The following is a 144,179-nucleotide window of genomic DNA, read 5'->3' as shown; positions in this document are numbered from 1 at the left end:
ACATCTTGAAGGAAATGCTTCGGTTATGTTTGCTGAAAGTGACACACGTCTTCCCTATAAAACATTTCTTCATTTACTGCAACAACAAGAAAAGATTTTCAATAAATCGTTCGATGATCAACAGGCCATTCTTTCCCAGTACTCGTTTCCTAGACCATATTTCATTTACTCTTCACTAGCCAGGATGCTGGACGACAAAAAGATAGATAATAAAATAGCATGTTACGAACATTGCCTACGTATGGATAGAGGCTATGACATTGACCAGAACATGGTAGGAACATTAACAGATCTTTATCAAGCAAAGGCATTTACAGAAGGCAAAAATGATAAGATCGTCTATCAGACCTGGATGGAAAAAGCTCAAACCTGTTTTCAGAAATTGCTTGAAAGAAATGTAAAAATGACTCCTTTCGTAGAGATAGTTTATGCATCATTCCTCAAACGAATAAAACGCTTCGATGAAGCTATTTTTCTTCTTGAGCAAATAATAAGTAAGGACAAAGATGATTCGTCTATAATGTTCTCTGAAGTTGACGTGCCTTTGTATGGAGTCTATGTAGCGCAGGAAATTAAAGCTAGAGTAAGATTGTCTTTGCCAAAACAAATTTTCGTTTATTATCAAACGGTTCTTGTTTATTTGGAAAGCGGTAATTTGGAAAATGCTAAAGAATGTGCACTTCGAATGGAGAAATATGTCAACAGCCTTACATATGATACCATTGTTCACTCTTTTCTTGGGTACACATTTAAAGAGATTGGAAAAAAACAAAAGGCACAGGAAATACTTCAGTTAGTGCTGAACAAAGAGCCTGACAACGAGCCCGTAAAACTGGCCTTGGTAGAATTTTGAACGCTCAAAAAAAGCGTAGTGAGTTAACGCTGTATAGACATGAAATGATTGCACAATATATTCACACGATTTTTTATCTCATATATGATGGACTTGCAATTCAAGACACATTTTAGCTATAAATAACACTCAAAAGATTTTCTCAATTATAAAAAATATGTAGCACCGGAACAGAACAACACATAGAAACAGGAACTTAAAAATTTCTCAAAAGCATCGAATTTGCTTATTAAACTTTGTTCAGGTAGTTAACAGTAAAAAATCGGTAACGTCGTCGTTACTGCCGTTGCGAGGAAGACTGAAGAATTTGAGCAATTTCAAAACTCCTCCTGTGTTGTAGAAATTGGGCTCGAGAGGACAGGTTTATTTCGAAATAGAACATATCTATGGTCTCTGCATGCACAAATGCAATTAATGTATTTCTAATCACCTACTTTTCTATTTTATTCTTAACTTTATCGTATATACTTAATGTAAAAACCATTCAGTAAGTAATTCATGCAAGTACTTATTGTAAAATTATCCAGTTGAAAAATTTTAACACTAACCAAATCATGATTACTTCTATCATGGAAGATATTACAGCCTTTACACAGCCCTGCAAAGGATTGATGACTAGCTTGTTACAAATAATGACTCTTTATCATGGGTGGATCTAGGGTATGTCAAATCATTCGCACGACTGACGTTTATAGTTCAAAAATTACTTATCAAATTTAATGATTACTATGTTTCTATGATCATTAAATTCCCGATTTATAATCGTTCGAAGTTCATTGTCAAATTTCTGTTTTATATCCTAAACTTATAAAAATATCACGTTGGTAAACAGATCAGTAGATTTTATCATATTTGGAATTTTATTAACTGACTGACTGATGAGCAGGGTGGCTCGACTGGTTTGACGGAGAAGGGAGTTCAAGAACGCTTGTTCAACCCATTCCATTCCTCAATAGCCAGATCAGTGTACAATCTAGAGTAATCTCGGCTGATAAGCGGGTGGCTGGACGGGTAAGGAGTCCAATTGCTATCGCGTAATTGGTTCGTTTAAATTTTTGTCTTATTGTGATTGCTTTGACGCATTTCGACTGATAGCCAACTGAGCTAACAAAATCAAGCTTGTAATAAAGTAAATGGTTTGAACCCGGGAGTACATGTTTTTAGATGTAGATCATCCAGGTTGGTATAGTCCTGAGAAGGACTGTTTTTGTTGTTGTTGACTGAAGTTTCGACAACCTTAGCGGTAGTCATCTTCAGAGTCAAAATGAACTATTGGGCTATTAATAATAATAATAATAATATTTAACAGATTTAATTTCTGTTGAAACAACTGTTATAATTAGGGATCAGTTTTCTTAAAATAAAATAGAATAAAATAACAAAGAAAAAGTAAAATAGAGTAAAATAGGTTCATCTAAAATATATATATAAAATAAGTGCAAACAGTAAAATTTTTAACTTTAGATTTAAAAAGCAATAGCTATTGTTCTTCCTTATAATTTTCCGTGGCAATCCATTGTATAGTTTCGCTCCTTGAAATGCTTTCTTAAATGATTTTTGCCGGATTCTTTTTTTATCTTTGGTATCAATCCATTTTCTCGTGTGTTTTTTGAGTGATTTAAAAAGAAACGCTAAAATGTGATATCGATGGTAATAGATCATGGATATATTTGAAAAATTTAATCGTTGCATTAATTTTTCGGCGATTTACGATAGACGTCCCATTGAACTAAAATACATAGAACCCTACCTGAAGCAAAAAATTGAAGCCAAATCTTACACCCAGACACGCGTGTGTAGTATTTCTAGATACTGAAAATTGATTGACTACATACGCGTGTCTGGGTGTAATCTCGCATGTCTGGTTGTAGGATTTGGCTTCAAGAAATTATTGGACTTTTCTATTACTTGTAGCGTTCCATGTATATTAGTTCAATGAGACATCCACCTAATTTTTAGTCTTTTCCCATAAACAAGCTTATTAGCACGTTCCTTAAGATTCTGTAGCTTATGACAAGTTTTGTGCTCATCTCCTAGAAACACTTTGCTGCAATAATGGTTCAATCATTGCACAAGATATAGTTTCAGTAACATATGGCGAGATATTCTCGCGTACCATTGATAATAGTTTTAATGTCGTAGAATCTTTCTTTTACAGTTTTAACAGATAATCAGAAAATGTTAATTTATCATTCGAAATCTCTACAGTCCTCTAACATTCTCTCTGTAGAATTTTGCACTCACCAGCGATGAGTAGCGACCGACAATACCACTGTCCTTGCATTTATTAATCACATAGAGGGGGGGGGTTCCCTCTCACCATTGCAATAAAATTGCATGGGAAATATGGACGTGGTGCAGAACCAGGGACTTATGGGTAACTGCCAGGTATATCCCTGCGAAACTTAATATGGTTGCTGACAAACCTCCAGAACGTCTGATGTTTCCAAAGAATGGAAGCTTGATGCTGAATTATTTCTTGAAATGTCAGCACATTTTGGGACCCTGTAAGTTGACATGTTTGCTTCTAGACTAAACTATCAAATTAAACCCTATGTCTCGTTGCACCCAGATCCACAGGCGTGGACTATGGACGCTTTTTGCATTGCTTGGAGTAATTCGCTACTTTATGCTTTTCCACCTTTTAGTGTTATATCACAAGTTGTACAAAATTAGAAATGGCCCATGTACGGAAAATTCTCGTCGTGACGAATTGGCCAACTCAATCATGGTATCCGATACGGGCAAGATTAATAATTCACCATCCCATTCTTCTAACCACAAAGAAAAGCAACGTAAGCTTACCATCCGATCAAACAAAAGAATATCCATTCAAAGGGAAGCTGATGGCTTGTCTATTATCTGGAGATCATTCTCAAGTAAGATCATTTCACCACCAGCTTAAGTAACAATACTTAATTTCTGGCAGCCAGGAACACAAAAACAATGTCAGGCGTTTTCCTTAACAAGTGGAAACTATATGTTAATGAACGGGATGCAGATCCCCTTCATTCCAACTTTATAGATAGTTCTTGACGTTCTATAGCAACTATTTGATCAAGGGATGAGTTAAAGCAACATAAAGACTGCCCGAAGCATATTATCTTCATTCGTTATTACTAAAGAGAATTCTATGATTGGTACACATTATATGGTTCAGAGATTTATGAATGGAGAGTTCCAATCCAGACCAACATTACTAAGATATCAAGTGACCTAACTCTAACAACAGCTTAAGACTTAACTCTACAACAGCTTACTCAATATTTGGTAATGCTCTGTTTATTAGTTACAGGGCAACATGCCCAATCACTCCATCTCATGAACCTCATAACTGAAGAGGGCTAATACACCTTCTATAACAGCCAACTTGTAAAACAGTCTGGACCAAAGCGCACTCAACCTACTTTAGTGATACGAAAGTCCCTGCCGATCACCGATTATGTGTTGCCTCAATCATGGAAGAATATATTATACGCTCTGCTCCCATTCGTGGTCAGGATAAGCAACTATTTCTTAGCACAATTTGACCCTTTCATTAAGTTTCAAATTTTTCTTTATCTTGTTGGATAAAGAATGTCATGCAAGCTGCAGGAATTGATATAGAAATATTCAAACCTAAAAGTGCACAAGCCACACCCACCAGTACAACGAAGCAATGTGATGTTTCAATAAACTCTATCCAGCAAGTTGGAAGACTGATTGCGTTTTTCATCGTTTTACAATAAGAACGTTGTGTCTCAACGTGACTATGCGGAGTTTGGGAATGCCATTCTTACAGCGTCCCAATAAGAAAGATATTAGTTGGGAGTTTCCTTTAGTTGAACTTGGCACGGAGTTCAGAACACATACTCTTGCATGTATAGAGCAGGCAAAGGAAATACTTTGAGTTCAAATTTTGTTATTTCTGGGTATGTTTGATACACCTCCAATTAAAATATGTTTATAACTTAATGTAGTATTTGATTTGTATGTAAGCATGAATTGTGTAAAAAAGACTTTCAAATCTGGTGGGATCTCTGAGGTAAATGCTAATAGATTGGGAAATTAAACGAGACATACCTAAGTTGAAGTTCTATTGGGATTCTATTAGCATTTACAAAGCAGAGAATACACGCCCACCTATCATGTTAATGCCTCCCCGCATACTGTTCATATGCACATGTAGGCGGTTCATGTAACCACTATATTTGAAATAAGACCAATGTGCGCATGCGTTAAGCCTCGTGTAATATCTGCTCTGTAGATGCTAATAGAATCCCAACCGAACTTCAACTGCAGGTAAGTCTCGTTCAAGTTCCTAATTACTATTTTAACACGAATGTATTCTCATTAGCGTTATCTCAAAAATTGTTGACAATCATAGAAAGCCTTTAATAGATTGATTTTATACGCACGATAAAACATACTTTTCAACTAATTTACGTATAGTACGCGATTAACTGCGTTAAAAGACCTCTCAAGATCCCGGTGAAAAAAAATCGACTTTTTTAGTCGCTTTCAAATTAAATCATAGAATTATGCAGTTTATATTAAATTAAGAATTGTATTAAAATATTTCCTCATCGCCAAAAATGTAAAAAGAAGTTATATGCATAGGTATATAGAAGGATAAAACAGTCGAAAATATATCTAAAAATTATTTATGAATTGAAGTATATCTTTTTAATTAGATAGTACTGAATTTGGCAATTTAGCGATTCAGATTTAAGGTTCTAAAGTTATTTGATTGAATCTATAAGGCTTTTTGAGATCACTAGTCATAAAAAGTTGCCTTTCACAAACAGATTCCGATTCAGAATCAGAATCGACCATCATTGTGGTCGGCAAATATTGCAGCAAAGAACACTGAAGGTTAGTTTGACGATGTATTTTTATCGTATTATTGCTACATCTTTTACGTTTAGAGATACAGACGCAAATTACTATGAAGAACATTGAGTAAATATTAAGTTCATTTTAATGGGCAAAACACTTACTATAACATGCAATTTAGCAAAATGAACTATATTAAAGTGCACGTACAACTATTTTTAGTTTTCATTCTCAAATAGATTTTGGATAAATAATACAAATGCTGTTTACACAATTTGAATAACTTTTTTCGTTTTTGAGTTATCTTTCGGCAAAGATGCGAATAAAACCTAAATTCAACGTTTTGAAAAATGTAGAGAGCTCTAATCCGTGGCATAGGACTTACTTGTGTCGTCATTTAAGAAACACAGATCATTGAGTTCTATAAGACCTGGAGGGAAAGGGGACTGAACCAGGTTGTCAAAAACATGACGGTAATGGCGGATTTTGGTGGTCAAAACTTCCACTTCAAAAATTTTTCAATATTCACTCCTCCTGATTTCTAATACGGTTTATATCAACGATAACAAATCAAGAAAAAAAACCAATTACGATACCGACAGCATATCACGTGAAAATACTTCAGAATTGCGTGAAAAACACAGTACACACACACATCAAAACAAAGAAAATCGACGGCAGAGAAACGCATATTTTTACTGTAGCATTTAAGTTATTTTATGATATTATTTTATGAGTTATTTTATGAAATATTAATGAAAGACTTACAAATCAAGTTTCTCGAAAATAGTGCTTTGTACAAAGAAACTAAACATGATTGGAAAGTTCACATGTTGAAGACAGACTTTGCTTTTTTTATTAAGTTGCTTGACCATGAGCAATTTAAACTTGTTTACAATTTGTTTAAAAAATTCTTTTTATTGATTTCTACTAATTCTTCATAAGACACCAAGAATTTCTTTGCGATCTATTTTTGCTTCTTCTACATTCAACTTCATTGTAACCAATGCATTCGATGTGAATTGGTGGATCACTTTATAATAACATATTAATTTGCTATTTTAGATTAGATATGGTAGAGATAATTGGGAAAAGAAACAGAAAGGTGTCTGCTCTTCTTACACCAGATGCATAAAAGCGGCAATTGTTACCATCGACAAAAATAGAACAGCGCGCAATATAAACTAACACAATCCTTATGTTTTCGCTATCAATAACGGTCAATAAAAAATTCTTTTGCGAGGTGACGACATTATCCATCTAGCATGCAAAATAGTTAATCTCAAGAATCCGGACGTCATTTTTTGAACAGCATTAGAAAATATGTAGCAACCGTCTCACAATTGGTGGACATGGATCAACACGAGTTGGGTTGGTTGGCTAAACATTTTGGCCATGACATTGACAACCACAAGGAGTTTTGGCTGTTGCTGGAAATCTTCTGATGGCGATTGATGAGGGAAGAGATTCAAATTCAAAAGAAAAAACTTACGAGGTATTACTCTTGAAAGTAGAGTAAAAGTTTCAACCGTACTTGAAATTATGAAGATGTTGCTACTGACACAAACAAAGATTGCTTTTGTTTTATTACTATTCAGATTGGAAAAAAATGATGAAAAAATCGTAGATGAAGACAAAGGTGAACCATGATAGTTTAGCTGAGAAGAATTAAATGGACGCTGCAAATACATAGGCTATATCGTACTTGCAAAATAAGATAGAACTTGTAATTGTTCTACTACAAACAAACACTATGTTTCGAAGGTTTATTATGATGAACTTTTGAATGCTATAGAAAACTCACTTATCAACAGAAATTACAGAAACATCGAATGCGGTGGTAAACGCTACCAGTCCGTTAACGTTTATATTTACGTATAAATATACATTTAAGAAATAGAAAACAGTTTCTGTGTTTCTAAAGAATTATAGAAGACACGAACGAAAGTACTGGACAAAAACAGAAATTTCGCAGGAACACGATATTCATAAACTTCTCATTCATATTTCGATATATGTGAAGACGACGAATGCATGGACGGATTTTTTGGGTTCATGCAAACATCCGATTTAACCCTTGAATAAATTCTTCACCCCTCTAAAATGTATTTACCATTAAGCTCCCTCCCATATTTTGCAAAACAAATAGAAAGGAACTTTTCTGGACAACCGTTTTACTCATTACTGACTTCGGTGACTACCTTACTCGACAGCACCTAAGATTTAGATAATTTCTGTGTCTTACGTTACTTTCTCACCAGCTCACTCCACTAAATTTTTTAGTGCAACCCATATGAAAATAAAAGAAAAATTCGTCTATTGACAGATGTGAAAATTATTTAAGACGCGATATAATGAAAATCACTACAGTATAATAAATCAACACACATATATTGCAACAAATTTGTAGAAAAACAATTTTTAAAACATATCTTAATGAACCTCTCGTAAGCGGACACTACAATCAAATTATTAAGACTACAATCAAATTATTTACAGTGTCTATTTACGAGATGTTCTGAGAGATATCTATTCATTACACGTAGCTATGTACACAACAATATGAAGTAAACACTAAATAAAACTGTTCAAAATATGAAAAATAAAATACAGTGGTATTACAAATGTGAAATTATAAAAAAGAAAGAAGTTGAAAATACGTAACCACCTTTATTCTACAATCATCCACAGTTGGCAATTGTTTTATATTTTCATAGCATGTTGTTGTATAATTTATATATATTACAGCCTACACAAAGGCAATCAAATGTCATCATCATCATCATCATAATATCTGTGTTGTAGCAATCAGTCGAAATCAGGGACGGCACGTGAAGCCTTGCTACTTGTCCCCCACCAAATTTCCCTCACATGGTTTTGGTCAACCCGAGATAGGATTACAGACACAACCCGGGCTAGGTTTGAACCCGCGCCGTCTGGCTTACAGCTCACGCAATTAACCATTCAGCCACCCGCCCCACATTATCTAATGTCATAAGTTTGTTTGGATCAAGAAGCCGCTTCGAGTATCGATGCAAGAACCAAACTTCCTCGACGATCTCCAATGGCCCCAACATTTTGCAATGAAATAACATTCTTTTCATTCACTCTCATGGCTACATATATATGCTCACATTTTCTTTACTGTATTTAAAAGTACCATAAAACGTCCGCAAGAAAAGACAATTTTCACGTTTCAGTTTTATAAAAAGTGAACAAAGTGTAAATCAGCTTCACCATTTTAAAATTTTAAAAGCTCATATCTTCCAATTGTAGAGAACCATGGTGCACAAATTACTGATATCTTTCATTAGGTCACTTTCTGAAACAAAGGTGTTCCTTCTCTATTTGACGAAGTAGCTCGTTCCTTCTCTATTTCAAAATTTGACGAAGTAGCTCGTAATTTGTCCACTGACGTTCGTGTTGTGAATTTTTTAGCTATTCTCATTTATTAGTTTCCATAAACTATTGATTCAAACAGTGTAAGTGTTCGAACGTTAACAATCCTTGACATCCGTTTTTCATTTAATGACAAATTAAAAAGTTAAAAAGGTTCAATTAAATCTTCTTTCATATGCAACAATTCTCTTTTATTTTCTTTCTCTCTATATTGCTAAACTTTTTTCGACATTGTTGACTTTTGTAACACATGATTTGAAGTGTTCAGCCACGATGGTTAAATTGTTTATCACGATGATGAACGTAAATCATGAAGTACGTTTCTTGTGGAGTTTACGATTTACTTTTTAAATTGTTGTAAAGTCAGCCCAAGTTTTTAGTTTTGCTAAAAACACTTAGCAAAGCTATCACTCCTTCATTATAAACAGATGTTTTTCAAATGGATAAAGGCGAAAGTATTCATATAAGAGACGTATCTATTCGGCTGTTATTGTCTCTGTAACAACTTACTAAATAGATATTTTATAGCTATATCAAAATGTAATAGTCAAAAAGTATTAAAGTGTGATTTTAGTGCACGATAGTATTGATTGATTCGCTAATAAACTGATTTTAGTGAAAGATAATGTCAAATAACGTGCAACGTGCAAACTGAAACCATTTTGCACTGCATGAATCCATTTACACAAAAATTATGTTAACATGGTGGATAAACAAAACATAACCTATGGTACAATAACCAACACTAGTTCGCATTTTATTTGTTTGCGTGATAAAATAAAAGTCGATATAAGTGTTATATTGTATATTAACTGCATTGTTATAAGTGCTGTAGCTAAATAAGTAGTAAGTTACTATCATAAAGACGCAAACGTCATTTGTGTTCTTTGTTAAGTCATTTATTATTGTTAATAAATGTCCAGTTTTGACTGGTTGATTTTAGTTTTTATGCGTGATCTCCATGCAACATTTTTGACATTATCATCAAACAGTGGTTTCTGTATAGAGCAATCAAAGTTAGACAAAGTTCGTCTCATGAAATCATACACCTAGATTGACGTTTTATTGCAAACACAAATTAGTTGAATTAACAACAATTTGAGAGATCATGCATAAAAAATGACATTAGACCATTTAAGTTGGAAATTCATCATAACAGTAAAGAACAACCAAAAACACAGATGACTTTTCCATCGAAGAACATAATTTTACTCAGCCGACAAACTACTTTTAATGACTTTCATCTTATCACGCAATCATATAACATGCGAACTAGTGTTTTGTACTATTCCAAAATATTCAATATATGCAAAAGTTCATTCCACGATGCTTAATACAGTGAGACCTTACATAAAATATTGCGAACGTAGACGTACATAGACTAACAATGCTGAGTATTATTCTCATTAAAAACTCTCACTAGTTCACATGTTATACGAGCTTGAGTTTGGCATAATTTTTTTTTAAATAAACTTATGTTGTTTCTTCATAATTTTTCCACTGTTATTTAACATTCTTCTTCAATTTTCTTTTTTAATTAAATCATCTCAGATTTATATGGTTTATATTCAATATTTTTCACTGGCACATGCGTTCTTGAAATTGAATTTACGTATGATGCAGGCACCATGAAGCATATTTTTTATTGGGAGGAGAGTTGGTGATCCGAGGACAATTTTCAAAAATTTTAAGTTGAGGCAAATTATTGCCCCAGCCCGTCTCTGCCCTCCCTGTAATGAAGAACAAACGGTGTGGAAATTATTTATTACATAATAAATATCAGTTAACAATAAGCATCATAGCGAACAAAATGTGATGATCTTTAAGATAGTGTCATTAAGATGTATGTCATGAATAAAGCATACCGAAAATTTTTACAATGAAACATGAAGTTTATTCTTGTGACAAGATAAGTTTTGCACAATTCACCAGGACGTCTATGCCAGAAGAAAATAAAACAAGTTTGCGTTTATGACAGAAATAAAAAGTTCTAGGAAAGGAGCTCAAAAGCGGGTACTTTAATTCAACATTCTTAAAGAATTTCAAATCAATCAACCTATAATCACCAATTATAAATCTGTCATCCAAAAAGAAATACTTAGCAAGAAAGAAATCCCCAGGTAAATTATACAGAAGTTGTATTTTTTCAACGTCAAATACTTTCACGTACAATTCTTTGTCACTAATTAATAATTTATCTGCTGATGGTGAAAAATTAGCGAAATTAATTTTACCAGCTAATGAGAAAGGTGAATACTCTTCTTCTATGTTTAGCATGATTTCATTCTGGGATAGGTCATCCAAACCATCTAGTGCTGCATCTTCCATGCTGCTCGTCATTTCTTCCTGGATTATATCATCCCAATCATCTAGTTCTTTATCTTGTATGGTTCTAGTGATTTCCCTCTGAATCATGTCATCCCAACTATTTACTAGATTATCTTCATGCCACATATAATATACTGTTTCATCATCAAACTCTACTTTAGCAAACACATGATACTTAGAACTACAGGCAAGCACTTGCACATTTTGATAATTTTCAAATTTTATTGATATTTCTGTTCGCTTGTTTTCTATGTTGAAAAACACAAGAGAATCAGTTTTTTGACAAGCAATTGATAAATCACTTACCTCAAAAAACGAGTTTGTACCTTTTAGTTCATCGAAACTGCAAAGAAGTTTTGTCAAATCATTATTCCAAAGCTCAGGAATATTTTCTGCCGAAAGCAAAATGACTCCCATTCCTACAGCGACCATGTCCCTAAAAAGACTTTCCCTGACAAAAAAGTCACATGTGTTGAGATTGTATGAAACTAACATCGAGTTTTCTTCATCTCTCTGATACAGAAAGTTTTCATTTGAGCAAAAATTCTCGTTATGAAAATTGTAAGTGTTAGTCAAAAGTACGCTTGCTATTGAACACAGATAAAAGTCACATCCGTAAGCGAAAAGAAGAACAAAGTCGTCACTCAAAATAAAATAATACATTCCAGGACCTTTTAAACAAAAGCTTGATATGTTGTCATCCAAGGGATCAAGTGGATACCAACAAACTTCAGGAACAAGACTTAAGTCAGGAAGTTTCTCATCAGTGGGATTTACAATAAAAAGTTTCTCAATGTGAGACCTTGAAGAAAAAGCACTACAACACCAAGAATGAAGACCAACAGTGAACATAATACCAATCTTATCGAGAGGCAAATGATCGTCGCAAATAAATGTTTTATAATTATTCTCTACATCAAAAATTCGAAATACACTTCTTTTCTTCTCTTCATCAACAACAGCTATAACACCTAAATACTTTTCTGAATTAGAAAAACAAAGCGAGGCCACATTACTACATCTTATACTGCGCTTCCTCTCACCTTTCTTAACGTCCCATACTGTCAAAGTATCTTTGTAACTAGTGACCATTGTGCACTTATCCTTTGAAAAACATTTGTTAGTAAAGAACTTAGAAGTAGAATCATCACAATGGAGCGGACTAGAGGAAATTTTACCATTAATATCTAGTACTTTATAAAGTTGAGAAGCGAAAATCGAATCTTTAAAAGGATGAAAGACAATGCAGAATTCTTTACATTCAATTTTCTCTAACTCTCTAGCTAAGTTTTTTATCCATAAACACCTGTTTGTTTTTAATGAAAATAGTTGAACGATAAACCCTTCATAACCACAGATGACGTAATCATGATTTCGTGAAACATCGATTGAAATCAAAGAATGAAACAAACGTAATAATAGCGCCTTTCCAAAACATGCGTCTCTGCTCTCTAGATATGGGGAGTCTTTGAAACGTGTTTGAAGCATTGTGGTGGCTTGGGACGAAAGATCTTTTACTTGGTTGACAACGTTTTGCAAAAAAATTATTTCATTGTCAAACCATTCATTCCACGATAGTAAACTATAAAGATCATTAAATAATAGTCGAGTGTCCTCAGAAAGATGAAAGTACGTCTCATGTGCGATAAATAACTTAAAATTTTCACAAGTCTGACTAAAATCAACAAATATAGAAGCAATTAAAACTTCCAAGTCAACAAGATATTTACAAACATTTTCAACGATACAATCATTATCACAAGCAGAAAGCATATGAGGCAACCAATAATTAACTGAATACCTTAATGAAGCATGCTGAATGATGTCATAATTTACTTTGAGAGCTATGACATCATCCAAAGTTTTTGAACAAAATTCTAAAACAAGTAGATGACCCAAAGAAGTTTTTACTGAATAATCATGTTCACAATCAACCAACAACCAATCAGTTATAGATTTGTGAAAAAAAGAAACACACCCTTCTTTATTAGTGACAAACAGACAAGAGATAATTTTTCTCACCTTGATGGATATGCAAGTTGAATTCAAACAAAGTATATCCTCAATTATCTGCCAAGGAAGAGGTTCTTTGGCAACCGCCAAGGCATCTAATGCTGACAGAAATTTTTTCTCCGTGATTTTAAACAACTCTAATTCTTTACCTAACCGTTTTAAGTAGGTTTCATAATATTCATCTAAATTTTTTGGTATGGATGCGTTCGACAAACCTTGATTTTTAACTTCATTGCAGAGAAGAGATGCAAGCAACATATGTCCGTCGGCTTTGTCTACTAAATCATTTTTTAGATCTAAAAGACTGTTAGAAGAGCCAATTCTTTCATCGACCAATAATTTAATGTCGTTCAAGTTGCGATCATCACTGCATTTAATAAATAGCGGATTTAATTTTTCGAACGTGTTTAAAGAAACTTCGTTGGGTCTTGTTGTAATTACAAAGCGAAAACACTGTGGAAGTTTGTGCAAATGATTAACAATCAAGTTGGTAAGGTCATCTCTTTCTGGATAACCACATTCATCAAGAGCATCTAGCACAATTAGAATTCGCTTGGGAAGTGTCAAGATTTCGGAAAACAAGTCAGTGAAAAGCAAGGTAAATAATTTTTCTATTTTCATGCTATTCAAACGCTGAGAGAGTTCAACAGAAAGTTTTTTTTCAAGAAGCTGTTGATAAGCAGGAAAAGTATGAGCAATTTGAAAGGCTAAAGATTGAAGAAGTGTATTGGCTTTATTGTAACGACTGTTGTTGTGTTGAAAGAAATGAACTGCACTCAAATATTGAGGATAACGTTTGCACAAGGTAGCTGCAATTACAGATTTACCCATGCCAGCAACAGCGGAAATAACAAATGCACGATTTTCGGATCTATCGCTATGGAACCAAGCTAAAAACTCATCAAAAACCCATTCCCGCGTTCCTTCTAAAAATTGTTCATAGTGATGCGTAATTTCCCTCTCGAAGTCTAAACTCACAAGTTTTTTCGACAAAACATCTTCCACATTCTTCAATTGATCTATTTCTCCCTGAGTTATTCCTAAGCGAACTAATGGTTCGCTTATTTCCACCCAAAAACATTGAAAGTCATCAAAGCTTACTGAGGCGTTAGCTAAGTGAGCGAAACGATCATTGCGAAATAATCTGATACGGGTAATATCTGCTTCAGTTGAATGATCAGTAGGATTAGGAATGTTTTTCCAAATTGAATCATGCGGTGGTTTTAAATTGCAAATATTGCGCAGGAGAATACAAAGTAAAGTAATGTCAAAATCATTTTCATTTGGCAATGTTGGAGGACTAGGATAAAGTAAATCCCACTGTTCTTGACCAATTTGTTTATTCTTTAATTTCGAAAGTTTTGCCATATTTGTAGGGTTATATAAGACAAGAAATAAATCAATACCTGACAGTTGTTTTTTTAATGTGATTCGCAAAGCTTCACCACCAAGATCAAGAATTAATCTCATCAACTTAAAGGCGTTCGCTTTCTCTTCTGAGGCTAAGGTAGTCATTGTTTCAAAACCTATTAAAAAACCCCAGCATATACTAAGGACAATACTAAAAAATTTAAAATAGAGTACTCATGAAATAATTTTTAGAAATATGAAATACTAATTTCTTAGAAAGTTCTCTCGTTGAAGCTATGTCGTTTAAAACCTTTATTGGACACACTTAAAATCTTAATATAAATACAAAAAGCATTGTTATGTATAATGAAAAATTACGAAAAATTAAAATTTTCTTTTGTTGGTGGCAAAATAAATCGATTTCACTGAACTTCAAACACAATCAGTTCAGCCCTCGGACATTTTTCGGCCAATCATACAAAACGCCTCCAAAAAGTTTAATCGACCTAAAACTCGCTGCTGCTCGCTGTGACTACCCCAAGATCCACTACTGTATAAAATGAAGTATATCGCTCACATGGATTAGGTTTTTTCAGAAATGTTGAGCCTTTGTTTTTTTCATGCATTGTGTATTGTGCAACAAACTATAAGAAACGTTTACTAGCGAAATGTAGTCTACCTACGTGAATAGTAAAAAGAATGTCTTACGCTTCTAAGCGAAGGGCTGAAAACGAGAAAAACTTTCAAAAAGAGGCAAGTAAGTGCAAGGCAAGTATGGATATTTCTATACATATTATACTACTCGTATTCCACTAGACCCCTTTTGTCAATTGGTGTCCATTTTGTTGAAGTATTCAGTCTTGTCAATGACAACAGTCACACGTCCTTTGTCTGCTGGTAAAATGATGATGTTGTTGTCGTGTTTAAATCATTTGAGTGCTTGTTGCTCGTCATTTGTCAAGTTGTTGTCACGTATGGGTGGGTTTCATGTTACGTTAAGGTCACAATGTTGGTGGTCAAATAGAAAAGAATTTTTTATCAATGCCATTGTTGGCCCCAGCCAACGTGGGCGATTCACATTGTTTCATAATTCCTTGGAGATTGCTTGCAATCCAAGAATAGAGGCCTATTGAGGCTACCCTGCTTCTGATCTCGTCTTTAGTGGTCTCTGACAAGTCTCTTTGATACACTAGGACAGCCTCCATACTTGATATCATCGTCTCAGTCGGAATTCATTTCGGTGTCATAAAATGTTAAAGTCCGTAAGACAGTAGTCGTGTTTCAGTTTCGTCTAGGGAGCGGGGGAAAATGGCAGGAGCTTAAACATAAGACTTACTGAACACAAATGAGCTACAAAGAAACAAGACGAAACCAATCACAGTGCTGACAGACAAATCACAGCATTGACAGGGACTCGGCGAAATGCTCTACTCACAGCACTGAATATAGACAACAGGTTACGCTAGAAAGTTGGTTTGCCAACTTAAAAAAAAACCCCACTGAACAGATGACAACAAGTACCGCATGTTAAGCCTAGTTCCGTATAAATGTAATTGTTGTAATTCCATCGGCGATGAAGTCTACAACATTACAACAGTAAGCGTTCACAAATAGTTGTAATTGTTGGGAAAAGGCACGCTACTACTAAGGTTTCGCGCACTATGATGTCGCGATTTGGGTTAAACTTACGCATGCATTTGAAGATCCTAACTGGAAAGGAGAAATATGGCACGTGTTCACCAACGAGTCTTAATAATGTATCAACGAATGCTGTTGTTGGCCTTAGCACGAACACGAATCCTGATTCATAGGCAATGTGTGTTTGTTCTATGTACCCAAATATAATATTAATGTACATAAGTTGTATCCACTAATCACTGTCGTAAACATAGATAGCTTTTCATTTCAAGCATCACTAACCATTCAAGATTTACTTGGATACAACTCTTTTAATGGTAATGAAGCACTTAGTAATAAGAGAATTTTAACGGCTTTTAAAACTAATTAAAATTCCTCTTATTAACAACGCATCGTTTTATATACTTGGATAGGTATAACAAACACCAATCTTAAATATCCAAAGCAACCGTGACATATTTTAATGTTGACAGCAGAGAACGTTGACTCGTAGAGCACATTCAAGTGGACATAGCTACATAGAAATAAAGAATTTCCTAATAGTTTAAGATTTTTTTTTGACTCTGAAGATGACTACCGCTAAGGTTGTCGAAACGTCAGTCAACATCAACAAAAACAGTCCTTCCCGGGACTATACCAACCTGGACGATCTACATCTACAAACATGTAACGATACTCCTGGGTTCAAACAATTTTCTTTAAGAATTTAACATCGACTTTTTTCAAACTTTTCCGTGCAAAAAAAGTGTTTTTATACCCGCGACTTTACCTGCGACAGTTAGATACATTTCGACAACATACAAATATTTTCATGCATGGTTTAACTTTTACCATTTTTTTTGAGTTCAAACTATAGCTGCATGCAAACACAGCTAATTTTGTCAAAAATTACGATTTTGCTCTGTGGTTAAGTAAGCGAAAATAATTATCTAAATATTCTGTAAACGATTGTCGGAGAAGATTTATCTACAAAAGTAATTATGTCATGAAATAAAGTGTAAATTTCCTCTTGCACATTTTATCCCAGGTGAAAAGTATAGAGTCCGCCCCAAAAATTGCACAAAAACACACGATGATAAATCGCGTGCAAATGGTAAAATACATACAGTATAGCTAAATTCCAATAGAAATTGATATGATTTAATAAAAAATGTCGCTTGAGAATTATCCAACAATCAAAAGTTGTTATCTGAATTTTTGCACACTTCAGCCGTTTGAATTACTCATGCGTCGAAGGAAGCGGGGAAGAAAACAACAATATTATTAAAGACAATTATCGACTGTCTATAATCCTTCGATCGGCGCATAGAGTTTGACGTTTGAAAACTTTAAAAAATTAGCTTGAGCCAAACCGCAAAATTCCGACTAATCACCGATTGCAGGGGAGTTAGTAAGGGACAGCCACAGGGGCAGCTACTCAAAACGTATCGAAAATTCCACAAGTGTGTCTATCACATTGCTTTAATATTCACAGTAACAAAACAATTATACTCATAAAATACCTTTTTACATATACAATTAAACGAGACCCACTTCTTTATAACCTTGGATGATTTTCACGTCAAATCCTCTCCAAAAACGTTGTTTCTGAAATTAGCATCTAAAGAACGTGGATAAAGCAAAAATGAAAATTGTTGTCAAAATCTCAGATAATTATGAGCAATTTGTTTGCATTTTAATGATTCTATTTTGCAACCCTAACCAAAATATTCTATAGAATCCTATGGAATGCTCTATAGAATGTTCTAAATACTATTGAATATGCAATAGGATATATTATGCTATAGCATAGAATATTCTATTAGATAGAAAAGATATTCTATACATAGAATGTTCTATAGAATATTCTATTACATATAAAAGATATTCAATAAAACCAAGGATTCAATAATATATCTAATAGAATAGTTTCTAGTTGAATTTTTACACAATATTAAATTGGCCTTATTGTGGAATGTGAATTAATGGACTTAGGTCCATGACGGATACAACAACAGATCATCTATTGTTAATGTAGTTTAAGAATGAACTGCCTACCAATATAAATAACGAATTTAAAAGTATGTAGTTATAGACATTCTATTTTTACAGTAGGTTATAACAAAACAAATTTTTTATGAAGTAAAGACAAGTTCTTTTGTCAACACAACTAATACTTTGTTTACCTTATTATTGTATATGTATTTATGTTTAAGGAAAAACAAATACACTTTTAAACCAACAAGCCTGGTTTGTGATTGCTCATTCATAATATACACACATACACATAAATATATACACACACTGTCACAATAAAGTTTGCAATGAAATTGTATAGTTTATATGCAAGAACTGTAGCACTGACAATCAAAACACTCATTTATGCATCTATCAGTGAGGTTCTTGCATGTACATACATATTCTGAAAAAGGCTACATCACGCAACAAGAAATTCAATGCAATTTTTAAGAGTTTATAATTAAACTTAGCTGTGCAAAAGATTTTTATTGTTGTATATCTTGATGGTTGTTCTGTGCATAAGCCTGGTATATATACGATAGATATGATAGGTTATTCACTCTTCTAAGATTTCAATGAATTCAATTTATGTATAATATGTACGTACAATGATCTTAATCCATTCATCAAACAACCAATCAGATGATTTTATTATTTTTTCCCGAAAGGCTTATAACCCTAAGTTAAAAGCTTGAAAGCTTATTAAAATTAACAATTTCAATCAAACAAAATTCCTATTTAATGATGATAGTACAGAATTACAAATTAGTAATACCTCGGTAATTGCTTTATAACATTATTTAGAGTATAGTGTTATTCTTACTACATAGATAAAACTTTTATTAAGCAATCAATCAATTGAATATACAACACCCCAATAAAAATCATCGTCAATTATAAATAAACAAATTGTGAACATAACCATTGCCTCGCCTTAGTTCATCAAAGATTATTCATTGCATAATTCAACATTGAAAACACATCGTGGAAGGGTATGTGATCGCAAGTATGTTATATTTCCTGTTTCATGTTTGACACGTATCATAATTCGTCCGATTTCAAATTGAAAATATACCAATAATACTTGTACTGCGTACAATACTCAAAGGCAAAATAGATTTCATTTGCTTTTAACGTTTGACTAAATTCTCTAACAGATTACTGAATGTCTGCATGTACGAACCGAACAATTGAATAGAATCGTTATTAATTTTTGCACTGGTTTTTTATGAAGTTTATGATTATGAAGAGTAAGATTATTCGTAAGTACAATCGATAAGTCTAGCTCGTTTTTTGTTTCGCTTGAATAGATGACAACAGGCAATATCATATTTACAAGTCAATATATTAGGCAGCGATGTTTTTAGTTAATATTTATCAAAATAAGAACATTTTCATAGGATTACAACACCGACGAGTCTGTGCTAATTGCAAATAACTTCTGCTTGATCTTTAAACGCAGACAGGCGCTTCACAGTTCATACATAACAAAGGTATCACATTTATACCATAGTATGTATTTCATTTATTCGGAAGTACATGATTGACCTTACGCACAGTACAATTTTACCATAAAACTTAGATCAGAAAGCACAAACAAACAACTTTAATTACATAATGATAAAACTCACTTAAATTAGGTTTAACATACCAAATTTAGTATTTCCTCACGAAAACCTGCTCTGGGTCAATCGACAGATTGAAATCATTGAACGACGAGTCGTTTAGCAGTACCAAAACAAATTGCGATATATTCCGACTCTGACAGGCGACAAACAACCCAGTCTCTTCCTCAAATTAACTCTATACGCTAATTGTGAAAATACCCTCAAATTGACTCTTTTTGTCAATTTGAAGCGTCCATTCAAACAGCAGGCCTGGTGACATGAGTGGCTCCTTTGCCAGTTGCTGAAATAAAAAAACCAAAAAGTTAGCGCGCGCCATTTTGTTTTGTTATAGGAGCGAAGATATTTTACAGCACCCTGTATCAGTATTTTTACGAAATATTAAACACATCGGGGTTTCACCTCTCATTTATGCAATCACATGTCTCATAAACGCAGTAAGCTGAGTAAACCAACGATTGATGAGCAGCTGCTGTCTGCAATAAGCAATGTCAATGCTATTACAAATCAAGGTGTTCGAAGTAGAAGTAAAACTATTAAGAAGAAAAATGCCAGTAGAGATATAGTTCTTCAAAGAAACGAAGATGGCGAACGGATTATTCATAAGCCGAGGCAAAGCACTCCGAGCAATAGAAATACACAAAGAGGTGTGTGCTGGGGAAATAATACTTTTATCAAAGAAATAGAAGCATTTTAGATTTTTGTGTAACTTGTATGTTACATTTTTATGTTACTTGTTGTTATTACTATCATAGATGAGGAAATGCCTACAACATCGTCAGATTTACATGATGTTCCACAGGAAATGTTATGTGAGGACAGTGTTACTGAAAGAGGTTATTGATAATACTTCTTACATCTCAACTTTACATAACAGAAGCAAAACGTTTGTGCTGTCCAGGCCACTGCATCTATACATAGTTTTTTATATTTTTATACACATGTGACTGTGCTTTTAACACTTCAATGTACTCTTTTTATAATTGTGTCATAATTTAGAAAAAAAATAGAAAAGGAAACAGCTTTATGTCATAAAATCATTTCATTTTCATTTTAGATCTTGAAGCCATTCTTGAAAGCTGTCAGTTGGTTAATGGAGAAGTGGATACTGGGCCATCTGCTTGGCAAAAAAGAATGGAAAATCGAGAAGAAAGTTGAGAAAGTATGAGGGAAAAAATATTCAATGTCACTGTGTCATCATTTGCTCCTCCTTTATCTGCTATGAAGTGTTGTAGATGCAATGAAAATGAAGCTGTACTGAGATGCAGACCATGTGGTGTGTTGAGATATATTTGTCAAGAATGCGATGATGATGTCCATGAGAACAATCCTCTCCATGATCGAGAAGTGTGGTTGGATGGTTATTTTCAATATATCAAGCCAACACAATCCATTTCATCTGATGGAAAGATTTGCAGCATTGGTAAGTATAATGTACATACTTATGAATTTTATATAAATATTTGGGGTTTTTTGTTGTGCCCGATATGAGAGAAATGTTTTTCTGTGATGATGCTATTATCTTTATAGATCGATCATGTCCCATCCTTTACCCATCATCATGTCAGTTGTGTAATGAACCTATCATCAAAACTACCAACAGCTCTCTTGTGATTATGATCACTTGTGAAGGTGAAAATGTCCTTATGCAATTTTTTTACAGAGTCCAAATAACAATTTTTGATATATGGATGTACATATGATGCATCTTATTAAAATTGGATTTGTTAGGGGCTCATTATCTTAGTCACATAGGTAGCAGGTTGGATTATACACTAATTCATAGACTTTAGATTGAAACTAAAAACTTCAAATCATTGATGAAGTTGCTGGCTTCTTATGAAACCCCAGGATTTGATTTCTTTGAAGCACATATTTTCAGCACTGTACTGGTTATTTTTGATTATATTTTGTCTTCAACAGGACGATTTGATCTTAATTGGTTCACTGTACATTGCTCATATTGTCAATGGAAGTGGTCACCAATTTCTGTTGACAGTATAATTGAAAATTTTCATTACATATTTAGTCAAGATGTCTTTAATTTGTGGGATGCATTTAGAAAGAGGATGCCTGGGTCATCACAATCTGCTTTTGTAAGAAGTTTGGAAGATATTTCCAGCTCTAGAGGAAGGGTGATTATTTTTTATGCTATCTATTGTCTCACATTTTTTATGTGTGACTTCATAGCTCAGTTGGTCAGAGCACTGCACCGACACCGCAGAGGTCATGGGTTCGAATCCCGTTGTGTCACCTGATGTTTTCAGGTCCTGAGACGATTGCTTAAATTGTCCAGCAAAGTGCGAAGATCATATCTTCATTTAACTACATATCTTTGTTAGTGTGCTTTTTACTTTGTGTATATTTTTTGTCTTGCAAACCAAAAGCTACAAGACATAAATCTTGGTTTCAAAATAATCCTTTATGATCATTTCTTTCTGTGAATTTTGGTAAATTCTGGGAAGTCAAGGAAAATTTGTTTAAAATTTGTAACAAGCACATGTCAATTTTTGTAGGCTTCATATAATATGTATGTTTGAAGTATGAGAATTATATTATAGTACAGTGGGGTTTTGCATAATCAACAAATAGTATATAATTGTGCTATGTTTTGATGTGGAACTGGTTTCACTAGGAAAATGTTATCAATCCAGTCACATTCAGAAAATCATTTGCTGAATGGAGCTATTGCCAACATGAAATTGACCTTCTTCATGAGCAGACATGGAAAAATTGCCCTCCTTGTAGTATTGATCAACATTCATGTCATATTGATGGAAATCAAAAAGTGTATAGATTCAGCAAAGTACCAAGGTTTGTGATATTGGATGGCGAATTCTCAAACTTGTAAAAATGGAATTACCCTTTGTAAACGATTCAGATACTTTTATGTTTTAATAAATTGAACCAATTTAACAAATCCAAGAAAAAGACCTACTGCTCATGTTTGATTCTTTACCTGCATTGTTGGGTTTATGAGTGCTTGTGTTCTAAATTGATAACTTACTTTTACCACAGGAGTCCAGTCCAGTGTTATTATCGTGATGTATTGATTGCAAACAATAGTTTTGTGGATTCTCATTTAAAAAGTCTTGGTTCAAAGTCAATTCAGGTAATGTGTTATGAAGTAGGATTGAAAGGTAGTAATCTATTATTAGGTTAAAGCATTTTTTATAGAATGAAGATAATTCTTGTGGCGACACCCATTGGAAAGCTGCAAAAATGGTCTCCAAATCAAAGAAAAACCAAGACGAGACTGGACTTGAAGTTGCTGGATGCAGGCACTCGATTGCTCAAGCTACTTTGAACATGTTCAGAGGAGAAATTTATGGCTATGCTCACTACTTGCATATGAATTTTTTACAACCACATAAAGTTAAATATATGTGGGAAGATATTATATGCAAATATTGTCCTTGGGCTCTACGTGTTACATCGGAAGAAAATCAAAATGCGCAAAAAAATATTGCACCAGCATTGTCTATAATGCATGGGAAATCACACAGTTGGTCATGTCAGGTACGTTACATACGTAAGTTATGATTGTTTACCCAGTAACTCGTAAGCTAAATACCACATACGCCGACGATAATGCCCTATTAAAGATTTTATGAGACAAAACGTGCTTTTTCAAACTGTAATAATACTGTATTTCACGTAACTAAACCGTGGTTACATAAATCTGAAATGGGTTGTCTTGAATAGATGATTCTTTTCACACTTTTTAGGTTATTTGGAGCGGAAGATGGCAAAGTGGTGCGGCAGCAACTGCTGGCGAAGAAGTTGAGCAAATAAATTCGTATTTGTCAAGACTTGGCTCGACTACTAAAAATATGACGGCCTCCGGTGAGTATTATTTTCTTATCTGTATATCCACTCAGGTTTTTTGGTCGATTAAGTCCACGAACTAATGTGTGCATTAATGGTTGTACGTATTAAGGACGAGAAGAATGCATTACTGAACACCTTCTGAGTTGGAACAAGCGAAAAATTTTAAACTTGGCAAAATCACTTGTTATTCGAATGAAAAAGGTTACACGTTGTATATGTCTTCAGTTAATTGCCAAAATTATAGCTACGTACGTGTATAATATGAAATGAATTTACAGTTCATAGTTGTGTATAGGTCTTGTTTGAACCCAATACGTTTACTGCGCTAATATGATTATTTTTCACTGTTTTTCATTATGTGTACTTGTATTTCGAAGACCGAAAGGAAACTTTCATCTGCCAGGGACGATTTTGTAAAGTTAAGAAGCGAACTTAATGTCCAGGATTCAGACTTGGACGACTCGATAATGCAGTGGAAAGAAGAAGTTCAACAATTTGCGAGAGGTATACCTCTGTTATAACATTGTTTACTTTCAAATATTTTTAGAAACATGGTTTAGTATTGAACAGTTCTGTACTTATGGTTGATTTTTGTTCAAACATCATTTAAAACGAAACTATATGAAATAATTCTTGGCCTGGCTCAAATTTTTATGTTTGGCAATTGTTATTTTTAACAATTCATTTTACCCCCGGAAAATATATAGCTATACAGTATTGTATGGAGTGCTTAGTAATTACGTAGATAAATTAATATTTTTTGTTGTTTCTCTAGAACAACAAATTGGAGTTTCTTCGTTGAAAGGTGCCGCCGAAGAGTTCTTCCTTTTGCATCAAACTGTTGAAAATGCTCAACATTTGGAGAATTTTGTAAGAGCCAACGATGATCAAACGCAGACATTATTGGGTGATAGGCGTTTCGTTCATGACGCTCAAAACAAAGTGAAACAACTTGAACGAAATGCAACAAGATTGCTGGAATCGAAAAGACAGCTTTTAGATGAACACGTGACAGAGGAGCAGCTTCTTGAGCAAGGAAAGTCGCAGCTGGCAAAAATCACAGTAGCAAAGCTGCAGAAAAGATTAGAAATGTTGTATTTTTCAGTCACTAGACCCACAAAAGAAATAACTTCTCTTGCTGGTGAGTTTTGTTGGGGCTTTTTATGAGTAACTGTAAGCATTATTTTAAAGTTTGTTGCAAAATCTAAGTGAGTTAGATTTTAGATGTAGGCGACACAAAATGCAAAATATGGAACAGTTTTATTCGAGATAAATTGTGCTTTATCTAAAAGTAAACGGGTAAATACCATCTACACCATCCTCGTAGAAATATGTAGACTTATATTTATGGGCCACCCTACACTTATTTTGTGCCGAATTATTTCAAAGCATTTTGCCAAATTGCTGTAAAATTGCGATTTGTCGTTATTACGTATATTATACATGTACGTACTGTAGATTCTAGCAAACGAAGATCTTCCATGAGAAAGAAATGCGCTAAAGAGAAGTCCGAAATAATATCCACCGTAGAAGAGTTAAATTGCCTCTCAAGTCTGTGTGGTCTTCCTACGACAAGTGCGGAAGAAGTCATGTCTGAATATTTTGTTTGGTCGTTTAACCAGTGTGACATAGATAGTACGAAAAGAATTTTGTGAACATTTCATGAACTTTTACAAAAATTAAAAAATTTTTATGAACTTATCAGTTATAAACGACAAGGTTGCTTACAATGAATATACACTGGTTTAGAGATTCCAGACAAAGCATAATTCATTCTTCAATGTTGATGTGGAGAGAATTTTTTCTTCTTTGAATGCAATCAAAACCAAAGGTAGAAATAGGTTGCACACAAAGTCAGTCTGCGGTATTCTAAAAGTTAAGCAAGGAGTGAAAGAGTCAGGAGGCTGTGTCAAATATTCTCCTTCGACTAATGCTTTAAGTCGTATGACACCTGACATTCTTTATGCTCAAGACTCTGACTCAAGCGACAAATCTGAATCGAACTAAATAATTGTTTTTTATTGTTATTTTTTTTTTGTTATTTTTTACAAGTGTGCTTTGTGCATCATTATAAATTTACATTTGATTTAGCTTATTTCATTCATTTGGTGAAAATTATGCAATTTTTGTCGATTTGTGAGCATTGGTGGATAATATGTGAACTTTTGAACATCCCGACATGAACTTATTTAAAATTCATCTGGCAATTTTACAAGTATTTGATGCAGTTCTAGTTCAGAAGACATAAAATTCTCAAAGGTTTGTAGAAAATATTTTTTTCCTCATTTATTTATGAAAGGCGACATGCATGTACAAGTACAAATCCTGCAATTGATGGGAAAAAGGCCATTACACGAAAGCAAAAATTAGTGAGAATGAATGAGCAAACATTTCAATCGTGATTCGTATAGATAAACTATGATATACTTTTGTCTTGGGTACACTGCAAAGTTTGGTCACAGAATAGATACGAAACAGAAGCGCCACTCAGCGAAAAACCTGTCCCCTACTTGTACCCAATGAGCTCTATAAGACCTGGAGGGTAAAAAGGGCCTGTACCAGGTTGTCAAAAACCTGACGGTAATGGCGGATTTTGGTGGTCAAAACTTCCACTTTAATTTTTTTTCAATATTCACTCCTTCCAATACTGTTTATATTGGCGATAACAAGTAAAAAAAAAATTATGATATCGACTGCATATCACTTGAAAATAATGCTTCAGCAAACCGTGAAAACACAGTACACACACTTATCAAAATAAAGGAAATCGACGATAGAGAAACGCATATTTTGGCTGTAAAATTTAAGTTATTTTACGACATTTTAAACTTTTAAAAGTGAAAATCAAACAGCATTCTTTCATAGACCTGTCAATCTCGTCAAACTTATACATTACTTCATGCTTCTGTGTGTTTGACTGTTTGTAGGCAGATTGGTGCAACTATTTTTCTTGCTCAAATGGATATATCTGAGTAAAAGTGCTCCTAAGGAAGCGAGAAAATGTTTGCTTCAGTCCTACGACATAAGTCAACTGTAAATTTATCATGGATATGTATCATAAGTGTATTGTCATTACCTGATAAATCTACTGAAAACTCATAAAGAAAGTATGTTGAACTAGAAAAGCTACAAAAAAGAAAAAAATTCAAAACACCATGATATGTTTGTTGGAAATTTGTATTTTGTAAACTGCTTGGCAGAACCTTGGATCAATTACGGAACAGAACTACATTAATTTTCCATTGAAATTACAAACTTGGAAACTAAAGTGCATTGGTTTCTCTGACAAAAACACTCTGTCTATTGCTGCATGAAGGCAAAATAGTTAATTGACAGTGTAGGCGAAGAAATTTATCATGTTCTAAAGATATTATTGTGTATTACTTACAGTCTATTGGAATTGTGTAATGTATGTCAAGAACAAGATATAATTTTTCAAAAATGCTAACCCTTTTAAACAATACTACTTTTCTATTTTGCTTGAACAACTTACATCTACCAATACTAATTATTTATATATACAAACTAACAATTGGGAATCAAATGATAAAAAACTTGATAAATCTTTGTATTTTCCAGTAAGCCATTACTCCCAATCGTGGTGGTCAAATCAGGGTGGGCGTAAATATTTTTATTTCATGAGCTCGCGTCCCTCCGCTGACTTTGACCACCAAAATCCGCCATGTTTTTGACCACGCAGCCGCGCGCTAATAATTTATAGTAATTTTCTTGACATGTTCCCTCCATGTCTTATAGAACTCAATGCTTATACCCAGTTCTTGAGTGCGCATGTTTTGCGTCCGCCATTACTCCAGTCAGATAAACTGGCCGGAATATATATAGATTAATATTATGAGGAGTTTTGTTTTCGAAAATTTGACGAATGTAAATTCACTTATGGACAAAAATTTAATGCAATCGGACTGGACAACAAGCATATGAGGTGAGAAACAGTTTTGTTGCACAATACGTTCGTCAAATATAATCTTACTGGTTTTATAGTTTCTTCCTTGAATTGTATGCGAGATCCATGTTTAGAACGTCTCTTACATTCAACGGCAGTTACCATAAGAATTTATAATTTAGGACAAAGGTAATAAAAATATTTAGTGCGATTCCATTTCTGTATTTTCTAGTAAAGAGTTTCCTATTAGGATGGTCAATGGATTTGTTAGAAGCGATAAAGCGACCTACTGTGCGTAAAGAGCGTTCTTCAGATGAAGACGTTATTAGTATAGAATTTGGACTAAACTAATTTATATTTGCTGCTTGAATCGGGGCTTTTTATTTGCAATGTAGCCTATCTGCATAATTGTAATTGAAAGTTTTTAGTTGTAATTGTATATTGAGTTCCTGTGGCTATCATGTCTATCAAATTTGTGTTAACACTTACAAATAAAGATGTTTTTTGTTGTCTTATTTTTAATAAACAATATATGAAATTACAATTTTTTAAAGAATGAAGTTATTGATAAATTTTTTCAATTAAATTAACAACTTTGCCATTATGTCAAACATATTGTCAAGCTCCTACAGCTTAGCTCTTTGTTTAAACTTCACTTGTGAGTTGTGACCAACAATTGTATGTGAAAAATGATGAGAATTATGTTCGATTCACCACAACCAACAGATAGAAATTATTGCAATTAATGGTTCGAACATTTATTTTTTGCTAAAATCCATAAACCTCATTCAATAAATTAAAATTTTTATTGTAAATAATCATGTCACAAACGGAACTTATTCTGACAAAAGCCAGTTATAGTTATTGTTAATGCCATTGTTTAAATCTTACTACTTTACACAGTAAAATCTTTACCAAAAGGTGAAACACAGATACACCACTTCTCACATCATCAATAAGCATCTATGTCAAATATATAAATAATCTCCTGATTGAATTTAAAAAGGCAGAACTAACAAATTTAAGTCATGTGGATTATATGACAGTATATGTTTTACAAATTGCTATTCAGTACTCTATTGATGGTAAACATGCTACTGCTGATGTTCCAACTTGCTCAAAAAGTCATTCAAGCTTCACAAGTCACAACTGCGATGAATACAAAATATTTTGGCATCAAACGACCTTCAGAGTGGCCATGAGCATCATTTCTGATATTTTTAAAACACCTGGGTAGACAATTTTGGTGATTCGAATGCCCTGCGAAACGTTTTTGCAATATAGAAACTAACTGAAGGATAATTTGATTTGTGACTTGTTTCAGCCATGACCGAGACTTCAAATATTAGAACAAATATCTTCAAGATTCTCTACAGAATTCTCATATGATATAATTAAAACTGACGACAAACCATATACCGAGTACACATCTCGTCAGATGCAAATCTACTTTGAAAATATTCCGAATAAACCCCCATTTATCAAAACGGACGTCGAATTAATGGATAAATTGTTGAGCTTCATGTGTTAATTGTATCCACACAAAAATATAAAAAAATATGGTCAATCTATTGAAATTTTTGAGTTTATTTGCCAAAACCCATCCGTAGAACTATATATTATACTACGATCTGGCTGCACTCATCTGGCGGCCGTTTAAAATACCCGGATTGTAGAACTCAAAACAGGGGACACGTGCATTAAAGGCTCCGACATCGAGTGGCGCTTCTGTTAAAATCCTTATTCTGTGGTTTGCTCGAGCAAACATTTCGACGCACATCCACATTCATATGTGGCCAGCTAACAGTTCGTTTGTTGATAGTTATAACAAAGAATCTCTTCTAGAATTTACAAAGGTCATAGCAAACTGGTTCTTCGAGAAGTGCTGCTTTGCACAAATATAAATTTGAATGTATTAAGGTTATTATGTAAATTTCTTTGGGGCTTTTAGCTATATAAACTGTCAACAAGATTAGGATACGTTTGATTAACGAGACTTAAAATGCAAAAAACTTGTTCCGTTCTTTGCTTTAATTTGCAAATGAACCAAACTAAAATATTCAAAGCCATAGGAAAGCCTCTCGATTTTGCTGAAAGTTTAAGATCTAGATACAACTTATTGCGTTGGAAGCTCGACATTGAAATACATTGAGTCTATGATTTTCCTGAGTAAAAGAACCACCTATGGCAACGATTAGTTGCTTATCACACAAAATGTAAGTTCAACATCGAGCATAAATATGTAAAAACAGCTAACAAACAATATGATTTTTCCAAAATTTTGCAAATAGCCTTGCCACGACAGACGTTCTTTCTTCCACACAAAAAACCTTATAATAAACTACGTATATTTTATCAGTAATATTCAAAATGCAATGAAAAAATTAAGAATAAATAAAACATTAAAAAATGTACCACATACGTAATTAATAACACAAAAATACAGACATTTTTTATATTACACAATTATCAACCATATTCCCATATTCCAACCATATTGTATAAAATGATTTTATTGTGCTTTCAACTCAAGCCTTCGTCAGAAAGATGTAGGAAGTTATTTATTTAAAGTTGCTTTTAGCTTGTAGACGCTTAGAGCGTCTAATTGGATTAGGGGAGTGATCGATGTGATTGGATGGTGTGGCATGCGTTGTCATGGGTATTGGTGTGTTTTGAATATGATCAGTGTTAATATTATTAGAGTGTAATGTTGTAGTTTTGGTGTTGATTGTAGTTTTTTTGTCCTTTTTCTTTAGTTGTGAGTATATGTTGGGTATGTCGATATGTCTGTTTATTGTGTCGTTGTCTTTACAGTACCAAGCTTCTTTAAATTCGCGTGCGTGTCTAGTCTGTGCGCGTCCGAGTACTTTAGTTTCTGTCCAGTCGAATGTGTGGTTGTTTCCGTGGGTATGTTCTGCCGGTAGTGAGTTCGAATCTTGTCGTTTGATGGCGTTTTTGTGTTCTGTGAGTCTTGTTTCAATTTTCTTTGATGTTTGTCCTATGTACTGTTCTGTGGAGTCTTTACATGGTATCATGTAGATGGCGTCAGTTGTATCATGAATTGTTGTTTTGTCTTTATTTTTTGTAAAACATGATTTGAGTTTTTGATTAGGTTTGAGGGTGATGTTAATATTAAATGGTCGAAGAAGTCTGGCATTCATTTCTGATGTTCCGTTTATGTATGATAATGTGACGATTTTTCTATTTCGTCCGGTTTCTTGTTGCTTTTGTCGGTTTGTGTATTGTTACGATCTCATACGTTTGTAAGAAATGGCTCATTGTTGTTCACTTCCTCAAATTCTTGTTTCCAATAAAAACTAGCTTCTTTCTACTACTTTATATTAAATTTGCTAGTTACCTCAAAATATGTATGCTATTTTCAAAATTTTGTAGATATTGCAAACTGTGAAAGTGTATATAGATATATAAATTAGCATTTTAAAGGTTTTTGATTTGATTAATTTTACAGAGTGCAGAAAATTATAGGAGGAAATATTCACTGTTGAAATAAAAATACAGAATAAAAATTTTAGCGGAATGAATAAGTCACAAACATTGACGTTGTATTTTTACAATAGTCCGAAAAGCAAATTGAGCGTCATTGCCCTTAACATTTTCTTTTACTTGTCAAACATTGCAATCAAAAGATGGCCGATATACTTAAAGAAGTGTGCTGGTAACAAACGAATCACTTCACTTGGTTAACTCAGCAAGAACACATATTATAGTCACAACGTAGAGGGAATCATTTACAGTAAAAAGGAATGGCAAAAACTGTCTTATATTGTTATATACACAACGTTTCCCCAGTCAAATCAAAGATCCAAACATAATACTTTGACATCTGAATCCAAAAAGAATCAAGTTTCATGAGAGGAGTTTCCTTTTCTTCCAAATGTCAACTTTATTTCCAAACTTTGAGCGAATACAAAAGTCCCGTAAAGTTATCAAACATTCTTTTTCTGGATGAGCGCAAATCGATATATGTCATAAAGAATAACAGTGTGACCGTGGAGAAAGTTGAAGAGTCTGATTTCGAGATAAAGTTGCAGCCCTCAACAATCACTATACTCTCCATATTGCCTGTTAACAGCAACTAACTACTATCCCTCAAGGGTAAAGACAAAAGACGGCTTCGTACAAAAAACGAGAAGCGGTCCTTCTTGATCCCCATGGATCTATAATAGTCATACTCTCGTACGAATTCATGCAACTGGTCAAAGAAGTTCAAACATTTCTGTTCGAGAACCTTCGAGTGAAAAGGATTGGACAAGACGTGAATGTCAGCACTGCAAAAACTGGATGCTTGATTACAAATGACAACCCCTTGTCTGATCAGCTTCCTTGCCTCCTCGACACAACGATTACCAACGTAGAAATAACTGGAGTCGAGAAATGTTCCACATACTATGCTTGCTCACAATGTCTTGTTAAGTGTACAAACTGTGGAGTGAAACAAAACTGTCAGCTTGTACTTGATATCTGCAACTAATTGTGAAACCTGCTAGTGAAGACACGGCGTTCACAGTTACAGTCATAAACGATGTTATTAAAGATATACTAACATTAACGGGCAATATAGACACGCCCATAGCTGAGGATGCTATTTCTGATTCTATGCTGGATCTTCCTGAAATTCAAATGGCATACAACAACAAAACGAAAATTGTAAGCGACATAGCAATAAACCAAAAACTTGTATTATTTTATTATAATTTTCATTAATCATTTCATTGTCATTAGCTACCAGTTTCACAACCTTAACTGCTTAATCATGACTTTCACTTAGCTTTTAGCTGCTGATCTTATTAGGCTAACCTCAAGTACGCAACACGTACCTATTTTTTAAGATAATATGAATGCACGCCAGGACAATAGGCGTTCTGCTTTCAAAACCTTCGAGAAGGATGGTTTATTGATTGCTCAAAACAGCAGTGGATGGTCACAACCAATCGAAATGTGTGTGAAAAACCCCTGTCACCTCTGCAGTTAGGACAGAATTTGTCAAAGACATTACTACCAGTTCCATACCACATTTGGACACAGGATTCGCATCCGATTATTACACCACAACATGTCAATGCCAATATTGGTACATCCATAGATGCCTTTTGACATACCTTGCAAGAGAAATAGTCTTTTATTAAGTTCTTCAAAACCATAGGAATTGTGTTCTATGGCTAAATTTCAGAACTTTTGAAAGTTCTGCTTTGACGTTTTCGTTCAGCACTTTTTTTATTTCATCAAAATTATCTGAAATTTGAAGTGCAGCAGTGGATTTTCTTGGAATATAAATATTAAATGTGGGATATGTATTACTCTAAGAAGTGTGTAATCATACCTTAAGATAAGATGTTTCGTAAAGTGACTCTATAATAAGATGTAAATTAATAAAATAGAGAACATGTACGTTTTTATTTTTCCATATTAAATATGTGCAGCAAATCTAGCATGAATAATTTCTTATATTGGAAACAAACATTCTTAAGGCTTCTGAGGAGTAGCTTTGGAAAGAATGGAAGAAATTGCATTGCAAAATAAAATGAGGAATCATCACCATTATTTGTATGAGTATATTTAAGTCGAACGTTTAGGATTTATTTTTGTAGAGAACGAAATTTTAGTTTTTATGGTTAGTTAAATTATTAATCGCGCCATTTCATGTATTTTTTTGTTTATATGTGCTCATACATCTCAAACTCTCAACTATTGTAAGTAGCAGGGGCGGATTTAAGGGTCATCAAATCCATCACGCGACGAACGTATGAAATGGTGATTAATTATTCATGCAACATACTAAAATTAATAAAAATTAAGTCAACTATCACATATCGTAAGCCAAACGAAAGCATAACGATCAGAATTAATTAATGGCCTGAGTGTACAGCCGTTTTTTTAAGGAAAGCTATGTAATTAGCCTCAAATATGATCTCAAGCCCACAGATCCATCAAAAAGTCAAATCTTAGTCTTCTCATTGGTCAATTCGCCTTTTGCCATGGAAACTTGCAGTTTTGATGTATCTGTGGGGAGGCCTGATGGATTGACGACTTTCAAGGGCTCTAACAATCATATTTTATATTATCGACTAGTATTTTTACCTTGTTATTTTACGCTATTTGATACTTTGACTGATTCACAGCGGGGGGTCATTTATTTTGAAGGTCTTATCTTTCGCTACATCGCAAAATTGCAATCACGCTTTGTTTAAAAAAGTTTCAGTTGTATGTGATATGGATTACGGTGTTGTTCAAGCTGCCTTTGCGGCAGATGATTGTAAAATTTTGGCAGGTTTTTATGTTGATCTTGCCTGGCAACTAAATGAGCAAGATGAGATATCGCTTGAGCAACTATTGGGTGCCATAAGTAGCTCGTCAAACAGCATTAGCAGAAATTATTGCGCGGAAACTTATATTCCTTTGGCTGTTCGAAATCAAAAGGAAAAATCGTGCATAGCTTTGAGGTAAACTATATATTTTGTACAATTTTCTCATATTTCACTAACAATATGTAAGAATGTAAATATGCATACAAACGGTATTGATGACTTGCCTTGTTTACGTTCGCACGGTTTGCTGGCAGGCAGATAAATCTCAAGGGAAGTTAAGCATTTTGCTTAATTGTGCTGTGTTTCCAAAACGAAAGCACTATACAAAGTCTGCTTGCTATAAGTTGCCAGCAAAACGTCTGGTTGTATATTACAGGTCACTTGTGTTGTGTAAATCTCATCAACCTTTCAACTTGCTGATTTTTGTGGTTTTAGACTCGCATTTTAAAAACTTTATGAATGTACAGTGAGATAAACTTGTCAAATTTTCAGTTCAACCTGCTTGTTGATTATTCCTTGATTCTTTATAATTCTACTATTAACTATCCTATTTGAATTACTTATATTCATTCCCTGCTTATAGTTGTCAGCACTATTACACATTTCATATAGAGAATGTAGATTTTGTCAATATAAAACATAAAGTAAATATCAAATTTACGCGAGATTTTATTGTCAGTTAGCTATTTTATTACTCAATAAAACTAAATAAGATTATAACATGATTATATAATACATTTATCAAATAATGTCATATATAGAACATTTTGGAACCAAACCCAAAATTCTTTCATCATCAGCTTCATGTATTTTCTTAGATCAGAAGCTTCAGGAATTGCTTGTACAGTTCCGTGTCTTTGTCTCTGCTTGGTGATGATAGATTGGTTCCAACTTTAAGAATCTTAACCTCACTTGAGCTTTTCCTGAATGCTCATTTTACTGTGAGCATCCCTGCTTTTTGTCTGCCATTGAAGAGCATCCTGATTTTTTAAGGGAAGTATAAAAATCTTTTACCTTTATCTGTCTCTGTTGAGTCCTTAGATACCGGTGCTAGTAAGGAAAATTTAGTGAAGAAGGAGGCTGTTTTTAATTGCAATGATGGTAAATGGTCATCATTTCTTTGTATTTTGGGTCTGTTTTCAGTTTTGAAAAGATGTATTGTTACATATTATCCGGATTGTGGACAACACAGGCTCAAACTTTTATTTAATCGTGTTATTCAACCCCGCTTGCATACTACTAGGGTTGAAAAGAAATTCATATTCTATTCTGCCATGAAGGTGACATAAGAACTGGAGAATCATTTCAGCCTAACCATTTTTTCCCTCTTCTTTTTCATGCAAGTGCACACAAGCGAAAGTCTGCTGACATTACACAAGCCACAACGTCAACAAAAAAACGTAAGGTGCCTTCCTTATTTTCCAAGAAGGTGGCAAAATTTCCTTCTGGTAATATTCCAATTATTTCTAACTTTTTACTGCATCAGAAAACAGCCATCCAAGTTATTTGAAAAGCCCAATGAAACTTTTTCTTCTGCCAAACAAGTTCCTTCTTATATCACGTTGAAACAACCAATTAAGTCCTCCCCTAGTCAATCTTGTCCAGAAAAGAAGTATCATTCTGCGCATAATTTTGATGTTGCAACTTACCAGGATAAAGTTAAAGGCTTAGATACTTCTGGTGTTCTTCAATTGATTAAAAATGTTTTCAGGCCTGATGAGAATTTTTCCTTTCCTAAGACCGGTGGTAGGAGCTTTAGATATGACTGGCTAAAAAAATATGACTGGCTATGCTACTCCCCATCAAAAGATGGTGCATTTTGTTTGTCATGCGTGCTTTTTGGTCATCGCTTCCCTGGTAAAGCTTCTAAGATTTCTCAAACACGCAATATACCGTTTGAGGAGACTGTACGCAATAGTTTAGAAACGGACTCAAAAAAGACTAGATTGCCAGATGTTTGTAGAACCAGATGGGTAGAACGAGTTAAAGGTTTAGACACTTTCGAAGAATTGTTTGTTCAAATTTTTGACACACTGGATAACATGGCAAAGGTGGCAGTCCCTCTCGCTGCTGATGCATCCTCTTTGCTTGAAGGTCTTTCTGAGTTTCATTTTATCGCCCTCTTGGTTATTACCAGAAATGTTTTTGATCTAACGCTTCCTGTTACTCAGCTTTTGCAAGGAAAGAGTATTGATGTTATGGACGGGATTGAGTTGATCTCTTCTTTGAAAAGCAGTGTTGCACATGTGAGGAATTCTATTGATTCATATCATGATCAATGGTACGACATTGCTTTGACGTTAGCGGCAAAGGTTGGGGTAGAAGAATGTAAACGTAGGACAATTGGAAGGCAAACTACAAGGCCTAACGCTCCTTATCGTTCTATCTCGAGTATTACAAACGAATCTATACGATTCCTTTAATTGACCATCTTCTCTCGTCTTTGGATGCGCGATTTGACACGGAAAGTGTAAATGTTTATCAAGGACTAAGTATTGTTCCAACAAAATGTTTTCTCATATAAAAATGGGATTGACTGGAGACATAAATTTAAGATTGTTTCAAAATTTTATGTTGCTGATTTACCCAATCAGTTAGGTTTAGATGCAGAGTTGTTATTATGGCAATCCTTCTGGGAACATCGTAAAGGTCCTTATCCATGTAATGTAGCTACAACTTTAAAAGCTATAAATTTTGATGGTTTTCAAAACATAAAGGTCATACTTCAAATATTAGGAACCCTTCCCATAACTTCATGCGAATGTGAACGTTCGATTTCAGCGCTGCGAATTTTAAAGATTATAAGCGGAGTACTATGGTTGAAGAAGGTTAAATGGTCTTGCTCTAATGAAAATTCATCAGGAAATTCTTCCAGATGTGCAACGCGTAATTGATAAATTTTCTGTTGGCAACACTAGATTTAAATTTAATTGAAATCATGAGAATTTTTAAATTTTGTCTTTCTACATCTAAATTCTTTTTAGTTTATAGATAAAATTGTTGATGTACCTATGTATAAAGGACATGCATTTAATTCTATGCAATAACCAGATTGCTGGCTTCGGCTCTTTAAAGGGCTGTCCATGTCGGATGATGCTTTGAAATTTGGGGCATCATCCTAGGCATGCTGAAGAGCCCTGATATTGGGCGAAACAGTCTGTCATCATCTGATTAAAGGGAATTCATCTTAGTTTTCGCAATTTTATGATCGCTAAAGTTTTATAAATCGCTGCATAAGATACAATGTATGATGTCATCTATGACGTCATATTTGAGGCCACATATGACGTCATAAATTTTTGACTAACATATGAAAAATCCTAGATCCGCCCCTGGTAAGTAGTTCAAGGTAATATGTTCCTGTATTTAAGATTATACAACATTATGTAATAATTATCTCATATTCACAATATGTATTGCTTGCAATCTTACTGCACTGTTTATCAGGTTATTGATTAAATGATGTAGTTAAATTTTCTTTATGTTTTGATTCAACATCATGGATACCAACAAAGATTATGACCAATAATTAGTACTCACAACAACCCAATTCTTATTAGTTTATGATAAAAGTGTGGCAATAGGTTTTAACATCAAATTTTTACAGTTTACGACTCATGCTTTTGTCAGCAACATTGCATTCATTTTTAGACAAAAACAAAACAACAGCAGAAATAGCAGTTATTTCACTTATGTTTTAAATAAAGACTTTTATGAAAATGACAAAGCATGCATGCAAACGCATTTATAAACGTGAAGTGACACGTCAACATCGACAATCAAACTCGTACACTAAAATGTTTTCTCTAGGAAAGTTCTGTATTGATTTGTTTAAGACTTTGAGTAAAAACTTCTGGGTTTGAAGCTAAATTCATGTTGCTTTTAATTAGCTTATTTATTACATTTATTTGAAAGTGCAATTACATGCCATTATGACAACATCTACAATGGCATTACAGCAATTTGCATAAAAGAAAATTTACTCTGATTGGTTGATATAATATATCATGAGATTATGTTCTCATTATTCGTGGGCTGACATTATAACACTATTTACAACTGTATCCTTATTTCATTATATAGACATGACATTAGACACACTTTACATTACACTTACACATCACATAAGAGCATATCTTAACAAAAACTTACCTGGCAGCTTCGAAAATTTAATCAGGAAGATATAATAAAACTTAGATAACAGTTATAACATAAAACAATAACGAGTAGCTCAGTATCTATTGATTGTCAAACAATAGTAGCTTGTATTTAAAACCTCGTGTATATAAATTAACTCAATTAATCTGAAGATGTCTTAAGTTAAAGACGAAACGTTATTAATAAATCCTTCTCTACTTTATTATTGTGATGGCTTTTTTAAAAGTATTATGTTGGGCTATTATGTTCATATTGAAGATTGTCAAACAATATTTAAATTGTAGAGTTTTAAATGTATTGTAAAGTTAAAGTTAAAGTTCATGCATAGAAAAATCACAGCTTACTCTTAGAGTAATGTCTCGATAACATTTCGTAGTACGAACATTAAATTTTTAAAAGCTTGGTGATTTTGTCAGCAACATTGTATTCAGTTTTAGATAAAAACAACATAACAGTGGAAATAAACAGCAAGGAACTGCGACATTTTAAATAAAGACTTTTATCAAAATGCAAAGGAGTTGCGAATTCGTCATATTTATGATTGTAATTATCACTAAGTGATTCGTCCACGTAGACAATTCAACAAAATATTTACTAATTTTAGCATTGTAGAAAAATCCCTAAGGTTACAAGTGTAATAAATCGTACATGAAAACTGCTTATCTTGCACAGAAAAAGCTTGAGAAGAAGTAGAACCTGCATAAGCAGGCTAACGGGACGTTATTATATATGAACAAATGCCAGATTGTTGTACTGCTTTAGATTTGACCTTCGGCAGTTGCATTTTCACATCTACATATTTGAGCATTACAGAACGACCTTCACATCAAATAATCGTTGTTTTTGCATCATGACTATACACGTATACATGATATCAAGATATGTATAACAATATGTGCTCTCCCATTTATCACTAGGAAGCAATAGTGAATAGGAACAAGACGCACGGCTTATATATATGTTGATATCCATTCATTTGTATTTAGTTACTTTAAAAACTTTCAGCAATATTGAGTATGATATTGTTAGTGCAATATGGAAGAAAAATGAACAAAGGCATTAGCGTTTGAATTGCATTTTTCACCATCGTGTCATGTCAAAGAAAGAAAAACTAGTTAGTAGCAAAGATGTAATTCTTGACTTTCAACAGTTCCGTTGAGATACACCGTCAAAGGATTTTAAACACAATTATTTTAATGTTGCATGCCCACGTCAGTTGGTGCAAACAACAATAAAGATAAATTATGCTTTTGTATCAAACTACCACATGGCTGAATTGCACGTCATGAATTTATTCACTCTATATGTAGTTACAGGCAATAGCTTAATTAAAATGTTACACAATTTTCTAAATGATTTTGATTGCTGCATGGTGAATTCCATGTAGGAAAACATTTGCCAAGTTCATCAAGCATTGTTTGTAAACTCTCTTTCTCAAAAACCATCTTAACTCATTATTATTAGATGATGACTGAATTCGGATAGGCATTGATAATGCTAATGCGTAAGATTTTGGCATACTTAACATAGCGTAAAATACAAAATAAACAGAACAAAACAACGTTGGTTTTTGAAATAGGTCAGTACTTTAAATTTCAGGTTTAAAAAAATGCGATTTTAACCAAAACTTTTCTACGCGCATACATTTCCTTATTTTTCTTCTAAATGGAACAAACAACATGACACCTCATAGCTCTTTCATCATGTTTAAAAAGTGAAGTCAAGAATTGACGTGGGTGAGATAAGCTCGTTTAGTTATGCAAATATTGGTGGACAATACGAAAGTAATTATCTGACAGCTTCAGCAGCAGCAAAGACACCGCTTCAAGAAAATTCCTGTTCAACACTTAGCATTCTAGTAAAAAGTATATTATATAAACTGCATGTGGTAGTGCATTTATCTTCACATTTTATCAGGTGTGTGGTCGATAAGATGATTAACTCACAATTTGCTATATTATTGTCCGTATTCTCATATTCACTAGTGGTTAGTGGTAAGTAATAGTATGACATATGTATACCGTTACTCACGGATGAAATTTAGTCTTTTATTATTTGGGATTTTCAAGCTTTAAAATTTGAGCTATAATCGAGTGATCGAGCAACTGGCGTGTAATTGTAACATGAGTGCATAGTAACGTGGTCTTCATTTTCTTACAATGTTGGTTAGTTTCTTCTGGGTGCGAATGTGGAAAGGGTTGAAATTCTACATTGATAATTGTGGGAAATGATCTTGGCGAATGCTCACAAAGCAAAATAAAACATAGCTACGTTATGTGTAAACTACATCGTATTTTTTAATTTTTAGTCATACTCTATAATCACTTCTAGGTACGTCATTGAATGTTCACACAAATGTTGAATATTTACATCCTATTACATATTCAAACGATTCCATTTCTTTATGAATACAACTTAAACACGGAGACACCCAAAATGTCTTTTTAATTTTGCTTTCAGCCATTTTACATCCACATGAGCAAATTACAAATTCCCTGTCAAAAAGCTTTAAGCGAAGCTTACAACAATCAAATCATCAAGGAAGAGGGAATGTACAAAATAAGATTGTTGCTCTCTTGTCACAAGTGATAAATCTCCAAACGCAAATCATAAAACTGCAAAACGATGCAGGCCAAACTTGTACAAAGAAAGTGGAAAAAGGTAAAGTCGGACGAGTTTAAACATAACTAATTATTTTAAATACAATTATAGACATTACAATATACTATAAATGCAACAAAGCTTCTTTTACTTCTTTTTTTGTAAAAAATTTACATTTTTTTAAAGATTGTGCTGCTTATTACATGAAAGGAGAAAGGAGGAGTGGGGTGTACAAGATTGAACCAGATGATCAAGGAAGCTTTAAAGTTTTTTGTGACATGAAGACCTCTGGTGGCGGTTGGACGGTATTTCAACGTCGAATGGATGGAAGTGTAAACTTTTATCGCGGATGGAATGACTATAAAAAAGGATTCGGTAATCTTGAATCCGAGTTCTGGTTAGGATTAGATAAAATCCACAGATTAACTAGAGCAAAAGAAATAAACTTCGCATTGATATGGAAGACACAAAAAGAAACAAGAGGCACGCTGAGTATGGAAAATTTTCTGTGGCAAATGAAAAACAGAAGTACAAGCTTACAGTGGGAAAATATTCAGGTGCGTGATTTCACGACTTAATATTTCAATGCTATAGTTAGATTGGCTTTGTGTTAGTGTTTTGGTTGTTTTGGGGAAAATTGTTTCTTTAAATTATTGATTTTGAGATCATAACCGAACAAAGGAAGTACAAAATGAAAAAGCATTTTCTGCATCACAATTTCTAAGAATTTTACTTCTCATAAAATTTGTGCATCAATATTTGTTGGTTCTGAGCCTTAAATTTTACATATGAAATCATTTGTTTAACAGATATATGCCAGATACTGATAAATAAGTTTTGATAAAGGAAGACAGAAAGTGTTTGAACATGTTGACGATCATTGCATGTTTTGAGCTGGAAAACAATTATATATAATTAGTTTAGTTTTCTATCAAATTTTTTTTAACTATCAAATGGGTAAAATATAGTTGCATAAGTAAAAAGATTAAATTTGCAGTTGAGTTTTTTGCCCCTCGACCACATGGCGTGGATTTAAGGTTTTAAGCAGCAAGCAAGCGAAGTTTGTATAAGTGCGATATTAAGATAAAATATGAATAAATTAGTCAAAACCATTGGCAATCTGCAATTTTAATTTGAGTCATCTTAATGTGTGACGTCATCCAGAGTTTTTAAATGCACCACCGGCACCACCAGGTTCAGAACCTCCTTCCATTTACTCTTCTTATATTTGTAGATATTTATTAACATTAAAATATCTTATTTAATGTCTTAATTGCTAACTACTCGGGCTAACGTGTTTTTTTCTAGTAATAAGACAAAAAATTTTCTTGTCTAGAATCGCAGTATTATGAAATAAAAATGCCATAGTAAAAAAAAATTCGCCATCAACGCGTTTATTTTTTATAGGTACTGCTGGCGACTCATTTTCAGACCATAATGGATTTAAATTTTCGACAAAAGACGCTGACAACGATACATATTCAAAAAGTTGCGCAAAACAATTCAAAGGTGCTTGGTGGTATAGAAGTTGCCACTCTTCTAATCTAAATGGAATGTATCATCATGGTGCACATAAATCGTATGCTGACGGTGTCAATTGGTACGCGTGGAAAGGGCATCACTATTCCTTGAAAACCACATCTATGAAAATCAAATCATTTTCATAAATATACACATTGACAACTTTCTGCCCAATGTAAAAGGATAAAATCATTTTCCCAAGTTTCGAATATTTAATGTACTTTCAAAGTGTTTGATGACCGAAATAAGTTCTCTTGAATGTTGCACAACAGTATATGTCTTAGATAGTTTAATTTTATTTCTTACTTTTCACTTGAAAAATGTATTTTTTTAACTTGCTTTATTTTTTCTTTTGTTGACTATAATTATTTACTACTATTTGAAAAATTCAAAGTGAACATGCGTGATTTATTTATAAAGTTAATTTGCTGTTTTCGATTTCACTAAATTATTACACATTATATAATAACCATAAAAATTTGAGCAAACTATATGATCTATAAGAGGACATACGCACAGAATTTGCGTCGCAGAAATTTGTTGTTTTTGAATTACTAACGTCAAAAAATTACAATTTCTTGCGGTTTTCTTTTTAAAAGAAATGGATTAAATTCAACCGTTATATTTTCAGTGATAGGCAGGGGCGTAACTAAACTTGAAGTAAGGGGGGGGGGAGGGGGGGGGAGTGTGGAGAAAAATGATCCCTGCAAAAGGGTGTTGCCCACAAAACCCCCTTAAATCATTATAGCCAGCAAATTATAATCATTTCTATTATTGCATGCGTGGTTTATTAGTAAACATTATTGAAGATTAGGTTCTTAACACATACATTATTACAAAACCTGTTTTTGAAATATAAATCTTAACCGTTTCAGACATAACAGTAAAACAATGTATATTTGTTCTCATATCAAGACTGGCTGCGCAAGATTTTAGTACTACATCATGATGAATTGTATCTGTTAAATTCTCGGTTGAGACGCAATGAGTTCTTCCAGCCTTTCACCTTTCATTGTTAAGCGCAAATAGTTCTTGACAATTTTCATTTTGCTGAATGATATTTCAATATCAACAATACTTACTGGAGCAGTAAACACAAATTTGTAGCATTTATAAACGTTTGGGAAAATTTCTTTATTTTTGAGAGCAGTGTTTCCGGCGTCGTGGACTGCCTTATATTCTTCTGTCTCATTTAAAAAGTTAACAAAAATCTCAAGTTCTGCTACCGTGACATACAGTCTACGCTAATTTATGGAGGAAAAAGTTCGGTGACCTTTTTAACTTGTTCAAAATTTGGTGATATAATTGCCAAAGTCTCAGAGTTGTCATCCAAACGTCTGCTTGATCTTTTATTACTCTTTCTAGCAAACTCTTCCTCGGGATTGGAGCCTAGAGTCTTCGCAAACTCAACACTCACATATATTTCATCATTCAATTCGGATTTAGTGTTCCGTATTCTTTCCAGTTATCTAACAGTTTCATCAATCAGTTGAAGACCATCAAGGATATTGAGCTCTGGTTCTGTTTACAACTAACCCTGACCTCATTGTTCAAGTTTTTAAATTCAATACAATATTTAGTTTATAATACGCTCGGACGCTCCTCATTAATTTATCTTATTTCCTTTTTATTGTTGTAATTTATGTATCATATTACTTTTATATTAACCCTGTATCACCTATTATTTCACTCATACTGAAGATGGCATCATGAGATGTCGAAACATGTCTATTTTCAAAAAAGTTGTCGTTTATATTAAATGTGTATTGGCAATAGTGCTTTTACGAAATTATGAATGCTAAAATGCATTAGCATGTTTTTTTACATTTGCAATCATTGTATCCAGCGGAATCTGTATCTGTGTTATAATTACTTCATCTTACACATCTCAGAGACACATTGCACTGCAGAATTAAGCCAAAATTGTCAAAAATGAAGGTTCGTTATTTCCACTTAGTAATCATTTAGTTGTTTTCGATGGTATGGCAATATTTCTACTTCCTGAGCACTGCCCTGCCACCTGACGGCAATATGCCCTGCAAAACACTGATTTCAACAATTGGGGTGTCACATCCCCCCACACTCCCCAACAGTTAAGCCCTGGTGATAGATGTACGAGTAAGACAAGTGATCACTTGCATCGGCGTCTTGTGTCCCTACTATTAGTTCTTATTACAAATGACGTCATGACGTGAATCTATATAAATGTACAGACAACAGTTAACCTATACGAGGCAGTTAACTCTGAACTATAGTAAATTTTTCTAAGACATGCTTTAATATTCTTCCTGTAGTTAGTAAATAATTAAGTCAAGTGTAACGAACTAAATGATTATTTTAAGAGATACTTATGTGCAATAATCACAATATTTTTTATAGTTCCTTATAGTTTTTCGTCTATGGTAAAGTAACCACATTTAGTAAAGAAACAAATACATCCATACATAATATCTTGTATAAATAGAAGTAGTTTAACCATTGTAAGACAGATCGTAGACCATAGACATTGACGTTGAACATTAAATGTGATCCTAAAGCAAAGAATAGGTTTTATCTTTCTACAGGCTCTTGATTCAATCCTACCTAATTTTCTAAGCACTATATACTGCAGTCAATAGCGTTACAAAGAAGGACACTATTCTAACACAGCACTAACATCTTTGCAACTACCATAGCTACAGTACATTAGTTTTAAAAGTCAGTGTCATTTATGAGAAGAAGCACCTCTCCCATAGTTGTACTCTCTAATCTTTGTCCTGCACTGTACCAGATGTTCCATATCTTTCCATCTTCAAGGAAAAACACATGGAAAATAGTTTAACTATCCAGACGCTACAATTTGAAACGGTTTATTTTTTTATGGATGAAAACTAGAAAAGTGAAAGCCAACCCGTAAAAAACAGCAAGGACGTGAAAGAAAGCAAGCTTCGTTTCAGGTCAAACATTTGAAATTTTTTGCTGTAGAAACAAAGAATGGACAATGCCAGAACTTATGAAATTTTGATACATATTTTATCCATTTTTTTATCACACATATGTAATAATGACTTACTATCGGTAACTCTACTATGATATGAAAAACTTTGAAAAATAGCATAGAGCTGCATGGAAATCCTTAGAATCGTGAAAATTGTAGTTTAGAAATACTAACTGATCAAATATTTTCATTTACGATCACAAACAGATCAATCCTTTAAAGTTACAAGCCTTTTTTATGAGTGATTCGAAGTGAAACCTGTTTGCCAACTGTTGTTATAAAGCCGATTATTCTTTCTGACTCTTTTTACTATCGCCTCAAAGGTTATTATTCCCCTTCTGTATCATTTTAAATAATTATCTTGCTAATTTTTTCATAGCTTTGTTTGTTGAATCAAGTTAATTTTTCCATGTGTTGGTCCCTTATAAATGGCCAGTGGCGTAGCAGAACCATATATTCATGCTCTGCTGCATTATATTTCTTTGAAATCATTGTTTTCAACGGATCAAGACATGCATATTTAACTTGTGTCCCCACGAATTAAAGGTTCTGCTACGCCACTGGTAATGGCGACGTTGGCTTGGAAATTTGTTTATCACAAATATAGAGTTGCTTGATCCAGTCTTTTTTTCGAGATCAGTGTTCGAAGCACGCAATAACGTCAAAAATTGAAGCCGCTGACAAAATTGCGTCTGTATCAATATGGCGTCAAATTGCTTAAAAATGCCAATTTTCATAAGCTGTTCCTCTTTTGTTAATAATATTTCAGCAGAAATATTTTACTAATTAATTAGCAATAGTTATATCTTTTATATGAAGCAATGTGGATTTTTGAATGGAGTTCTCCTTCAAGAGGTGAGATTACTCAAACATTTATACCTTCATTCAACATCAATGTAATAAAGAAGAACGAAGACTCCTTTTAATTCAATGCCTATACAATATAGAGGTTTAAACATTAAAAATATATTTCATCCAAATAGATCAGCAAACACCTCAAAGAGATGATTGTCGAGAGACATTTAGTAAAACGCATTTAAATACAATCAAATTGAGTTTACGAGTGAAAAGGAAGCAGAAAATTGTTGATATTTTTCAAGAAATAAAAGACAGTTTAACACCAACAATGCAAAGAAAGCTGGATCTACAATGTGAAAAAGGGAAGTCATGGTGAAGTGCACTTCCACTACAAGATGAAAATTTGAATAAAGGGGAACTTCGGAATGCATTAAGTTTACAATACGAACGGCAAGAGAAAAGGCACTTCTCAGAACTGCATTTGTGGAAAGGTTTTTGTAACCGATCATGCATTGACATGTCATCATGGTGGTTTACCGATATTGAGACACACCTAATTAAGAGATATGTAACAAATCGGTGGTTGGCAGAAGTTTTCGCGTCTGTTGAAAAAGAACCAAAATTATAACCACTTTTAAGGAAGTAATACTACCAAAAACAGCTAACAGACCAAAACAAGCAAGGCTATATATTCATGCTAAAGTTTTTTGGAGTAGGCAGGAAGATGCAATTTTTGACGTAAGGGTATTTCACCAAAACGCATTTAAAAAAGTAGTAATAACTCAGTAAGACTTTTAAGAGCTCAAACATCTCAGTAAAAAAACAATTTTATTGAAATTTTTGCACTCTAGGTGAAGCTGCACACTATTACGAAGTATTCACAAGCATAAAAAACGTCACTTGCTTCTTCCCGGTATTTTCGCAAGACTATTTCATGAAATGTGCGTTGTCCTTCCTTAATTGTTGCACCAATTGTTTATCTATTACATATCTACCCTTACATAATTTTGAAACGATTAGTGGGGCAATCCATCATATGCCATATTTAAGGTAACAAATCGCACGAAAATTACGACTAAAATCTGATCCTTCTGCTTTTATACACAATTAAATGCAGGTAGCTAGACATCTTGGGCAATGGGTTCAATAGGTAGATAGACATCTTGGGGATTGGGCTCTAAATTGTTGGTTCCTGAGTTTCATCAACATATATATTGTGAAGTTAACATATCTAGCATTTTGAACAATTCCTTCTATTGGAAACAAACATTCTGAAGACCTCCGAGGAGTAGCTTTGGAAAGAATAGTAGAAATTTCATATAATATAGAATACTTAAAGAATCATTAATGACATAACTGATATTTGCATAAGTATATTGAAGTTGAACTTTTTAGTGTTTAACACGTGAATGTATTGTTCATTTTTGTAGAGAAAAACTTTCAGTTTTGGGATATTTAAATTGTTGATCACGCCATGTCGTGAGCTTTCTGTGTATATATGCTGATGAGTCTTAAACTCACAAATATTGTAGGTAATTCAATGTAATATGGTCATTGGACATAACATTATAATGTAATGCGTAATAATTATCTCATATTGACATCATATCTTGCTTGGAATTCTACTGAGTTGTTTATAAAGACGTTAGTGTTCAAATAATGCAGTTTTCTATATGTTTTGCTTCAACATCATGGGTACCAACAAAAATGATGACTAATACTAAGTGCTCAAAACAACTCAATTCTCATTTGTTTATGATATAAGTTTTCTAATAGGTCTTAACATCGAATTCTTACAATTCATATTTAGTGATTTGTGTCAGAAACTTTGTTTCAAATTTAGACAGAAGCAATTCAACAGCGCTAATAACAATTTTTGCACTTAGGTTTAATATCAAGACTTTAATGAAAATGACAAAGCATATGCATGCAAAAACGTGAAGTGACATGTCGACATCGACAATGCAACAAATAACCATCGTTAGTTAAATATTTTTCTCTTGCAACGTTATGTATTGGTCGTTGGAGACAACTTATTCAGCAGAATTAGATATCTCTCATACATCACAATAGCTTATTCCATGAAAATCCATAGCACACTGCGGAAACATAACCGACTATGGAGTCACTTCCTAGAGGCAACCATTGCCATATGACCAATATTATATCTCCAGAATTAACACAAATATAACAAATTGCTTAGAATAATGTTTAGCTTGCTTTTTAAATTGCAAGAAATCTCTACAAACATAGTTGTGACCAAGTCTAATCCTAGTCTCTGTTATAACAAAGCATTGGATGATAGTTGTTCTCTTTTTCGAGAAGAGCCATCCGATGCAATTTAATAACGATATTAAAATCGACGTTAAAGTCTACATAAGGTAAATGGTTTGAACCCGGGAGTACCGTTGCATATTTGTAAATGTAGATCGTCCAGATTGGTATAGTCCTGAGAAGGACTGTTTTCGTTGTTGTTGACTGACGTTTCGACAACCTTAGTGGTAGTCATCTTCAGAGTCAAAAAAAAATGTTACAATCGTTCAGAAAATATGTTCAGAAAATATGAAATGAAATATCAAATAAAGTTTAATTTGATATTTTATATGAGATTATAGGCATAAGTGCTTCATCAAAACATATTTCACCTTATGTTAATCTTTTAGTAAAAAATTGTTATCAAAGAGAGTTAATGTATACGACAAATAAGAACTTTGCAATGTAAGCATTATAGAGAGTCTCATAAAGAGACGTTCACCGTCTTCGTGATATGCAAAGCTCACCTTTATAGGTTTGAGCACTCTGATGACTCTACAATACAGTCATAGAATAGAGAATACATTGAAGGGCAACTCCCGGGTGAAACGCGAGGCATTTTTTTTGCGCATACGTTAGGTCCGCCATTTTTCTGGCCAGTAACTTGGCGCTAGCGTACTATAAAATTATATTGAAAAAGAGCGGTTTCGGAATATTAGTCGTCTCGTACGTGAAAGATTTTGGAAGATCATAAAAGATTGTGGCAAAACATGATAGAAATAAGGTGAGAGATCATTATTTCATTGCTAACAAGTACGTAAAGGCTTTTTATTGGTAAAAGTGAACCGTGAAGTATATAGTAGAAGTGAAGTATATAGAAGAATATGAAGTAGAATCTCTTGCGTTTTCGTCCATTCTAAATTATAATTTTCCAATTGTTTGAGGTGTAGTTGTGAAGGTATAATTACGAAAATGAAGGGGAAAATTACTTGTACGAACGCTGCAATATTTCATATTGCAACATAGTACTTCCAACTTACTATGTAAAATAATATTAACCAAGCAATTCAATAATCATTCATGATACTTGTTTATGAATGATAACTAATAATAGTCTAATAGACCTTTAGTTTTTATTAACATTCAATTCAAAGCAAGGGAGAGTTTGTTTTATCACTTAAGCATGAGTGAATAGTTCAATATGTCAAGTATTATTTTTAAAGGTGTACAATTTTTTTACCTATATTAATTATTATAACTTTGCTTCAAAGCAATTTGTGCTCTGTAAAAGTTAGCAACAAAGTTATAATTGATTTTTAATTTTTTTTTCTAGTTGCTAGCCTAGTGCTTACTTGATTCTAAAGTGAGGACTGTGTTGCAAGTGACTTGTACTTTGTATTATTTCATCCAGAGACCAACAGAGTTTGTATACTTATTTTTAACAATGAAGTCATTAAATTTTTAAATGAAAAGTTCAGACTGGTTTTATGTATTCTATATTCTGTACAGTCTACTGCATAACATACACACATTTTAAAGTTGAACTGTTTTGTGATTGTTAAAGCTTTTTACACACAGTATTGATCATTAAGGGCAAAGACCTGTTTTTGGACATGTAATCAGTGTAAAATGAATATAGTAAAGTAAGATTTTTATTTTTTTTATATATTTTTGCAACTCAGAAATGCCATGATAGAATAAGTTTCTAAATGTCATTCAATTGTGAAAACCTTTTCTAATCACTAATGCCCCAAAAAATGGGAATAAAGCAAGTTGTGGATGTTTCACCTTTTTATCTGGAAACTATGCCATTGACCTAGACCCTGTCCACACTAATGCGTTTTCCAAACGCTCCGTTTTCATCGAAATGAAAACGCATCGTTTTCATTTTATCCACACCAGCGTTTTCATAGCATTTTCGGCTGTCCTCACTAAAACACTTGAAAAAGATGTGTGATGCATTTAACTGCGCATGCTTATACATAAAACGCCCACGGTTGTTGCGACATCAGCGACATTAGGGAGCTTTAGCAAAGACTACGAGTACGACTGCGAGTACGATTTACGTTATTTTGGCGCGAAAACATTGTTGCGACAACAAAAACACGTAGCCGTCATCAATCTGAGTACGATGTTTTGTAAAAAATTCGTAGTCGTGACTACGATGTCTTTTTAAGCACAGAAAGTAGGTATATTTCTTCATTCTGTAAGAAATTAGTTTACAGTACTATTTTCGAGCAGCTAGGCTTTTATTTAGAACCTTTTTGGAGCGCAGATGTACATTAAAAAGGAAAATATGACCTGCAAAACTTTCATGTATTTCGTACGCAAAGTGAAAGGTAAACAAACAATAAAATAGTACAAATATATCGTACATAAAACTTAAAATAGTGAAGATTTTTCAGTCTAAAGAGTCCTATCTTCTTGCAAAATCAGTATTACCGATTTTTTGATATCATTATTGACAAATAGAGCTGTAGCTGCTTCGCAAACTTTGATGTTTTACACAATAAAAAAGCTTGTTCTGTTGTTTACAGCTAAAACTAAATTTTGACGAAGCGACAATGACAACAAACTTCCTCATGCCATTCCCTTACACGGTCAAACTTCGTACTCGTTGTCGTAGTCGTACTCTTGCTAAAGCTCCCTAATTTCCAAGATTTCAGGACGACATTGGCGTCATCGTTTTTAAAAGACTCCGTTTTTGACCGTCCACACTAAAACAAAACGCATCCGTTTTCAAATTGCTCCACTTTGGAGAGCGTTTTCGAATCGATCCGTTTTCATTTGGCAGTGTATCCGTTTTTGAGTCTTTCAGCGTTGGCGGAAAGAAAAAACGCATCAAAAAGTATCCGTTTTCAAGCGAAAACGTATTAGTGTGGACGGGGTCCTAGCCTTCATGCTGGCTGAGTATTGTAAAAATGCTTCAAAAAAGAAAGTGAACAAAATGAAAGCAGTCCAAGTCACTACATCTCTACAGCCGCATGCCTTAGCTATTGGTCCTTACCATTGAGTTCTATAATAACTGGAGCGGCTATCTCAAGCGCGGCCTTAGATATCTGATGAGGCCAAAAAAATGGCGGATTTCGTCCGTTGCCGCTGAGATTTACTGAAATTGACCGCTTTTCCGAAAATTTCGCAATTTCCCACTCCCTCCTGAGGAAAGAGTGAAGAAAATGTATGTGTGTATTTGGGATTCGGCAAGCAATTTTTTGATGAAAATCACGATAAAAACCTACAATTCGTAACAGCGAGTCAACCTAGCTTTCCAGTTATCGGCTCTAACGAGGATGTATTTATAACTATCGACGAAAGAGCTATATGTCGGCTACGCTATGAATGCAGATATGCGTCGTTTTCTTACCAGCGTCAAACTTGTTTGATCGATTAAACTCTTTAGTCTATACAAAAAAGTATATTATAGCTCATCTCCACAGTGGTTCACGGGAGAGAATTTAGCTTATTTGTTATCATTGCTATTTTGCTTCTTTTCGTGGAAAGGCAATGGCTTTTTTCGCCACAATTGTAGGATTTTTACTTGTTTCTTTAAAAAAGTAAATATTAAATCTCTGGATATTTACGGATTTTCTGTAATTGAGTTTCATATTAAATTTCAAAAAGACTCAAGTCTACATAGGTTTGGTAAATGAAAACAAAAAATATTGTATAGAAATTACTTTAAGTAACCTTTTTGTGATGTTCTGAAGTGCAACTGCATCAAATACTTGTAAAGTTGTAGCACATTTTGATTTTGTTGTATTGATATATAAATTGGGCAAAATGCAAATAATCATCAAAACACATATGCTTCCAATGGTGTTTATAATTCATTTTTAGTTTTAATACTTCTACCCTTCTTTTTCACTTTGTTTTGTTTTTCCTATATTTGCAATATAAGTGCACAATTTGAATGATTAACACAGTTTTCACCTCAATAATAAATTTCATAAGCAGTTGGTAGTGCATTTTGTTCTCTGAGTATCCACATTTGGTGTTTTCTTCATACATGAATGATGAAATGCATATGGATATGTCATAGCAAGGCAATAAAACCAAATGAATTAAATACCTATAGTGTACTTTTATGCTAGAAGCTTAAAAGCTTTCTAGAAATTATAAAGTTATTGGATTATATTACCTCTATATCATCAATGTCATGAAAAGAAATAAGAAGCAAAATATTTGTAGAAAAGCTTTGAAAAATGAAAAGCATTTATTTAAAATAGCAGCAATGATGCATATGATAAATCTCCATTCTGTACTCTAATAGATAAATAAGCTCAAACTGTTTCTTAAAGAAATATATAAGAAATATACAGTACTGTAAGTTTAAAGGTTTCATCACTGAATCTTTAATGCTTCAGTATAGTGCATTAGATATTAGTAACACTCAACTAAAATATTTTGATAAAGATATGACATGATTTAAACATTAAGTTATATATAACCCAATGGCTTATACAGTTTGATGCTTCACATCTGCATCGAGTCCTCATCAATCTCAGTACAAATGTTTACATAGACACAAACTTTATGGCCTTTCCATTTTATATGTTGTGAATTGACATTTAATTAAGCATCAAAACACACACAACCTTCTTGCCATCTTTTTTTAGTTCATGAACTTTAACTTCAAAGCATTCAAGGCATCATTAGTGAATCCATTGTCTCCATCCATAGAATTTGACCATGATCAAATTAAATAACTCTGGATAAGGCAGACAATAAATCAATTATCTTTACAGCATTATCATTTTTTAAGACTCTGCCTGGTCAATAACATCTTCCAGCCATCTTTATTCCTTGGTCTTCCCTGCATGTTGCCAGCAAATAAAACATAACAAGCTCTGCTCCAAATCATGGGTACTGTTGGGGCTGATCATTTCTTTTTGATACTTACTCACAGAGCAAAATGTGTGCAGGGTCTTTTTTGCTTTAGGGAAACTATTTTGCAAATAGATAGGTAAATTAACGATTTCATGCATTAACAAATGACAGAAAAGTATGCAGAATTTTATAGACAAAAACAGGAAAACATCAGTATATTTGGCGTTCAAGTCAGTCTTAAAAAATACGATCTTTAATATGTATTTTATGGCTTTTCAAGTGCATATATAATTTCTTTTCAATCGTTGACGGACTAACAAAACAAACAACTACCTCACCTGTGAGAAGCGATATGTTCCTTTTTGTGGAAACTACGACATCCAACAATTGAACGACTGAAGTGTTGGCATTATAAAAGAAATGTCAAAAAAGAATCGTCACAGAATATGGAACTAACGATATCCATATTCTGTGATATCGTGTTGGTTTTTGAAAAATTCTTAATAATTTACTATAGACACCAGGGGGAAGTCGAGAATATTATTTTTCTGCAAAGCGATCATTTCAGCGGAAATACGTCCGTTGGCCGCCATTTTTTTGGCGACCTCGCCCCAGTAAAGTTAGCCACTCCAGTTATTATAGAACTCAATGGTCCTTACTGACTACCAGAAGCTAAGCAGTTGGAGCTAATATCAAGATAGACAATATGTGTCGGATTTTCTTCTCATGAAGTGTTTCAAATTCCGCATTAGTCTTAAATGCACTAATACTCTTTCATAGGACTGAATTAGATGACAACAGGCTGTTATTCGACGGCAAATCAGCCATTCCGTATCCTCTACTTGTCTGCAGTACATTAAAAAACTTAAAGACGTATTTAATGAGAAATTGCCAGTCCACACAATGAGCGCAGGTGTCGGTGAAAATATTTTAGACACCATGAAGTCCATATAGCACTAATACCAGTAGGCCGTAGCATCCGAAAATGTTAAAAAAACTGTTTGTAAGAATGCGCATTCATTACGCCATTATTTTGCGAATTGCAATTGTGCAATATTTTATAATCAAAATGCAAAACAAAGCCAATCAGTCTCAAATTCTACAATTTAACTCACTTTACATCTCCTCCTTCGTTTATTTTCCTAGTAAACATTCTATGCTTTACTGGCTAAAGCAATGGCGGCCGTTAAATCTTGGTGAAATGCAGTGGCGTGCTGGGAACATTTTATCTAGGTAGGCCATTGATAAAAATGCACACAAAAATTTCTAACTTTTGAAAACGAGGTTCGAAGACTTGAGGCAAGCACCGCAGGTGCAAAGCCATGGCTGATTTAGAGTAAGTCAAAATAAATTACAACGGTACATTTTGGCGTATATTAACATTTCTAAGCACCTTAAAGTAAAATCCATTGGTAAAATTATATTCTTTAGAAACAAAAAACCAATATTGTTTTTTGAATATAATTTGAATTTGAAATTGAAGAGCTATAATTTATTTTTAAGTACACTGGATCCGCCACTGATTTTTAAGTTTAAAATCTCTGAAATCCCATTTCCCGGACTTTGGGGTAAGATTTGACAAAAATGTTATGGTAAAGAGATGGTATAATAGCATATATAGATAATTTGGTTAAGATGATTAGTGCCATAAAACGATGAAAATTTTTTCCATTAGATCTTTCTAATGTGATGATAACATTCCATTGTCATAATTTGATCAAATGTTTGAAGAATTTGGAATAAAATCATTTTCTCTTGTCAAATTTTCATCCACAGATGATCTGTTGTAACGTTCCTTTATAAAAAGAAGAAGTACCGTTGATACAGCACAAGTTCCCACTGTAGCCCAAAGCATCCATTTTGTACCAATGTTTCCCAATGGAAGAAGGAGAAACAGCGACGACACGAAATTGTTAAGAAACGCCAAAACACTTGAAGTAATACCCTCGGCTACCGGATATGTCAACTCAACACCTAACTCATAGAAGAGCGGTATTGTTCCGTTGACAAAAAATCCACTGAGGCAAAACAAAACATAAACTAAACTTCTTTTAAATCCAACAATTCCAGTAAAAACGTAATAAATCAAGAGGATAGAGCAAAAAGAACATGCCATAAAGCTAATAAGCAATAACTTTAAATGTCCAGAAAAACGATCAGCAAATCTACGAAATAAAAAGAGAAAATGAGGTCAAACGTGTTTAAAACCCATAGTCATACGGTACAATGCTATTATTTCTCAAAAAGAATAGATTTTAAGAGAAATTTATCTTTTTGCGTGTTTCCTCTTACGTAAAGTATTAAGCATTATAAAATAACATAAGCAAATTATCGTCCTCTGATTGGTCGATGAAGCGTTGTTTAGATCAGGCCATCGAAAAATGGAAATTGAAATGGCTGTCGTCGGCATGCTGTCGTGAATTTTTAGCATAAACCTAAAAACAAAGACGATTTTTTGGAAGTGCATTTTAGGCGTATTAAATGCAATTTTAAATCAAAAAAAGATTGGTTACTGTGTTTAGATGGCTTTTTCCAAACTTTTGGGAATGTTACTCGGCTTCGGTTCGCGTTCGCATATAGTTCGTGTTCGTGTTTGAAGACTGTATAGTCTTCTTGAAGTTTGTGAAAACATAATCGTCCCACATTGGCACGCGTATGTGGCTAACAAAGAGTTCCTTCGTCCATACTTGAACATTTCTTCGTTCGAACCAATAAATTGTGTGAATTGATTTTCATCATAAATTGTTTGTTGACATCCTTCTTAACTTTTTATTAGAAGGAGAGTGAAAACAATTTTTTCTGCAAAGCAGTCAATTTTGGCGAATATCAGCGGAATTTGACCAATTTCACCATTTTTAGTGTACTCAAGACGTGCACTCAAGCTATATATACTCGGTGAATAATATATCATAACATCATCAGGGGCCGGTACACGAAGCCTGGATAGCGTTATCTATGGAATAGCAATTTTTTTAAAACTTTTATAAAACCTTTCAAAAAGCAAAAAAAATATAAGTTTCAAACTGAGCAATCACTGAACATCAATCAATTTCGAAGACTACAAAATTTCTTTGTCGTAAGACAAACACAAACTCCTGACAAATTTGAAAATATGTACTATCTAATGGATAACGCTATCCAAGCTTCTTGCAAACGGCCTCAGTTCACCAAATAGGAAAACGAACACTTACACAGAAAATAACACACCAGAAAAAGCACCACTAGTGACGGCAGAAAATCCAAGCAGTCCAGCAAAATGTTCATTCACCTGTATCCCGTAATCCGAGAGGTTCTGATACAAAACGGCACACCAACCACTAAAGACACCAGTAGAAGCTCCGTATATTGTGGAAAGAAGGAGAAAGTTGAAATTCTTACTCAGCTCTCGTGCACCTTTTATAAAATCTATACGATCTTTGGACGCAGAAAGACTTGGCGACGTTGCTGGCTTGGATGGATAATATGCTAATACGACAAAGAATAAAACTGTCTGTAGTGAGGCCTCGAAGTATAATAAGGTATGAATTTGCCTTTCGTATTTTTTCTCTTCAGTTGTGTTGAGTCTGTAATTATCACCAATTTTTAGAGCATTCGAATCTTTCACATCGTCGACGAAAGCTGGCCCAATGAGAAAAGACAGGGAGAGTCCCACATATGCTGCAACAGTTGATATTGCAGTGGCAGTGGTTCGCTGATTCTTGGGAAACCATGTTGACGACAAGAGCGGTGGTGCTGCCAGAAATATTGGACCACCCAAACAACTGATTATTTGACCACAATAAATCAAAACAGTTGAAGTTTGCGTATTGCCCGTAGGTATGGCACGTAAAATTGTCCCCAGCGTTTGCATGGCAGCTGCTAACAACAATGTGAAACGCAAACCTGAAGAAAAACAAAAAACATGTGATGCACTTGAATTTTATATTTAGGTTTAAGCATTTCAAGTGGACGACAATTTTCTTTAGATGATATATGTTTCGGCATGCTTATGCCATCTTTAGTACAAGAGTATGATTTCTATCTACTGTTATATTTATGTTAGTTAAGTGAGAGGTATCGAATTACTAGATGATGGAATTATTTACAAGTTCAATATCGTGTTGACATGTTGTATTTGTTTATTGAGGTTCAGTTTGAGTTTTTTTTTATGTAGAGCGCTTCCTTGAGTTTCAAAGAGAAAGAAGATTTAGCGGTGTCTAAGATGCAAAAACAAGAATGACTGTATTTGATTTCACATTGTGGTGAAGTTTGGAGGTGTTTGTAAATATGCGAGTTTTTGTCAGAATGTGTTTGCTCTATGACGCGTGTGAACTACTCACCAAAAAGCGTGACGAAACTCGAACAAATAAACATGTGTGGTCACATAGCATTCGATTATAAAGCAAAAAGTAAATAATTATTTATTTAAGATACAGCTTTATATTTTTCTGGTTTTTTTTTACACTTCAATTTGTTAAGCAAGCTACAACTTCTTATAACTTTTTTCCACCCAAAAACTGTATAGGCCTGTACTTGGTTTAAGTCAAAATTGGATTCGATAAACTTTGCATCATACGAGAAAACGTTTCAATATTATTGTGACATTAAATAATACCTTTAACGTCCATAAACCAAGCAAAAGGTAACATTGAGACACAAAACATAATGGTGCCCAGGGCAACAATGAGATCAATGATCCATTCATCCCATTTATAAACTGCCCTAGCTGTCGTCTCTTTAGGACTAAATGTGTTCCAAATAGCAATCTGCATGATTCCATTGATGCAGAATATCAACAGAACGTACCAACGTTTCTTGTAAACCTGCACATGTTCGCTTGCATCCATGTTTTCATGAACAGGCAGAAGACATGGATTGCTCTCATTTGGGTTACTGAAATCATCACAATGCTCGTAATCATCCATCTAAACAAGTGAAATACGAAAATAAAACGTGATAAAGTATTGGTTTTTTGACCTCAACGACAATGTAATATATGTTAAGATGAAATATACTTATGAATATTGTGCATGTAACAGAGTTGACAAAGAATATTGAAATCATCCATTTCGTAAACTCAGGTAATCATAAAATAAGTTCGTGCGTTATGTTGACATAGCGTTTCACCTTACTCTTCTAATGCCAAAGCTCTGGAACAACTGAACATTGATAAACTTCTGGAACACCGCGAGAACTTTTCATTTAGGTCTTTCCAAAATAATTTCACTAACGCTTATTTGCAGAATGTCCACTCGTAAAAAATGTGACTGATTGCAAGAGAAAAGAATTTTTGTCAAATGCTATCGGTGGATTATCGGTTACCAATTATTTCAGATACGGGTGATCAATTGAGTTTGTTATTACTAGATGATTCACCTATATAGGTTTTCTCAACTCTACAGTCACAGGCTCACACCCGGAGTATACTATCTACGCATGACAAAACCATTCAGTTTCCGGATCGTTTGTTGTCAAAAATTTCAAATCTTCATTCGAAGAGTTGAAAAAGAAAGAAGTTGTTCTTTTAATGACAAGGAAGACTATTTTACCAGTTCAGTCATTTTGTATTCCTTTCAGTGATTTAAGGTAGTTTATAAGAGGATAGTGCAATAAACGCCGCTCTTGAATAAGAACCCAAGACCCGCTTTCACTATACCGTATTGTTTATGTATCGGATGATTTCCTATCCGATAGAAATATTATATGTGCTCACTCTACAATGCCGTTTAGCTCTTGCGAAGTCTCTATTGTCATGGTAACAGATAGTTTTGCGCCACGCGATAGAAGATTTTGGCGAAAGCAAAGGACAAAAACTTGAAAGCATGGAAAGGCTATAAGATATTTTTCGAAAGTTTAACAAAGACATCGACTGGAAAGATGCGGATACAAAAGAAAGACAAAATGCTAAACTATTATACGAATTCTACTCTAATAACGAAAATAAGAAGCATATAACGACTACAGTTGATCTCGTGAGATAAATAGCAACAACTGCAAAATTGCGGGCATAACAAATGTTAAATATTGCACCAAATTGAAGTCTTTACTATCGGCGTTCTATCACACTACGCCGCCACGTATCGCATTGCTTTTCGTGTGACATTTAGAGCTTAGTGATTTTCGCTACGCTAGACGTGTCGGATTGATCCGACGCAGTGTAGACAGCAGTCCAAATCCGACACAAAAATAACGGCGAGACGTTGCAATCCGGTATAGTTTAAACAGGGAAAGACTGCGTACTCCGTTGTAAGACTGTGATACATAAATTCATTGCTAACAAACCGAACGTAAAAAAATAACCTTTCTCTCATCAAATTGAAATTGATTGAAACAACCAACTTGGACAGGTTCATCAATCATGCTCACAAAATGCAAGAAATGAGAGAATATTAGTAATTGTGATAATGCAAGGCTGTCGCTAACCCTTGTAGTTTTCAAGTGTCCATGAAAATACAAACACGCTAGTCAATTCATTCAACTGGTATATTTACTATGATGGAATTTGTTAAAATGTCAATTCACCTCTAGATAATATCTGTATAGCCCTGAAGCTATATATACTATACAATATATTTGCGCATGTAGTTATTATATTTATCTATTCAAAATAATGTACATTGCTTCCTTGTATTAGTGAATGCTATAATAATACATTCAAAATGACAATATCAAAGATCATTTATGATTCTCTGTTTAACGGTAAATTTACATAGCTAATACGTGTTAATTCATTGACTCAATAATGATTGAAAAAAACGGAGGTTCACTATTTTCAGCTAATGTATATACACATCAAAAGAAAACTATAAAAGCGATAACTTATGTAATCAAACAAAATTAGGACATTAAACAAACCTTAATGCAAGATATAGCTCAAAGCTGGCAAAATGGTTTTGCTCAGTGAACTTCAGCGACCTTCAACGTGGGTATATGGACTCGGTAAATTTATCAAATCATAATACTGTGGTAATGTTACTATCAATGTCCTCCGCCAGCAACAACAAACAGGAAATTCATAACGGCTATCGTATGTCTCAAATTAACATTCTCACATTACTTACACGATTTTAGAATAGTTCACCAAGAAGAAAACGTGGTTGATTGCCTGCTCGAGAGAACATAATGAGACATTAACAATTCTTTCAAGCAATCCAATTTTCTTCTTGGGTTAGAAAAAGTAAATTATATAATTGAAGTGTTATTGTTAAAGTAATTTATTTTGAAGACATTTTCCATTAAAACATTGAAAAGTTAAGAAACACGTAAAACTAGTTTTTGCAAGATGACGTTAATAATGTAACATGGTATAAAGGGAATATAAATGAAGGCTATTTTGATCAGTTTTATTGGTATGAAGTGAAGTATAGCACTCACATGGATTAAGCTTCTGTGTATTGTGCAATATCGTAATATATATTTTAGACTGTCACCCCTAAAATCAGTGGGCACATTTGGGATGCCCCCACAAATTGATGTCCGCTTATGAGTGGTTGTGAATATAGTAAGATAGTCTAGTGTATTGGCAGACACCTGAAAGTAGTGTCCGCTTAAAGGAGACATCTGCTTCTTACATTTGTTCGTTAGTATAGAGTTCCAGTTCGAATTAATGCATACATATATTGTCCCTCTCATCATGATTTTTTCTTATCTAATGTTTTGCGCAAAATTAAATTTGGAAAGTATGCACAATCGGAAGTCCGGGACTATATCCATCGCATTTTTTAGAATGACGAATCCGATTGTCAGAAGCTCTCTTTATATATGTGTTCACACAATCTGTTTTTTGGATGCAAAAATATCGTCTGAATGGGCCTTTATTCAACTGGTTTCTTTATACATAAATTTAGACTAAAAATTTCTAATGGTGCATAGTTTAAAGAAAAAGGGTTCACTTCACCAACTATTTGCTACAAAAGTTTTACATCTCCGATGGGACTCGAACCCACAACCTTTGAATTAGAAGTCCAACGCGCTAATCCATTGCGCCACGGAGATCACATGTTGAGATTGTCGCTATGCATAGTGGAGCATTTCACGCAATTAAATTTTCTACATGATTTGCTGATGATTTTCTGGCCAAGCTTTTTTGGCAGGTATCAAAGAACTTTGTAAAAGTTTCTGTTTCAACATTAATGCTGGCCTTCCGTTCTTAGCTTTTAAATAGCTGATCAACATGCGGATAAAAAATAAAACTTTGAGTTGTATCTGTCTGGAGCTGGTTTTTTCATGTAGAAGAGAAAAAGCAATCATCATACAAATAGTAGACAGAATTAGAGTAAACAATGATTTAGATTACTGAAATAAATCAAAGATTCTATACTAAAATTTCAATAATGTTTTACCAATATGCATATTTGTAAACATTCAATTATATAGCATTTTTAAGACTTGTGCATTTGTGTTTTAATCAAAGATTGCTTAGTTCGCCTATTTAAAGTTGGGTGAAACATAAGGGTTATGACAAAATTATAAGGATTGAAAAAACGTACACAAACATAATTCTAAATTTTAGATATGGCAGCCAAGACAGGACAGAAAATGGTTATATATTCATAGCTAATTCCCCATAAAAGTTAAATTTCTGAAAAAAAAATGCCTGAATTTTTTCAGAAATTTGAATTTTATGGAGAATTAACGATGGATATATATTATTAAAACAGCCACAGTTGTTGTGTTATCTATTTATGTTATCCAGTACATTTATCAATACATTTTGCGTATTTTTCTCCTTGTTTTCAAGTCTTTTTCTTATCTAATGTTTTGCGCAAAAATTAAATTTGGAAAGTATGCATAATCGGAAGTACGGGACTATTTCCATCGCATTTTTAGAATGACGAATCCGATGGTTAGAAGCTCTTTTTATATATGTGTTCACACAATCTGTTTTTTGGTTGCAAAAATATCGTATGAATGGGCCTTAAGTCAACTTTTTTCTTTGCACATAAATTTAGATTTAAAATTTCTAATGGTGTATAGTTTTTCTTTTTTAAAGAAAATAGGGATTACTTCAACAACTGTTTGCTATAAAAGTTTCACATCCCCGATGGGACTCGAACCCACAACCTTTGAATTAGGAGTCCAACGCGCTATTCCATTGCGCCACGGAGATTCACGTGCAGAAATCGTCGCTCTGCATAGTGCAGCATTTTATGCATTTAAAATTTCTGCATGATTTGCTGATGATTTTCTGGCCAGGCTTTTTTAGCAGGTACCAAAGGACTCTGTAAAAGTTTCTGTTTCACCATTAATGCAGGCCTTCCGTTCCTAGCTTTTAAATAGCTGATGAACATGCGGATAAAAAATAAAACTTTGAGTTGTATCTGTCCGGACCTGGTTTTTACATGTGGAAGAGAAAAAAGCAATCATCATACAAAAAGTACATAGAATTAGAGTAAACAGTGATATAGATTACAGAAATAAATCAAAGACTCTTCACTAAAACTTCAATAATGTTTTACTAATATGCATATTTGTAAACATTCGATCATTTAGCATTTTTATGACTGTGCATTTGTGTTTTAATAAAAGAATGTTTAGTTCGCCTATTTGAAGTTGGGTGAAAAATAAGGGTTATGACAAAATTATAAGGATTAAAATGACTTACACAAGCATAATTCTAGATTTTAGATATGGCAGCCAAGACAGGACAGACAATGCTTATATATTCATCGCTAATTCCCCATAAAATTTAAATTTGTAAAAAAAATAGCCTAAATTTTTTCAGAAATTAAATTTCATGGGGAATTAGCGATGGATGTATATTATTATTACATAATGTCTTTAACTAACTGAGGTGAGGGACATATTGCTGGTAAAAGATAAGGCCCTTCTAAAAATGCGTTCTGCGTACGTACATTTTTCATAGTGGCGACAGATTTCACAGTTAACACAAACCACTGTGACGGGGGGTTGCTAAGATTTGGTTTCTCAGTTCAGGTATTCGCGAATTTCATTTTTACATCAAAGCACAATTGAAATGATAAACTGAATTGACTGTTTGGCATCTTTGTGCTGTTATGAGGGAAAGTAATGTCGTTAGTTTTTTGGCAAGCCTTTTGAGACTTATGGCTCGCTAATTGTTCTGTTGATTGAAAATACCTAAGTAGTTTACCGATATCCCAAACATATGAATATCGCGGTAAAGAGGGTTTTAATTCAAAAATGCCTTAAATAAACCGTGTCACAAATGGGTGTTCTCTAAAAGTGTGATGGTCGTGTAAATTGAGAACAGACGAGAGAGCTGAGCGTGCAGTGCTTATTGCAATATATCCCAGTTTATTCTTGTAAAAATATGTTAAGAAATCCAGTCTTTCGTTTACTACGGCCTGTTCTGGGCGATCTGACTGTTACCGCAAGACACTGCCAATCGCTGCAAGTAAGTGGAGTATTGCTTAATTGACTACCCAACCAGGACGATAATATGATGTCGATTGTCTCTTGATGGAGCCAGATTCTCAAAAAACTTGTTCACGATAACAGATAGACCATAAGCTTTAAGCTTTTGTGCATAGGGTGAGTCTCCCGCTGTTGATCCGCCAGTGTTAGAAGTCGGAGTTCCGGTTGTAGTTGGACATGATCGCGAAAGCACATACTCATGGCTTTCGGATGCCAAGACTGCGTGGGCCAATATTAAATAACATAGATTTCTGTTGCCCACTCCTCGCTAATTTTCTTTAAATGAGGAACTGATTGCACTGAAAGGAGGGAAAGCAGAAAAGTTTATATTTGATAAGTCTACTGAAAATACGTCAACTTCCGTAGCACCTTGGTCAGGTCGATACGAAATGTATGTATTGTGTATTCAGTTGGGAGGCAAACACATCCGTATCAGGTTCAGACGCTATTTTAGAGAGAGCCTCGTTGAGGTGCAATGGATTTAGCATTCACTAAGTATTAGATGGTTTCCTGGGAGGCTTAAAATTGGCATCGGTGTTTTCTACCCTTGAGACATGGGCTGCACTGAACGATAATTAGCGTTTGATGCACCATTCCCAAATTTCGTTGCATGAATCATTGCAAAGTAAGGAGTGACTAGTACCAATATGGTTTATCACAGCAACGGCTGCTGTGTTGTCTATTTATATTATCCAGCTTATTTATCAATAAATTATGCGTATTTTTCTCCGTGATTCCAAGTTTTTTTCTTATCTAATATTTGCAAAATATCGCAAAACATTTGCAAACTATCTTATCTAATAATGCAAAAATATCATATGACTGGGCGTTTAGTCAACTTAATTCATTGTACATAAATTTAGACTACAAATTTCTAATGGTGAATAGTTTTTTTTTTAAAGAAAATAGTGTTCACTTCACCAACTGTTTGCTATACAAACATAATTCTAAATTTTAAATATGGCAGCCACTACAGAACAGACAATGCTTATATATTCATAGCTAATTCCCCATAAAAGTTAAATTTCTGAAAAGAAATGTCTAAATTTTTTCAGAAATTTGAATTTTATGGAGAATTAACGATGGATATATATTATTACGAAAGCCACGGCTGTTGTGTTATCTATTTATGTTATCCAGTACATTTATCAATACATTTTGCGTATTTTTCTCTTTGTTTTCAAGACTTTTTCTTATCTAATGTTTTGCGCAAAATTAAATTTGGAAAGTATGCATAATCGGAAGTCCGGGACTATTTCCATCGCATTTTTTAGAATGACGAATCCGATTGTCAGAAGCTCTTTATATATGTTCACACAATCTGTATTTTGGTTGCGAAAATATCGTATGAATGGGCCTTAAGTCAACTTGCTTCTTTGCACATAAATTTAGACTAAAAATTTCTAATGGTGTATAGTTTTTGTTTTCTAAAGAAAAAAGGGTTCACTTCAACAACTGTTTGCTATAAAAGTTTCACATCCCCGATGGGACTCGAACCCACAACCTTTGAATTAGGAGTCCAACGCGCTATTCCATTGCGCCACGGAGATTCACGTGCAGAAATCGTCGCTCTGCATAGTGCAGCATTTTATGCATTTAAAATTTCTGCATGATTTGCTGATGATTTTCTGGCCAGGCTTTTTTAGCAGGTACCAAAGAACTCTGTAAAAGTTTCTGTTTCACCATTAATGCAAGCCTTCCGTTCTTAGCTTTTGAATAGTTGATCAACATGGGAATAAAAAATAAAACTTTGAGTTGTATCTGTCTGGACCTGGTTTTTTAATGTGGAAGAGAAAAAAGCAATCATCATACAAAAAGTACATAGAATTAGAGTAAACAGTGATATAGATTACAGAAATAAATCAAAGACTCTTCACTAAAACTTCAAAATTGTTTTACCAATATGCATATTTGTTAACATTCGATCATATAGCATTTTTATGACTTGTGCATTTGTGTTTTAATCAAAGATTGTGTAGTTTGCCTATTTAAAGTTGGGTGAAAAATAAGTGTCATGACAAAATTATAAGGATTAAAATGACTTACACAAACATAATTCTAAATTTTAGATATGGTAGACAAGACAGGACAGACAATGCTTATATATTCATCGCTAATTCCCCATAAAATTTAAATTTGTAAAAAAAATAGCCTAAATTTTTTCAGAAATTTAAATTTCATGGGGAATTAGCGATGGATGTATATTATTATTACATAATTTCTTTAACTAACTGAGGTGAGGGACATATTGCTGGTAAAAGATAAGGCCCTTCTAATAATGCGTTCTGCGTACGTACATTTTTCATAGGGGCGACAGATTTCACAGTTAACATAAACCACTGTGATGGGGGGTTGCTAAGATTTGGTTTCCCACTTCAGGTATTTGAGAATCTCATTTTTACGCAAAAGCACAATTGAAATAATAAACTGAATCGAGGGTTTGGCATCTTTGTGCTGTTATGAGAGAAAGTAATGTCTTTTGTTTTTTTTGGTGAGCCTTTGAGACTTATGGCTCGCTAATTGTTCTGTTGATTGAAAATACCTAAGTAGTTTACCGATATCCCAAACATATGAATATCGCGGTAAAGAGGGTTGTAATTCAAAAATGCCTTTGAGAAACCTTGTCAACAATGGGTGTTCTCCAAAAGTGTGATGGTCGTCTAAATTGAGAACAGACGAGAGAGCTGAGCGTGCAGTGCTTATTGCAATATATCCCAGTTTATTCTTGTATAAATGTGTCAAGACAGCCAGTATTTCGTTGACTCCGGCCTGTTCTGGGACGATCTGACTGTCACCGCAAGACACTGCCCATCGATGCAAATAAGTGGAGTATTGCTTAATTGTACTACCCCACCAGGAAGATAATATGATGTCGATTGTCTCTTGGTGGAGCCCCATTCACATCAACTTGTTCACGACAACAGATAGACCATAAGCTTTAAGGTTTTGTGCATAGGGTGAGTCTCCCGCTGTTGATCCGGCAGTGTTAGAAGTCGGAGGTCCGGTTGTAGTTGGACATGATAGTGAAAGCACATACTCATGGCTTTCGGATTCCAAGACTGTGTGGGCCAATTGTGAATAAGACAGATTTCTGTTGCCCTCTCCTCGCTAATTTTCTTTAAATGAGGAACTGATTGCACTGAAAGGAGGGAAGCGGAAAAATTTATATTTGATAAGTCTACTGAAAATACGTCAACTTCCGTAGCACCTTGGTCAGGTCGATAGAAATGTATGTATTGTGTATTCAGTTGGGAGGCAAACACATCCGTATCAGGTTCAGACGCTATTTTAGAGAGAGCCTCGTTGAGATGCAATGGATTTAACATTCACTAAGTATTAGATGGTTTCCTGCAAGGCTTAAAATCGGCATCGGTGTTTTTTACTTTCGAGACATGGGCTGCATTAAACCATAATTTCCGTTTGATGCACCAATCCCAAATTTCCTTACAGGAATCATTGAAAAGTAAGGAGTGACTAGTACCAATATGGTTTATCACAGCCACGGCTGTTGTGTTGTCTATTTATATTATCCAGTACATTTATCAATACATTTTGCGTATTTTTCTCCTTGTTTTCAAGTCTTTTTCTTATCTATTGTTTTGCGCAAAATTAAACTTGGAAAGTATAGACAATCGGAAGTCCGGGACTATATCCATCGCATTTTTTAGAATGACGAATCATATTGTCGGTACCTCTCTTTATATGTGTTCACACAATCTGTTTTTTTAGGATGCAAAATTATCGTAAGAATAGGCCTTAAGTCAACTTGTTTTTTACACATAAATTTCTACTAAAAATTTTTAATGGTGTAAAGTTTTTGTTCTTTAAAGAAAAAAGGTCCACTTCACCAACTGTTTGCTATAAAAGTTTTACATCTCCGATGCGATTCGAACCCACAACCTTTGCATTAGATGCCAAAGGCGCTAATCCATTACGCCACCGAGATCACATGCTGATGCTATGGATATGCAGAGTGTAGCATTTTGTGCACTAAAACTTTCCACATGATTTGCTGATGATTTTCTGGCCAAGCTTTTTTGGCAGGTATCAAAGAACTTTCTAAAAATTTCTAGTTTAACATTAATGCAGGCCTTCCGTTCTTAGCTTTTAAATAGTTGATCAACATGCTGATAAAAAATAAGAGTTTGAGTTGTATCTGTCTGGACCTGGTTTTTTCATGTAGAAGAGAAAAAAGCAATCATCATACAAACTGATGGATAGAATTAGAGTAAACAATGATATAGATTACTGAAATAAAGCAACGACTCTTTACTACAACTTCAATAATGTTTTACCATTATGCATATTTGTAAACATTCGATCATATAGCATTTTTATTATTTGTGTTTTAATCAAAGATTTTTTAGTTCGCCTATTTAAAGTTGGGTGAAAGATAGGCGTTGTGACAGATTTATAAGGATTGAAAAACTTACACAAACATAATTCTAAATTTTAGATATGGCAGCCAAGACAGAAGAGACAATGCTTATATATCCAATCCTTACTGACAAGCTCGTGAATTTTACTTATTACTCGTTTAATTGTCAACGTTGTAGCTGGTTTTAACAGAACTTCCAACTACATGTCTATGGAGCTGTGATGATAAATGTAGTTTCACGTAGCAGTTTGACGTGTGTTTATATTGTTCGAAGTCTTAGAAATGTCTGCTCTAAGTTCATCTAAAACGGTTTTTCCGCTTTTCTCAAGCTGTTCGCTGTTGGGTAAAGAGTTTTGTCAAGATAGTAGTCCATTAAAAACTTTTATTTCACGAATCTGAATTGTTGCTGGTAAGTTAAATTTTTGACTCTTCTGCAATTTTTGATATGTTTTGGTTGCGTAATTGTGCTCAGCAGGATTTTTTTTTTTGTTTATTTCTCCTCCTCTCGAGTCCTAGAAATGGTCATTTAGCTTAGCCTGTTGATTAAAATGTCTAATCTATCTCGTTGTAGTACAGCATTTGAAATCTGACTTTTTCTGATCCATGTATATAGTGCCTAGTTTCTGTGCTTTCTATTGTAAATGGATCTCCAAAAAGTGCAATTGGTACAATGCCTTTATTATCTTCGAAAACGGGTGGAGCTATAAAAACACGTATAGATGATGCTTAGGTCCGTTAGTACTTTTGTAATAATTAGCATAAATTATAATTTTGTAAAGTAAACTCCAATGAACACCTTTTTCCGTTACATATAGTATTTTTGGAGTGCCGTACTTTTTGATGCTATGCACTGTTCTTTTACTATTAGTTAAAAGCGTTTGTGGTCTTTGCGTTTGTTGTGCGTTTGTGAACAAACAAATGATGTCGACGATAACAAAGCGTAAGATTTTAAGATCTTCTCCAAATTTCAGCACCTCCTTCATATTCTGCCAGCAAATAATGCTCTTGTTGTCCAACACTATTGAAATATGTCCTGATGAATTCAATTTCCTTGTTTCGCATATCTGTCACAGTTATAAATTCGTATCATTTACCATTATTCCGCTTTTAACAGTAAGTTGAACAGGTGAGGACCCTTGATGAATGAATTTGGAAATTCAGAGGTCTGGCATACGTAAACTATGTACATAACAATCCCTCTTCAATTTTCAGCTTGGTTTTCAAACCTTACTTGACATCAAATTTAAAATCTGCCAATTTGCACACGTTTGCCGTTTTTAAGTTGTCGTCATTACACTAACACCCATAATTTTCAAACTGTAGTTGTCTCTTGAAGAAAACCTACAAGCTTAGCTTCCTTCTTGAGGGTTCACAAGCCATATTTTTAAATAAATGAACAGGCTCTTCAGTTTGACACGATTCAGTCAAAAGAAAACCCGGCTTAAAAATATAACTAAAAGCATGCAGTTTCATTTGTAGTTTAATGTTCATGCCTGGAATGACATACGTACATACACACATACGCACATACATACATATATTTCCACATTTAAAAAGAGAAACAAACCTATTTCCTCGATTCGGATGTCGAAATTTGAGATAACTGTTTTAAGCCTGGGCCACACTATCGTCTATATTGACGAAAACGAAAACGAAACGAAAATTCGTGCACGAAAAGCATGCCAGACACGACGAAAAATTTCAAGCATGTTTGCAAAGCCAAAACATTATTGGCCAATAAGCAAGCGGCATTTTTGACGGATTAGAAACAATGGCGATCTCTAAAAGAAAAAGATTACTTCTTCTTAAGAAAAAGTTACTGCTAAAATGTTTAAAAAGTAATGGAAATGAATGATTTGATATAAAAAGTTTGTCGGCGGACTATCAATAATACTCACTATCCCACGCCAAGTCCGTAATTTTATTAAATTCATCTAAAACATCTTGCCAGTGATTTCTTTTCTTGTTCCTCGAGTCTTTATAATCCGGATGACTTTTATCATACAAAATTGGTTTTTCTCGCATCAGATTTATCAAAACCTCTTGCCACTCCGCCATGTTTGAGAACAAAGTCTGATATTATCAAGATATTTTTAGCCAATAGTAAGCGTTTTCGTTGACGAAAAAGGTCAAAAGTTCAAACCCTTCTAATGTGAACGAAAACGAAATTTTCGTCGACCTTCGTTCAAAATTTTCGTTGCGGAAGTTTTCGTTCTAATTTTCGTCGATATGGACGATAGTGTGGCCTAGGCTTTACAGTAGGTATTGTATAGTTTAGCTTTGATTCCGTTAATTACTTTTTCAATGTTACTGCCAAGTGAGAGGCTTGGCTTAGGATTGGCTATTTCCTCTGATTTTTGTAGATAGTTCTAGACAAAACATTGTGCACTCTTTATGTACGTCAGTATACAATAATATGGACGTGTATAACCCGACTAAGTGTAAATGACATACTTATAAATAAAAGTTTAAGGTTTGTATTTGTAAAACGATTTACACAAATACACAGGGCTGTAGAACTAATTTTATCACATGGGGGACTCTCTTGACGAAGCTGAAGCCATGAAATTATGAAAAATTATCCATTTCAAAGGTAGAAAGGGGGCTCCTTCCTCCAAGCACCCCACACACACACACACACGATTCTACAGCACTGCAAATAAAAGTTAAGATTATGGGTTATGAACGTTTTACAAATTTTGAACGATGTTTTAATACGAGATGTAAAAAAAATAACTAAACATTTTGCTGCGTACGTTTGCCCGTTTAATTTTGGCAAAGCTTCTTTAAAATACTTCACGAGTTTGTTAAACCTGCGTCCCGTGTTGCATGCCGAGTAATCAAAGAGATGTATTAATATTTAATAATTGTTCTTTTGCTGTATGTGATTTAAATCTACTATTATAACTTGTGAGTGTCTGCAGGCTCAGCTTCCCTCTCCGCTCATGGTAAATTGAATCACGATAAAACATGGCAGACGATCAAAGTTCCTTAAATGAAGGTAAAACCTATATTATTTTGCAGCAATATTTTTGTGAATTTATTAGTTATCTGTAATTTTCGAGATAATTTTTTTGTGGCAACTGTTTTGATTAGTATTGATATGTACATGTGGATTTGCTATTCATTAATTTTAAAAGTCCAGATCACGAAGAAAATATCATCTAACTTCTAAGGCAAAGCTCACTCAAACCTGAACGCTTTGGCCTTCATTAATACTACGATAGATATTACAATAGATAGCATTTTTATGTCAATGGTGGATGTATAATAACCAAAAGTGAACTATTGTTTCTTGAATAATTATAATTTCCAAATTCTTAAATACGTCTACGTATACTGTATAACAGTTGATGGTTTTGGCTTGATGCTAATGGTTGTAAATTTTAAAGAAAGAAAATCTTTGCGAATATGTTTTGTTCTTTTGAAAAAAAAATACCCATGACTAAATTAAGTTATGTTACAAAGAAATACCTCACATTAAGTTGGCCCTTCAACATACACTACCATAAATATTGCCACTTACCACAGTTGACCAAATTAAGGCATAAACATGGTATTTTTGATTTCAGGCAAGAAGAGCAGATTCAGAAAAGAAAAACGTGAGTTTTCGTCTTAATACAATGTGTCGATTTGATTTATATTTGAAGTTGCTTATATTTTGCAATGATGCGAGAACATGAAGAGATCTGTCATTTATTTTGTTGTTTCTCAAATGATTTCACAAAGTAGCACTTTTTACATTTGTATGTTTTTTCCTGTAGCCTGGGATCATGAAGGTATAGATCATTGGAAGATTGAAAAATTTACAGAGGAGGACAATAAGCATTTACTTCTTGAAGAAAGTTCTTTTGCGACTTTGTTCCCAAAGTACAGAGAAAAATATTTACGTGAAGTATGGCCACTTGTGGAGGCTAAATTAAAGGAATCGGTATGTTATAGCTATAGCAACAATTAAAATAATGCAGTAAACAATGATGATAGTTTTCATTCTGAAGGAAGAGAAAGAAGACAAAATATACTCTAAAAGATGCCATTGTCATCTTTATCAGTTAAAATGTTGTAATTTGTATTGTGTTCAATTATGTTTCAAGGGCATAAAATGTCAGTTAGATGTTATCGAGGGAAGCATGAGTGTCTACACGACACGAAAAACCTGGGATCCATTTATAATCATAAAAGCTCGCGACATGATAAAGTTAATGGCGAGGAGTGTTCCTTATGAACAGGTATGAATACGTATATCTTACCTTATCTACAGTTTTACTTATTGTTATCAACTGTTAGGTTATATTAACGCAGAAATCTACGTAGATGGTTTAATTATATAACTGCACTTTGAACGCCAAGGATTAAAGCAGACACAACATGTTTATTTAAATATTGAAACGAAAGCAAGTATGCTTTAGAGTTTTATTGCTGATAAAGTTTAAAAACTCAAACAAATTTTTTTTTTGGAAAGTGTTTGCTTTTCAAATAGCTAAACCATTTCTCACTAAGAACCTTTGTGACTTTGCAAGTCGAGTAGAAAATCCTTGTATGCTTTGCAGTAATTTTAATTTTCTACTCCTTTTTTCAAAGTCCCATGCACTCCGTACATGTGATGGTGGTGATAATGGTCACGATTTTGTACAGCTTTAGTGAAAAAATTTTCCTAAAAAAACATCGCTATGCCTAGTCCAAAGTGCAAATGCCTTCCTACTGAGTACGAAAGCACAAATGCTTTCCTCATAAGTATTCTTGCTATGCCTGTAAATTTGTAAACTTATTCCTGATTTTTACCTACGTAAGCCAGAATTGAGGAAATACAATAAATGGTTGTTTTTAAACACCATCCAGACTTGTTTTTGAAAGATTTTCTATTGTTTTATCGGCAAAACTCCTATTACAGTGTGGAGTAAACCTATTCAAGTTTAAAAATATATAGAAAGTGAATTGATAAAATTACGCAATTTAATATGATACGTACACTAAATTCATTAGGCTATCAGAGTTTTACATGACGACGTGTCATGTGACATTATCAAGATTGGATCTCTCGTTCGTAATAAAGAAAGATTTGTGAAACGTCGACAAAGACTCATTGGACCTAATGGTGCGACATTGAAGGTGTGTTACTGACTGAATGTTAGAAAACGTTAAACTTTTCCGTAATATTGGCCAAAATTCACATCATTGTTACTTGAACAAGTTCTTCAAGTTTTTATGCGTAAAATGCGACACTTCACGTTTTTAGATATATCTCCTGGGGGAGAAATTTGTTTTACTGGAAACTTGGTACAATAAATCTCAGGGTATTTGTCATATGAATGATGTTTGAAAAAACTTTTAAAATTTTTATGGAGAGTTTTATTTTCCCATCATATCTGACAATTCGACGTGTCTCACTTTCTCCATATCCTAGGGCAAAGTGAGACACGTAGATAGGAGCCTTTTTTCAATTGGTAATAGGGCACTGTTGGTTTAAAGTTTAGACAACATCCCTAAAAAATTATTAACTTAATTTTTACCAATAAATCTAAGATTTTTTACTTATTAAGGTATAGAAAGGTTGAGTTGATCATAATTGATTAAAATATTTAAAAATAAACAAAACCTGGGGAAGAAATCCAATTAAACAGGACATAAATCATGTCTAATATTCAATCCTTGCGAGTCCAAGCATTACTGTATAATCCGTAAAAACAATCCTTTCAGCTTCATATTCTCTCAAGGAACTACACCCAACAGGTCAGACACAGTCAGACTAATCGTTTTCTTCTTCTGTCGAAAGCGGTATTGCAACATCTTTTCTTTGCTTTTCTTTTATTTTTTATCTAGGCATTCTTTTATAAACTTGGGTTGATACTCTTCTTTGTTTGCTCTTTCTTCTTATTTAGCAGTTTCATTTTATATGGTGAACTTATTACCATTTCCCGTATCTCCCCTCCGCATGGCATTTTCTTTGGAACAATGTGTATGGGCCACAAAATTATTCATCAAAATTAGAGAGAGACAAAAACTCATATATTCAATTTAAAATCCGTTTAAAAATAAATTTTAAAGGGACTAGTACGGCTATCGTTCATATATGAATAATCCCAGAACCCTGATTATCTTTCTGCCTGTATGCCTCATTTTTGTCATTGGCATTTTTTCAAGAATAACTGTTCATTAATGTGATGTTCATTCCCAACGTATAGGCTTTAGAGCTTCTTACTGAATGTTACATTATGGTACAAGGTAACACGGTTGCTGTCCTGGGTTCATACAAAGGATTAAAATCGGTAAGCTTTTGTCTCCTTAAACGAGAATTTAATTACTATCAACTGTTTTGAGTTCGAATATTTAAAAGTTGCGTGCTGGTTTTCCCCTGGTTTATTATTGGATTATTTGTTACAATATTTGTTCCATACCACGTGCTACGAGCAAGCACTTTACGCGCTAAAATGTGGCAACGTTATCTCATTTGTCTGTCGTTGATATGGTAAAATAGTTTTACAATTTAAGTTTCTTTTCAGGCTCGAAAAGTTATTGAAGATACGATGAGAAATGTTCATCCAATCTACAACATAAAGGTATAATGGCGTACGAAATAACTTTCGACTCTGATTTTCAGTGCATGCGTTAAATTCCAAACTATCTAGGCTATCACCAGCCAACCATCTTCTTTATGTAGCTACTACCAAACATTTTTAGTCTTATGATCGTGAAAAATTGGTAATATGTGCACTCCCCGTCATATTGTAGTAGATATGTTTGCATCTGAATTAGTTACAAGCTTTTCTTGGAATATATTGGTCTTTCAGTTTTTCGGGGAAATTATTCAAGAGGTAAAGAAAACATTTTGGGTGTTATTTTTAATAAAAACACGCGTGAAAGTTTTGTGAGAAGCAAGAAATTGCGTAGCGAGCAAGAGAGCAATATGTGAATGCTGGTTTTGACGCAATTTGGAGTTACTCCGAAACTTTGACAACTCTAGAAACTAGGGTTTTTTAAGCATTCAGCCAGTTTGCGACGCTGTTTTTAAAAGGCTGTTTTTCAAAATTGTATACAGTATTTGGAGGTAAAATTGAGTTCTATATTTTATATTAATCAACTATTATACCAACGATGAGTGTCATTTGTGCATTTGATGTCCTTCTGTTTGTAAGAAAGATCGGATCTCTTTTTCAGTAACGTGAAATGCTACTTTATAGTAAACTTCATTATAACTTCAAACTAGTTATCAACGGAACGATGTAGCTATACATTGAAATTGCTCTTGCATACATTGCTTTGTTGTAAGAATTGATAAAAAATTAACAAATCAAGTCAAGCATTTGTTTGAACATTTGAAATTGCTATTGTAGACGTTAATGATTAAAAGGGAGTTAGCGAAAGATCCAGCTTTAAGGAATGAATCTTGGGATAGATTTCTACCCAAGTTCAAGAAAAACACGATGCAACATCGAAAGAAACCAAAGAAAATGAAGAAAGTTTACACGCCGTTTCCACCACCGCAGACAGAAAGCAAGATTGACAAACAGCTTGCCAACGGGGAATATTTTCTGAAAGAAAAAGAAAAAAGAGTTAAATCGAGCGAAGAAAAGAAGGTACGTGTAGCTTAATTATTTTTATTGTAAGGTGTACTTGGACCTGTATGATTTTTCTTACATGTAAATTGTTAGCAACCAAAACTTTGCTCAAGTGAAGCTCCATACATGAAAATCATTATACGTACGACGAGGTTTTGGTCTAGTAATCTCTAATAATCTACCTCAATGAGTCCGAAGGACAAGTGCAATTCGAAGTATTTGAAAAACTCACGAGTGGTTGTGTTTCTTAAATTGCACGAGAAGCTACGTATGCTATTACTTATTATTATTATATGGCAAGCGTCAATTCTGGAAAAATGGTGCGCTTTGATTGGCTCGGAAACATTTTTGCCGGTTCATTATTTTCCATTCTCGCCCTACGGCTCGGTCTGTCAAAAATACCTCGGTCCGATATTTCTCCGTAAAAACCTCGAGCTCGGTTATTAAGGGCTTAGTAATATACATAGAAGATTTCTCGATTATATTTCAAAATAGTCGCCTCGATATAACAATGTAATGCCACTTTATGTCACTCAAAATAGCGATACAAAGAAACTTTAACTAAAATAAACACAACGTCGCAGCTATCCCAAACTCACCATTTTATTTCGCTCGCGAAAAAGCATGGCTGATATTTCTCATAGAGAAGGAAATCCACTGGATTGTAACCGCATCCAAGGAGATTTGAATCCGAGAGACAAAGAGGAAAGTAAATCAACGGTGTCGGAACTAGTTCAGTCTATTTTTGCGGATCCAGAAGCGCTCCAACTGCTACGGTTAGCGTTCATAATTCCATCAGAAGAAGTGATCAAGGTTTCTATCGAATCAAGGCCTCATAATGAACCAGAGGTCCAGATCACCGATGCCGTGGCGACCAAGGCCTGCGATTCTGCAAGGACTAGATTCTGCAATGACTGGTGTTAGACAGTTATATTTGCCGCCTTGTATTAGGAGTTAATCAGCCTGGCATAACAGAATATATCAATATTGGGTCCCCCCAATTATCGCAGGATGACGCCCATGTTTGTACGAATATTTGAATGCAATTCAATATTGTAAACTTTTGCTCAAAAGCAAATTATAGTCGGCGGTAAAGTTTTGGTTCACAATAGTACAGGTTTTCCTGTCGCGTTTCTTTTTTTCGACAATAAAAATTGTTATGTTTAACCACAATCGTCACTCATTATTTTGGTAAAATTTCTTTAGCAAAAACAAACAGCAGCCGAAAGTCTTCGTAAAGAACGTCGAGACAAGATGTTTCAACCACCGGAAATGAAGAAAATGGGCGACAAAGCCAAAACAGGTAGATAATATTTTTGTAATTGTTTCTGCATTGTAAAAATTTTTAAAATCAACGTAAAGGTTTTTCCGATTTTTTCAAACTAACCTGAACGATTTCTTTCTACAAACATCTAGCGATACTCTTGGGTTCAAACCCAAACCATTCAATTTATAAAAAGCAACAATGAAAAAGTCGTGTTGTCCACTAGAAACATAACCTTTTTCAAAAAAATTAAATATGTGATAAGAATTTCATCCGTGTCTTCATTATATTTACCCTCAAACGCGCCAGATTTGATAAAGCTGTTGAAACTTTATTTGAAATAAAGGTAATTAACAAAAAATGGACATAATTTGTGTTGCATTTTCCTATAAGACAATACTGTCAAAAGACATGCATCTTACGAGAAAGGAAGATATGAATTTAAGTATTGAATTCTGTTTTTCATAACATTTACTTAATTCATCAAATTCCGTCACGTGTTTCCATCTACGTACGTGTAGATAAATTGTTGCACAATATAAAAAATATTCACATAGTATTGAGACCTCACGAAACCTATATACTATAGGTAGTATTTGACAAACGCGCATGCGTCACGTTTGGTAGCTGGATATAACGTTAACAACTTGGAAGGGTTTAATCAAGGCAATTCAATGAAGTCACTCCAAAAATAACTGAAGACGCTCATTGCAGTTTTCCAAGTTTCACCCAGGTTTGCGGGTTTTGAAATGCATCTCAATTTTTTGCGATTGAAAAAGCCTCAGCAATGACTATGTGCTTTCCATTTCCCATTAATATCTCGTAGACTTAAACTACCCATGGTATTACCATATATAAAACTGTATGGAGACTGGTCATAGCTTAGTTATGCTCCTTCGGATTTGCTTTCGTCCATCAAAAATAAAAACGAAACTCCGGTATTTACTTTAGCTTTCGATTTTGTTTAGTTTTCAACAACGACGTTGATGTCGAAGCTGTAATAAAGAAAATTCGAAACTCTCAGGTATCTGATAAGAATAGATTGAGAATTTTTTAAAGGAAATTTTTCTAACGTGCTTTGGTTATTGAAATATTTTTGTTGCCCTACGACCATGCCTTTACGGGGAGATTATTTCAGGCAACCCGAATGTTTTAGTTGAACGGCGAAGTTACGTATTGTATACAATGCCTGATGATTCCCAAAGTTATGGAAATTGTTAACTTTTTTAAACATAATGAACCACGGGCGGATGAATGCTCATTTAACTGGAGGATGAAGTGTGGTTTTTCCAGGAAGTGCGTCATTCTCCTAGCTTTAGGTGCAACTTATTTATCCAAATTCTATCAACGACAAATGAAAGACGAATACAACAGCTACTTTTACTCGTGACAAACAAGGGACAAGAAAATATTTTGTAAATAGAGAAACATGATAAAGTAATAGGTTGCTTCACGTTTAACAACTACTTTCGTTTTAACGTTGCAATATAAACGCGCATGGTAGTAATCCAATGGGAAATGGCTGTAGTATAAAATATTTAATTGCCTTTGAAATGAATGAGTTCTATTTTTTGCTTAATCTTAGTGTACAATTCCCTAGTCTCTATTATTATTACAATTATAGTATGCAGTTCGTTGTACCATTTAGAATTTTTCTTCGGAGAGGCTTGAGTATTTGTTCAGGGGTATGCACCCCCTTCAGTTCCCTGAAAATCTGCCCTTACAATGAATTCGAACCAAATGCAAACTCTTGGCTAACCATGAGCAATTCCAATAATTTATTGATGCCTATGATAGTTCTATATAACTACGTTCGGATCGGGTGATTTTGTAGGAATTTAGGTGAGTGATTAACTGGACGTTTTGCTTGTCTTAAGTTACCCCTTTTATATCCTTCACTCACTCAGTATATCACAGTGGATAGGAAAATCCCTGGAGGAACAAACTACACCGTTACTATGCCTATGACAGTTTTATAATTGAAAGAGGTTTTTGGTTTGTTTGTTCTTTGTATTCCGTTTGCTCATTTGTATAGAAACGAAAGGCCTCTTAATGAAAAAGAAACGAAGAAGAAGAAAGAAAGGAGAAAGAGAAAGACTGTTAACATTTTTCAGGAAAATTCGACCGCAGAACTCAGTCCTTCATTCCTTTGACAATGGGTTAATGTCGAAATTACACATCGTACTGAAGCACCATTACTTACGTAGCAGATTGGCTACCATTGTTTTCACACAAGTTCAGATTGGGTACAATTTTTTTAATTGTTTTAACAAAAATTAAGCCAATCTGCGATGCGTTTGAGCACATTATAAATATGCTGTTAATATGTTCAAAACCAGTTTCGTCACTTTTTTTAGTGTTTTCCGCATAGTTTTTGCTCAAAAGCCTCCGCTTATCGTTTTTAGAAACTGTAGAAAACATTGCTATTATCTGATTATTTTAAAACCGGCTTTAAATTATGCTCGACTTTGGCTAGACCTTTTCTCTTAAGCTCGATACATTTGGCACTAAGAACTTTGTTGGCTTTGTAAATGTTACATCACTTTTGACGTCAGTGGCACGTGTTAAAATAAGTGTCTATTCAAAACAATCTGAAACTAATGCATGTTGCATTTGCTGTACGCATAAGTGTAAGAAATAAGAAATCATCAACCACACGTGTGATTTTTAAAGGTACTGCTGGCGATTCATTAACCAGGCATAGAAGATCTGAATTTTCAACAAAAGACTCTGATAGCGATGCATCGTCATTAAGTTGTGCACGGATATGCAAAGGTGCTTGGTGATACACAAAGTGCCATTTATCAAATTTAAATGGAATACATCATCATGTTGCACATAAATTGTTATGGTGACGGCAGGGGCGGATTTACATATAGGCAAAATAAACTACTTCACCGCATCGATTGGCTGATTTTTATTCTTTAGAGTTTTATTACTAAAGTCCTTGGGATTAAAGTGTTTTAAATTTAAAATTAGCGGTGATGATTTATTTATTCGCTACTGGGTGACGTTGTCCACTTGTACACATGGAAAGGGTATTACTATTCCTTGAAAACCACATCTATGAAAATCAAATCATTTCGATAAATATGTACAATGAACACTTTGTTTATGCTGTATTTATAAAGAAAATATTCAATTTCCTGACTTTAAAAACTTAATGCACTTTGAATGTGTTCGATGACCTGAGTTAGCTCTCTTTATAATACTAAAACAAGAATATGTATAAGAAAATCTAATGTTATAGTTTTCAGTTTACTTAGTCAACGTGCCCAAATTATCATTTCGTATATATAGATTGTATCCTTTTATCTTCCTTGTTTGTTTGTTTTGTTGGCTATTATTTTTTACTAACTACTTCGATAAAAAAAAATTTCAATACAATTGATAAGCCATTGTTTGTTTATTCTCCAACCCAATCAAATTTCAGCAGGAAACTTAAGATATCTTGAATCCAAAAGATCAATATAAGCGTGACACCTAATTATTTTAATTTTCAAAGTGTTGGGGAAAACTAAAAGAATTTACTTGTTTGCTTCTTACAAAAGGTAACTTTTTCCGTTATATATTTTTTAAACAAATTGATTAAATTTGAGCTTTGTCTATTTAGTAATGGTGCACGAGTAAGACGAGTGATCACTCATCTGGATGGCTCGTGTCCTTCCTTTTGGTTCTTATTACAAATGACGTCATAATCGTATATTTTTAACGACAACAGTTCAATTTTATCTATCTGTTAATTAATCATATAAAAAGTACGGTATGTGTTTTTATGTGGTTAGTATTACATTGTTGCAGCTCTTAGTGTGTAGTGCAGTCGACGTTTTAGACTTTTTTGCTCAGTGCCGTTTAAAAATAAAGTTGAGGGTCTCGCACATTTAAGAAAAACGAAAAATGTTTTGTACGGAACCACTAAGAAAAAACCCCTGGTGGGTTCAATGCGCACCTTTATTAATTTTTAATTTCACCAGACCCTTTCAATTATTGTTGATTACTTTTTTCTACAGCATTTTTGAAAAAACGGAGCTTACAGCTGCATGGAAGGGTTTTTGTGCACCAGGTAGGTACACACACCTGGGTATAGTTGTGACAGTTGCTGAGCAATTTCAATAAAATAGTTTTGGTGAACAAATTCATAAGGTTGTTGAGTTTTCTTATTAGGGTAATTTCATCTAAAATAGGCATGTTATGCTGCACATTACAACACTTTAGGCTAATCCTCTTCTTTTGCTAGACCCAGTATTACAATAACATTAGCTATAAGATCATTTGTGTATAAGCACACCTGTTTATCGGTAGTTTAGGAAAAAATAAAATATTTCTACAACAAATGTAGAAAAATAATGAATTACATTTAAATATTAAACAATAAAAACGCGCCACAAACTGCCAACACTATGAAATAGTGGCAAATTTTAAATTTTGTGGTTACAATGTAGACGCATGTTTTAAAGGGATATTAGTGATTAAAGTATATACTTAATATATTAATCCTAACACGGTTGTTACACGCACATGAAAAAACATGTGACTTGGACGAGATTTGAACTCGCACCTTCGGGATACTAGTCCGCCGCTCTACCTGTTGAGCTACCAAGCCCACAGGGATTGGAGTCGACTCAAATCTCTTTTAAACTGCGTATGGACGAGAGATTCTCGCCACTATAGCAGTTTACTGGATGGCACCGTGTTTCGACTTTATTCCAAAGCCATCATCAGAGTATATACTTAATATATTAATCCTAACACGGTTTTTTACACGCACATGAAAAAACATGTGACTTGGACGAGATTTGAACTCGCACCTTCGGGATACTAGTCCGGATTAGTGATTAAAGGTTCCTTTAAGCCTCGCACCTTCGGGATTAGTGATTAAAGGTTCCTTTAAGCCTCGAGAGGTTTTCGGGACATTTAATCATTAATATCTCTGAAAGCATGCGTTTACTTATAATAATTATTCACTTATACTGAAGATGGCATCACGAAGATGGCATCATTAGATGTCGAAACATTTTTATTTTCAAAAATTTGTTGTCTACATTAAATGCGCATTAGCGATAGTGCTTCTATGAAATTATGCTAACTTTCATATTATTTAGTATGCTTAAGTATATAAAAAAATAAATGAAAGAAATTGCAGAGAAAAGTATTGTGATTTATTAAAGTTCCGTACATAAATTACCTATACGAGACAGTCAACGCAGTTTTATGATGAATATTATGTGCTAATTTTTTTCGTAATGATTAATAACAAAAATAATGATCAATTTCTTTCAGTTTACAATAATTTGAAATTAATTATAACTATATGTCAGCGAGTGTCGCACATGCCATGTTTAGGTGAACATTTGTAAGGAAATGGACAGCAAATCATTCCAGGACAGCAAACTGCATATTTAAGCAGACAACACCATGGATGACGTCCAGTCAAGCAGCATTTCTGATAGTCTTGACGATATACACCATTTGAACAATGTTGCTTTGTTAAATTCTAGAAGATTAACAATAATTACATAGGATCAGGTATAACTCCAGTTAAAATTTTGTATTAGAAATTAATAACTCATTTTGACCATAAAGTTTAAAAATGCCATCTCCCGTTTTCTGAAATAGGCCCTTTATACGCAAGATACATTAGCTGTTCATACAATGCAAGTTTTGTGCTTCTAATAGACACGACATAATGAATTAAAATACAAAGTTTGATGTATACGTTTCTAACTATTTTAAGTTTGGTTATATGCATGTTTGATTACAAACTTTTTGTTGGCTTCAACAGCTGTTGCGGTCATGCAATGTTCTTTTCATTTGTTGCAAATAAGAATGACAAATAAGAAACAAGTTGAAATAGTATGCGAATAGTCAAGCTCGTCAATGATGATCATAGCTACATCCCAAGTTCATGCATTAAGCATGACACACCCGCATCACGATTAAGTATCAAGCTTACAAAACGTATGAAAAGTATATCACTACTTTGAGATTGGCACCACATTGGGCACAACACTCAATACAGCATTAAGCACAACAAACAACACCACATTCGTCTAAATTTTATTATTCAGAATGACAACTCTAGAAGTTATTTTTAATTCACGTTTTCTAAGAAAAAAAACAATAAAAACACTACTTAACTGTGTACGACAATATTTTTGTCGCTAAACCTCACATAAAGAATTAGAGTCACAAAATTCATAAATAAACTAAGCTTTAATGTATAAATATATAATGGTGTATAGTTTTTGTTTTTTAAAGAAGAAAGTGTTCACTTCACCAACAGTTTGCTATAAAAGTTTGACATCTCCGATGGGACTCGAACCCACAACCTTTGAATTAGGAGTCCAACGCGCTATTCCATTGCGCCACGGAGATTCACGTGCAGATATTCTCGCTGTGCAACGTCGAGAATTTTATGCACTTAAAATTTCTGGATGATTTGCTGATGATTTTCTGGCCAGGCTTTTTTAGCAGGTGTCAAAGAACTCTGTAAAAGTTTCTAGTTTAACATTAATGCAGGCCTTCCGTTCTTAGCTTTTAAATAGTTGATCAACCTGCGGATAAAAAATAAAACTTTGAGTTGTATCTGTCTGGACCTGGTTTTTTCATGTAGAAGAGAAAAAAGCAATCATCATATAAAAAGTAGGCAGAATTAGAGTAAACAATGATTTAGATTACTGAAATAAATCAAAGACTCTTTACTAAAATTTCAATAATGTTTTACCAATATGCATATTTGTAAACATTCGATCATATAGCATTTTTATGACTTGTGCATTTGTGTTTTAATCAAAGATTGCTTAGTTTGCCTATTTAAAGTTGGGTGAAAGATAAGGGTTATGACAAAATTATAAGGATTAAAATGACTTACACAAACATAATTCTAGATTTTAGATTTGGAAGCCAAGACAGGACAGAAAATGGTTATATATTCATAGCTAATTCCCCATAAAATTTATATTTCTGAAAAAAAATGCCTAAATTTTTTCAGAAATTTGAATTTTATGGAGAATTAACGATGGATATATATTATTACAACAGCCACGGCTGTTGTGTTATCTATTTATGTTATCCAGTACATTTATCAATACATTTTGCGTATTTTTCTCCTTGTTTCAAGTCTTTTTCTTATCTAATGTTTTGCGCAAAATTAAATTTGGAAAGTATAGACAATCGGAAGTCCGGGACTATTTCCATCGCATTTTTTAGAATGGCGAATCCGATTGTCAGAAGCTCAGTTTTTGTTCTTTCAAGAAAAAAGGGTTCACATCACCAACTGTTTGCTATAAAAGTTTTACATCTCCGATGGGACTCGAACCCACAACCTTTGAATTAGAAGTCCAACGCGCTAATCCATTGCGCCACGGAGATCACATGCTGATGCTATGGATATGCAGAGTGTAAATTTTAAGCAAATAAACTTTCCACATTTTTTGGCAGGTATCAAAGAACTTTGTAAAAGTTTCTAGTTTAACATTAGTGCAGGCCTTCCGTTCTTAGCTTTTAAATAGTTGATCAACATGCTGATAAAAAATAAAACTTTGAGTTGTATCTGTCTGGACCTGGTTTTTTCATGTAGAAGAGAAAAAAGCAATCATCATACAAACTGATGGATAGAATTAGAGTAAACAATGATATAGATTACTGAAATGAATCAAAGACTCTTTACTAAAATTTCAATAATGTATTACCATTATGCATATTTGTAAACATTCGATCATATAGCATTTTTATTATTTGTGTTTTAATTAAAGATTTTTTAGTTCGCCTATTTAAAGTTGGGTGAAAGATAAGCGTTATGACAGAATTATAAGGATTGAAAAACTTACACAAACATAATTCTAAATTTTAGATATGGCAGCCAAGACAGAACAGACAATGCTTTTATATCCAATCCTTACTGACAAGCTAATGAATTTTACTTATTACTCGTTTAATTGTCAACGTTGTAACTGGTTTTAACAGAACTTCCAACTACATGACTATGGTGCTGTGATGATAAATGTAGTTGCACGTAGCAGTTTGACGTGTGTTTATATTGTTCGAAGTCTTAGAAATGTCTGCTCTAAGTTTATCTAAAACGGTTTTTTCCGCTTTTCTCAAGCTGTTCGCCGTTGGGTAAAGAGTTTTGTCAAGGTAGCAGTCCTTTAAAAACTTTTATTTCACGAATCTGGATTGTTGCTGGTAAGTTAAATTTTTGATATGTTTTGGTTGCGTAATTGTGCTCAGCGGATTTTTTTTTGTTCATTTTCTCCTCCACTCGAGTCCTAAAAATGGTCATTTTGTTTAGCCTGTTGATTAAAATGTCTAATCTATCTCGGGGCCAGAGATTTGCCAGGCGGAAAGCGAATTTTCAATATGAACATAATAGCCCAACATAATACTTTTAAGAAAGCCATCACAATAATCAAATAGAGAAGGATTTATTAATTACGTTTCGTCTTTAACTTAAGACATCTTCAGATTAATATTAATCTGAAGATGTCTTAAGTTAAAGACGAAACGTAATTAATAAATCCTTCTCTATTTGATTATTGTGATGGCTTTCTTAAAAGTATTATGTTGGGCTATTATGTTCATATTGAAAATTCTAATCTATCTCGTTGTAGTACAGCGTTTGAAATCTGACCTTTTCTGATCCACGTATGCAGTGTTTTTGCAGTGCCGTACTTTTGATGCTATGCACTGTTTTTTTACCATTAATGAAAAGCGTTTGTGGTCTTTGCATTTGTTGTGCGTTTGTGAACAAACAAATGATGTCGACGATAACAAAGAGTAAGATTCTAAGATCTTCTCCAAACTTTCAGCACCTCCTTCATATTCTGCCAGCAAATAATGCTCTTGTTGTCCAACACTATTGAAATATGTCCTGATGAATTCAATTTCCTTGTTTCGCATATATGTCACAGTTATGAATTCGTATCATTCACCATTTTTCCGCTTTTAACAGTAAGTTGAACAGGCGAGGACCCTTGATGAATGAATTTGGAAATTCAGAGGTCTGACATACGTAAACTATGTACATAACAATCCCTCTTCAATTTTCAGCTTGGTTTTCAAACCTTACTTGACATCAAATTTAAAATGTGCTAATTTGCACGCGTTTGCCGTTTTTAAGTTGTCGTCATTACACTAACACCCATAATTTTCAAACTGTTGTTGTCTCTTGAAGAAAACGTACAAGTTTAGCTTCCTTCTTGAGCGTTCACAAGACACATTTTTAAATAAATGAACAGGCTCTTCAATTTGACATGATGCAGTCAAAAGAAAACCCCTTTTAAAAATATAACTAAAGGCATGATTTTTCACAAAAATCAAAACAACCGAAATGGAAAGTCTATACCTCTACTTATCATATTTGGCACTTTTGTTGGAGTGGTTCTTGACCTTACGTGTTTTTGCGGATGGATTGTTATGTCTGCTTGGCATTTCACATTGCGCTTCTAAGGTACAAGGAATTTTCTATGAGTTAAAATAACAAAGAAAAGATCAAACGACATTAGTCTGAATTAGTTACCACTGTATATGTTTGTGTTTCCCTGTCTACATAAATTTTGACATCTTTTATCTTGGACAAACTTCCTTCGGCAATAATCTAAAATTATAAAATTGTCCTCAATTTGGTAATGCTAATAGCTTAGTTTTTGATAAATGTAAAGAAATATTGCTAACTATAACTATAATAATCACCTCTTGCCTTCGTCTCTTCTCAAATGCAGTTCCAACATTAGTTGGCTGCTTCCTTTTAGATGCTACACTTGTGGGTTCCACAGAGTATTCAAAAATCTTGGGTACAGCATCCTTCTTAAGGCAAAGCCGTCCTGCTGTCCATCCTACTGATTGCATCGCTTTAAAATTTTGCACGAAGCACGAACTCTCGAAATGTTGCGAGCAAAAATTTGAGCTCTTTGTTGGTTTCAGATTTTTGCGTCGGATTTTTAAATCCAAATATCTCGCATGCGCTTGTTTTCGGGAAACGAAAAAAAGAAACCTTTTGCAGCGTTTGGTGGTTCTTAGAAGAACCGTTTTTAAAATCAAACCATATTTTCAATGCTAAATTGTCGCGTTGTAAAATGCAGGCAAAGAAGTTACCAATATATTTTGAACGAAGTGCGCAATTGACCGCGTTTAGCTAACGTCAACTATTACGTCACAACGACCTTTTTCCAATCGGTAGCCGTCGTTAGCTCGTCGGGCATTTTCAATACGTTATCAGTAAGGCATCAACTTTAAACCTCCATATCTTCTAAAATATTTATCGTTTGAGTCTCAAAATTTGGTGAACTATTAGTTGGAGCTATACCTTTATGCAAAGTACAAAAATAACAATCCGACTTTTTTGTTGCATGTGTCTATCAAGTGCATTTGTGTAACTAGTAACGTCAAGTGCGTGGTTTTAATTAGGAGTAAGTTTAATATTATGATTGGCTATTTCCTCTGATTTTTGTCGATAGTTCTAGACAAAATATCGTGCACTCTTTACGAACGTCAGCATACAATAGTTTGGACGTGTATAACCCGACTAAGTGCAAATGACATACCTTATTAATAAAGGTTTAAGTTTGTATTGATAAATCGATTTACACAAATACACAGGACTGTAGAACTAAATTTATTAGATGGAGGGCTCTCTTGACGAAGCTGAAGAGATTAAGTTATGAAAAATTACCATTTTCAAAGGTAGAAATAGGGCTCCTCCACCAAGTGACCACCCACCCCCCCCCTCCTTCTACCGCACTGCTAATAGATGTTAAGATTATGGGTTATGAACGTTTTACAAATTTTGAACGATGTTTTAATACGAGTTGTAAAAACAGTAAAATTAATAACTTAATATTTTGCTGCGTACGTTTGCCGGTGTAATTTAGGCAAAGCTTCTTTCAAATATTTCATGAGTTTATTGAACCTGCGTCCCGTGTTGCATGCCGAGTAATCATAGAGATGTATTAACATTTAATAATTGTTCTTTTGCTGTATGTGATTTAAATCTATCATAATAACTGGTGAATGTCTGCAGGCTCAGCCTCCCTCTCCGCTCATGGTAAATTGAATCGCGATAAAACATGGCAGACGATCAAACTTCCTTAAATGAAGGTAAAACATATATTATTTTGCAGCAATATTTTTGTGAATTTATTAGTTATCTGTAATTTTTTGTGGCAACTGTTTTGATTAGTATTGATACGTACATCTGGATTTGCTATTGAATAATTTTAAAAGTCCAGATCACGAAGAAGTATCAAAGTAAAGAAATATTGTATAAAGCAAATTCCGAAAAGACAAGACATCTTGCGATTGCAAAATTTGCTTTATACCATATTTCTAAGGCAAAGCTCACTCAAACCTGAACGCTTTGGCCTTCATTAATACTGCCATGGGTATTTCAATAGATAGCATTTTTATGTTAATGGTGGATGTATAATAATCAAGAGTGAACTATTGTTTCTCGAATAAAATTAATTTCCAAATTCTTAAATACGTCTATGTATACGGTATAACAGTTGATGGTTTTGGCTTGATGCTAATGGTTGTAAATTTCAAAGAAAGAAAATCTTTGCGAATATGTTTTGTTCTTTTAAAATAAAAAATACTCATGAATAAATGAAGTTATGTTAATTACATCCAATATACAAAAAAATACCTCACACATTAAGTTGGCCATTCAACATACACTGCCATAAATGTTGCAACTCACCACAGTTGACCAAATTAAGGCGTAAACATTGTATTTGTGATTTCAGGCAAGAAGAGCAGATTCAGAAAAGAAAAACGTGAGTGTTTGTCTTAATAAAATGTGTTGATTTGATTTATAATTGAAGTTGATTATTTTTGCAATGATGCGAGAACATGAAGAGATCTGTCATTTATTTTGTTGTTTCTCAAATGATTTCACAAAGTAGCACTTTTCACATTTGTATGTTTTTTTCCTGTAGCCTGGGATCATGAAGGTATAGATCATTGGAAGATTGAAAAATTTACAGAGGAGGACAATAAGCATTTACTCCTTGAAGAAAGTTCTTTTGCAACTTTGTTCCCAAAATACAGAGAAAAATATTTACGTGAAGTATGGCCACTTGTGGAAGCTAAATTAAAGGAATCGGTATGTTATAGCTATAGCAACAATTAAAATAATGCAGTAAACAATGATGATAGTTTTCATTCTGAAGGAAGAGAAAGAAGACAAAATATACTCTAAAAGATGCCATTGTCATCTTTATCAGTTATAATGTTGTAATTTGTATTGTGTTCAATTATGTTTCAAGGGCATAAAATGTCAGTTAGATGTTATTGAGGGAAGCATGAGTGTCTACACGACACGAAAAACCTGGGATCCATTTATAATCATAAAAGCTCACGACATGATAAAGTTAATGGCGATGAGTGTTCCTTATGAACAGGTATGAATACGTATATCTTACCTTATCTACAGTTTTACTTATTGTTATCAACTGTTAGGTTATATTAACACAGAAATCTACGTAAATGGTTTGATTATGTAACTGCATTTTGAACGCCAAGTATTCAAACAAACACAATGTGTTTATTTAAATATTGAGACGAAAGCAAGTATGCTTTAGAGTTTTGTTGCTGATAAAGTTTAAAAACTCAAACAAAATTTTTGGAAACTGTTTGCTGTTCACATAGCTAAACCATTTCTCACTAAGAACCTTTGTGACTTTACAAGTCTAGTAGAAAATCTTTGTGTGCTTTGCAGTAATTTTATTTTTCTATTCCTTTTTTCAAAGTCCCATGCACTCCGTACATGTGATGGTGGTGATAATGGTCACGATTTTGTACAGCTTTAGTGAAAAAATTTTCCTAAAAAAACATCGCTATGCCTAGTCCAAAGTGCAAATGCCTTCCTACTGAGTACGAAAGCGCAAATGCTTTCCTCATAAGTATTCTTGCTCAGGAGATTTTATTCTGGTTTGAAATCTTTAGTAGTTGCAAGTAGTTTGATTTTAAAGGAGAAAAAGTATATTTCACAGCCTTAGCTGGTTGAAGGTCTATGCATCATTGTTTCGTGCATCAAAGTCTATTACAATAATTTGATAGTCTGAAAGAACACCTTGAAACTTTGAAATTTCCCTCAAAGCACATTTACCAGGCAAAATTTTGTCACGTTTATGCAACTTTAAGGCTAATTTTTTCTGTATAGGCCTACCCATCTTCATTTGTTTTAATTTAGGATGGTGATCAGCCATCCCTATGGCTACAACTAAAGCCCGAGCAGAGCATAGGTTATCATTATTCTTGATAGTTACAATCGATTTTTTTAAAGTACTGTCTTGAGAATAATCTAAGACTTTGAAGGCCTTACCACTCCCAACAGGCGCTTTTACACCAATAAGGTCGATGATAAACGAGTTGTCCAAAGGAATATTCTCATTACTTTGCAAAGTTTTTGTAATTTCGCCCAAAATTTTATTAGAGTTAATTTCAGCGGCAGGAAGAAGCTTAGTGCTGATTGGTGCTTTCAAAGCATCCGATCTAATCATTACACGAAGACGATCTTCCAATGGTGTTCTAAAATCACACTGTTTATTACCTGGGAACATTAACATAAACATTAAGAAGATGCTTTGTGTCACACAGCGCTTTTTTCACTCTCACTTGACGAATGGCGTCGTCAAACAAGCCATCGAGCTCAGTCATTATGTCTTTGACTTTTATTTGCTTATCGCCAACGGATAGATCGTCTAACTTAGCACGGAATATACACGACTTGGCACCAAATTTACGAACATATCGTTCCGAAACTTTTTCAAGCACAAAGTTAACAGATTTTTCATCATTTTTAGTTTGATTTTTTATGTTGTTTCTTCCTTCCCCAAGTTCAACACTTTGCTGCAACAACTTCGTTGATTTTTTTACCCATTTTAACACTTTTGCAATATCCGTTTTATCTTTAGAGATTTCTTTCTGAACTTTTTTCAGCAAACGTTTTGCCTTTACATTTTTTCTGATGGCTCGAACACGTAAACGCTCTAGATACTCTTTTCCCTCCATGATCATCTGGCGATGATTTTCATGCAGTAATGGCAATTTGTGAAATCATGCTTCATTTTATAGTAAATGTTCATTGAACTCCTACAGAGTAATTGAATTTAACACGTTTATGAAGGACTGTTCAAGTTGTGTGTGTGCAACAGGAACATTTTCCACCTTTTTTAAAGTGTTGGCCTTCACATGAATAATCATTTACCAACGCATGATTTTCTTTAAAGAAGAATAGGTCTCATTCATACTGTGAGTAAAGAATTGAATAGAATCACATTCAAGTGTAAGACTCACGCTTGTTCAAATCAGTAACCCCTTTTTGGTACATTGTTTGATATCTTTCCAGAGGGTCTCATCATTAATTAACTGCATCACTTTCCTCTGTATGATACCATCCCACACCGCAGGACTTATCTTCACAACATGATTTTTCTTTTTAATTTCCCTTCAATATTGACTCATGTTCAAACCGATACTTTATTTACATTGTCAGGCATCTTTCCTGGGGTCCTTATCATTTACTGTATCATGTCGGTATGTTAAAGGCTCTTTTCATTTCCCTTTAATATTGACTTATGTTCATGCTGCTCCTTTATTCACATTGTCAGGCATCTTTCGTGGGCCCTTATCATTTACTGCATCATTCCCCTCAGTAGGATACTGCACAAATCTTACCCACGCCTCATTATTCAAGGTCATACTATTCAATGGTAATTTTTAATTTACACGTGCGAGATGGCAGCGAAGGTCACATCTCAAGCGCATGCGCTGTGTACTTCAACCACTTGAAATACTAAAAGTGTTTTGTATGTGTTAAGGCGATAAAACTCTGCAAAAAATCAAGACACGCAAATCGCAAAGTCTGGCAGAATGGCATCGCAGCAGACAGAATACCATGAAATTAGTAAGTGCGAGCTCTTTCTGTTTATTTCAAATTAGAGAATGTTTTTTATCTTCAACAGAATCTATCTCCTCATTTTCAGAAAAATGTAATCGCTGTCGTGATTTCTACATCACGGCTAAATGTGGACATACTGTCCATCTGTCCCCGTTAATGGAGTCACGGGGAAAATTCAAGTGCAAAATTTGCGGGTTTGTATGCCTTTAAAGATATTTTAATCTCAGGTTGCGTTTCATGTCATCGATTTTTACTCTTCATTCATGTAGTGTATCGGACGCAGGTGTCGATGCCGCTGTACGTCAATTTGTGATGTAAGTTTGTAATTCATGGGTGCGTTTATACCTTACTGTGTGCTATTATATAAAGTTTAAATATATATATATATATATATATATGTTTGAGGTATAAACTGTCATACGGAAGCAGCAATTTTATATAGTGGTTCTTATTTCATTCATTCAGAAAACTGTGTACCGAGGGCATCATGACGTTGAACATTGACAACGAAGATTTAATGTAACAATATAAATAAAAATTTACAAATGTTGAATGACTCGTTTTTTAAGTTTGTTCATTTTATCTGAAACAAATATTTTAAGCCAATCTTTACAAGTATATTTTAGTATCTCAAGTCCGTTAACGGGTGGGTCGACATCTTCAATGCTTTTCATAAAATCTTTGATCACAATCTCTTCGGACACATTTTCCAAGGCAGAATCAAAATGCAGCAACATACGCTCGTCATGCTCCATCATCAAACAGTCATGCTTGCGTTGAGAGGGTGATCAATCATGCAACCATTGCAGTTCTTATTTACTTCAGCGTTTATCATTGCAACAATTTCTTCAGCATAGCAGTCTAAAAGTTTATTTTCTAACAAACTTTGACGACAGTTATTTCATTCTTTTCTGACTCCAAAGGCAATTTGTTCATTCTTAATGCCTGATCAATGTCTATATTCAATTCCATTTGTTTCAAGAGATAAAATGTAAACCTTTCGATAAAGTATAAGCTATAAAATGCAATTACCTCGTTTTCTACCGTTTTTACCTTCGATTGAGAAAAGGAAACAGATCTAATGTTACTTTGTCAGTAGCATGCAACTTCCAGCTTTGTCGTATTTCCGATTTTCACGCCATCCAATGCCATGCCAAGTTTATTAACCCCTATTTCCGGTTGACATGCGCGCGCACCGAACAACTTCAGGGGACTGGAAACTAACTGGCACGGGTAAGAGCTCCGTGACAAAAGTGTGACAAAGCTGCACCTTATCTACTATTGTATAGTTTAGCTTTGATTCCGTTAATTACTTTTTCAATGTTACTGCCAAGTGAGAGGCTTAGCTTAGGATTGGCTATTTCTTCTGATTTTTGTAGATAGTTCTAGACAAAACATTGTGCACTCTTTATGTACGTCAGTATACAATAGTATGGACGTGTATAACCCGACTAAGTGTAAATGACATACTTATAAATAAAGGTTTAAGGTTTTTATTGATAAAACGATTTACACAGATACACAGGGCTGTAGAACTAAATTTATCACATGGGGGGCTCTCTAGACGAAGCCAAACCCATGAAATTATGAAAAATTACCCATTTCAAAGGTAGAAGGGGCCTCCTTCCTCCAAGCACCCCCACACACACATACTTCTACAGCACTGCAAATACATGTTAAGATTATGGGTTATGAACGTTTTACAAATTTTGAACGATGTTTTAATACGAGATGTAAAAAAAATAACTAAATATTTTGCTGCGTACGTTTGCCAGTGTAATTTTGGCAAAGCTTCTTTAAAATATTTCATGAGTTTGTTGAACCTGCGTCCCGTGTTGCAGGCCGAGTAATCAAAGAGATGAATTAATATTTAATAATTGTTCTTTTGCTGTATGTGATTTAAATCTACTATTATAACTGGTGAATGTCTGCAGGCTCAGCCTTCCTCTCCGCTAATGGTAAATTGAATCACGATAAAACATGGCAGACGATCAAAGTTCCTTAAATGAAGGTAAAACCTATATTATTTTGCAGCAATATTTTTGTGAAATTATTAGTTATCTGTAATTTTCGAGATAATTTTTTTGTGGCAACTGTTTTGATTAGTATTGATACGTACATGTGGATTTGCTATTCATTAATTTTAAAAGTCCAGATCACGAAGAAAATATCATCTAACTTCTAAGGCAAAGCTCACTCAAACCTGAACGCTTTGGCCTTCATTAATACTACGATGGGTATTACAATAGATAGCATTTTTATGTCAATGGTGGATGTATAATAACCAAAAGTGAACTATTGTTTCTTGAATAAATATAATTTCCAAATTCTTAAATACGTCTACGTATACTGTATAACAGTTGATGGTTTTGGCTTGATGCTAATGGTTGTAAATTTTAAAGAAAGAAAATCTTTGCGAATATGTTTTGTTCTTTTAAAATAAAAAATACCCATGAATAAATGAAGTTATGTTACAAAGAAATACCTCACATTAAGTTGGCCCTTCAACATTCACTGCCATAAATATTGCCACTTACTACAGTTGACCAAATTAAGGCATAAACATGGTATTTTTGATTTCAGGCAAGAAGAGCAGATTCAGAAAAGAAAAACGTGAGTTTTTGTCTTAATAAAATATGTTGATTTGATTTATATTTGAAGTTGCTTATTTTTTGCAATGATGCGAGAACATGAAGAGATCTGTCATTTATTTTGTTGTTTCTCAAATGATTTCACAAAGTAGCACTTTTCACATTTGTATGTTTTTTCCTGTAGCCTGGGATCATGAAGGTATAGATCATTGGAAGATTGAAAAGTTTACAGAGGAGGACAATAAGCATTTACTCCTTGAAGAAAGTTCTTTTGCGACTTTGTTCCCAAAGTACAGAGAAAAATATTTACGTGAAGTATGGCCACTTGTGGAGGCTAAATTAAAGGAATCGGTATGTTGTAGCTATAGCAACAATTAAAATAATGCAGTAAACAATGATGATAGTTTTCATTCTGAAGGAAGAGAAAGAAGACAAAATATACTCTAAAAGATGCCATTGTCATCTTTATCAGTTTTAATGTTGTAATTTGTATTGTGTTCAATTATGTTTCAAGGGCATAAAATGTCAGTTAGATGTTATCGAGGGAAGCATGAGTGTCTACACGACACGAAAAACCTGGGATCCATTTATAATCATAAAAGCTCGCGACATGATAAAGTTGATGGCGAGGAGTGTTCCTTATGAACAGGTATGAATACGTATATCTTACCTTATCTACAGTTATGCTTATTGTTATCAACTGTTAGGTTATTAAATTAAATGAAGATATGATCACTTTTGCTGGACAATTTAAGCAATAAACCTGAAAAATTCAGGTGACTCAACGGCATTCGAACCCATGACCTCTGCGATGCTGGTGCAGTGCTCTAACTAACTGAGCTATGAACTTTCTGTTAGGTTATTGTAACACAGAAATCTACGTAGATGGTTTGATTATGTAACTGCACTTTGAACGCCAAGGATTTAAAGAAACACAACGTGTTTGTTTAAATATTGAAACGAAAGCAAGTATGCTTTAGAGTTTTATTGCTGATAAAGTTTAAAAACTCAAACAAATTTTTTTTTCGGAAACTGTTTGCTTTTCAAATAGCTAAACCATTTCTCACTGAGAACCTTTGTGACTTTGCAAGTCGAGTAGAAAATCGTTTGGTTTGCAGTAATTTTATTTTTCTACTCCTTTTTTCAAAGTCCCATGCACTCCGTATATGTGATGGTGGTGATAATGGTCACGATTTGTACAGCTTTAGTGAAAAAATTTTCCTAAAACAACATCGCTATGCCTAGTTCAAAGTGCAAATGGCTTCCTACTGAGTACGAAAGCGCAAATGCTTTCCTCATAAGTATTCTTGCTCAGGAGATTTTATTGTGGTTTGAAATCTTTAGTATTTGCAAGTAGTTTGATTTCAAAGGAGAAAAAGTACATTTTACAGCCGTTGCAAGTTGAAGGTCTATGCATAATTGTTCTCGTAAATTTGTAAACTTATCCTGATTTTTACCTACGTAAGCAAGAATAGATGAAATACAATAAATGGTTGTTTTTAAACACCATCCGGACTTCTTGTTTTTGAAAGATTTTCGATTGTTTTATCGGCAAAACTCCTATTACAGTGTGGGGTAAACTTATGCATGTTTAAAAATACGTAGAAAGTGAATTAATAAAATTACACAATTTAATATGATACGTACACTAAATTCACTAGGCTATCAGAGTTTTACATGACGACGTGTCATGTGACATCATCAAGATTGGATCTCTCGTTCGTAATAAAGAAAGATTTGTGAAACGTCGACAAAGACTCATTGGACCTAATGGTGCGACATTGAAGGTGTGTTACTGACTGAATGTTAGAAAACGTTGAAATTTACTGTAATATTGGCCAAAATTCACATCATTGTTACTTGAACAAGCTCTTCAAGTTTTTATGGGTAGCCTCGGGCAAAGTGCGACACTTCACGTTTTAGATATATCTACTGGGGAGAATTTACTGGAAACTTGGTATAATAAATCTCAGGGTATTTGTCACATGAATGTTGTGTGAAAAAACTTTTAAATTATTTATGGAGAGTTTTATTTTCCCATCATATCAGACAAGTCGACGTGTTTCACTTTCTACCAATAAATCTATGATTTTTTACTTATTAAGGTATAGAAAGGTTGAGTTGAACATAATTCATTAAAATATTTAAAAATAACAAAACCAAGGAAGAAATCCAATTACACAAGACATAAATCATGTCTAATGTTCAATCCTTGCGAGCCCAAGCAGTATTCGTAAAACAATCCTTTCAACTTCATATTCTTTCAACAAGCTACAGCTAACAGGTCAGGCACAGTCAGACTATTCATTTTCTTCTTCTGTCGAAAGCGGTATTGCAACATCTTTTCTTTGCTTTTCTTTTATTTTTTATCTAGGCATTCTTTTATAATCTTGGGTTGATACTCTTCTTTGTTTGCTCTTTCTTCTTATTTAGCAGTTTCATTTTATGTGGCGAACTTTTTCCATTTCCGGTATCTCCCTCCCCATGGCATTTTCTTTGGAACAATGTGTATGGGCCACAAAATTATTTATCAAAATTAGAGAGACAAAAGCTCATATATTCAATTTAAAATCCGTGTAAAATAAATTTTAAAGGGACTAGTACGGCTATCGTTCATATATGAATAATCCCAGAACCCTAATTATCTTTCTGCCTGTATGCCTCATTGTTGTCATTGGCATTTTTTCAAGAATAACTGTTCATTAATGTGATGTTCATAACCAACGTATAGGCTTTAGAGCTTCTTACTGAATGTTACATTATGGTACAAGGTAACACGGTTGCTGTCCTGGGTTCATATAAAGGATTAAAATCGGTAAGCTTTTGTCTCCTTAAACGAGAATTTAATTACTATCAACTGTTTTGAGTTCGAATATTTAAAAGTGCGTGCTGGTTTTCCCCTGGTTTATTATTGGTTTATTTGTTACAATATTTGTTCCATACCACGTGCTACGAGCAAGCACTTTACGCGCTAAAATGTGGCAACGTTTTCTCATTTGTCTGTCGTTGATAATGAGTATGGTAAAATAGTTTTACAATTTAAGTTTCTTTTCAGGCTCGAAAAGTTATTGAAGATACGATGAAAAATGTTCATCCAATCTACAACATAAAGGTATAATGGCGTACGAAATAACTTTCGACTCTGATTTTCAGTGTATGCGTTTAATTCCAAACTATCTAGGCTATCATCAGCCAACCATCTTTATGTAGCTATTAACAAACATTTTTAGTCTAAAAATCGTGAAAAATTGGAAATATGTGCACCCCACCCTGTCATATTGTAGTAGATATAGTTTGCATCTGAATTAGTTACAAGCTTTTCTTGGAATATATTGGTCTTTCAGTTTTTCGGGGAAACTATTCAAGAGGTAAAAAAACATTTGGGTGTTTTTGTTATAAAAACACGCGTGAAAGTTTGGGAGAAACAAGAAATTGCGTAGCGAGCAAGAGAGCGATATGTGAATGCTTGTTTCGAAGCAATTTCGAGTTACTCCGAAACTTTGACAACTCTAGAAACTAGGGTTTTTTGAGCATTCAACCAGTTTGCGACGGCGTTTTTAAAAGGCTGTTTTTTAAAATTGTATACAGTATTTGGAGGTAAAATCGAGTTCTATATTTTATATTAATCAACTATTATACTAACGATGAGTGTCATTTGTGTATTTGATGTCCTTCTGTTTGTAAGAAAGATCGGATCTCTTTATCAGTAACGTGAAATGCTTATTTATAGTAAACTTCATTATAAGTTCAAACTGGTTATCAACGGAACGATGTAGCTATACATTGAAATTGGTCTTGCATACATTGCTTTTTTGTAAGAATTGATAAAAAATTAACAAGTCAAGTCAAGCATTTGTTTGAACATTTGAAATTGCTATTGTAGACGTTAATGATTAAAAGAGAGTTAGCGAAAAATCCAGCTTTAAGGAATGAATCTTGGGATAGATTTCTACCCAAGTTCAAGAAAAACACGATGCAACATCGAAAGAAACCAAAGAAAATGAAGAAAGTTTACACGCCGTTTCCACCACCGCAGACAGAAAGCAAGATTGACAAACAGCTTGCCAGCGGAAACTTTTCAAAATCTGTTTAAAAGTTAACACAACTTAGCAAAAATTATATAATATTCTTATTAAGTTACATAAGAGTTGTGTAATTCCATCAAGATAATTTATAAATATTATACTCCATAGCTACAAAATGCTCATGCAGATTATCTTCTAGTAGTTTTTTCAGAGTTCTTTACTATGCTATTTTTACCTACCAGAGGAGTCCTCTATTTCTTCTGATACTGCTTTTTCTAGGCACCTAAAGTATCCTTGATGAATGGACTTTTCGATATAATTCTTTACAGTACTTTAAGATTGCTTTTCGATAATTAGAAAGACGACCTAATGTCTTTAACGGCAGAATCATCTATCATCACTCTGCAGTATGCATGGCGACTCTAAAATTGCAAAATAATATTTGTGAAACATCTGATTTATTGTAAAATATGGTGAAAGCAAGACTTTGTCACAATGCAACGTTTTCAACCCCTAAACCCTTTAAGTGTGGATAATGGAGGATATTGTTGCACGATATCTTCAACAGGAACAGCTGTACTCAATATGTTTCTTCGTCTGAAATCGTAAGTTGAATTCATTTATTCTTTAATAAGTCCATAATCTTGAATGGATGATGATTTGCGGCATTCACTTTGCAAGTGCAAAATATGCTCCTTGTGAATGGTCTCCGTTGTGTTGTTACATGATAGTACTTCGCTCCAGATATTTGTTTGTCTTGGCCTTCCTTTCCGAGGAGGAGTCACGGAACATCAAAGTCAACAGTCGATGACTTTCGTTTCTTTTTATTCTTTCGTATTTTCGAACATGTTTAAATCGATTTTTGATTGATTCAGACCAAGACCCCTTAAAATTTTCAAATCACCACTTATTGTATATATTTATGATTTTTGAAGAAAAGCGCACACTTGTTCATTTTTCTTAAATAGCAGAATGTTGACTTACGCTTAGACATCTCTTTGTGTAAAGGTTGATTTCCATTCAGTGCAAATTATCGCCCGATCGACTTATTGAGATCACTTTCTTTTCAACTGCAAGCTCTCGACCAGAACAGTTTCACACTGATGCACGCAATTCAAAAGAAAGTGATCGCAAAAAGTTGACTGCGCGACAATTTGCACGGAATGAAAATCGCCCTTAAGTCGCTTAGAAAAGTGGGTTTAACAATTGGGAAAAACGCATTGATAATAATGGAAATGACGTGGAAAATTTTTACACATATCAATTCAGCATGTTATTACGTCATACTGATTTTGATTTCAGAACGTTTCCATTAAATAGACATATATTTTGTAGTGGTGTCATAGCCATGTATTACTGTCAAAGCCATATATTTTACATACCGTGAGTTTGATGGGGATCAAAATAAGCTTCTTCTCTTCTGTATTGCCGCCTTCCAGTGAGTTCTATTGAAACTTTACAGTAAGTGCGTGCGTGTCACACAGGACATGCATTCGGAATTTAGAATTACCTGAAAATTTAATCTCTTCTGTTTATTTCCTTGGGCTTATTGCTTAAAGAGAGCCATTCGTATTTATATAAAAGTTTTTTGAATTAAGTAGGGTTCATACACAATGTTTATTTTAGCCACTTAGTCTTTACCAATGCAAAATCTGTGACTCTTTAAGAACAATTAACCAATCAGTGGCCAACTGTATGTATCCATGCAATTTAATTTTCATATACGTGTGAAAATTATACACGAAAATTTAACAATAATTGTAAAACTGAGAAATATAACCTTGTTCAAGCAGCTGCACGTTTCATATATGATGAATTAATTAACTAAAAAAAGAATGTTTTTGTTCTTAAGTATCTCATTGTAGTTAGTAAGATTTGTGAACTTATGATCAAGAGAAAACATCAAAATCACTCACAAACATTAATTTCCCTTTCGTATGACTTTTTTCCCTTTTTGTATCGAGGTCAGTAGCTACAGATTGCTTTTGGTTGAATAAAATTTGCTTGACGTGGCATTTAAATTTTCAACGTTAAAATTAAATATGCATTAACATTTTACATCTTTAGGTGTACCTAAGAAACCTTGAGATATTTACTATTACAAGATGAAGAATCGATAATATTACTTAGCATCTTTGCACAATTCAGAATGAGAGGCAACTTTGAAATTCGATAATTTTCATGACATGCAAACGAAGCTTATGGCGTGTACAAGTATATTACACAGACTCAACGGACCTCTAAGGACTATCTTGAGGAAAAGTAATAATTTATTTTCATTTGATTAACGTAACTAGCAGCCTTGAATTAGGGCCTGTTCATATGAGCCCAGTTAGCGAGACATCTCATCTATCTATGATCTTGCTTTGCAATACATTTACTATTGATATTCACGTCGTGTTCATGCGAGAAAGCGGGCTGGCCCGATTGCCCCGATCTCGCCTGTAGGCAGGGGCGGATCTAGAGTATGTCAAATCCGTCGCGCGACTGATGTTTGAAATTCAAAAATTACCTATTCATATTAATTAAAAAATCACTAATTATTCTTACTTTATTATCGCATTTACTTCGTGATAAAAATCCAGCTTTATTTATTATTGAAAACTAATGACTAATGCAACGAATATCTCCTTGGTAACCAGATCAGTTGAATTTTAATTGACCTGGAATAACCGACTGATAAGCGGGGTGGCTTGACTGGTTCGACTTATAAAGGAGTCTATGAACGCCAGAAACGCTATTTTATTGGTCAATGGCCAGATCAGTGGACAGTCTGGAATAATCTCGACCGATAATAGGGGTGGCCGGACCTATAAGGGAGTCCAATTGCTATCTTACAATTGGTTCATTTGAATTTTTGTCTTACTGTGATTGGTTTGACCGATTTCGACTGATAGCCAACTGAACTAACATAGTCAAGCTCACTGTCTGAATTGAATGTTTGATCGTTCATAGTAATTTCTGAAGCATGATACAAACTAAACTACAATCAGATGGAATTTATGGAAATCTTTTACAAATTCATATATTGACATGAATGCTGCTTTCCAAACTGGGAATTTTTTCAAGAGGGTGAAAAATTTATGGATAAATTGTAAATGCTTGGCAAAGACGATCTCGCGAGCGACATTTCAGTCATTGATGTTCAAAAGCAAGCCAACATTGTTTTGAGTTTTATCAGCAGAAATTTACATCGAAAATCGTAAGTAAAGGACAAGTGAAGTGTATGCATGAATGCAATATATCAAAGTCAATTTATGCGAGTGTGTGATGCGATTTATGTTAATATGGCGTATGGTAAGCAGATTGATGCTTCTAAAATTGTTGTTGCCGAAGGACTTTTAGCTATGATTTCTATGATGCTTGGGGAATCGTGGCCGTTATATGGCAGCGAAATCCTACATTTCTGCAAATATATTTCAATGGACAAAAATCTGTAGCCATAAGGCGCCATTCTATTATTTACTTTATCATAAAAAAATGTTTGGGGCTTTTCAGTTTATGATCATTGATCATTCAATCATTGGACAGTTATACTACATATTGTTTAAGATTTGAGAAAACTAACATTGATTACATGAGAGGCTGTTTACTATAACCTGTGATTTTGAGTCTTCTGATCCATGAAGCTTTTAATTTTGACAATTTGACTGGAATGGTTTTAAACCTGAGTATTTCACATACATGAAATGTTGTCCCATGTCACATATTGTCCCCTTTTCTAACTGAACACCTCATGTAGAGATGTAAAGGTGTGTTAATCTAGGACTCATACCAGATTGTTTGCCATAAATTCCAAAGGGCTATTGATGTATGAATAGCATTTTCTATAAAGTAAAAATGTCTTCCTATCTATGCAGATAAACCTTGAAATTTGGCAAAACAACAAAGTATTTTTATGATCACTAGGTAATTTTTTTGATGATCAGTATAATTTCTAAACTAAATTATTTCAGATTTACATTTAAACGAGCTTTGATCATATGAAAAGATATTTATCATAACCAGTAAGCATGACACATGAACCAATTTCAACATTCATGTAATTATATAATTAAAGACATGTTGGTTACATTCTGTTTGTATTTGCAAATACAATGCTACTAGTGATTGCTATATAGCACACCTTGCATATACTTACAGAAGATAATAGTCTAGTGAAATGCCTAAAAACATTCATGGCATTAAGCTGTCCTTAACTGCAATTTTCACTTTGATAATTTTCTTAATCTTTGACAGAAAAAATTTTGAGTTTTTTCTCAAAAAGTGAATTTGCTGGCTCTGATGTGGAGATGGGTAAAGGGTTACAATAAACTTGCATGGTTTGAAGTCTGAGCTTTTCTATATTTATGAACTGTCACTTGTAGTACCAAATTTCTAACTTAACTTATTACATAGAGGTTTGAATGGGGGTCTCTAGGGGGGTCTATGCCTGACAACTTGGTAGAAATTTTTAAAGACTATATCCGTTTTGAATAGCATTATTGTAAAATAAATTTTACGTTCCTAGACATGCTAATGAGCCATATATTTGGCATGATAATGAGCCTAATTATTTGGCAAAACATTCAAGTATTGTTCACTTCATATTTTTTGAAAAAACGTAAGCAAAATGTGTTGTTTTACCGAAAACGATGCCCACAAAATACATCTTGTATTGCTCTAAAACGCTGAAAATGGCATTTTAGAGGTTCTGAAATTCAAAATTTCTCAGGGGAGAATGCCTCAGACCCCCCCCCGGCGCGGAGTGCCTCCGACGTTTTATGACTGATGTTTGAAAAATCCTAGATCCGCCCCTGCCTGTAGGAGACGAAATCATAGGTAGGCGGGATGAAAATTTTCCTTATGAGCTCGCTAGCCCGCTTACCGAGATGAAATTATGGTATTAAAATCATGACGACCAATGCATAGAGTGGAACCTGGGACTTATTGTCACTTTTTTACTTAGATTTGAAAAGTTAACTGAAATCGACAATTGGACAAAATAAACAAATTATACGCTGGAATAATGGTATGATTTAAAGTTTAATTCATTATTTGAAGATAAAAGTATAATATTCAATATAAAAACACAGTCTATAAACGGCAGAAACCCATAAAATATTAAAAATTCCGGTCTATGATGCGCCATGTTAATTTTTAACTCGGGAAATTTTGAAAGTGTTGTTTTGCTATTTTGTCTCAGTAGACGGGATTGAATTTCTCAAATGAAAGCAAGGTACTATTTGCTTCGCTCAGTGGGATGTCTTGCTAACCGGGCTCATACAAACAAGCCCTTAAGCAGTCTCATATTTTTAATCACTATCAATAAAAAATAGCCCACAGCTAAAAAGGGTAAAGTCTTCTAGTTTGATTTAAAAGTAGAATTTGACGTATAATATAAATTGTCTGTATAAGTGTTAAAATAAAATCAGCATTCTCAGAACTTTTATGTTTCTTCTATATCAATACTTTGCTGCAAGAAAAAAGGGCACTATCCGCTTTTAATACAATTTTACAAAAGTTTCAATGAGTCCTACGACGCAATCTATCTTGTCTTCCAAGAATAACTGCTTTTTCACAATAAAGAAACTTAATTAATTCTGTATACGTTTTAGGTAAGAAGGTTTACATGAGCGTATTAAGAATTTATGTTATGTAGGAAAAAATTTTATTTGGACATATTTAAGTGAATTAACTTCTCTCAACAATAATATTTTTGTCCTTTAGAATGAAAGTAAAAAATTAAATAATCTGACAATGACTACAAATAATTAGTCTCGTATAGGCCTTAATGTGCAACAAATAGAAAACAGTCAATTGACTGAATAAAGTAAATATTGCAAATGAGCCATGTGTCTTGAGGTAAAAGGACACCATATTTAATTAAAATATTCGTTGTGTTTCTCTACTTCGGTCTTCTTTTTTTTTAATTATTCTTTGCTACTCTAATATATTCCTATTCGATTAAGTGCCCTGCAACTCACATACCTGTCATGATTATGTTTATATGGGCCGTTACAAACGCCGTCACTATATATTGAATTTTGACGTCTTATTGGTAAGAGAAATGTTCAGACGACAATAAGTGAACTGAATCATTAACACTAAATGTTAAATTATTCGTGAGTCGGCAAAGACATTCGGATTGAACATGAATTTATTATGATTTTATTGTGCAACAAATAACAAGTTAAGTATCAGCGAACAACGATATTACAATAACAAGTAGGAATACCACTTAATCTTTCATGTGTCATATTGTGATATTGTCAATGATCATATTGTCACATTGTCAATGATCGTGTGTCATATTGTCAATGATTATTACCGTCCAATGACCACATTCGTGTAGTATGAAGGAATGATGACGTAGTCGTAGATTTGTAATCACTTTTTTTCAAACATCATTCTCAGTAGCTTTTTTCGTTTACGGTTTTCAACACACATTGCCTAAGTCAAGGGTATCAAATGCAAGTACACGAGTTCCATTCTCACGTGCACCATCGACAAGCAAATAAATGTAAGCATATATGATCTTATCATTCACCCCTAAATTTCTGTCCATCGCACTTCATTGAAATGTCCTCCTGGTACTTCGTACTTATAATTCATTAAACCATTTTTGCGCTTATCGATCAACTTGTCCTAAAATGAGTCGCTGCTATTCACAATGTTGTCGCTTTCTTCAAACCTGTATAATTTACAACAGGGCTAACTTGTGAATACAGAGTTAAGCCGTTTCCATTTTTGTAAAGAAAGCTAAATACACTGTTTGCTGTGATATTAATTGCCACTGGGTAGTCACTTCGCTGCATTTGGTATCATCAACATATAAAACTTTTTCATCTTCAAATATGAGAGCAGTATAATGACAACTTTCCATTCCCGAGCCATGGTGGAGAGCGCAATAACGAACGTTGTAGTGGAATGACTCTGATCCTTTTCTTAATTTATTGAGTAAGTTCACTATCTCCTCTATTATTAATTGTTCTGTATTCTTGTTCTAATATGGCGGCAAAGTCTATTACATCAAAATTTTATATTGTTAATTCCATGATTTCTGCTAACTTTGGCAAACTTGGTATCATAAACTAGACGAGATTATGTTCCGTAAGTGGTTTAATAACTGAGAACATTGACAAAAAAATAATCAGGACCCACTTTATAAACGTCAATTTATGTTTATATTTATTCCTTGATCAAAATCTTTTCTGAAAAATTGTTTATTTTATAATGGCTACATTATCATTTGCCGTCAAGATAATCGAGCAAGGGAGTTGCTTTATGCTGCAGCAAAGATCGTTTAGTTGTGGCAGACTTTACAGATGTTCAGTTTAAATGATGCCAGTTCGATAATGCAGAAGGTGATCTAAATTTACTGTTGACGCGTAAAACAAGAGCAGGAACAACTATAAGTTTAGCTCACTTTTGTAGCTGAAGACCAGCCAAAAGACGTCAACACAGGCGATAATATACCTTGAACAATCATGGCGTACTTACCTTTAACATCCATAGTCCAAGCAAAAGGAAACATAGCAATACAAAACGTTAAAGTGCCCCATGCAGAAAGGAGATCAATGAAACATTCATCCCATTTATAAACCACTTTAGCTGTTGTCTCTATAGAACTAAAAGTGTTCCAAATGGCATTCTGTAACATTCCATTGGTGCAAAATATCAATAGCACGCACAAACGTTTCTTGTAAACCTGTACTTCAGATGGTTTGCTGTAAACATCAGTAGACGGCAAACATGTACTGGTCTCATTTGGTTGTCTGAAGTCATCACGCTGGTTACAGTTATTCATCTAAACACATGAAGTTTATACGGTAAACGTAGTTGTTTTTTATGCATGCCTAGTAATGTTATTTGATTTATAGCAATCTGATTGGCTTCAGCTGCGATGGCTTTTTCGATATCTTAACCGAGGTCCTAACCGAGTAAAAATATATTTTCAGTACGGAACAACCTAAGCTGTAAATAACATTTTTTTTAAGTTTATAATGAAAAATCGTTTGACAAACGGCTGATCATTAAAAGTTGCCTTGTTTCTGAACTTAATACTTGAAATAAGATATTTTGGGGCTCTGCATGCATGCTCCTATAGCCCAGTCATTTGGTGCATCGTAATTCTAAAATGAGCATGCGTACAAGCGAAGGTTGAGAGCTCGATCCCTTCCAGGAGCAGCTTAAAATTCTTTGTGATATTGTTGTACCCCATCTTCGAAAAATTTGCAAAACTATATGCAAAATTCAAGTTTTGATTAACTTTAGTAGCGACTTAACTTAAACTGTTTTTCCTTTTTGCAATATTCTTTAAGCAATTTATCTATGTAGGTTATGACACTTTTTATTAGATAGTTAACTCCTAAAGTAAATGGTTTGAACCTGGGAGCATCGTCACATGTTTGTAGATGTAGATCGTCCAGGTTAATAAAGTCCTGAGAAGGACTGTTTTTGTTGTTGTTGACTGACGTTTCGACAACCTTAGCGGTAGTCACCTTCAGAGTCAAATGAGAAGTAAACGTCAGGTTAGCCGTATTTGATATCTGGTTCTTACGTCATAGTATTGTGTGTACAGGAAATGTGTATTGTCATTGTGAATTAGTGTGAAGTGTAATTTTTTTTTAATTATAAAAGTGTAATGTGTTTTTGGTATAAAAAAATTCAGAAAGTTGGTACACCAACTTGGAACAAACCCCCCTGAACAGATCACAGCAATTACCGGCACCTTACAAACGACTTATTCACAAGAGAAACAAACGATCAACTAAAAACATTACACTTCACACTAATTCACAATGACAATACACAATTGACACCCACACTTTACAACTAAAATCATCATACCTAAATCACACATCATAACTAAAAATAAAAATATTTCACTTCACACTAATTCATAATGACAATACACATTTACTGTACACCATACCAACCTGGATGATCGACATTTACAAACAAGTGATAGTTAACTCTTGATGCTTTAGCCTTATTTTTAATCATTTCCATTTAATTTTAAGTTGTGCAGTTTCCATCCAAACACTTAGCTACTAATTTATCGTCATAAAATATATGTATTGAGGTGCATGCTTTGCAGCCCAGTTGCTAAATGCTTTATACATAGAAGCTGTGTAATAGCATATGCAAAGGACGTGACTTCAATCTTCTCCAGGATAATTTTCAATCTTTTGCGATCTCATTGTACAAAATTCAAGATTTGATTAACTTCAGCTTAATTGGAACTGTCTTTTATCTTTATCATTTTTCTTTTTTTGGAAACAAGTTAATTATGCAGATGAGGTTACTCTTTTAAAAGTGACTAACTCCTAATGCTTTGTCGGTTATTGCACGTATTTTAAACAGTGCATTAAAATTTAAGCTGTGTAATTTCTTACCACATATTTTAACACAGATTTATCTTCATAAAATTTAATGTTTTGTGGGAAGACATGCATGCTTCTGTAGCCTAGTTGGTTAGTGCATCGTACTTATAAACAGTACATGAGTATATGCGAAGGTCGAGGTTTGATCTCCTCCACGAGCATTTTAACTTTCTTTGTTTTTGGACTGTACAGTATCTTTGAAAATGTGCACATCTAAAGAAAAGATCATGTTTAATTAATTACGGAAGCAATATGTTTTTCTTAGTAATTTTGTTCTAAAAATTCTTTTACAACTTTGTAATAGTTTATAAAAATTCTTCGCATAAACTTCAAGGGAAACTTAATTGGCATTTGTTTTCATTTTTACAGAATTCTTAATAAAATTTAACTGTCTATATTATGCAACGTTTTAAAAAGCAGTTAGCTCCTTATGCCTTGAACTTACTTTTAGAGATTGCGTTTAATTTTAAGTTTAGTAATTTCCAACCAAACATTTAACTCCTAATTTATGATACATTTCACGATTAAAACCTTTGAAATAAATGAAAACCTTGCCTAAATTGTTTTCGTCAATGAGCATTTTCAACAAAATTTTCTAACTTCATCAAAATATTGCGTTTATGTGTTTAAAACGCAAAGCTTTACAGTTAATTTAAGATAATTATTGAAAATCAAGATTTTTCAATCTCAATGAAGTCCCATGCCTAATTGCTCGAGCTTTTGAGACGCCCGTGGTATCTAGACATACTTAGTTTTTATTTTTTGCCATACCGGGAAGATGATTTTTCCTTCATTTAGACGATTTATGCTGATTAAAACCGTACTATGGAAACAAGTTAATGATGTTGATGACAATACTCCTTTAAATGTTACTAACTCGTAATGACATGTCGGCTTATGCACGCTATTTTTAAAAAGTGCATTAAAATTTAAGTTGTGTAATTTCTTAAGCTAATATTTTAGCAGAGATTTACCTTGGTAAAATTTACTGTTTTGGAGCAAAACATGTATGCTCCTGTAGCCCAGTCGTTTGGTGCATCGTACTTATAAGCAGTACATGAGTATATGCGAAGGTCAGGGTTCGATCCCCTACAGGAGCATTTCAAATTTATTTGATTTTTTGATTGTGCAGTATCTTTATAAAATGTGCACAACTATAAGCAAAGGTTAGGTTTCATTAACTTCGGAAGCAATATGTTTTTCTTAGTGATTTTTTTCTAAAAAAGCTTTTACAACGTTGTAATATTTTGCTTAAAATATTTATAATAAACTTTAGGGGAAAAATAATAGCAATTTTTTTCATGTTTACAAATTTCTTTAAAACAATTTAACTGTGTATAGTATGCAACTTTTTAAAAAGTAGTTAGCTCCTTATGCCTTAACTTATTTTTAAACATTGCATTTACTTTCATTTTGAGCAAGTTCCAACCAAACAATTAACTCCTAATTTATGATATATTTCACAGTTAACAACGTTTGAAATAAATCAAAACCTTGCCTAAATTGTTTTCTTTAAGGGGCATTTTCAACAAAAGTGTCTAACTTCATCAAAATATCGCGTTTATGTGTTTTAAACTCAAAGTGTTAAAAATAATTAATGATAATCATTGACAGAGAAGATTTTTTCGATCTCAAATCAGTCTAATGCCTAATTGCTCGAGCTTTTGAGACGCCCGTGGTATCTAGACATACTTAGTTTTTACTTTTTGCCATACCGGGGTAGATAAATTGTTTTACATTTAGACGATTTATGCTGTTTAAAACCGTACTATGGAAATAAGTTAATTTTGTAAATGATGTTACTCTTTTAAAAAGTGACTAACTTCTAATGCCTTGTTGGTTTATGCACGTTACTTTTAACCAGTGCATTAAAATTTAAGTTGTGTAGTTTCTTAAGCTAATATTTTAACAGAGATTTATGTTGGTAAATTTACTGTTTTTGAGCAAAACATGTATGCTCCTGTAGCCCAGTCGGTTAGTGCATCGTACTTCTAAGCAGTACATGAGTACATGCGAAGGTCAGGGTTCGATCCCCTCCAGGAGCATTTCAAATTTACCTGTTTTTTTGATTGTGCAGTATCTTTATAAAACGTGCACAACTATAAGCAAAGATTAGGTTTGATTAACTTCGGAAGCAATATGTTTTTCTTAGTGATTTTGTACTAAAAAAGCTTTTACGTTGTAATATTTTGCTTAAAATATTTATAATAAACTTTTTGGGAAAACTAGCAGCAAATTTTTTTCATGTCTACAAAATTCTTTAAAACAATTTAACTGTGTATAGTATGCAACTTTTTATAAAGTAGTTAGCTCCTTATGCCTTTACCTTATTTTTAAACATTGCATTTACTTTCACTTTGAGTAAGTTCAAACCAAACAGTTAACTCCTAATTTATGATATATTTCACAGTTAACAACGTTTGAAATAAATCAAAACCTTGCCTAAATTGTTTTCTTTAATTAGCATTTTCAACAAAGGTGTCTAAATTAATCAAAATATCGCGTTTATGTGTTTTACAACTCAAAGTGTTAAAAATAATTAATGATAATCATTGACAGAGAAGATTTTTTCGATCTCAAATCAGTCTCATGCCTAATTGCTCGAGCTTTTGAGACGCCCGTGGTATCTAGACATACTTAGTAGTAGTATAGGCCGTGGGGGTACCAGCGCAAAAATGGACTGGTTTTGAACCTGTGTTTTAAAGGGGGGTAAAAAACTCGAGTTTACAATCTATTATTTAAAAAATTTGGAATTTATATATTTTTGAAATATATAGGTGCGTTTAAATTTTACAAGCAGTCTTTACAAATAAATGTTAACAAAGCATCTTTTCGGAGGGGCTCGGCAGCGCAGATCACGAAATGATCGAGCAGGGGATGGAGCCCCGAGAATCCTCAGCGACGGTGTGTGATTCATGAAGTGAATCAGGAGCGCACCCATGTGTCCGAAGGACAACAGACATTTAACATATGCTCTTTACAAAATTTAGAGTCTATATGTTTTTTTGAAATATATAGGTGCGTTTTAATTTTACAAGCAATCTTTACAAATAAATGTTAACATAGCATCGTTTTGGAGGGAACTCGGCAGCGCAGAGCCCATAGGGCTCGAGCAGGGGAATGGAGTTCCCGAGAATCCTCAGGGCTCGGTGGGGAAAATTTTCACGAAGTGAAAATTCGGAGCCCAAAGTGGTATTCGAGAATTTGAAGAACTCGAAGAATAACAGACATTTAACATATGCTCTTTACAAAATATGGAATCTATATGTTTTTTAATTTGTCTGTCAGGCGCGTGTCTTAGTGCATGTTTTTTTTAATAATGGTTGTTTAATGTAACCAGCACATGTTAATATCAGCGCATGTTTTTTAATTTGTCTGTCAGGCGCGTGTCTTAGTGCATGTTTTTAACAATGGTTGTTTAATGTAACTAGCACATGTAAATATCTGCGCATGTTTAATAATTTAATCGAAATAATTTAATGTTTTATATAATTTTTGTTAAAAGTGTTTGTTACTAATTGTTTCAGGATTTTGTATTTTTTTATATCGCTTTTGTCTCAAAATTTTTACAAAATGTATATATGGTAAATCGTTTTGTATTAATTACTTATTACAAACAGTTATGTGATATGTAGTTAAACATGAGGAGCAGGTATGTATGATTTTACTCTAACAGAGGCCCACTCTACATGCTTACTACACATTATAACTGTTTGTTAATATTTAGTTATTTGAATTGATAAGATAATGACCATAAGCATAAGTTTTAAACCATCTAATATGTACCGTTTATCATCAAAACAGCTGAGTGATACTTTATTAATTTCATAACTACCAAGTTGATGGTTTACACTTCTAATAGTTTTCATTGTATGATGCATTTGTTTCTTTTCAAATAGTGTTTTTTTAAAGTCTTCATGTTTTATTTTACTCTTAATAATATTTTTCTTAATTCCTTTAGCTTTTTTATCTCCTTTATTATTATCTGTAATATAACTATACATTTTACTTCTTAAACCTACAAATTCCTTATTGGTATTCCAGCGGCTTCGTCTTTAAATTTCCCGATCAATTTTTTATTAGTCTTATTATAATATTTAGAATTTTCTGAGTAATCACTAAAATCAAATTTATCTTTATCAACCCAAAAATCTTGATAGACATCTTCAGTTTCGATTTCGTATGCTAAACTATCTGTGTCTGTAAAAAGAAGTTTAGCTTTATCACCATATTTCTTCTTGATATAATTGTAATGAAAATTATACATCAGCGTTTTACTTAAATCTAAAATACACATACCCACATATGCCGGCCTATTAAGGGTTAGTGTTTCTTTTATTTTATGCACAGCTACTAAATTTTCATTAAATATCTTTGAACTTACATAAGTAGGTTTTGAAGCCAATTTTAATAATTTATTTTTATTAGTTACCAGTCTAATATCGATTCTTTTATACAAATTTTCCATTGTTTTGCCAAATACCGAATTATTCATTAATTTGAAGAAGTCTTTTTCAAAAGAATTTTTTGCATTAGTTCTTTTTTGAGTATTAAGGTCTATGTATATTTTCAACCAAGGAGACTGATTAAATTTCAATACTCGGTGGACTTTAGTTAACTTTAACCCAAGATCTAAGTATAATTGGAGATTTCTATAATGTAGCACATACTTCTCTTTATTTTTTAAAGTTGGAATCAACTTATTAACTGAACCTGTTGATATATTGTAATTAGAAGCAATTGTCTTACAACATTTTGACAGCATGTCGCTAGTTACCTTAAATTTTTCTGATGAAATAGGATAATCGTTATGTAAATCATGTAGTTTTTCAGGGTATTCTAAATCAACTTCTAAAATTAAACCTTTTTTACTATCTGCTTGATATTCAGCAAGGTTTAAGTTGTTAATCTGTTTCTCAGTTAACCATTTGAAACCACCAGTAGGTAAGTTTTGTGACATAGCCCATCCATATAAATTGTTTGCGTCAAGATACATTATATACTTTGAGGGTTTATTCTTATCAAATGTTTCCATATACTTGTTACTAGCCTTACCATATCGATTAGAAATATAAGAAACACCTCCTCTCATTCCTTTTTCAATGAATTGGAACATATCAATATCAGTCATTAGTTCTAATTTGATATGTGTCATCTTTAACATACTATCCCATGATAAACCTGGACAACTAAAATAGTAGCATGGGTCTAATTTATAATATTCAAGACATGTTTTCCTAAAGTTTTCAAATACATCAGCTAATAATAAAACGTCTGATTTTAAATACAGGTCGTGATACTCACCCATGTTTTTTAGATTGAATGTATTCCAAACATTTTGAGCATGATGGTATTGTTCATCTGATATATTCTCAGCATTAAGAATACTATAAAAGTCTTCTTTTGAAGGTAACCCCTCATCAAACTTTTCAAACGAATCCATATAATCATATGGGTAAATACCTTTTTGAGTCGTTAAATTAAAATTTTCACCTTGAAACTGCTTAGATGTATATTTAAATGAATCTTTAGGTAAATCACCAACAAGCTTTTCAAGACTATAGCTCATAAATTGAAAACTATCAAGAAATGTTAAATGGTTTCCTAACATAAAAGCCATATATTTTTCCATGTTATTAGGTATAGCATTTATATTCATCTGAATATCTTCTCCTTTTTTGTTTTTGTATGTATATTTCTTAACAATAGCTCCAATCTCTTGCATAATAAAATGGCTATCATATCCTCGTAGATTATGAAATATTACTGGGATCTTTAATTTATCAGAGTCTATTCTAATTTTTAAATTACAATCTTGATGTGCAGAGCCTCTGTATTTTCCAGTGATATAACAATGGTCTCTAACTCGAATATCTTTATTAGTATATTTTTTGTTACAGATATGACATTCATCAGCTTTTTTAAAGTCTTCTTCATCATCATAAGTCATTTTTAATGGTTTATTAAAGTGGGTTTTCATAATATTTTTACAATATTTAACTTCTTTTAACATAGCTTCCATAAATTTGTAAACAGCTTTTTCACCTCTATATATTTTAATTTGCTTAGTAAATTTATCATCATAAGTACATATTAGTTTGTATCCATAACCACAGTCAGTATGTTTCTGATAAGATTCTGTATATGATTTTTTATTATTTCGGTCACAACCAGATATCTTTTCTATGATTGCTTCAAAGTCAGCATATATAACAAATGGTATTGGTTGTTGCTTATGATAATTGTTGAATTTCAGTATATTATTATCTTTATTTGGCATTCTTATAGTTTGTTTGCCATTAACAATAATACAAGTTTCTTTATGGTTTAATAACACTTGTTTTGAAATAAAACCTTGTAGACATTGCATAAAAAAATATTTTTTTTCTTTATGTTTATTATAATTATACATAAATATATTAAAATTTTTTATTAATACATAGTGTGATTTATTTTCTTTTGTCATAAGAAGTAGGTTTAACTCATTTATGTATTTTTCTTTTGATAAATATATGGGGAATTTTTGTTTATTTTCATACCCAAAAACATTAATATTAATATTATTTTGTTTTTCGATTTTATTATAATTTTAACAGTTACAGGAAATTCAACCCTTTATAATTAAGCTTTTCAATATATTGCTTATCAATTTTTTATTCGTTGTGAGTCTTTTGTTGTGAATTTAAATATCGAATATGGCACCATCTAAAACATTCATTGTCTATTTTTAATATTAATTAATCCTTTTTACTATTTTAAGCTCTATTGGTAGTTCAATATATGAAGACCCTCTAAGTGGTTCATATTTAATTATATTAAGATAATGATTGTCTACAGATCTGATCATCCATTTAGAACTTTCTTGGGTAAATTTATCAATCTTATTTAATATATTTTGTTCTGAAATTTGTAGTAATTCAGTAATATTTTCATTATTTGTAATTGTTAAAGCTGGATTGTTGAAATAAGCAGTTTTAGTTATAAAATGAGTCATACCACCATCTTTTTCTTCTGGCATAACAAATGTTATTTTAAGAGTTTCATTAAATTTAAGTCCTTTCATTAATGATAATATGTTTTTAATATAATATGTAAGATACTTTCTTGTGCTTTCATTTGTATTAATGGTTCTTTATTGTTAATAATGCTTATTTCATAAGACATTGTATAACCTTTAATAGCTGAATTTATTTGTTCTATCTTAATTCTAGGAGTTGGTATTGGTTTTTTATTCTCATACTCTTTAACCATCTCTTTTACACTCTTTCTTGGTTTGGGGACTGGTTTAAGTAATGTGATTAATTCGTTTTTTCTAAGTCTTGAATACCGTTTTAAACCTTTTTCTCTAGCAATAACTTTTAACTGTGGTACAGTCATTTGTTTGATATTGGATTGTGATAGTACTTTTTGTACTGGTTTGGAAATTGAAGTATTATTAACTTCAACCATAGGCTTTTGATTTAATATTATATTAATTAAATCATTTCTAGTCAACTTTTGGAGCGCATCTCTATTCATTTTCTGCATATTATATAATATAGGTATGTTTTAAGTACCTTTCGATTTAAATAATCTCTATTCATATATATATACTATATACTATATATTTTTTTAAGTATAATTTTAAACACACTAATTTTAATTATAGAAATAAATCTATATTTAAAATTTTTATAAAACTATATTATTTTTTATTTTTGAATTTCTTAAATGTTTTTTAGTCCTAAGATGTAAAGTTTTATTTGCTAAACTATATGTTTTATTACATGAATCACAATGCCATGGTTTTGACAACATATATGTTGTCCTATGTTGTTTAATTTGTTCTTTAGTAAAAATTCTTGGTCTTCCACGTATTTGTTTATCTGAACACATATATATATACTAATACTATATATTTTTATTTTTAAATAGTTATTTAATGCGTTTAAGATAGATTCTAATAATACCATAAGTAGTTATATGAGAACCATATTCACATACATCAAATTTTATAACATGAATATCTGTATCTGTATTTTTAATTTTATATTCAAATTTACAATCTCGCCACTCGTGGAACCTATTAAACAGAGCATATGTTATTTGATTAAAATATGGGACATAAGTATTACTTTTGTTTATTAAATCTGGTTTAAATTTATCTAATATAATTAGTTCTTTATCAACATTCATACTACACATCATATGTAAAATTTTTTTTATATTTTCAACATTATATCTATTTTTTGAAAAAGATAACCAGTCCTCTGTATGCAACTCATATTGTTTATATTTAACCTCATCTTCTTTATAATGAAGCTCGTAAGTTAATGATTTAATATACATGTTTTTTTCTTCCATTAATTTATTTAATAAATCTAAACTAATTTCATTTTCTTCATATTTATATACATCTTTGTTTTTTATAACTTTCATCATTATATATATAATTACTATATATATTTTTTTTAAGGTGCGTTTAAATTATCTTTTGTTTTATACAATGTTTTTTCAAAATCCTTCAAAACACCTTCTATATTATAACTAGTTTTTTTACAACATAGAATAAAATCTCTAATCTTTTTTAATAGATCTTTAAGTTTCATATATAACATACTATAGGTTCTATAATATATAAATAAATAACCAGAAACAAACGATATTTTTGGTTAAATTAATAACAAAAGTAACAGCATACACTGACTATATATATAAGAATAGTACATGTTTTATTTCTTTGACTGGATCCAAATTTTTATAATAAGTACAGTCGATATCTTTATCCCACTCAAGAATTTTATAAATCTCACCAAATAATCGATCATCAAAAATCCTCTTTGTCTTACTATTTTTCATATCTCTAACAGAGTGTTTTAATGGTATACCTCTCCTACTAGCTAAACGTATTATATAATAATTATACATACTAACATTTTTTTATTAATTAAATTATGTTTAATCATAGTACTGACAACCTTTATAAAATCATTTGTCAATTTCTCAACATATTCAAAAGTTACACACAATCTAATTTTATTATAAAACCATTTTTTCCTTGAATGAACTGATCGTTGGCACTTCCAAATCTCTGGTATCCATTCATTAACTATCTTATATGAGTGAACAGTACCACAGTGTATACAAACATTCATTTTACTATTATCTGAAATAATTTCTTGATTTTGGCAACATAAGTATGTCTTAACAGAACTATTAATATAACTATCACATATCTTTTTATTACAAAAGCAACAATTTACATAACCAAAAAACTCTTCTAACTCTTTATGAACCAATTTATTACAATACATTTAATATAATATAATATAATATAATATTATATCTTTAAGTAGTTTTATATAATAAATATCCGGATACAATGCCAAACCCAACCATTGTAATAGATTGATAATTTTTCATATTCTTAGATGGTTTGTAAAAGTCATTTAATTGTGATTCTCTATGAAATGTTAATCCGTTGTAATGTATTGTTTTTACTTTTCTAAGCATATCTAAAGCTTTGTTCGTAAGTTCTATGTCATTATCAGCATATTGAAGTTCTTGTCTTAACTGTTGAATTTATCATGCTGCTTGACTTCATTTTCATAGAACGCCTCTTTAGCCTTAGATAGGTCCTCTAGAGCCTTATTGTGACGTTTCATTTCCTCAGCATAACCATTTTTATCAAGTTTATGAAATAGCCAGCCTGCTAGGGAAAAACATAACCAATTGACAATAGATCCAAAAACTGTTCCAACCCCACTAGTAATAACACTTGTCATATATATTTATACAGATTTAACTGGATTTTCAGGAACCCATTTTTTGTCTTGAGCATATTTAACTAGCATTGTTGATGCTGTAATAGCAATAGCTAGTTTTGTAAAATCTTTAATATTATCAGTATCTGTTAATTTTTGGCCTAGTAGTTTTTTAGACGCCATAAAAAGACCTACAGCAGTTGTTGTCACAAGCACTGCATCAAAAGCTTCATTCATAAATTTTTTCTTAGTCATAGTATTACTCATATATAATAGGAAATACTTTATTCAAATTATATTTTTTATTTTTTTGTATCAAAACATGTTTTTCACTAGTTGTTTCTTCTCTCGCTTTATCGTTTGTTAATTTTTCCTGCCTTTTATCATCTTTACGTGCATAAAGAGGCTAGCAATAGCGGTTATCACTCCAACTGCTCCAAATAAGAATCCGTAATTAATATTCCAGCTATCATCATCAATTTTCTTTTTATTTTCTAATTCAATCCTATCTCGCATCTTTTTTTCTTTAGAAGCTTTCGATATAGCAGCCAAGCGTTTACCAGTTTGAACTCTAAGAGGGTCTTTCTCTTTCTTAACTGTAGTTATCTTTAGGTTTTCTTCAGACATGTTATATAATACTGTAGATTTTGTTCACAGATAACTCACAGATAACTTATAGATAACTCACAGATAACTCACAGATAATCTTATAGATAACTCACAGATAATCTTATAGATAACTAACAGATAACTTACAGATCATTTATATTTTTTGTTATATTTACTCACCATACCATCTATAGTAGTACAAAAGTCAATTATAATATCATCGATAACTTTTATGTCTGATAGAAATATCACTTCATCATAAGCTAATCCTCTTAAATAAGATCTTATAGTTATAAGTATTTTTTCATATGATGTATATGCAAATTTACACATTTCTAAGTTATTATTAATCTTACTCTTAACCATATAACCTTGAACTAAAGCACCTAGACCACTCAGAGTGGCTATAACTATCGGGTTTACGGTTATACTACCAACAATACCAGCAGTCGAGACTAGAAAAATACTTCCCATGTTTAATGATAGTCTAATTTTCTTTAATTTATTATATTTCCATTTATAACAAGTATACATCTTGTGATAGTATAAATACAATTTTTTCAGCTTTTCATATTCCTCTTGACTCAACTCACTCGAAATATGATTAAAATCTAGAACTTTTTTCATATTATATTATAAGACGTATTTAATTAATATGAATGATGATAGCATTGATATACCGAGTAAAGTAATCATATCTGTTTGATGGGAATTATTTACTATCATTTTTGTATGTTTATGTACTACTGGTTTTTTATGCACTTCATCTAGAGTATCTAGGTGTTGTGAGGTTGTATTATTTTGATGTACTTTTTTTGGTTCTTCCTTTTTAACCCCATAATAATTTATTTTAGAGTTAAAACCGAATTTCATAGTTTTTTTTGCTAATGTTAAAATATTATTATACCCATCAAACTTTTTATCCAATATGATCATACGGCTAGGTATAATAATCATCCCTGGTGTGATTGCCATATTTAAAACAACATTCGTGTCTTTTATACTCTTTCTCATGTTAGATATCAATACAGTCGTATCATTCTGTACTATAGTATCCTCTACTAATTTCCTAAAAACTTTTTGAGTTTGCATGCTCTTAGCTCCATATACAGATAATTTCAACCAAATAACTAATGAAGAACTTAAAGAAGATATAGGTGTAATGGCCCCCTCTGGAACTATTGATAAAAGAACACGACCACAATTCATAGAAGCACAAATAAATCACTTTGCTGAAGAGCTAAACAAAACTCTAGCTAGAATAGATGATATAGAAAATGAAAATAGTATTAACAACAATATTGATGAAATCACTCGTTTGCACGAAAGAGCCGCAGAATTAGAAATTATAATTAGAGAAGAAGAAGAACAATTATAGAAAGAGGATGTACGAGAGAAACAAGAAGAAGACATTACTAGATTACAGCAGTTTAAAGAATGGGTTAAGGAAAAAATCCCAGGATTATCAGCTTTAGTTATATCTTTGGCTGGGATAATTACAACCATTGTCATTGGTGCAAGAAAAGCAATCCTACAAGGTGCTCAAGCTACTAGTAAATTTTCTAAGGCTTTAGCAAAACTAGGTAAAAAATTATGGCCAGTATTAGGACCATTATTTAATATTATCGCTCAGGCTATATCTTGGGGAGCTAAAGGTTTAGCATGGTTATCTTCTAATCTTTGGGTTTTAGCTATTATGATTTTAGCTATTATATATGACCAGTATAAACAAAGAAAAAAATTAAATATGTTTTAATATATATATGAACAAATTACAAGAAGAGCTTTTATCTGGTTATAGAAGAAGTATTATGGCAAAATTTAAAGGAAATAGAACTTTTTATAGTATAACCTTTAACCCAAATAGTGTTAAACCGAATGAACAAGTTTATATTAATATTCCGAAATTGAAAGCAAATAGTTGCTTAGTGCCTGGTTCAGTTAATCTATCGTTTGTTCTTAAAATCAGTAATACAAAAAGTCACTTTCTAAATAATCTCAGTCAGATTTTACAAAATAGACTACAAATTAAAGTTGCTGGTGAGACATTATACGACTGTAATAATCATAATGTTATAAGTATATACAAAGACTTGTGGATGCCGAAAAGTGATCGACAAGGCCTTATTGAATATGGTATATGTAGCCAAAATCTAAGAAAACTTATTTCTAAGGATGATAGTGCTGCAACAAGTGGAGATTCAGAAAAAGTAGCAGACAAATTAATGTATGATATTTATGGTACTAGGCAGAAAATTAATATTGATAATATTCTTAAAGATCATGGTCTTTATTGTCCTTTCAAAATGAATAATAACTTTCAATACATAATAACATTAGCACCAAGTGATCAAGTCCTTATACCTCAAAGCGGTCAATCTATTGGTGATTATGAATTAGAAAATATTCAGCTTGAATATGAAACTATTGAAAATCAAGAAATTGCAGATGAGGTGACAAATTTATATTCTATAGGAAGAAGTCTATTTTATCAGCATATAACCCTCTTAAAAAAGGAAAAATGGGATAAGTCAAGTACATTACAGAATGTTAACGTCAATGTGCCTCGTAAAAGTATGAAAGGCATTGTACTATTATTCACAGAAAATTTAGTTAGTGATAGTGAGAAATTTATATATCCAGCCATTGATGAAGTTAAAATAACTGTCGAGGGGGTCCCTAATGTTATTTTCGCCCAAGGTATGAATAAAAAACTATTTTATGAAGAAACAAGACGATTTTTTGATAAAACTATCTCAATAAATAGCTTCATGACAATTGAAAAATTTTATAAGGATAAATTTGCATTGGTTATCGATCTACGCACCTTTCAAGAAAAAAATATTGCTGGGAACGGGAAACGAATCGTTAATACTCAAAATGGTATTTTACTAGAGATTAAAAAAAGAGCATATGCAAAAGATTTAAACTGTTACATCTATGTTGTTAGTGATGCTCTTGTTCAATTTGTTAATAATGATTTACAAAGTATTCAATACTAAAATAACCAGTAATATATAAATGAAGACACCTTTTAATATGATTATTTTAGGCATGACTAATTGTAGAAAATCTTTTTACCTTCTCAAAATGTTAGAAGAAAACTTTAATAGATATTTTGATTATATTATTTTATTATGTCCAACGCTAACATATAATAAAACCTATCAAGAATGGAAATATATAAATGATTCTGGTTTAATTAAAGTAGAATATGACCAAGATCAGGTAGATATTGTTTTAAAATATGTTAGTGATGTATATAAAGGCACCAATAGTCTTATTATACTTGATGACTGTGCGAGTTGCTTAGATGTTAAAAATAGGACATCGCAATTAATAAAATTAGGATTTAGTGCTCGTCATTATGGGCTTTCTACTATTGTGATTACACAGCAATTGACTAGTATTTCTAAACCTTATCGCGAAAATATAAGTTATTTAGTTACATTTTATAATACAAACCGCAATGATATGAAAACCATATTTGATGATTATCTTTATGGTGTTGAGAAAGATGATATAGAAGAAATAACCAAAAAATTGAAAAATAATAAGTATGCACATTTAGAAATCCAACTTGTATACCCATACCAATGGAAAATTGTTATTCCGCAATGAAACATGTGTTATATATATATATGCCAAAGCGTAAAGAGCCTGAAACAATTGATGATATAATTAATGAGATTGATTCCACAAATGATATTATCAAAGACGCGGTATGTGATGAAAATATACAAGATAAACCGCAAGAGGGTTTTAATAAAAGAGATCAACTACTTAAACTAGCTGAAGATGGTCATTTAGACAAGTCAGTTGCTTACATTAAAAAAGCTAGTCAAAAAATTATTGATAAATTATACACTGAATACGAGAAAAAAAGATTACAAAAAGCTAATGAGTTTTTAACTGATTTAGTTATATCAAAATTTTCAGATATATTAAAAGGGTTTGATGCTATTGAAGATCTCAAAGAGTTAACAAAACAGCTTAAATCAGACGACCTTTTAAAACGAGATGTGTACAGTTTAGTAGAAAAAGTATCGCCATTTTTACCTTTTTTAGGGTTTTTATCTGGTCGTATAACAACCGTTAAACATGTTTACGAACATAAAAATAATAAACCGGATATAAAATCTGAGTAATAATATAAATGAGCTTATTTTATGGGCATGATAAAACAGATATTAATTTAAATATACAAGGATTTGTAGATAAAACACATCTATCAGATAATTATTATACTAAAACTCAAGCTGATGGTAAATTTAATGACTACTATACTAAAACGCAAGCTGATAATAAATATGCTTTGACTTCTAATTTAAATAAATATTATACTAAAACACAATCTGATAATAAATATGTTTTTGTTTCAAGATTAGTCAACTATTATACAAAGAATGAAACAAATGGTAAGTATGCTTTAAGTTCTAATTTAAATAAATATTATACAAAGACTGAAACAGATGGTAAGTATGCTTTGACTTCTAATTTAAATAAATATAATACAAAGACTGAAACAGATGGTAAGTATGCTTTAAATTCTAATTTAACTAACTATTATACTAAAACACAAGCTGATGGTAAGTATGTTTTGACTTCTAATTTAACTAACTATTATACTAAAACACAAGCTGATGGTAAGTATGCTTTGACTTCTAATTTAAATAAATATTATACAAAGACTGAAACAGATGGTAAGTATGCTTTAAATTCTTAATTTAACTAACTATTATACTAAAACACAAGCTGATGGTAAGTATGTTTTGACTTCTAATTTAACTAACTATTATACTAAGACTGAAACACATGGTAAGTATGCTTTGACTTCTAATTTAACTAACTATTATACTAAGACTGAAATAGATGATATAGTAAATAGTAAAGTAGTATATCATAGTAATCAATTAAATTATAACCCACCTTCTAATAGCCTACAAACTATTATCAGAATTATTTTTAATAATATTAAATTTATTGAATTTACACTTTTATTAATAAATCCGTCTGATAACTCTAAAACAATTAAATTAGATATGATGGTAGATAAGATTAAAAAAAATTTATCATTAAACTAACAAATGATAATGAAAAAAAGATAGTTAATGCATTACTAGATTTATAGTACGTATACTGTGTTGATGATGATTTCAACTATATTTATATTATTATTGAACCAAAAAAATCTACAGCTTCATTTGGTTATAACGAATGGAAAAGAAAATGGCTGACAGCATTAAATGGATTAACCAAAATGCAAGTTTATTCACAACATCAATGTAGATTGATGTTGACGTCTAATGGTTTTTCACAAAATTTTGGGGCTACTATAGAAGATAATATTCTATCAACTAAAAAATTTGTAAATGATGAAATCGAAAAATTAAAAAAATTTATTAAAGATAACTATCAAGCTAAAAATTCAGAATAATTATAATCCTCAGGTTTGACTACATATCACATAACTTTTAACCACTCGTAGTGAAAGTATTTTATTCAGATGGATTAACACATAATAACTGTTTGCTGCAGGTAGTTTGTAAAATTTTGAGACAAAAGTGATATACAAAAAATACAAAATCCTGAAACAATTAGTAACAAACACTTTTAACAAAAATTATATAAAACATTAAATTATTAAAATGCGCCGACTTACATGTGCTGGGTACATAAAAACAACCATTGTTAAAAACATGCACTAAGACACGCGCCTGACAGACAAATAATATAAAAAATGCGCCGAATTACATGTGCTGGTTACATTAAACAACCATTGTTAAAAACATGCACTAAGGAACACGCGCCTTACAGATAAATTAAAAAACATATAGATTCCATATTTTGTAAAGAGCATATGTTAAATGTCTGTTATTCTTCGAATTCTTCGAATTCTCGAATACCACTTTGGGCTCCGAATTTTCACTTCGTGAAAATTTTCCCCACCGAGCCCTGAGGATTCTCGGGAACTCCATTCCCCTGCTCGAGCCCTATGGGCTCTGCGCTGCCGAGCTCCCTCCGAAACGATGCTATGTTAACATTTATTTGTAAAGATTGCTTGTAAAATTAAAACGCACCTATATATTTCAAAAAAACATATAGACTCTAAATTTTGTAAAGAGCATATGTTAAATGTCTGTTGTCCTTCGGACACATGGGTGCGCTCCTGATTCACTTCGTGAATCAGCCACCGTCGCTGAGGATTCTCGGGGCTCCATCCCCTGCTCGATCACTTCGTGATCTGCGCTGCCGAGCCCCTCCGAAAAGATGCTTTGTTAACATTTATTTGTAAAGACTGCTTGTAAAATTTAAACGCACCTATATATTTCAAAAATATATAGATTCCAAATTTTTTAAATAGATTGTAAACTCGAGTTTTTTACCCCCCTTTAAAACACAGGTTCAAAACCAGTCCATTTTTGAGCTGGTACCCTAACGGCCTATACTACTCTTAGTTTTTACTTTTTGCCATACCGGGGTAGATAAATTGTTTTACATTTAGACGATTTATGGTGTTTAAAACCGTACTATGGAAATAAGTTAATTATGTAGATGATGTTACTCTTTTAAAAAGTGAAAAACTTCTAATGGCTTGTTGGTTTATGCACGTTACTTTTAACCAGTGGATTAAAATTTAAGTTCTGTAGTTCTTAAGATAATATTTTAGCAGAGATTTATCGTGGTAAATTTACTGTTTTTGAGCAAAACATGTATGCTCCTGTAGCCCAGTCGGTTAGTGCATCGTACTTATAAGCAGTACATGAGTATATGCGAAGGTCGAGGGTTCGATCCCCTCCAGGAGCATTTCAAATTTATTTGATTTTTTGATTGTGCAGTATCTTTATAAAATGTGCACAACTATAAGCAAAGGTTAGGTTTCATTAACTTCGGAAGCAATATGTTTTTCTTAGTGATTTTGTTCTAAAAAAGCTTTTACAACGTTGTAATATTTTGCTTAAAATATTTATAATAAACTTTAGGGGAAAAATAATAGCAATTTTTTTCATGTTTACAAATTTCTTTAAAACAATTTAACTGTGTATAGTATGCAACTTTTTAAAAAGAAGTTAGCTCCTTATGCTTTAACTTATTTTTAAACATTGCATTTACTTTCATTTTGAGTAAGTTCCAACCAAACAGTTTACTCCTAATTTATGATATATTTCACAGTTAACAACGTTTGAAATAAATCAAAACCTTGCCTACATTGTTTTCTTTAAGGGGCATTTTCAACAAAAGTGTCTAACTTCATCAAAATATCGCGTTTATGTGTTTTAAACTCAAAGTGTTAAAAATAATTAATGATAATCATTGACAGACAAGATTTTTTCCATCTCAAAGCAGTCTCATGCCTAATTGCTCAAGCTTTTGAGACGCCCGTGGTATCTAGACATACTTAGTTTTTACTTTTTGCCATACCGGGGTACATAATTTGTTCTCCATTTAGACGATTTATGCTGTTTAAAACCGTACTATGGAAATAAGATAATTGTGTAAATGATGTTACTCTTTTAAAAAGTGACAAACTTCTAATGCTTTGTGGGTTTATGCACGTTACTTTTAACCAGTGCATTAAAATTTAAGTTGTGTAGTTTCTTAAGCTAATATTTTAGCAGAGATTTATCTTGCTAAATTTACTGTTTTGAGCAAAACATGTATGCTCCTGTAGCCCAGTCGGTTAGTGCATCGTACTTATAAGCAGTACATGAGTATATGCGAAGGTCGAGGGTTCGATCCCCTCCAGGAGCATTTCAAATTTATTTGATTTTATTGATTGTGCAATATCTTTATAAAATGTGCACAACTATAAGCAAAGGTTAGGTTTCATTAACTTCGGAAGCAATATGTTTTTCTTAGTGATTTTGTTCTAAAAATCTTTTACAACGTTGTAATATTTTGCTTAAAATATTTATAATAAACTTTAGGGGAAAACTAATAGCAATTTTTTTCATGTTTACAAATATCTTTAAAATAATTTAACTGTGTATAGTATGCAACTTTTTAAAAAGTAGTTAGCTCCTTATGCCTTAACTTATTTTTAAACATTGCATTTACTTTCATTTTGAGCAAGTTCCAACCAAACAATTAACTCCTAATTTATGATATATTTCACAGTTAACAACGTTTGAAATAAATCAAAACCTTGCCTAAATTGTTTTCTTTAATTAGCATTTTCAACAAAAGTGTCTAACTTCATCAAAATATCGCGTTTATGTGTTTTAAACTCAAATTGTTAAAAATAATTAATGATAATCATTGACAGAGAAGATTTTTTCCATCTCAAATCAGTCTTATGCCTAATTGCTCGAGCTTTTGAGACGCCCGTGGTATCTAGGCATACTTAGTTTTTAGTTTTTGCCATACCGGGGTACATAATTTGTTCTCCATTTAGACGATTTATGCTGTTTAAAACCGTACTATGGAAATAAGTTAATTATGTAGATGATGTTACTCTTTTAAAAAGTGACTAACTTCTCATGCCTTGTTGGGTTATGCACGTTACTTTTAGCCAGTGCATGAAAATTTAAGTTCTGTAGTTTCTTAAGCTAATATTTAAGCAGAGATTTATCTTGGTAAAATTTACTGTTTTGGGGCAAGACATGTATGCTCCTGTAGCCCAGTCGGTTAGTGCATCGTACTTTTACCAGTACATGAGTATATGCGAAGGTCGAGGGTTTGATCGCTTACATGACCATTTTCAAAATTGTGCAGCATGTAAGAAAAATAATTACAACCATACAAGCATTGCATGAGTAAAGCAAAGAAGGTGCATTTAATTCCCTCAAGGAGCATCTTAAATCTCTTTGTGACTTTATTGCATAAAAGTTAAGGTTTGATTAACTTCAGGAGCAATTTAATTGGAATTGTTTTTTTATCCCTATCATTTTTGTTGGAAACAAGTTAACTTAGTAGATGATGTTACTCTTTTAAAAGGTGACCATCTCCTAATGCCTTGTCAGTTTATGCCATTGTGTTGTATAAAGAACTGGAGGGAGCGTGTCATCCAAATTACTATAAATTATTAGCGCCCAGCCCGTTCCTAAAAACAAGGATGCCGTCATACCAAATATGGCCAATTTTGGATGTCAAAGTCAGCCTAAAGGCGCGTTTTAGCAAAATGAAAACATTTTTTCCCCGTTCGGGTTTGACAATAACAGTTGCGATTGTAAAAATATCCACAAACTTACAATTCTTGTTGTCTGTTCACTGTAATGGCATGTAATCTGTAATTTTTTGTGTTTCTTTTATGTTCTCTACACTATTGGTCTCCAGAGGCTGCGAGGCTTAAAGATTAATCAAGTTTCTATCAAGCAACATTTCTCCATTGTCAGTGTTATGTATTGAGTTTACGGTTAAGAAACGAGTATAGGAGTTTTTCATACGATTTTCTGAAAATATGAAGAAAACGTTAGGAATAGAGTTGAGTTAAGATGAAATGCGGTGCTAACATTAATTTGAAAACTCTGTGGTATTATTCGTAGAGTAAAAATATTTTCATTTAGCTCTGCTTGTGCACACATTGTGAAAATTTATTGACAATAAAGATAAGGAGAGTAAATGCTTGCTTAATGCTACTATACTAATTTTAAAATCGAATATTTCTGCAAATCAATTATATTTTCTAACAGTAAACAGGTTAATAAGTAAAAATAAATTAGGATTATAGACCAATGTAGACTGCCTCATTCGACAAAATTCCACTCTTCGCATAATTTTAGGTTATCTAGGATTCAGGCTGGAAAAAGTAAAAACAAAGAAGGCGAAGCATATCTATGTGTCTGATAAAGATGAAATGTAAATAAATAAAATGACTGATTGAAATAAATCAGAATCATAAACAGACTTAAATTCTTAAGAGTCAAGTCGAACTTGATAAAAGAAGCTATCTCAGTCCCAAACGGATTTTTAATATCTTTGTATGATTCTTTCAACACTATACACAATGACAAAATGTTTCACAATTATGTTATAAAACTTGCTGAACATTTTCATTTATACTAAACTATTTCTGCTCTTGCGAAACAGTACACAGTGTTATGTCAGAAAAGCCAAAAAAACTATAAGTTAAAAGAAATTTACTTACGTATGTTAAATTGTTCAGGGGTTAGCTGCAATTATTTACAATCCTGCTTTAAAATCTTTGCATGATAGTATTTCAAATTTTGTTTTATATTGTAGCCAACAAAGTTTAAAATACTTTCATTACCTGTACTCAGCAGAACTGATAGAATATCATTCTATTGTCACTATATATGAGACAGCAGTCTACATTCAAGCAAGGTTAACTTAAAATGACTATAATTTTAGTCATACTTGCTGTAGCAGTAAGGCTTGGCATACAGTTTTTCTGTTCTTTTAAAAAGGGGCATTTTCCTAAGACTTATTGATAAAAGCAATGGCAATGAATTTACTCTCGGTCGAAACAATTTTGCTTTAGGTATCGTGAGACTTTCACTGGTTGTTATTTTACTCTTTTGTAAACAGTATTAGACATTGGGAGGGAGTGAATATTAAAAACAATGTTAAAAGTGGAAGTTTTGAGAATCAAAATCCGCTATTGCATCCATGTTTTTGACAACAGTCCTTGTGCTTCCTCCAGTTCTTTATACAACCCAATGGTTGATGCACGCCATTTTCAACCAGTGCATTAAAATTTAAGTTGTGTGATTCTTAACCTAATATTTTAGCACAGATTTATCTTGATAAGTTTACTGTTTTAAGGAAAGACATGTATGCTCTTGTAGCCCAGTCGGTTAGTGCATCGTACTTATAAGCAGTACATGAGTATATGCGAAGGTCGAGGGTTCGATCCCCTCCTGGAGCACAATGCTTTTCTTAGTGATTTTAGATTTTTGTATGCAATACTATATGCTAAAATTCTCGGTATGATAAATACTATCCGAGTACAATTTGCTTTTTCATTGAACAATTTAAAAAGCTCTTAAATCAAACTTCACTTTGTAAATGAATACATTTCAAAAAACATCAGTTTTAGTCCACGTAAACAGCAGCTTGCTGCTACAGCCAATCAAATTGCGGGAAATCAAAAAATAACACATCGCATGTATAAATAGAAAAATAAAAAAAGATATGTCCGACCGCTTTTGTGAACTCGCCACTATTTTTAACAGAGCTCCAGTCGGTAAACATATGTTATTATATTATTGATTTTTGACCACGAATTTGATAGTTCCCCATTTTATTACTGCATGCATTATACAATCAATACTTCTATTTATAAATATAACATACGCTATAGAAGGATCCTTTCTTAGAACAATGGTAATATATCTTTGAGAAGGTTTTCCGAAGAATTGTACCACCAATTCAGGCTATTCTCACTTAATTCTGCGCCATATTCTCACATTTAATTGTATTTATAATTACTTGTTATCGACACGCCTTTTTACAAAACACGTGATAAATTGCGAACAGTCTTACTGAGACTGGGTTCTAAATAATTTAAATTTGCTAGCTGCAATGCAATATTAACTGGAGGAACGACGCTCTTCCACGTGTTATTTTTCATTAAGGGAACGCCGTTCTCCTTGTAAAATAGTTGGGGAACGTCGTTTCACCGTGTTCCTCCTACACAACATCACTGCATGATAATAAGTCCTCAACTGTCAAAGCATAAGCACTTTGGGTTAAGCTTAAGACTATGTATCAGTTTCGCATACAGAAAATACTTCCAACAACCATGTAGATACCAAAATTAAACCAATGTTTACGTGTTTTGAATTATTTCGTGTCGTAAACTGGAAGCTATATTTATTGAATTTTGTCGAAAGAGTTGAACTGTTTCCCCATTGGTTCTTTCTTATGGCAATAATCACATTCAATTTGAAATTTAATTTTTGTTCATTTGCTCACTGAATTTTTGGTGAAATCATTTTTGTCGTCGAGGGCGCATCCACGGACGATCGCTTGTAACTTACTTTCATAAAAAGAAAGTTGAAGTATTGTCAAAACTCTTGTGAACTAATATTTAGGATTAAAAGAGTCGAAACTGTTGGATTATGCAGATTAGAAAAGAATACTCGATAATTGTATGATTGATTCATTTATTCGATCAAAATACAAATTTTAAAATAATATGTTGCAAAAACATAAACATAAAGAAATATAAAATGCGAGTTCCTTGAAGAATGATATGCTTACTTCCCTGAACTTCTTATTTTTGGTTAGTAATATGTTCACAGATTGGAAGTAAATTTTCACAGGTCAGCAGTTTGTTTGTTCAATATTAAATCAAACTACTTCGTTTAATTATCAATCTGATGATTCACTAGCGAGAAGCAGGTGTCCATATCATATAGAAATTTCTTAAAGCAGTATGAATTATGCATGTTATTCGAAAAGGGCTACATCATCAGAAGTGGTACAGCCCATTTAAGCTAAAAATCTTTGTCCAGGAAGACTTGGTCTGAAGTTGGCTCACTGTCAACATATGAAAAATATTTGTAAATTATAAGAATAAGTTTGCCTAAGACAATCTTGTCCTTATAATGAATGGAATGTTTCTCTACATGCACAAGTTGTTTCTTATAAGATAACTACATTCAATGGAGACTTTTTGTTGATGTGTTTACTGAGCTTGAATTAGAATCGTTTTTTGTCAATGAATGCTCATCCACAGATGATCGATTGTAACTTTCTTTCACAAAAAGAAGAAGTAAAGTCGATACAGCACAAGTTCCCACTGTAGCCCACAACATCCATTTTGTACCAATATTTACCAATGGAAGAAGAAGAAATAGCGATATCGCAAAATTTCCAAACAAAGTCATAGCACCGGAAGTAATACCTTCTGCTACCGGATATGTCAACTCAACACCCAACTCAAAGAATAATGGTATTGTTCCGTAGACAAAAAATCCACTTAAGCTAAACAAAACGTAAACTAAACTTTTAAAAAATCCGATAGCTCCAGTAAAAACGCAAGAGATCAACAAAACAGAGCAAAAAGAAAACGCCATGAAGATAATAAGGCACAACTTCAAATGTCCAGTGAAATGATCAGCAAATCTACAAACAAAGATTAAGTAAATTGAAGATGAAACATATTCACAACGCAATGTTATGTTGTATGATGATATAAATTTTCAGAAAGCAGATCGTCAAAAAATTTTGTCTTTTTGTTTGTTTTCCCCACAGGAAGAAAAAGCTGTTATTAAGCACCCTTTAATTAACAGCGCAAAAGATAACAGCTATTATTTCAGTATGTATGCAAGGTGGGCTTGATCCGAATGCGTTTTGTGATGTGTTATAATTTTATTTACCATTTACCAACGTGCAAATTTTATTTTTCCTGCGAAGGATTTCACGTAATCTAAGAAAGCAAATGTGTTTGGGAAGCAGCTAAATCGTATCTAAGAAATCTATTGTCACGAAATTTTCCAGTAAAGCATAGTTTTTAGGCTTTAAGCTTTCCTCGTCACTCTCTATTTGTAATGACGTTTGACTAATTCGTTCACGAAAACATAATCTAAATTTTCCTGTTGTGTTCAATGATTTAGTCGCACTCTAGTGCTTTGTGCGCTTGTGTTTAACTCCGCTATCATATATTGGGTAGATGAATATTTACTTACATTATTGCCATAATGTAAGTATTTGAATATAATGAAGACTTGACTGTAATACGTTATCAAGAAGAATAAAATTTCAACTATAAAGAATAGCTAGTTAAACAACCTGATTATGTAGACTAGACTTTAGTACAAACTTCTACAGACAAACTTGAAACACGTATAATGGGCAATCAAATACGAATTACATCTTTCTTTAATACACTCCTTTTTATTTTTCTTCTTTTCTTAGCCGACTACGCTTAGGTGTCGAATTATACCAGACTTAGCACTTAGCAATAGAAGTAGACATTTTAATTATTGCATTAAATTGACAACCTAATGTGCTGCCATTTTAGGGTATCGAGAAAATGGTTACCTGCTTATGGCTACGCACGTAAAACATTACCGTGCAGCTAGTTCTTTAAAAGCATAGCGCATGTTTCCCAAAGCTTTATTTTACAGTATAATTCATGCTGCCAGCAAACCTATGGGCCAAGGGGAGCTTGATGCATAACCAACATACATAATACGACGACGTTATCAGTTATGCATATAGAAAAAATTACTTACATAGAAAATAGTACACCGGAAAAAGAACCAGAAGTGACAGCAAGAAAGCCGAGCAGTCCTGCAAAATGTTCATTCACCTGTTTACCAAAGTCTGAGAGGTTTTGATACAGAATGGCGCACCAGCAAGTAAAAATACCAATGCTAGCTCCGTAAATTGTCCCAAGAAGAAAAAGTTTCTGTTTTTACTCAGTTCTCGAACACCACCTTTAAAATCTAAACGATCTGTGGATGCTGAAAGACTGGGTGGATTTGGTGGTTTGGATGGATAATATGCTAACATTGTAACAAACAAAACTGTCTGAAGTACAGCCTCGAAATATAGAAAAGTATTAATTTGCTTTTCGAATTTTTTCTCTTCGGTTATGTTTAGTCGGTAGTTATCACCAATTTTTACAGCATTTGAATCATTTACATCGTCAACAAAGGCAGGACCGACGAGAAAAGATAGCGAAAATCCCACATATCCCGCAACAGTTGATATTGCAGTGGCAGTTGTTCGTTGGTGCTTCGGAAACCATGTTGACGACAAAAGTGCTGCTGCTGCCATGCTAACAGGAGAAGCTAAACCAACGATAATTTGACCGCAATAAATTAAAGCTGTCGAAGTTTTCTTGTTACCAGTAGGTATGACGCGTAGAGCCGTCCCCACCATTTGCATAGCAGCTGCTAACAAAACACTAAAACGCAAACCTAAAAACACAAAATCATGTCTTTTTAACTTGAAATTTAGTTTTGTTTTCTTATCGTTGCCACTAAAATTATCAAAGTTTGTTACAAGTCATTTAAATACATTGACAAAAGAGACGCTGACTTTCATATTAATTTCCTATGCATTAGCACCAGCATCTGTGTGATCTGTTTGACAAAAATTTACAGTCGTGTAAATTTTTCTTTACACATTAAAAGAAAATGTTCATGCATATTTTGAAAAATGTTGGATCACCACACCAGCCAGTGCGATGATGCATTTAGAAAATTTTTTTACGCTTGAAGAAAAAAGATCGCAGATCTGTTTCTTTCACCTTTTTTGTTTTGGGCAAAAATGATTCAATAATTGTGAAAAGTAATATTTACCTTTAACATCCAGAATCCAAGAAAAAGGTAACGTTGAAACACAAACCGCGATGGTGCCTAAGGCAGCAATAAGATCGATAACCCATCCATCCCATTTATAAACTGCTCTAGCTGTCGTCTCTATAGGACTAAATGTGTTCCAAATAGCAAACTGCATCATTCCATTGATGAAGAATAGTAGCAGTACATACCAACGTCTCTTGTAAACCTGGACTTCAGTTTGCGTGCTTGTATTCAGGTATTCTTGAACAGGTCGAAGACATGGACTGCTTTCATTTAGTTTAAGGACATCACTACGCTGCTTATAGTTATTCATCTATATGTGTGAAACACGTATCTTCAACGTAATCATTCGTTTATTAACTTTAAATCAGGATGAGACACGTTCAACATGAATAACAAGCACAAAACTGTTTGTGTTTTTTATTAGCTTAATCACGCGCCAAAAGCGAGTGCTTTGCACTTTTAGAGGGTGGTGTTGTTAGCTTTATTGAATTAACTGGAAATATTAAAGCTAAATTGTCTCAAGCAAAAGAAGCTGTAAAATATAGTAAACAGCTCAGTCAAAAGCACTAAAACTACTGCAGCGAGGTTTCCTTATATGAAACGTTTTAAAAAATCATGCAAATTAAGTGTATTTACTCGGACACAAACGCACTCCAAAGCAATTTACACAAAATCTTATATGTTTTTTACTATATTCGAAATTTTTACCACAGCAATGTTATTCTCTGTGTTTGGGTGGCTTGATCTCATCTTAACATGAGATAAGACTGGGATAAAATTGTTGTACACTTGTACCACAGAATAGACATCTTGACAGAAGGTCCAGAATGATTACACTGGTCAACAAAAAGAAACTTTTTAAAAGGTGTCTGATATTTTTTGACTGATTTACTATATTTTTGCTATGCTAAATCTAGAAATAACATTCATTTTGCTCTCGGAGGTCAAATTTTTTTGAAAATTTGAATTTAAAATTATGCGACTTTAGTTATATTTTTTCAAAACAATGTTTTCAAGATTTACATGTTTTCAAGATGTTTCAAAACAAAATGTCAGTTTTTATGATAAAATTTCAGTATTCCAAGAAAGAATCATGTACACTTCATGTACAGTACATGTAACTAAAAATGAAAACTTAATGTTTGCATTATTACAGTCTAAATTTTCGTTTTTTTTGATTGTCGCGAATGTTTTGGTGCTTGCACATCTTTTTTTAAATTCCAACAGTAGTCCGCCATCATCACCATGTATCACCTTTCTCTTAAGTCATGGTGAATGCGCTCTCCTTGCTCATCGCTTAAAGAGCAAGATTTTCGGGATCAATACCAGCTTTTAATTTTCAGTTGACAAATTGGGAAGGTTTTACAACGAAACTGAAAACACCGTCCATCTTTATCCAAAGTTTTAGTGAATTGCCTTATCAAACCGAACTTTATGTGCAGTGGAGGAAATAAAATACGTCCCCTGTCAACTAGAGGCTTGTTTATCACATTTTTTGCTCTACAACTTGCAAGCTCTTCACGTACTGGCCATTCTTTTTTCACGTAATGATGCGTACGATCCCTACTATCCCAGAGGCATAAAAATTATGGGTATTTGGTAAATCCAGACTGTTGACCAAGCAAGAAGTTGACCATTTTTAAGTCAACGCAAATCAGCCATTTATGTTGGTCATAAGAAATTTTTTCTAGGACGTACTTAATTGCTTCATGCTGTTCTTTTAATGTTGTGGAATGTGCCAATGGCACAGATGCAAATTGATTTCCATTGTGTAACAACACACATTTCAAGGACCTTTTGCTGCTGTCGATAAAAAGTCGCCAGTCCTCTGATTTGTATTCAGGTACGACGAGATGTTTCAGTAGCTCTACTATGTCATTGCGATAGACTAATTCTTTTTCTTGAGCAAAATATCTTAAAAATTCCTGGTGCCTGGTACGGAAGAAACTTACCTTAACTTTACCATTTAGCATGTTCTTGTCCTTTAAACGAGATGCAAGAAGTTCGGCAGAGTCTTTTGGCAAATTTAAATCGCCAACAAGATCGTTTAGTTCGTTTTTGGAAAACAATTTTGGCTGCTCATCATTGTCATCGGGAAAGGTTGCATCATCGGTAGTGGCAATGCTTTGAGTTTCATCCTGGCTACTACTGCTTTCTTCAATACTTGTATCTTCAAATACAAGTACGGAATTTTCTTCACTATAAGGAGTAGGGCGCATAGCTGACGGTAGATTGGGATACTCCAGTGTTGTGCGATTTTTCTGTTAATTCCCATGACATTGATAGCACAAAAGTAGCAATCGGTTGCATGATTTAAGGCTCTCCAAATCATGGGGATGCCAAAGTTCATGGACTTTGCGTGCCTTTGCTCCATTGACGGAGATGCTCTGTGCATCTTTTGCAAACCATGTGAGGTGTCCAACCTTTGTCTTGATTTCATGCCAAAATATGCATAGTAAACGCGCTTGATAAAGGTGGTGACAATATTGCGATTTGGTGCAAGTGTGTATTCACCACAAACATAGCAAAAACATCTGGCTTATTTTATTATTTCTACTTTTTATTATTTTTTACTTACATTAATATGTTGGTGTGTTTTAACAAGTTTTACCATTGAATTCCAGTATGGGCCTTATTTTATCTTTAAATATCACATAATAATCGCAAAACCTAAACTCCCTAATTGATATTCAATCAAAAATTGCTTATTCAAATGCTTTCTTCTTTTATTGCTAGTGCTAAAAATTTAAATTTGTTCAGATAATAGAACTTTAAAAGGTAAATGGTTAGTACTTCTGTTGTACCTCTCGGGTATTTAAAAGTTAAAAATAGAAAATTAACGATAGCTTAAAATCTCGACCTGACCCAGCAAAAATAGTGTTATTTTTGGACTCAGCACATCAAAATTGTCCAAAATCAGTTTACAAAACTGAGACACCAAATTTGCTGTTGACCAGTGTTATTAGTAAAATAGCATTCTCGTGCAATACTATTCCATATTGATTTTGTGCAACTATCTTGCTGGGAAGTCACGCATGCGCAGTGAAAAAATATGCCACGATTCTAGCCGAGTTGGCCTTCTGTTAGATGTCTATTCTGTGCTTGTACTATGTATATAATACATTTGAGTAATGACATGTTTGTAAATGCAGATCGTCCAGGTTGGTATAGTCCTGAGAAGGACTGTTTTTGTTGTTGTTGACTGACATTTCGACAACCTTAGCGGTAGTCATCTTCAGAGTCAAACGAGGAATAAACGTCAGGTTGGCCGTACTTGTTACCTGGTTCTTACGTTATTGTATTGTGTGTACGGGAAATGTGTATTGTCATTGTGAATTAGTGTGAAGTGTAATGCTTTTAGTTGAACGTTTGTATTTTGAATAAGTCGTTTGTAAGGTGCTGGTAATTGGTGTGATCTGTTCAGGGGGGCTTGTTCCAAGTTGGTGTACCAACTTTCTAATGTAAGCTGTTGTCTATAGTCAGTCCAATAAGTAATGCATTTTGCCGAGTCCCCGCCAATGTTGTGCTTTGTGATTCGGTGATGTTCGGCAATGTGATTAGTTTTGTCTTGTTTCGTAGTAGCTCGTTTGTGTGTATTAAGTCTTATGTTTAAGTTCCTGCCAGTTTCTCCGATATAGGAGGCGTGGTGGTGGGAGCAGTTTGTTGTGGAAACTGCACCTTGTCGTTCGTTGGGTTGTTCTTTGTCCTTTATGTTCGTTAGTACTTGTCGTAACGTTGTGATTGGCTTATGTGCGACACGTATGTTGTATGGTCGTAAGATACGCGAGATAGTCTCAGACGTACCTTTGATGTAAGGTATCGTTGCTGTTGTCAATGAGTTGTTCGTGTTTTGTGACTATTTTGTAAATTGTGTGGCAGTTACAAATTAGCCAGAATTGATCAAAATGGATCATTTACCAGGCAAGTGGAGTACATTTTGTCTTTAAAAGAAGAAGCAACTTCAGCTTCTTTAACTTTCAAAAGCTATACAGAGCTTTGAAGAAAACTCAGAAATTTGCATAATGTAAAACAAAACTACAATGGCAACAATTTAGAGAGGTCAATAAGACGAGCAAACGCTCTCAACAGTAAACAAGTTGACTCAAGACAACGTACGCTCTACCTTGTAGACTCAACTTATTCAGAGATTTACATACCTTGTTAAAGAAGTGTTCTGAGTGGCACTGAGTAGTGTTAAGCGTTATTGAGAAAAGTCTGAACTTGCTCAAATGTTCCACTTAATAGCGCTTAACATTTTCTTTGTTCTGTGGTCACCAAACCGTACCTTACCGCACTCTGCAGTGTATACTGTTGTAATTTAGTTGATCACTGAACCGTATAAGTAGCTAAATATATAGAAAGTAGCCAGTCGCCGTGGAAAATTTTGTCTCATGTCTCTTCGTGTTATCATTTTTAGTCTGAAAATGGTTAAGACGTTCGTACAATCTTAAATGTCGTCTATCGATCTTGACTATCGCAAGAGCGCATCTTGCATGAGAAGACATATTGAGAGCGTTTGCACAAAGCGTATCTCAACTCAAGAACAAATAAAGTTTGGAGATAATTTCAGTTAAATTCTATTTGTAGAACGGGAATAACTACCAAGATAGATTTTTTAAATCATCAGCATCCAAATGAAGACATCACTACTGACAATATAAATAAACTGAGCATTTTCACCAGTAGTTAAATTCGTTTATCGAAATAAATCAAATAATATACTCTGTTTTGTTGTATTAGTGAGCAACAAATTACTAATACTTTTGAGGCGACAATGTCGACATTCATCTATGACTACAAACGGGAATATTCGCAATCCACACACCCCACACAATTTCTATGTTAATACATTGCCTAGGGGAAATAACACATTCAGGTGGTTCAGCTTCGATATATATGCATGTCAATACAAAATACAGATTATCTACCATGCACAAGTACAGTTCATTGGAACTTTGAACTAACCTATATAAAGCAGATGACTGTGCAAATTGGTTTTGGTTGGTGAACTTCGAAGGTCTTCACTTTTCGGCCAATTGATGTTATCTGCAAGACGCGATCTTACAAAGCAGGAAACACGGTCGATTGATGGCATTAAAGATATTTAATTTACGTTCTAATTTCGTCTCGGAACTGGCAAAACATTATCTAAGTCTATTTGAAAATGCAAGGTCTTACAGTCGTTGTAAAATAAAACCAAATAAAACTACACTTGCTGCTACTTGCACATTAGTTTTTTATTTATTGTAGCCTGACTTTCACAATAGTTTCAGCTTTATGCTTCAATAGCTATAATGCAAATTAAAACATCCGATTTGTATTGTTCAATTATTTATAAATATACGATACAAATTTTTATGAATGTGAAACAAATATCTGTAAATTTGGTACGAATAATGTAAAATGTACATACCAATCACACACCGACAACAAATTACGTAGTTAGTGATGCACTAGTAACCAATGAATCATGCACATTAATCAGGGGCGGATACAGAGCAAACGTTTACCTCCCTAAAAGTAGTGTTGCCACACATGCTCGTTTTAGCGCCGCAGCGATTGGTGAAATTTTTCCGATCATAAATGCATCGCTTAACTGGGAGCGGCCCAAAATAGGAGGTAGTCTCAAAAAATTGCTTTTATCATTCACTCCCTCCTGATTTCAAATGCAGCCTATAATTACACAATACAAAGTCCCAGCGAAAACAAACTCGATACATAATCATGAAGATATGTCATAGCGTTGTATAGAATACTGAATCACAAGCACTCGAAAAGTGCATGACTGCGCAATTAGAGAAGGCTCTTAGAAGAAACCATCGAAATCTGTGTTAATAATCTTTATCGCTCGGGTATGGCTGTACCACATATGTCCGAGGAGGCTTTTAGAGAATTAATGTTAGCGGTCACTAGAAGAGTCGAGTTTAGTTTTAATGACATCATGTACAAACAAATTGATGTGGTGGTTATGGGTTCTCCTCTTGGACCAGTACTCGCTAAAATTTTCGTAGGCTGTTGTAAATGTAAGATGTTTGCTTCTTCTGAGCCTCCAGAAGTGCTGTAGTACAAACGTTATGTTAACGACACCTTTTCCCTTTTTCGTAACGACAATAATCACCAATTATTTTTACATAAGCTCTGTTCTCTTCACTCTTCTTTTAATTATAAATCTGAACAGGGCGGATCTAGGATTTTTCAAGCATCAGTCATAAATCGTCGGAGGCTCTCCGTACCTGGGGGGTCCGAGGCTTTCTCCCCTTCAAACGTTTTGAATTTCAGAGCCATGGAAATGCCATTTTAAGCGTTTTAGAGCAATACAAAATGTATTTTGTGGGCATCGCTTTTGCATAAATACAAAACATTTTGCCTACGTTTTTTTTTTCAAAAAAATTAGCTTTACGTACAGGATTTCCATAAAAAGCACAATTTTTGAACTATCTACGTATTTTCTATCAATTTAATAATATCAGTTATAATCTTATAATGTGTAATATTATTACTACTTATTATTATTATTATTTATCATTTACATTTATTTAAACACGATAGTATCTCAACTTGGATCCTAAAATACAATTACATATAAAAATATTCAGATAGCCGTGTGATAACATAAAATTAAAAAGGATAATACATCTCGATAAAAATAAAAAAATAAACAAAAAAAACAACAAAGTATGAGCTATGTAAAAATAAAAATATAAAATCTATAAAGTTTATGCATGCAATGGATATTTTCTTTTATCTTTGATGTTATTCCAAGCCTCTGCACCTCTATATACAAAGCTACGTTTTAAGGCATTTGTTTTTGGTTTTGGCAAGTTGAGAACGTGATTGTTATTTCGTAGTTCATACATTTCATTCGTACGTATTGAGAAAAACTGTCGCAGTTAATCCATAGAATTACCTTTCATTATTTGTACTATTAAATTCTCTAATTGTGCTTTTCTCCTTGCCTCTAAGGTGTCCCAAGAGAGTTTAGTTCTTACAGAGTCTGAGACAGATTTATAGCAATCAACTGTAATTATTCGGCCAGCTTTATTTTGAAGTTTTTGTAAATTAATCTGTAAACTATTGGAGCAGTTGTTCCATACTAAAGCACAGTGATCAAAATATTGCAAAAACAAAAGCATTATACATGACTTTAAGCGTGTCTTTGTCAAGTATTTTTTTGATCCACAGAGTACGCCAATTCCCTTGAGAGCAGTTTTGGCTACATTTTCAATATGATTGTTCTAAGTGATGCATTAATCCACATCTACACCAAGTGTCTTAGTGGACGAAACACGTTTAATAGCCTCAGTCCCTATCGATAAAATTGGATCAGCAATAACTTGGGACAACTTTTTGTCTTGTTCCAATTAACATATACTCCGTTTTTTTGACATTTAAGGTCAGTTTATTACTTAAAAGCCACATATGGACCTTATTTAATTCAATTTCCAAATTTTTTGAATCTCGTTTGATACAAAGGCACAAACTGTAAGATTTGTATCATCTGCAAAAAGTGCTGGTACGGAGAAACTAAGACTATTCGGCAAATCATTTACATAAAGTAAGAAAAGAATAGGACCAAAATTTGACCTCTGTGGTACACCCTTCGTTATATTTTTGCTGTTTAAAATAGACATTCCTACTTTACATACTTGTTATCTGTTTTTTAGATATGAGATGAACCAGCTAAGCGCATTATTTTTATGCCATAAAGTTCTAGTTTTTTATCAAGATACTTTGTTTTACGGTATCAAAAGCCTTCTGTAAATCTAAGAAAACTACGCCATTTATTAACCCCTTGTGCATGTTAAATAACCATTCATCTGTTGTTCTCAACAAGGAGGAACAAGTAGAGTATCCTTTCCTAAAGCCTGACTGATAGTTCGATAAAATCTTGTTTTGAGAAAGGTAATGATTTAATTGGTCAAAAATATTTTTTTCAAAAATTTTGGAAACAGTAGATAGAATGCTAATGGGTCTATAATTATTACACTCCTCTCTGTTTCCGGATTTAAATATTGGAGAAACTCTAGCTTGTTTCCAGTCGTTAGGATATTTTCCTTCATCTAACGATAGAATAGAAATGCGGGTCAAGTGTGGAGTGATGACAATAGCAGAATCTTTTAAAAGTTTGAAAGATATTTTGTCTAATCCAACACCTTTATTGCATTTAAGTTCTGATATTTTTTGGTAAGCTGTTTCATCAGAAGTTCTAAGAAATTGAAATTCACAATCTAACGGATTTAAGTAACCAGAGAAGTCTTTAGGACTGTCTGGAAGTTTATTTGATAATTTAGGGCCGATTTCTATGAAATATTCATTCAATTGCCTAGCTATTGATTTTTCATTATAAATGTTATTGTCCATTTCATCTTTGATTGTTCTAATGGTGGTAATTTTGGAACATCGACCATTTTCACTAATGACTTGATTTATATTTTTCCACATTTCTTTTGGATTATTTTTGTCCATTTCAATATTTTCCTTACAATATCAAGATTATGTAGACTTAATCAACTTATTAACTTCGTTACGTTTAGCTCGAGAAGCGTGGTAAACATTTTCTGAGTTTGTTTTAACGGCTCGCTTTTTCAAATAATCACGCTTGTTCATCTCACCTCTAATCTGAGCTGTTAGCCAAGGAGCATAAGTACTTCTGACTTTTCTAGTTTTTATTGGACCATAAATTTCTGATACGTAATTAAAAATGTCTTTAAATTGTGCCCATAAAATATCAGGATCACAATGATTCCAAGTAGAGTCTCTCAATAAGTAAAAAATATGGTTATTGAAATTATCAATGTTGTAATTTTTTCGATTTCTAGTTTCAACATCCTTAGCTTTTTCACGCTGCACAGATGAAAGATAATATAACACAGTCACACGTTACATATAACTTGACATGACAATTTACAACAGAGAGCTACATGCCAGACTGAAAAGTATGTCTTTCCCACCAGCGTGTGATGAGGAGAAATATTATATCTGAGCATAGTGTATCACACTCGTTCTTTTTGAGCTTTCTGTGTTGAAGTGACTTCAAAGCAAACCTTATCCATTCTTCGATGTAATAGTAGAAGTCCAATCCAAAAATTTTTATACAAATGATAAAATTTTGAGAAAATTAAAGGTACAATTATGAAACGCCGGAGGTGCAAAGTTGTTGTTTAACTGTTAACTTTATTGTATAATGTGTAAATAGTTAGATGTAGGCTAGAATTTCTCCGATTGCAAACTGGCAAGCACATTTTCGCACATTAAATGTAGAAAATATATTGGCAATTATTGCAATTATTCACAATTTTTAAGTGATAGATATGACAATTAAAATGGCAAATATTAACTGAATGTCCGTTCCTGTCCATCAATTGGTTAATGAATATAAACATCTATTAATTAAAATACCTTCTTAGTCCACCATCTGGGATTAAGGGTCAAGTGGCTAAAAATATTTATAATTCACTTGCGGAAGAAATACCCATAGCTAACCCGCACAGAGTCAGCACTGCTAAAATTGTGCTGAATTTGGAGACTAAAATCTGTCTCTTGATTGGTTTATTGCCGTTGTGCTGACTAACGAGCCGCCGTTTTTGCCGAAATGTTCAAGCGGTGTTGTGCAAAATTCAGCACAGATTGAGATTGCTGATAGCCGAGGTCTTATCTTTGAGCTTCAAAACCAACAATATTAATGAGAAACATGGCATCTTTTACTGATCAAGTCGAAGATGCTTTTACGAGGAAAGATGGGACTTTTATGGCTCAACTCTACGGAGAGATGTTGGATTGCCTGAAAGTCAAAGCATTGTCACCAACGATAATTTGTTCGATCGTCTCAATGTTGATATTTTCCGAAATATCAATGCTGAATTTTACATACCACACAGTGCCAAGACAAAGAACACATATTTGGTTGCCTTATGGTTAGAAAACTTATGACATGTTATGCATGCATGCTTACACAAGAATATATAGGAAAACATAAATTGACTTGAATTGATGCCCGATGGATTTGTCATTTGTGGTTTATTTATGTGATTCAAAACAAAACAAATTTTCGAATTTCGATCATATTTAAAACTTTTGTATTGATTTATTTCTTGATGTGTTCAATAGTATACTTAAGACAAGATATACAAAAATGAACTGGAGCATGATATTTGATATTTACATAACATTATTTCAGATCTGCTACAAATGGCAACTGCCTCTATAGTTCATTGTCTATTCTGCTTGTTGGTGACAACTCTGTGGTGACTATTTTGAGGCTGATGACCTCTAGTATTATTTCTATATGCTGATTATTATGCAAAACATTCATGTTTTTCAAGTATTTTTGAAACTCAGCATAACAAACACTTTAATTCTATCTCAAGCATGGTGGCCATGTCAGTCTCTTTTGAAGCTATTGATAGTGCTGGAGTGGTTGTTCTGTTGCTGAACTGGTCAGTGCAGAAGCTGTGTTAAATGCAAAAGATATGGCATGGACTGGGTTTGTTTGTTTGTTGGCACTCTCTTCAGTTACATCTTGTAGCATTTTTTCTTATTATCCTGACATATACTCTTGTGCTTATAGGTGGAATTTATTATTTAACCAAAGAATTGAACCTCGAATTCTATCTAGAGCTTGTGCTTCCACTAGTAATTATTTGCGAGTTTTGTTTTGCTTTGAAGGTTTAGCTTCTCAAGCAACTGCATTCAAACACAATCACTATGTGCCTTTGATACTTAGTGGGAAGGGAACTAAAAGAAAGCGAAGTACTCACTTGTCACAAGCTGAAAAGCCCAGTATACAAACAAAGTTGAGGTTTACACCTTCTGGTCCTACTGAGACGTGTAATACCAAATGAAACTACACTTTCTGCTACTTGCACATTGGTTTTATTTATTGTAATCTGACTTTCACAATAGTTTTAGCTTTATGCTTGAATTTGTTTATGTG

The 144,179-nt window shown here is 33.2% G+C and overlaps 7 protein-coding genes, 3 long non-coding RNA genes and 9 other non-coding genes across 23 annotated transcripts; 12 read left to right on the top strand and 7 right to left on the bottom strand.

Annotated features, from left to right (window-relative positions):
• Positions 1-9,276: 9,276 nt before the first annotated feature.
• LOC124455502 lies at positions 9,277-20,334 on the bottom strand. Of its 4 annotated transcripts, XM_047006135.1 has the most exons (5): positions 20,046-20,334; positions 17,899-17,996; positions 16,280-16,338; positions 11,302-14,934; positions 9,277-10,797 (listed from the first exon to the last, which is right to left on the bottom strand). In XM_047006135.1, exons 4-5 carry the CDS (start codon positions 14,921-14,923, stop codon positions 10,676-10,678), a joined length of 3,744 nt encoding a protein of 1,247 aa, XP_046862091.1. In that variant the 5' UTR covers positions 14,924-14,934; positions 16,280-16,338; positions 17,899-17,996; positions 20,046-20,334; the 3' UTR covers positions 9,277-10,675. The 4 variants fall into 4 exon arrangements, with proteins under 4 accessions (XP_046862091.1, XP_046862089.1, XP_046862088.1 ...); XM_047006133.1 differs by lacking the exon at positions 16,280-16,338 and having other exon boundaries at positions 20,026-20,333; XM_047006132.1 differs by lacking the exon at positions 16,280-16,338 and having other exon boundaries at positions 20,046-20,333.
• LOC124455503 lies at positions 19,310-25,551 on the top strand. The gene is made up of 14 exons (XM_047006137.1): positions 19,310-19,386; positions 20,354-20,666; positions 20,775-20,855; positions 21,077-21,442; positions 21,550-21,651; positions 21,943-22,154; positions 22,655-22,833; positions 23,038-23,131; positions 23,197-23,538; positions 23,748-23,865; positions 23,960-24,051; positions 24,228-24,354; positions 24,626-24,991; positions 25,309-25,551. Exons 4-14 carry the CDS (start codon positions 21,184-21,186, stop codon positions 25,503-25,505), a joined length of 2,088 nt encoding a protein of 695 aa, XP_046862093.1. The 5' UTR covers positions 19,310-19,386; positions 20,354-20,666; positions 20,775-20,855; positions 21,077-21,183; the 3' UTR covers positions 25,506-25,551.
• A 14,555-nt stretch (positions 25,552-40,106) lies between these two features.
• On the top strand, positions 40,107-42,784 carry LOC124455501 (ryncolin-4-like). Its single transcript, XM_047006131.1, is given in 5 exon segments — positions 40,107-40,232; positions 40,699-40,899; positions 41,026-41,280; positions 41,283-41,396; positions 42,247-42,784. Coding segments are annotated over 5 exon segments (891 nt in total). The 5' UTR covers positions 40,107-40,171; the 3' UTR covers positions 42,507-42,784.
• An 11,791-nt stretch (positions 42,785-54,575) lies between these two features.
• LOC124455504 (solute carrier family 49 member 4 homolog) lies at positions 54,576-60,271 on the bottom strand. The gene is made up of 4 exons (XM_047006138.1): positions 60,050-60,271; positions 57,810-58,119; positions 56,407-57,097; positions 54,576-55,380 (listed from the first exon to the last, which is right to left on the bottom strand). The coding sequence occupies exons 2-4, from the start codon at positions 58,117-58,119 to the stop codon at positions 54,933-54,935; spliced, it is 1,449 nt and encodes a 482-aa protein (XP_046862094.1). The 5' UTR covers positions 60,050-60,271; the 3' UTR covers positions 54,576-54,932.
• An 844-nt stretch (positions 60,272-61,115) lies between these two features.
• Trnar-ucu lies at positions 61,116-61,189 on the bottom strand. Its single transcript has one exon. It is a non-coding gene; the product is annotated as a tRNA-Arg (tRNA).
• Positions 61,190-62,229: 1,040 nt separating this feature from the next.
• Trnar-ccu lies at positions 62,230-62,303 on the bottom strand. The gene has a single exon. It is a non-coding gene; the product is annotated as a tRNA-Arg (tRNA).
• Positions 62,304-65,065: 2,762 nt separating this feature from the next.
• Positions 65,066-65,139, bottom strand: Trnar-ccu. The gene has a single exon. It is a non-coding gene; the product is annotated as a tRNA-Arg (tRNA).
• Positions 65,140-70,909: 5,770 nt separating this feature from the next.
• On the top strand, positions 70,910-79,946 carry LOC124455505 (KRR1 small subunit processome component homolog). Its single transcript, XM_047006139.1, has 11 exons — positions 70,910-70,968; positions 71,540-71,569; positions 71,732-71,898; positions 72,062-72,196; positions 72,951-73,076; positions 74,150-74,233; positions 74,468-74,524; positions 75,299-75,541; positions 76,730-76,826; positions 77,756-77,811; positions 78,823-79,946. The coding sequence occupies exons 1-11, from the start codon at positions 70,938-70,940 to the stop codon at positions 78,838-78,840; spliced, it is 1,044 nt and encodes a 347-aa protein (XP_046862095.1). The 5' UTR covers positions 70,910-70,937; the 3' UTR covers positions 78,841-79,946.
• A 3,142-nt stretch (positions 79,947-83,088) lies between these two features.
• Positions 83,089-83,162, bottom strand: Trnar-ccu. The gene has a single exon. It is a non-coding gene; the product is annotated as a tRNA-Arg (tRNA).
• Positions 83,163-84,084: 922 nt separating this feature from the next.
• Positions 84,085-84,158, bottom strand: Trnar-ucu. The gene has a single exon. It is a non-coding gene; the product is annotated as a tRNA-Arg (tRNA).
• On the top strand, positions 84,127-84,834 carry LOC124455510. Its single transcript, XR_006951888.1, has 2 exons — positions 84,127-84,227; positions 84,640-84,834. It is a non-coding gene; the product is annotated as an uncharacterized LOC124455510 (long non-coding RNA).
• Positions 84,835-86,371: 1,537 nt separating this feature from the next.
• LOC124455509 lies at positions 86,372-86,816 on the top strand. The gene is made up of 2 exons (XR_006951887.1): positions 86,372-86,410; positions 86,537-86,816. It is a non-coding gene; the product is annotated as an uncharacterized LOC124455509 (long non-coding RNA).
• A 1,005-nt stretch (positions 86,817-87,821) lies between these two features.
• On the top strand, positions 87,822-92,239 carry LOC124455507 (KRR1 small subunit processome component homolog). 2 transcript variants are annotated; one of them, XR_006951886.1, is made up of 8 exons: positions 87,822-87,881; positions 88,529-88,558; positions 88,721-88,887; positions 89,051-89,185; positions 91,607-91,692; positions 91,772-91,880; positions 91,956-92,000; positions 92,152-92,239. XR_006951886.1 is itself a non-coding variant. In XM_047006141.1 (5 exons), exons 1-5 carry the CDS (start codon positions 87,851-87,853, stop codon positions 89,591-89,593), a joined length of 423 nt encoding a protein of 140 aa, XP_046862097.1. In that variant the 5' UTR covers positions 87,822-87,850; the 3' UTR covers positions 89,594-89,781. The 2 variants fall into 2 exon arrangements, 1 of the variants encoding a protein (XP_046862097.1); XM_047006141.1 differs by lacking the exons at positions 91,607-91,692; positions 91,772-91,880; positions 91,956-92,000; positions 92,152-92,239 and adding an exon at positions 89,534-89,781.
• Positions 92,240-93,619: 1,380 nt separating this feature from the next.
• LOC124455506 (KRR1 small subunit processome component homolog) lies at positions 93,620-98,478 on the top strand. The gene is made up of 8 exons (XM_047006140.1): positions 93,620-93,697; positions 94,270-94,299; positions 94,462-94,628; positions 94,792-94,926; positions 95,939-96,064; positions 97,009-97,092; positions 97,333-97,389; positions 98,161-98,478. The coding sequence occupies exons 1-8, from the start codon at positions 93,667-93,669 to the stop codon at positions 98,368-98,370; spliced, it is 840 nt and encodes a 279-aa protein (XP_046862096.1). The 5' UTR covers positions 93,620-93,666; the 3' UTR covers positions 98,371-98,478.
• Positions 98,479-109,626: 11,148 nt separating this feature from the next.
• Trnar-ucu lies at positions 109,627-109,715 on the top strand. The gene is given in 2 exon segments: positions 109,627-109,664; positions 109,681-109,715. It is a non-coding gene; the product is annotated as a tRNA-Arg (tRNA).
• An 11,540-nt stretch (positions 109,716-121,255) lies between these two features.
• On the top strand, positions 121,256-138,238 carry LOC124455627. The gene is made up of 3 exons (XR_006951950.1): positions 121,256-121,337; positions 130,446-130,450; positions 138,225-138,238. It is a non-coding gene; the product is annotated as an uncharacterized LOC124455627 (long non-coding RNA).
• Trnai-uau lies at positions 124,740-124,829 on the top strand. Its single transcript is given in 2 exon segments — positions 124,740-124,777; positions 124,794-124,829. It is a non-coding gene; the product is annotated as a tRNA-Ile (tRNA).
• On the top strand, positions 125,685-125,774 carry Trnai-uau. Its single transcript is given in 2 exon segments — positions 125,685-125,722; positions 125,739-125,774. It is a non-coding gene; the product is annotated as a tRNA-Ile (tRNA).
• Positions 128,761-128,850, top strand: Trnai-uau. Its single transcript is given in 2 exon segments — positions 128,761-128,798; positions 128,815-128,850. It is a non-coding gene; the product is annotated as a tRNA-Ile (tRNA).
• Positions 138,239-144,179: the final 5,941 nt, after the last annotated feature.

The sequence above is a fragment of the Xenia sp. Carnegie-2017 genome, unplaced genomic scaffold, assembly GCF_021976095.1.
Source record: "Xenia sp. Carnegie-2017 unplaced genomic scaffold, XeniaSp_v1 HiC_scaffold_4, whole genome shotgun sequence".
NCBI lineage: Eukaryota > Metazoa > Cnidaria > Anthozoa > Malacalcyonacea > Xeniidae > Xenia > Xenia sp. Carnegie-2017.
Note: the sequence above shows the minus strand (reverse complement) of the source record. Positions and strands in the feature narration are given on the sequence as shown.

What these genes read in the sequence shown, in the direction of transcription:
- LOC124455502 (XM_047006135.1), bottom strand. Translation starts at nt 14,923, where the DNA reads ATGACTACCTTAGCCTCAGAAGAGAAAGCGAACGCCTTTAAGTTGATG. An exon ending in TTCACCTTTCTCATTAGCTG is followed by an intron (nt 10,798 to 11,301) that starts GTAAAATTAATT and finishes TCTTCATTACAG; the next exon opens with GGAGGGCAGAGACGGGCTGG.
- LOC124455503 (XM_047006137.1), top strand. Translation starts at nt 21,184, where the DNA reads ATGAGGGAAAAAATATTCAATGTCACTGTGTCATCATTTGCTCCTCCT. An exon ending in AGATTCAGCAAAGTACCAAG is followed by an intron (nt 22,834 to 23,037) that starts GTTTGTGATATT and finishes CTTTTACCACAG; the next exon opens with GAGTCCAGTCCAGTGTTATT. An exon ending in AGAAATAACTTCTCTTGCTG is followed by an intron (nt 24,992 to 25,308) that starts GTGAGTTTTGTT and finishes TACGTACTGTAG; the next exon opens with ATTCTAGCAAACGAAGATCT.
- LOC124455504 (XM_047006138.1), bottom strand. Translation starts at nt 58,119, where the DNA reads ATGGATGATTACGAGCATTGTGATGATTTCAGTAACCCAAATGAGAGC. An exon ending in TTGGTTTATGGACGTTAAAG is followed by an intron (nt 57,098 to 57,809) that starts GTATTATTTAAT and finishes GTTTTTCTTCAG; the next exon opens with GTTTGCGTTTCACATTGTTG. An exon ending in TCTGGTGTGTTATTTTCTGT is followed by an intron (nt 55,381 to 56,406) that starts GTAAGTGTTCGT and finishes TTTATTTCGTAG; the next exon opens with ATTTGCTGATCGTTTTTCTG.
- LOC124455505 (XM_047006139.1), top strand. Translation starts at nt 70,938, where the DNA reads ATGGCAGACGATCAAAGTTCCTTAAATGAAG. An exon ending in TCAAAGTTCCTTAAATGAAG is followed by an intron (nt 70,969 to 71,539) that starts GTAAAACCTATA and finishes TTTTGATTTCAG; the next exon opens with GCAAGAAGAGCAGATTCAGA. An exon ending in GGAGTGTTCCTTATGAACAG is followed by an intron (nt 72,197 to 72,950) that starts GTATGAATACGT and finishes TAAATTCATTAG; the next exon opens with GCTATCAGAGTTTTACATGA.
- LOC124455507 (XM_047006141.1), top strand. Translation starts at nt 87,851, where the DNA reads ATGGCAGACGATCAAACTTCCTTAAATGAAG. An exon ending in CAGATTCAGAAAAGAAAAAC is followed by an intron (nt 88,559 to 88,720) that starts GTGAGTGTTTGT and finishes TTTTTCCTGTAG; the next exon opens with CCTGGGATCATGAAGGTATA. An exon ending in AAGCTAAATTAAAGGAATCG is followed by an intron (nt 88,888 to 89,050) that starts GTATGTTATAGC and finishes TTATGTTTCAAG; the next exon opens with GGCATAAAATGTCAGTTAGA.
- LOC124455506 (XM_047006140.1), top strand. Translation starts at nt 93,667, where the DNA reads ATGGCAGACGATCAAAGTTCCTTAAATGAAG. An exon ending in AGGCTAAATTAAAGGAATCG is followed by an intron (nt 94,629 to 94,791) that starts GTATGTTGTAGC and finishes TTATGTTTCAAG; the next exon opens with GGCATAAAATGTCAGTTAGA. An exon ending in CTAATGGTGCGACATTGAAG is followed by an intron (nt 96,065 to 97,008) that starts GTGTGTTACTGA and finishes ACCAACGTATAG; the next exon opens with GCTTTAGAGCTTCTTACTGA.